This window comes from Xiphophorus maculatus, chromosome 2 (genome assembly GCF_002775205.1).
Source record: "Xiphophorus maculatus strain JP 163 A chromosome 2, X_maculatus-5.0-male, whole genome shotgun sequence".
Taxonomy (NCBI): Eukaryota; Metazoa; Chordata; class Actinopteri; order Cyprinodontiformes; family Poeciliidae; genus Xiphophorus; species Xiphophorus maculatus.
Genome location: NC_036444.1, coordinates 16469907 through 16591802, shown reverse-complemented (window position 1 = coordinate 16591802; position 121896 = coordinate 16469907). Strand labels below are relative to the sequence as shown.

General features: G+C 38.3%; 3 protein-coding genes across 14 annotated transcripts; 2 read left to right on the top strand and 1 right to left on the bottom strand.

Annotated features, from left to right (window-relative positions):
* The first annotated feature begins 424 nt into the window (after positions 1–424).
* LOC102216405 (receptor-type tyrosine-protein phosphatase eta) lies at positions 425–50696 on the top strand. 10 transcript variants are annotated; one of them, XM_023351235.1, is made up of 48 exons: positions 445–1022; positions 21849–21867; positions 22181–22978; positions 23244–23498; positions 23739–23999; positions 24409–24663; positions 24760–25020; positions 25428–25682; positions 25779–26039; positions 26450–26704; positions 26799–27059; positions 27470–27724; positions 27819–28079; positions 28487–28741; positions 28838–29098; positions 29509–29763; positions 29858–30118; positions 30526–30780; positions 30877–31137; positions 31548–31802; positions 31897–32157; positions 32568–32822; positions 34454–34711; positions 35024–35299; positions 36694–36969; positions 37057–37320; positions 38511–38774; positions 38871–39122; positions 39609–39872; positions 39975–40235; positions 40323–40583; positions 41016–41279; positions 42500–42766; positions 42961–43224; positions 43438–43581; positions 43695–43896; positions 44887–45002; positions 45117–45204; positions 45287–45331; positions 45424–45432; positions 45532–45619; positions 46427–46517; positions 46710–46786; positions 46985–47119; positions 48452–48568; positions 48813–48973; positions 49085–49220; positions 49313–50696. In XM_023351235.1, the coding sequence occupies exons 1-48, from the start codon at positions 957–959 to the stop codon at positions 49445–49447; spliced, it is 10497 nt and encodes a 3498-aa protein (XP_023207003.1). In that variant the 5' UTR covers positions 445–956; the 3' UTR covers positions 49448–50696. The 10 variants fall into 10 exon arrangements, 9 of the variants coding, with proteins under 9 accessions (XP_023207056.1, XP_023207031.1, XP_023207023.1 ...); XM_023351241.1 differs by having other exon boundaries at positions 446–1022; positions 22562–22978; XM_023351239.1 differs by having other exon boundaries at positions 446–1022; positions 22181–22972.
* A 1107-nt stretch (positions 50697–51803) lies between these two features.
* On the top strand, positions 51804–97153 carry LOC102227949 (oxysterol-binding protein-related protein 5-like). 3 transcript variants are annotated; one of them, XM_005803230.3, is made up of 23 exons: positions 51804–51974; positions 60749–60810; positions 72508–72661; positions 72931–73004; positions 80918–80998; positions 81252–81353; positions 81790–81993; positions 82934–83018; positions 83149–83311; positions 86363–86552; positions 86842–87026; positions 87144–87225; positions 88254–88352; positions 88552–88648; positions 88865–88963; positions 90088–90185; positions 90833–90922; positions 91319–91455; positions 92273–92452; positions 92528–92657; positions 93596–93710; positions 94706–94808; positions 95647–97153. In XM_005803230.3, the coding sequence occupies exons 3-23, from the start codon at positions 72526–72528 to the stop codon at positions 95780–95782; spliced, it is 2586 nt and encodes an 861-aa protein (XP_005803287.1). In that variant the 5' UTR covers positions 51804–51974; positions 60749–60810; positions 72508–72525; the 3' UTR covers positions 95783–97153. The 3 variants fall into 3 exon arrangements, with proteins under 3 accessions (XP_005803287.1, XP_005803288.1, XP_023203606.1); XM_023347838.1 differs by having other exon boundaries at positions 51918–51974; positions 72573–72661; XM_005803231.3 differs by lacking the exon at positions 72931–73004 and having other exon boundaries at positions 72573–72661.
* Positions 97154–116567: 19414 nt separating this feature from the next.
* Positions 116568–117585, bottom strand: phlda2 (pleckstrin homology like domain family A member 2). The gene is made up of 2 exons (XM_005815400.3): positions 117014–117585; positions 116568–116900 (listed from the first exon to the last, which is right to left on the bottom strand). Exon 1 carries the CDS (start codon positions 117452–117454, stop codon positions 117053–117055), a length of 402 nt encoding a protein of 133 aa, XP_005815457.1. The 5' UTR covers positions 117455–117585; the 3' UTR covers positions 116568–116900; positions 117014–117052.
* Positions 117586–121896: the final 4311 nt, after the last annotated feature.

The window sequence follows — 121896 nt, the reverse complement described above, 5'->3', positions numbered from 1 at the left end:
AACGGACGGACTTTTCAGATCTACTGTATAAAAAAAATGTCTGATGATCCATCACATAAAATACACTGAAGCCTGTTCAGGAGGGACGAATGTGTTTGCAAATACAAGGAGGAGTTGTGGAAACGTCTGAAAAGTGTGTTGCAGAGGTGTGTTGTGGTACCGTCTCCATAAATTAATTAGTGAAGAAAACATTAAATGTAAATGGCCGTTTTTCAGACACTGAATTACAAGCAAATGCACCCTCAACTCAGATTAAATGGTGTTTTTTTTTGTTTTGTTTTCCTTGAATAAGGCCGACGCCTCACTGGGAATCACATGAGGAGCCCCATGACACGCATTTGCCCCCCCCCCACTGACTCAAGTCTGAAAAACCCACCAATTCTTTCCACGCACTCGTGGTCGTGTGCCCGTGTGAACCCAAAGGAAGTGCAGCATCACCTGTCAGGAGCGGAGCCGCCTGCAGCAGAAACAGCCTGAATGCATCCGCTCTGCAGGCCGAAAGGTCTCCAGGCCGCATTCCTTCACTTGAGGTTATAGCGAGCATGCGGGGCGACTCGTTGTGCTTTCTCGATTAAAATGCGGGGACACGAAGAGGCCTTTCCTCGAAGGCTTACAGAACAGAGCATTTCCTCCCAAGACGCCTGAATAACGCTGATAAAAATAAAAAAAAACTGCTGCTGCTGCTGATGAGAGGAGTGGCACAGTCATGACGCTCCGCCCCTCCGTTAACCAGCGAGGAGGAAAAACTTTCTCTCCTCTCACTTTTAACTTTACCGATGTCGCTGGCGTCCGGCCGAAAGAGAAGCGTAGGGACCAGGAGGGAGCTAGCGTTTTCAAGCCAGGAAGTCCGAACATGAAGACCTTCAGCGAGTAGAAGGAAGCAAAGACACCAAGAATCTTTTTTTTTGTTTGTTTTGTTTTGTTTTTGTTTTCGAGTCCATCAAGAGTGCGGCATCATGAAGTCGCTCCGGCGCTTCAGCTTCACTCTGTGGACGCTTCTGGTATTCAGCGCTCTCCTCCCGGTAGGAAAACTTCTTTTATTTCAACATTTTACTCAGACTTGAACAAGATGGCAAGTTTTTGGAAATCCCTCCACCAAAAAATATAGAGGTAACAGATTGGGTTTTTTTTTTTTTTTTTTTTTTTTTTTTTTTTTTTTTTTTAAGAGTCAAGTCAGGTTTAATCTGACAGGTGCGAAGGCTGCACCTGTTGCGCAGGTAGAGCTTCACACAGACAGTAAAACTAGGACCTTTATTTAGGAAGTGGCTTCAACTGAAGATAATGTGAGAACAAATATGAACTTTTGTTCCTATGTTGGTTAGTTTTGTCAGGGATGTGTTGAATTGGAGAAAATACAATATAAAGGACTATTTATTGGACAGAAATAGTAACCACATCTTTACAGCCATAAACTGTGCATACATTTCAAATGCCAAAAAACAAAAAAGTTCAGGGTTACAACTTTTTTCAGTTCTAGCTTTTCCAGGAAAAGCAGATGATATGTGAGAAAAAAAAACACTTAATTATGGTTGGAACCATTTACATCAAGACAGGAAAGAGTCTTTGTTCTGAATATTGCTTTGTTCCCAAGTATTGGTGGGTGTGAACCACAGGAGAGATTACTTGTAGGTCACTAATAAAGCTTGCTTGGATTAGAAATGTGTCATCAGCAGCAGAATATATATTTGAAGTCATGAGAAATATATTTTTGACAGGATTTTATTTAATAAAGGGAACATATATGAATTAACATATTTATAGTTACATACATTGCAAAAAAAATTGCTTCCTTCACAGTAGTAGGTAAGGTACATAAATTGTAGATATAGAACAAAACAAATTTAGGACACTAGATTTTTTTTAAATTTTAAATTATGGAGAAAATGTGCTGTTTTTTCATAATTTAACAGACTTACAGGTACAAAAATGCACAAATATTGATTAAGAAGGTTTTGCTTAGCTCACAATAGCTTAAAGTAGGTATAGCTGTAGGGCTCTTGCTACTTTCGGATCGACGGAAATAATTAATAAATCTGGAGAAAATTGATGTTGGTAAGCTGTTCATGGGTGCTGACAAGGGAAATAAACTGTGGCATTATTATTTCTTACATTTTAGTCCCACATATGCTCAGAAGTGTCAAAAATGTTTCTGTTGTCGAAATATTATAAGGATGTAAACTGGCATCAAACAAATCAAGGCAGCATATAAAACTGCAGTGAACCGTCTTGAACTATTTACCAGAAGTCAGAGAAAATACTAATCTATTGTAATTTGACGTGCTTTCAGTTTAAAAATGTTCTTTGATTCATAACTAGTTGGTTCAGTTTTGCCTGAACCAAAAATCTGTTTGAACTCAATGAACTTATTATAGTCGACTATTTGTTTGGTGTTATAAAGAATGTTGGACATGTGTTGATATATCTACATGCACTTGAAAAGCGTTTGATTATTTTAGACTGTAAAAGACTGAAGCGGGTAACTTTACAGCTGGACTCAGATTAATACATGTAACTAAAATACTAGTTAGACCTGGGTTGACAGGATTACTATGAAGAATATATACAAAAAGTGTAAAAAAAAAATATCTGTGGTGAGGTTAAGAGATGTAAAGTTTTAACTGATTAAGATGGAAAGATTTAACTGTGATAAACTATAAACTATTGAGACTCAAACAGAAAATATACTAATCAAGTTATATATACAGTTGTGGAAAAAAAGGAGGACAACCTGTGTGAATACCTTTTTTTAAAATCTGTTAATTCTGGCAAATTCAAGATAGCAGCAGAACTGAAATATATGTCTTTTAAACGTTTAATATAAAAAAAAAAATGCAATTTCTGCTCAGGAATATATTAGGACACCTCCCTGTGTATTTCCACTAGAAACAATACACAGGCGCATGATGAGAACATCATTACTTTGCAGTTTTAAGGAGAGTTTGTCATGTTTAAACTTCAGCCATTTGATTTGATGTGTTCCTAAATGTTGAAGTTAGCGTGAACGCCGTGATGAGATCAATGATCTGTCTGATGCCTCCAGAAAGAAAACAGTAGTTTTGCAGTAGTTTAAAGAGGTCTGAAAATAATTTAGAATAAACTATTTCCCTTTGTGAAAGATAATTTAAAAATGGAGAAACGATCGAAAGTAAAATCCACAACATATCTAGAACCGACTGTCCTGCAAGTTCACCCTGAAAACAGGCTGTAAGATGTCAGCATATACAGATAGTATTTAGTGGACATTGGTAAGTTATATAACCTACTTCAGCTGGAGGTGTCTGAAGTTAACACTAATAAGAATTAATTGAGAAAAATATGTCACATTGAGCTGCTTTTAAACGCACGTAGATGCAAGTACACTCTGCAGTTGAGTATACTTTGAGTATATAATGATAATAAATTTATTATTATCATTATTATTTTTTTACCTATGAAGATAAGATACTAAACTTGATTTGTTTTTTTGGACTCAACTTGATGCAGGTGGAAAATTATAAAACTGTGCTGATTTATTTCAGTTTACAGTCAATAAGACTCATCCAGTTTTGTTTTTTTTTTACAAAACTTCCCTCTAAGCACAAAACCTAGACAAATGACACAATTTTTTAATTTTTAGAAGTTTCTAGGGTGAAACAATTTTAAAAATGCTGTCCTCCCAACTAGGGAACTATCATAACAAAGAGTCAGTGGCATCCAAGCAGCCTCCCTGAGATCCACCTGTCCTCGTCCCACTGGTTTGCCGGTTGAGGGATGGATGGAGGGGTGACCGACCGAGGTTGAGAATGGCATGTGAGGAGACGTGTGGCCAACACAAAGGGGCCGGGAATGGAATGAGGTCCTGCTCAGACACCCTTTTTCAACCAAGTCTGGTCCAGAGCCAGTAGAATGGTCGAACCAATGCTTTGAGTTTTTGGCTAAAGAATTACTCAGGAATCTGTTCATACTGGAGGATTTGCTCCTTTTATGTCCAGTTTATATATAGTTTAGTTTGTGCTGGTCTAGTTTAGTTTGTGCAATCAGAGAAAGAGCATCTAGAAGCAGAACTTCAGCAATACTAAATGTGAAAGCTGGGCAAGGTTTTCTGAATTTTGTAGCAGAACAACATATGGGGTTTTTCTTTTAAACATGGGGGTTTAAACCAAACACCAACACTTAAAAAAAGGGAAAAAAAATACATCAAGTGTCTTCAAATTCCTGTAAAGTCAAATGAGTTGACAGAGACGTTTTCTCCAGCTATCTAGAACAGAGTTCCTCAGTGCAGTCCCTCCCCTACCTGTTGCTGTGCACTGCTGTTCAGCTGAATGAAAAAATAACTGCTAAACTGCTTTTTTATTGCTTACAAAAACAGACCTATTGTGCTTTTTGGAGATATTTCTGATCTCAAAAACACAAACAGTTACGTTGTAGAAGCTAAGAACATAACTTTCTAAACCAGCTAATATTTCTAACGAGGTGTTTTGAGCTGTGGATCATAAATCTAAATTACAATAACAACGTCACAGGGGTAGGAATAATATTTTCTTTTCTAATTCTAATTGAATAAATTCAATTAGAATTGGGAACTAATTAGGAGCTGGGAACTAGCATTTTTTCTCAAGGTTATCACGTTGTGAAAATCTCAAAGAAAATTCATGCTATGCAAGATTTGCAGTAACAAAAACTTCGGTTCCCTGTGGAAATGTATATTTTCAGTTCTGCACAAACGGACCAATTCACAGTGACATGACTCTGTAAAGCCGCTCCGTTCTCTCTTCCCCCCCCCCCCACCGCATCATCGAACACCTGTTTGTTCAACAGCAAGGAACATCTCATAATGTCAACATAGGTAACATGAGCGAATGTGGAACTGACTTGTCTCAAACACGGTTAGCCAGAAACAAATAAACGGAACAAACATTTTTATTAACAAAGGTTGTTTTTGTCACAAGCCACCAGATACATAACGTGATAAGAGCTAGGTGGAATATAAATGGAAGCTGACCATTAATAATTAACTGTAAAATTTGACTTCTGTGTTCAATTCATGCAAGCTTTAGGACAGAGATGGGTTACTTGAGGGGTTGACATAAAAAGCATGATGTTTATCTCATACCAGAGTCAGATTAGGTTTGTCCACGTTATAATTAAAGTCCCTCTGTAGTGCAGGTTCCAAGCTAGTTACTCATTGTTTCCTGGTAAATTCTGGAAATCATTAATTTGCACAGATACAAGTGCCTTGTTTGTCTAAATGGCCAGCTTTCCATGTCTTCCCATCTCTTGAAATTCCCCTACCATTCCAGAATTTATGAAGGACCTTCCTGGAGCACTCACCTTTTGACCTCTCTGGATCTCAGCTTTAGATTATGACGTTGTCCAACTCTCAGGTAGCTCTTTTTTCCCCCTTTTTGTTAGATCACTGACTATTTCTGTCACTGTGACATGCAAAAATCTGATCACACGATACGATACCTGTTTTATTTTTGAAGGGGAAGTGAAAGTTCATTGTGCCATTGAATAAATTAGCTTCTATGAAGACCAAACACTCTGTGCAGAGATGATAGGCTCACGCATGCAAATGTAAGTCTGACAGCGACACAGCTGGTTGTTAGTGCTGTTAAAAGATGAACAGGCTTTCAGACTTGCATAATGGTCTACTTTCATGTTCAGCCAAACTGTTCACTTCATTGGTTTGTGCACAACTGTGGATCAGGCTTTATTGGTTGAGCGAGATGCGGGGATCAGGATTTACGTGTTTAAAAAAGCGCTGAAAGGTTTAAATGTCTCTGTTCCTTTGATAAAATCAGAGATAAGATTTTTAATGTTCATTTTTAATGTTCGGACAGTCGAAATCAGCTCATGAAACTTCAAGTCTTTGAAGTGTCTTCTTTAAGAAATAAGGGCAAGAAGGTCATGCTTCTTGCTTTTTGTGGTCACACCAGCCATTTTTGTAGGAAAAATATCAAAACAAATAATCTCTGTCTATTCTTTTTTACGTTTCAGTTCACCTTATTGTGTTTAGTCACATAGAATCTCTATCTCTTAAAGTTTATCCTCCAAAATGGAGATTCATAAATTCATTTAATGAACTCTGCCAACCTTTCTATCATATTTAGACATCGGTTGACATCTTCGCACCACTTATTTTTCAAACACATTTGCATGTCTATATATACATATATATATATATATATATATATATATATATATATATATATATATATATATAGTTTTTTTCAGAACAACTTTGCTCAGGGTGCTGCATGTTTGTAACTCCAATCATCACTGTTTTCATCTCAGATTACAGGAACGCATGATGACGACAAAATGAGCAAATATTTTAACAACTGTGAGGGGAAAAAAAGCTGGATCAGATGAAATTCATTCAAATTACATCAGCAACTATTGTTTGCAGATAGAGTGTCAGAAATTGAATTTAGTTGTATGTTGCATAAGATGCTAATTTGGATGCAAAAACTCTAAGCACTTAAAAGAGTAGAACTAGAAAAGAGGAAATATTTAGCTTCCTTCTTTGGAATTTGTTTTATGTACCTACATTTTCCATACAGACAGTTCTAGCATTTTCCACTTTCAAAAAACAATAAATGTCCGCTTACTCCAACATACAAAAATCTTGTCTATGAAATGACTACTTGCCTTAAGTGATGTTTGCTTCAGTCTGTTCAATTAATACAGATTAAGTCAACATTTTGCCAAGTTGGATTTAATTCAGTTTTTACCCGTTTTTGCATATGACTTTTTATAACGTGCTCGTAGTCTAAAGTGCGAAAATGTGATGATACGACTACAAAACATATAATCTCATTGTACAAGGGTACAGTGACAATAAAGGGCTTCTATTTTTTCTGCCAGCCACTTTTAGGTAGTTTTTTGTCTGATCCCTGGTCATAATTGCTGATATAAGTGCAAACTGGTTCAAATAAAAAGAAAATAACAGGATCCATGCCCGAAGATGGATTGTTCTAAATTCTGAGGTCTGGATGAAATAGTATTAGTTTGTTGGTAACCGTGAGTAAAAATTGACCAAGAAGCCAACCGACCTGAACCTGAATCAAAATTATCTAAATAATTTTCTTCTTTGCTATTAAAACATTGCATGAAATCTGGAGGTATGTATAATCTAGTTGGGTTTTTTTTTTCATTATTTTCTTCAGGTTGAATTACCTCTTTACACATTTCTTATGGTTTTACTTGTTTGTCACACTTCCATGTTAAAGATCATCAGACAAATTTCAATATCAACTAACAATTAAATAAGTAAATGCAAAAAGCAATTTTCACTTGATAATTGCATTTAGTAAGGGATGAAAGCTATCCAATACAATCTGTACCTTTATGTAAATAAGTAATTGCCCCCTAACACTCAGAAAATTCAGCATAGTCTTCATAGCAGAATTGTTTTAATTCAGACACTTGGAGAGTTTCAAACCTGAACTGTCTACTATCTTCATTTGATCCAAATCTATGCTTTAACTAGGCCACTCCAAAACTCAGATGTTTAGTATTTGGGGTCAATATTGGTGGATGTGCTGATACTTTTTGTTTTTCAATATATTTCCAGGGGCAGCAGGCCCCCAGGCCAGGCCTAGAGGGGGCCCGGATGGGAGGCAGAATATGGTTCAGGGATTCGCCTTTATCCTTCCTCACGTCTAATGAGAGCTGGAGAAAGCGGTGCAGTCTCCTGTTGAGTAGGTTGTAAGTGAGATTGTACAGAGTGGTGCCTCAGTAGATTATATAGTAGGCAGCCTCAGTCATTGTTGACTCATGGTTGCTAAAAACTTTACAAGACCGACTAATTTTAGTGACATAGTGGGTGTAAAATATTGAATAAAATGTTGTGCTACATGACTGGCTTTATATTCACTCTTGCATTTAACTTTATGACACACAAATTTACGAGTGGATCGTCCATATTGTCCCCTAGTGTATTCTGGGTAAAGTTTGTCACCAGCCGTCCACCAACGTCATCATCAGTCACTTGGCAACAGATGGCAAACTAGCTAGAGCAGGGGTGTCAAACTCAATTTCACCAAGATCCACTTCAGCATATTGGCCACCCTCAATGGGCCACATTGACGGTATAAATCAGGAATGCCCAAGTGCAGTCCTCCAGACTGCAACTTTTAGATGCGTCCCTGCTAAAACATACCCCAGACAAAAAGTTGACTTCCCTCATTAGCAGCAACTAAGTTCTGTAGAGGCCTATGAATGAGTCAATGATCCAGGTGTGTTAGAGAAGGAACGCATCTAAAGTTGCAGAGTGATAGGTCTGGAAAACTAGATTTGGGCAACCCTAGCATAAATGTATGAAAATACAATGTTAAAAATAAATTAAACAACATCTCATATTGTTAAATAACTGATTTTATGTATTCAAGTTTTAAATATTACATTTGAGTTTGCATGGATGTAAAATTACTGCTCAGTTTAAAAATTACAGTATTTTTAAACTGCTCAGCTAAACTTCGCTCTTTAGCTTGTTAGCTTGTCGATGTTTCAGTTTTATTCGCTCGGAAAATTATTCTTTGTCTGTGTTAAGGATAAGCAGGCAAAGAATAAAAACAAGTTTTGATATTAACTCTCAACTTCATTCACAAAACTTTTTCGTTATTTATTACACAACGAACATGCATTTCACATAAGAACAAAACAATTAGGTGATGTTGCCTGTCCATGAACACAAAGCTGATCCTCTTCACCTTGTCACCAACTCACACACATCCTCATCGTGTTGTGTAAATAAACACAAAACAAAACACAAGCAAAATCAGTAAACTATATACATATTCCAGTATACTGAGTTTTGGTTTTACATTCATTCTATTTAAATTTAGTTTGTTCGTGCTTACCAATGTTTTCCCCTGGTCAGTTCGTCCATGTCTGGTTTTAGTTCTATTCAGTGGCAATCCCCAAAATGGCGTGTAGGTTTTCGTCAGTAATGCGCGATCTGGTCTTGGTCTTGTTTAAATTCATTTTTGAAAACATCTGTTCGCACAGATAGATGCTTCCAAACATGGACAAAAAACACGAGCTGCATGGAGTCGAAGCTGTGGCATCAAATCAGGGGGCAGTAGACGGTAAAAGTCCTCGATTGAAACATCACGGAACTTCGCTCTTTAGCTTGTTAGCTTGTGAATGTTTCAGTTTTACTCGCTGGGAAAATTAATAATCAGCTTGAGGTGACTCTGCTGCACTCTAGTGGCGAGAAACCGTAATGTTGGCTGGTAACAATCGGAAGGCATTATGGGAGATGTAGTTTGTAGTCAATTCGTGCTCAAAACCTATTTTAAGTGAATCAGTGGAGCTGTAAAACGGTGGTGGGGGGAACATTTTTACGGACTAAGTGAACATGAGTGGAGCTCCATGGAGCGGCAAAGTGAAAAGGATGGAAAAAAGAGGAAGGAAAAGCTCAAAACTGGACGCATCATTTGTTCCTCGTCTTGGAGATGAACCGGACTTTTTTGTTGTCAGCGATTCAGACCCGCCAAAACTGCCAGCCCAGCGAAGGAGCCGGACTAGTTACAGGTAGCAACTCTGACATTATTCACAAAGTGTGAGTTAACTGTAGACTGGTTGTAAATTGTATCAGCCCAGCCGCCGAGCTTACATCCTCTTTTCTGTCTGTCGGTGGTACAGCGGTGTTGTCAGGGACTTTAGGTTGAGTATAGTCGCTTTCGACACTTCGGTTTTGAGCCAAGACAGCAGTATGGCGTTTATAGTTCAGGTTTACATTGGAGCCGCCTGGAAAAGCATCCTCCAGATCGTCCAGTTGGTGTGAACGGCGGCGCGCGCGATCCGCGCCGAGTTACAAACATCTAGAGGCGCACGAGGAGGAGCTGCGACACGCTGCGCATGCGGCGCGTGCCTCTGCGTACCCGCTTCAACGCGCTGCTGCTGCTGCTGCTGGTTCAACGAGTCAGCCAGGCTTATGAAGTGTCAAAATGATCCGAACCCATCCGTGGTTCTGAACTGATTTGAATTTGTGTTGTTTCCTCATTAGTGACCAGTAGCCTGATGTTTCTGTTCTCTTGGTTTGTTGTACTTCATGTCAGATGGATCTCAGAACGACATAGTCTCTCTCTGTGGTGGTGAAACTTGTAAGCTCCGCTGTTGCGGGCATGTCTATGTTGTAAAGTTAAATTATCATGAGCTTTAGCCTATTATTTGGGTATAAAGGGCCCGGTCATCTCTCCCCCCCACCCCCCCAACTCTGACTTGTTCCGCTAGTGTATATTTCCATCAGTGTGCATTATCATAGCTTAAACCCCAACCTGTTAATGAGCAGGGAAAGTACAACACTTTGCATAAGTTTATCATTGCATGGAACTTTTCCCTGTTCCGACTAATTCTGTTGCTTTCTCCCTCATTCCATCGCAGCTTGTAGAAACTAGAGAGTAGTGACATTTCTGTAAGCGTCTTGGACCAAAGGAATGTGAGATTTTTCTACTACTAAAAGAATTGATGCTGTGTGAGGAACAAATTTAATGCAACTGAATTAATTTCGTGCAGTTGTTTAAAACAGGAATGATGTGGAATGACGCACATTTTAATCTGTGACATCGAATCCACTTCTCTTTCTCAGTGCACTCGTATTACTATTATTTAAATCGCAAGGCACACGTCTGCTAGCCTGGCATTGTTGCGTTCAAGTGGATGAGTCAAAAATCAAGCCCTCCTTTGTGGGACGTCCCACCCACTCTTGGCCGCCCTCTCATCTCCTTCAGGGCAGCTCAGTTTCAGATTACCATCCGTAAAAGATGCTGCTTTTTGACCAGGAATGTAACTGGAAGCCGTACATGTTCAGTGCAAAATGAATTACAAAGAGTCACAGTTCCCCATTCATGTAAATGAGACACAGGCTTCTCTGGCAGCCTGAAAGACTTCATTGTCCAGGATATGGTTATCATTTTATCAGTGGCCTCTGAATAAGTTAATGAGAAAACGCTGTGAGGGCGATATAAGAAATTATTTTTCTCTCATTTTGAATGATTTACCATAATCTGGTTATACTTTCACACCAGATTAACTGCTTTAAATGCTTTGAAATTAAAACGACCCATATGGAAATGCAGCATATAAAAGGGGGTGAATTAAATTTTCTGCTTTCTTTTTTATAGTGTAAATCTCTAGATGCCCATACCTTCTCACATGTTCTTTGTTCGGTACATAAAGTTCCTTTAAAATAGTTATCATTTCATTCCCAAAATTGAACTACTTGAGACAAGTCTAAGGTTACTGAAATACAAACATAAATTTTTCTGGGAATCACCAAAAATAATAAGCAGGTTTGGTTATTATGGTCCATCAATCCTTACGCCGTAACACAGTTATACCTGCTGTTTACTTTTGACTATCAACTTCGCATCTGAGGATGTGATGTATAAGCCATAATATCATATGTATGTTAAAATCCTTATTGTTTTGGTCGTATGTAATATTTAAATTTTACAGAGAAACAAAACTTTAGGCTTTCATTAGCTACAAGCCGTCATCTGGATTAACAGGAATAATAGCTTGAAATACGCCAGATTTTTAGTAAGGATAAATTCAGCATAAAAAGTAAAGAAATTTGTGTTTGGTGCATTTTTTCTTGTGAGAAACAATGCCTTTTGGCAACAAATCTTATAAAGCAAAGTCAAAATTGTAAATGATCTTCTAAGTGACGACACTCGAGGAAAGTTTATTTGTGAGTATAGGACAACAGAGTAAAAATCTTCAGGTCGCATCTATGAAAAGCTGTCAGATGCCCTGCCAATGCCAAACAGTTTCTTCTACTATTGATTTGTTTGCCATTGTTTATCAAATAAAATGATTGCCGTCTTTAGAAACAGAACATATTGAAGCTTCATCCCAGCGCTCTAAGATTTATTGTTTAGAAGCATTGTTACAACAGAGAAATAATCTACCAAACACAAATTATTACTTTTTTCTGAAGATATAATTAAATTTTTTTTCTCACACAAATAGCAGATATAAATTGAACTATTTAAAAAAAAAATCAAATTTATTGAGATGCAGCTTTACATTCAAGCCATTTCAATAAGTAGCATGAGTGTTATTCACGTCACCTATTGTTGGTAATAATGTTGTGCCTGATTAGTGTACATCATATGACAGATACAGTCAGAAGCACATTAGCTAGATTTATTTATCTGCTGTTTTTTATGTTGTTGTTTTTTTTTACAATCACCGACCTGTGCCTTTGCCCCATGTTGCAGCCTTTTTTCTTAGATTTTGGATCTTAGCTGCATTAGGAAATGTCTGAGCAGTTGACCCTTTTAGAATGTGTTCTGCACTAAAGCTTCAGTTTTGACTGGAAAGACGTAACATTTACTGTAGCTGTTGAAACTAAATAGGTCAAAACTTTCTGTAAGAGCAAAATTAGAGTCCCTGTTTTAAGTAGGCAAGAAAACATAGATTGTTGAAGCTGTGAAGAAGGTGAAGCAGATAAGATCCAATTTGGGCCTAAAGTCTAATTTTAAACTGAGAATAGTTTCTTAATACTTGCACTGAACATCAAACTTCCTTTTTACCATATTAAGACTGTAATTACATGGTGAGAAAAGCAGAAAGAAGCCAGTCAGTAATAGCACAAATTCTTCATTGTGGCTTTTCTCTCCAGTCACATATTTATACTCCTCTTTTCTCTTTCACACCGCTCACCCTGATCACGCTTCAGCGGCCTGAGCCCATGGGTGTGGGTGTGTGCGCATTCAACCGCGATTTCCACCAGCATCATGAGGAAGCTCTGACGGCAGGCACAGAGTACAGCGATGGGTATCTGCTGCCAGCAGCTGTTCGGCTCTGCAGCGCAGTGAGAGTCAGTCAGTAAATACCACGTCACTCATTTTCATAGGCTGATGTGACACGGGATAGCAGCAGCAGGACAGCGGTGTGGGAGGCCGATACCTGGAGACAAACTCTCTCATAGCGAAAGCTGTCTTCCTGAGAACTTTTTTTTTTAGGCAGTCGGGATATTTTTAGACCCAGCTCATTTTCATGAATCATGTGTCTGTATGTGTTTGGCTGTAATTTCGATCGGCCAGTTTTACTGAAAGGGAAAAGATGTGTGTTTTAATGCTGTATATTGCCAAACAAGGAGTGTAAAGGTGTGAACACACCAAGTGCTTAAGTTGTAAGCGATTCAAAAATGGAACCAGCCGGACACTTTGTGCTCTAAAAGTTAAAACTAATGAAACTTGCTTTTTTAAAAATTATTTAAATAATATATTTACTCATAATCTTCTGATGTTCCATACGGCAAGAAAAAGTAGAATGACATTAAAGTTAAAAGTTTTTCACAATCATTGAGGATAATATGAGGATAATTTGAGCTGTTTATTTGATCATAGTTGAAACTTGTCATGAGGTGTGGTGAGGGTTGGTGAGGCAGACGCTGTAGACCCAGGTAAGATGAATATGATGTCTTTAATGATGGGAAAACACACTCTAGGAATGGGCCGCACGGCCGAGCTGAAGCCAGGGCTCGACGCCGGTAGCAACCGCTAACAAAACAGAAACTCGGAAGACAGAGCACACATTCGACGAGGACCCGACGAGGAACAAAGAACACAGGTGGAGTTAAATACACGGGAGGGTAATCACAGAGACGAGACACACCTGGGAACAATCAAGGGGAGGACAGGACAACGAAGAGACGCAAGGACACAAAAAACTCTAAATGAACACAGAAAACACAGATCCTGACAAAACTAATTTGTAAATTACTCCATGAAGGTGAAAAGTTGCCAAAAAAACCTAAATAATGGATAAATTAGAAGCCCTAATTTTACGTTAACCCATTAATAATGACTGATAATATGTAATGATGTAACGAAGACTGTCAAGTTTAAATCTAATAAAGATGCTATGATCAGTTTATAAAACACTTAAGTAGCCGTTTACCAAAATACATTTTAAATAAGCAGCAACGATCTTAAAGGGATCATTTAGATTTGTTTTCTGTACTTCTGGGGAGTTGTTATCAGCAGTCAGTGCCATATATTTAGCACCCCGAGTTCCCTCAGCTTAAAAATAACAGCAGTTCTGACGTGGAAGCTGTTATTTACATTGAGGTTTAGAGCTATTTACAACAAAGACTGAGTTGGTCTATTTTGTGTTTGTAAAAATATTACATTTGCAACAACTGCTGGGAGAACACAGAGGTGCAACTTGACAAGGGGAAAAAAATAATGTAATGAAAATAGTGTGTATTATTGAATTTTACAAGGCACTCGCTTTCCATCAGCTGTATTGTGTCACATCATGCAAAGCACTTTGTGTTACAACACCTTGTATGTAATGGATCATTGTTCTTCAACACGTCAGTGAAAATAACCATCGGCCTTGATTTAAAGAAGTGTGTAATGTGAAATGATGATGGTGTAAACATCATGTTATGTGATCCGCTTTAGAATACACTCCAGGTTGACTTGCCAATGATTCGATTTTTTATGCTCAAAGCTGAGATGATTTAGAAGAGTTCTGCTGTCTACTAATTGTAAGATACTCACTGCTAATATGAACGCTAAAATAACCCCACTTACAACACTATTACTTTAATATTTTAGGCCTAATATGTCAGCTGTCTGTGGAAGTAAATAACTTGCTTGTAAAAGGTTGCTGCATTGAATTGACTGATTCAAGCTGATCTATATTGTAGCTTTGGCAAAAGTAAAATCCATGTCTCTCATCAATAAAAAAAACACAAGCTGAATAACACAACAAACAGAAGGTGCGTTACAGTTAGCCAAGCTTTCATGTCCACAATAAACAGCTAATCTGTGAAAGTGAGGCCTAAGTTGCTCTTTGAGCCGTTGTCGTGTGGTTCTCATCTTCCGCTGTTTGACCTTAATTAGGCAGAGGTGTGAAGCATGACACATTGCTTAACTTAAACATCCTTGATGCTGTCTCGGTGAGTTGTCAAAGGTCTCTGGGTGGGCACGGGAAGTACAGGAAGTTTTCTTAGAACAAAACACAATAAATAGGTACCAAGTGCTGTGGGAAATGAACTTTTAGATGGAGAACAAACCTGCCACTGTGTTGCAAAAGAGAAGCAGGGAGAAGAATGACACGTTGGTGCTGCAACGTTTTGAATTTTAACTAGAAGACCAGCTTCCTCATTTTAAAGAGGAAAGTTAGCGGAGAGGATCTAGCTGTTAATCTTCACTCAACATGCATACACGAAAAGTCACACCCAAACAGTCTATCTGCATAGCTAAATGCAGAAATTACTGTATTTTACTGAAAAATATTTGCATGCTTTATAAAGCAATGTAACATAGTAGGTGGTCATGAACAGGAAACTGAATCTTTCAGGTTACTCTTGTCAGGCTGAGCCTAAGGACTTGTATAGATAATTACCTGGTAACAATGAACTGCATGAATCAAAAAGTATATGTTTTTCTGTTGTAATAATTCGAATGAAGATGCATAATCCCCAAACGTTACTGGTCTGTCTGAGTCACTTGACTGTGTTTAAATTTTAAATGTGAAAGTAAACTGCGATTTATTGTATCAATTAAAATAACAACCATCAACAACCATCTGGCTGCATTGAAAGTCAAACTTCATCAACAACTCCCAAACATATCTAGTCCAAAAAAGGCAGAGCATCCCATCAACCTCAGCTGGTCCAGCGATAGATTGTAGAGTAAAATAAAGCTTTGATTGCTTTCAACAGAAATTAGAGAAAAATTCTTCAAGCCAGAGGCTGCTGCATCAGAATACCATCAGGGCTCACTTTTGAAGACTTTAAGGTTTTGGTTTCTATTCTGTAAGAGTAGCAAAGCGTGAAACTTAATTTACGTAACAAATTTTTCTTTCTCCTTTATTCAAAACAGTATTTTTTTTTTTCAAATGCATGCCACGTGAAGCATAATTCAGTTGAAGGAAGTTAAAAAGTGTGTCGATAGAAACAAACGTTAGTAATGTTCCATTTAAACCTTAGGGATTCGCTAAAGAGTGAGGTGAATGTTTTCCACCTTCATATGAAAAACTTTATATTTCCTCACCTTTTTAAAGCTATTTTACTAAAAAAATCTACAGCTTTTTATGCTTCCCCATTGCTGGTGCCGTGACTCATACATTAGCATAGCATGCACTTGGATGGACTTGTCTAAGATTTACTGATATTTTAAAATCCCCCAGCGGTTAGAGACAGTGGATTTCAAGTGTTTTAAATGTACTTTTTTTTTGTTTACTTCTATTAGTATACCTCTAACCGTATCAAGCAAAACAAAACAAAAATTCTGCTACTAAATTGGAAAGGTCAGTTGTTAATTTCCCCTGCTTACAAAGAAGAAGAACTTAGCTGTTTGGAAATTTCTTAAGAAATCTGGCGAAGCTAAAGTTTTTCCACCCATCACATTTCATTAAGATAAACCTGTTTTAAACGGTATAAGTAGCTTATTTGTTAAGCAGCTGATAGAGGGCCTGAAACCACAACTGACACCTGACTAATTACCTCCTAATATCAACGTGTTTAATAGCATTACCTCTGCCAATCCATGCCTACTCAATGGCAAGACGATCATGTAATAGTTTTATAAATATTTATTGGTCATATATCATTGAAAAGGTTCTATAGCAGTGCATATTTTTATGCATTGCGTATAACGGACAACAATAGTTTTGTGTTATATCAGTCATTATCAGTCAATTGCAAGGTGTAATCAGGTGTATTTACTTGTGTCTGTGAAGCATTTCAGCATAACTTTTCCTCCCTTGATGTTTTTCTCACTATCAGGCAGTTTTGTTGATGATTTTAGTGCAAAGCAGATCCATCATCATGATCAACAACTTTCCACCATTTAAACATATAGATTGTCGGCATAGGGATTCATTTTTAGAAAACTCTTCTATTTGCACCTCAATCTACCGTACATTCATCACTGAACTCCAGGGTGAGCTACGTACTGTATGTTCATTCAGCTTTTGGTCTAAAGATACATAACAAGGGAAGATGTTAACAACTGGGTCTGAAGTTTTGTTTTTATCTTGGAAGTTGGAGGTTGGATCTGTGAATGACATTTCTCTGAGTTATACTCAAAAGTATGCACAAACTAGGTAAAAAGAAAATTACATTTCAAATGGATTTTGTTTCTTTGACTATTTATTTTTCTTTATTAGATGCCCATTGAATGATTATAGGTGTGTGATAATATATTCCATCAGGTGTAGCTCACCTAAGTTCTTTCACCAACTGATCATTTTCAATGACCAGGTCAATGGTCTAGGTCAGGGGTGTCAAACTCCAGTCCTCAAGGGCCACTGTCCTGCAGTTTTTAGATGTGCCACAGGTACAAAACACTCAAATGAAGTGGCTACTTGTGTATAGGCCTGCTAATGACCTAATTATTCTATTCAGGTATGGTGCAGAAGAGGCACATCTAAAGGTTGCAGGGCAGTGGCCCTCCAGGACTGGAGTTTGACACCTGTGATCTAGGTCCTGCTTTTTAGTCTTGTTCTAATCACTATAGTTGAAACATCATAAAAATACCCACAGCTGAAGTCCTTGCCAATTTCCTGTCTCGATGCACGTTTGATGATTCTTTTGATTTCTATGAAAATTTTGTAATGATCTTGAAAACCTCAAGCCAGTTTTTTTCCCCAACTTTTACCTCATACCATTTTTAAAAAGCTTTTCCAGCTTTTCCTCTTCTTTGCTCTCTTTGTCTGTCCAAAGTTACCCAGACTTAGTTAAGACGGAAACATGGCTAATGCATACAAAACAAGAATGTTTTGTACAAACATTCTTGTACAAAACATTCTACAAGACTTTTCTTTTGTTCAACATTATCAGATCAAGTCTGTGTTTAAGGATTGAACCCAGAACAAACAGCCTTAAAGGTGAGTTCTCGACTGTTATTATTCAGGAAGGAATCTGGGTGTTATCGAGAGGCTGACTTAGGAATCTGAGGGAATCAGAGAAAGGCAGGCAGCCTTTAAGGATGATGTAATGTTTATGTAGTGGTCAGTAGAGCTATTTTCTTCTCCTCCTCCTCCCACTCCCGCAGACAGGCACAGTCAAAGGGCATTGATACCGTACAGATCGACAGGGGCATTGGATGAGTCCCAGTGCTGCATGTTTTTCCAAAATATTTCCCAACTAATTTCGCTAATGCTAAAATCTAAGAGTTCTAAGACATGCACACACATATCAATGGTAGAAGAAGCTGAAACAAACCGAGCATTTACCTTGTTTTCATAAAAAAAGACTGAATAAGACCATAAAGGATCAAGCGGATTTTGCAAAACTCTATAAACTTGACAGGAAAGAGCAGAGAAATAAACAGCTGTTTATTTAAACTAATATTTGTATGTCATTATTTTCAGAAGTGACTGTAATTTTGTATTATCCTTGGTGTCTGATACAGCGCCAAAGCATGATGGTTTTAGATGTTGCTTTGTTTATTTAGCAAGCGGAAAAAAAGTGACTCCAAGAAAAAGGGCCAGGAAAAAAATAAAACTTTTGGGAGTTGTAACTTAAAGTGCTTTTGCATCCAAAGAGTTCATTTTAACATGACTATTGGTATGAAATTATGAGAATGATTAAAATATGGCATTGAGATTTTAATGTTAGATGTTGGTAGGTGATATTTTTTATGTCCAACATAGAGTTTTATCCTGGAATTTGTCCAACCACTCTATCCTAAACATTTTATGAAATAGATGTTTAGCTTTTTTTAATCCATGAATTCTTAAAAAAATATAATTGTTGAAAGGTTTAGTTGTGTCCAGTACTTACTTGTGAGAGGAAAAAGGCCCTTGTTTTTCCTTGCAGACTTTTAGACTACCTCCAGTGGTCATTGGACAAAAAGTGGTGTAAGTTTTCACTCACAAATAACTCAACAATGTAATTCCCACTCAATCCAATTACAGATAGTTCAGTTTTGTCTAGTAAATGTTGCAATACAGCCAAATCCAATTATTGATTGGATGCTAATTGGAAAATGTTACCATTACTCGGTTTTACAAAACATTTACATCATTAACATGCCTGTTATCACCATTTCACATCGCAAAGTGAAATGGTGATAACCTGCGCAGTTGTTCTCTTTGAGAAATGAAGCTGGCAGTGCAGCGTTACAGAAAGCGTGGCGCTGTATTGACAATGTCTCTCAGACATTGTCTCAAAGTCTGCATTGGCAGAATTTAGTCTGCCAATGCCATTCTTTTCAACACTGTAAATGTCAGTTTAACAATCCCAATGTTTGTCAAGTAAATGCTGTAAATTTGAATTTTAAATCTTACCCTCTTACTCTTCATGCATATGTTCTTAGTCTTGTTTTACTGTTTTAGATTCTTTGATTGCAAATCACGTCATCATTACTTCAGCTTCTAAACTGGATTTGGTCCTACATATTTTAGCTGATGCGGGACCCTGACTACTTCATTTGTGCGACTCAGGACCTCTTGAGTTTTCAGCAATCTCTTAGCCAAAGCATAATAATGTAATAGAAAATAACAACTCCATTTTAGCAAGAGGAATCTTCCAAGGGAGCCAGGCTCAGTATGATTTTGTGCCCATCTGCTGTGACTGGTTGGAGGCTGACGGATAGGAAGTAGTCCAGGAAAAATAATGAAGAAACAGGTCAGAGGTACTTTTTACAGGAAAGAAAAGGAAGGGCACTACTGCAAAGTAATTAAACAATAGTTTCCTATATGGCAGCATCAAGGAAAAAGTCACAGCTGAAAGTTAAGAAAATGGCTAAACAAAAGATTTTCTCCACCATTAGCAGATTTCAATGAAAAAAAAATCCCTCATTCAATATGTCATAGTTATTGTCTGCAGCACTTTGATGTCTGGAATCAGAGTGAAGCGCTCACATGTGAAAAAAATTAATTCTCAAATTTTTCCAGCTGATGTCACACAAACGGCAAAAGTTACAGTCCCACACCTCTTCTCATATAAGCTGGTCCTCATCCCAAAGTACAAAGTCGTCAGAAGAATTTAGTTTGGCCAAGCAAATAAACTCCTGGAGCATGACAGTGTGAAAATTTTGTTTTGCAGACAGTGGAATAATTTCCCACTGAGGAGAAGGTTTAAGGCCAGGCATTACCTGCCTTCAAACCTTGACTGATGCAGCAACATTTAATGCAAAATGTAAACTTCTGATATGGGATTCACAGGTCTAGAATATGCTTGAGATTCTGGTCTACACAAAATTTTAGTGAAATCATTTTTTCCCTATATAATCCCACTAAAACAGGATAAACATTTGTTTATTTGAAATTACAATCGGTTTACTGTTATCATAAAATATAAAACACCCACAGTCACGAATCAGTGCTGCAGGCTAATAATTCTCCTTTCTTTGCATTCTTTGTTTGGGGGAGAATGATGCAGGTTTTAGTGGTGATGCCATGTGTTTAATGTTCAGCAGAGAAACAAACAATCTGGAAGGCTTGTTTGAATTTTAGCTAATAATTAATATGTAACCAGCACCATTTGCTATCCCCTAATATCAGAGCAAAGCTGAAGGTAAGGTGGACACAGGAGCGTGTGAAGTTGCAGTTCTGAGGTTGTTGCATAAGATACCCAAGATGTAATGTTGCACATACAAGGATCCTTATTGTTAGCTGCAGTTTTCCAAATAATTATTTTGATGATCTGTTAATTTTTTTGTTAGTCCACTCACAAACACAGATTTTTGTTTTCTTGTAATGGCGCTTCCTCCTCAGCTATAGAACTCAGGGTTTCTTCTACCAAGCAAAAGACTAATTTTTTTGGAAACTTGATGTATGTCAGTAGTATTTCTATTAAACTTTTAACATTTCTTCTTTATTGTTTTTTTTTTTTGGATTATCCAAAATTAAAAGTATTATTCAATAAATTTAGTTGATGAACCAAAATCAATTTATCTGGGAACAATTTTAAAACATAAAACTAATTGTTACTTCTATGTCAAACATTCAAGTTAAAAAAAAGTTTCCTGGTTTAGTCTAGTTAATGTTTGATTATTTAATGTGTGTCTGATTACCAGCATGTTATAATACTTTTATTGTTATTAATCAAATTATTCACCAGAAATATACAAAAAGATAAAATATAGTTACATACATTACATACATAATAGATGGAAAGTTAACTTGGTTGGCAGTAATAATTTTAAAGATTTTTTTCCTCCCATCAATTTTTGTTGCCCTTACTAAAGCCCTCTCAGCTGTTTGACAAGATGATATAAATTAAATTAAAATAGATCATTTTACTCTACAAATTAGCCTATATGCTGATAATATACTGTTCTTCTTTATTGTGGACATTCTTAAACTAATGTTTAAGAATAAAATTAGCAAAATGTCTAAAGTGTTACCTCTGTGTTAATAATAGTTTTTTCCCATATTATACACTTGGTCATGTTTGATGGCAGAATAGGTAACTGTTTTGCAGATCAAAACTAAAGAATCAGGCTGGCAAACTATGTGAAGCCAGCCTGCTTCACATAGCTTCCTCTTGATTAAAAGAATCAAATTATATACCAGAAATATGCAGGGAAGCCTGGCACCTAACTTATAAAACACTGTCTACACTTGAATCACAAAAGATAATTAAGGGAGGTTATTTTTTTGTTCTGCATTTGGCCAACATGATGAAAAATTCTGTATTCATATTTAAATGGAAGATCTCCAGTTACAAACATGTAATCTAGAGGAAACTGATTAAATATATGTAATTCAGTCTTTTAGTATTTGTTGTCATGTTTTAGGTAGCAGTTGTAAAGTTATTCAGCTCACTGTAACATTGAACAAGTGGTTTGATTTAAAGTTGATGCTCTCTTTTTTTAACGAAATGCTGCCCCCTCGTGGTACAAGTTGCTTCACTGTGGTTTTTTTGTTTTTTATTGCAGAATATTGAGGCTCAGAATTGTAAGTACAACTTTTTCTCATGTTTTGGTAACTGCTTGCTTTTTTTCTTTCTATTTATTGTCATAAAATTTCACTTGTAGCACATCATTGGGATTTAATTTGCTATCTTTATTAATAGCAAATTAAGCCTATTTGCTACTAATAGTTTTAATTAATACAATTAACACAACAGTTAACAAAAGTTAACACCCAAGGTCTTAAAATGCTCTTAAAACACCTTTTCACTGCTTCAGTTGTGCTTTTATTTACTGTTGCTTTTCTTCTTGTGCTCATCTTTTTTGCTTTATCAATTGGAAAAATATAACTACAACAGCTGCAATAGAAACCGCAACAACAGCTCTAGCTGCAACCACAACTACCGCAACTACATCTGCAGCTACAGCCACGGCAACACTTGTTCCTACAACCGCAACAGCTGTTGATGCAGCTGTTAGCACAGCAACAACTGCACCAACAACTTTAACCGCTGCGTCAACAACTTTAACCGCTGCACCAACAACTTCAGCTGCTGCACCAACAACTTCAACTGCTGCACCAACAACTTCAACTGCTGCACCAACAACTTTTACTGCTGCATCAACAACTTCAACTGCTGCACCAACAACTTCAACTGCTGCACCAACAACTTCAACCGCTGCATCTACAACTTTAACCGCTGCATCTACAACTTTAACAGCTTCACCTACAATCACAGCAACCACAATAACAGCTACCTCAACAAACACAGTAACCACAATAACAGCTGTCCCTACAATCACAGTAACCACAATAACAGCTGTCCCTACAACCACAATAACAGCTGTCCCTACAACCACAATAACAGCTGTCCCTACAACCACAGTAACAGCTGTCCCTACAACCACAGCAACCACAATAACAGCTGTCCCTACAACCACAACAACCACAATAACGCCTGCCTCAACAAACACAGTAATCACAATAACTGCTACCCCTTCAACCACAGCAACCACAATAACTGCTACCCCTTCAACCACAGCAACCACAATAACAGCTGCCTCGACAAACACAGAAACCACAATAACTGCTGCCCCTACAACCACGACGACTGAACGAACAACCATGACGACTGAACCAGCAACTGCAAGTAAGGGTGTGTTAACATCTAATGGTAACTATCATGAGCCCCTAAATTGACATCTGTCCACATGACACAGTACAAAATAACCATAACCTGGTTACTTTGTACTGTGTCATGCTCTGAAGAAGGAAATGACTGTACTTTTCTATATTCTTTCTTCTAACAGTTATATTTCTGAATGTACAGTCCTGATGAAATAAGTGCTATTATGTTAAGATAGACAGTAATATGATAGACATAATATGAACTGTTATTGTGACTTTTCCTTGGTTCACAGCGCCTGTAAATGTGTCGAATCTCAATGTGGAAAGTATCACAACATCCTCTGTGAAAGTGATCTGGAACAAAACGGATGTTGCAAGCTACCGAGTATACTGGACAAAAGGAGAAATAACAAGCAATGAAACAGTAACACAGAACTTCAAAAACATCACAGGACTAGATCCTGGGGTTCAGTACACTATAAGTGTTACTGCTGTTGCTAATGATAATACCACTGAAGGACATCCAGACATGGTGACTGTCTACACAAGTAAGTCCACCTTTTTGTTTGTCTTTAATTGTGTGCAAAAAAGTGAAAGGCTAAATGTAGTGAAATTTTCTTTGTGATTGATTATAAATGTTGTAAAAGCAACCAACTGAATAGTAATATTGAGAGAAACATTTGTCTATTTACAAGTAAGATTATGAGCCTGCTTTTAATTGTCACACTTTGACAAGTTTTTCATCCTTTTGGTTTTAAAATGTTTGTAACATTGATTTCTGCTCACAGAACCTGAAGTAGTCACAAATCTCAGTGTCTTTAATGTAACAACATCATCTCTACTTGTGAACTGGACAAAACCAAAGGGAAGCAGTTCTTTCTATAGAATTCATTGGAAAGATGGAAGAATAAATGACCAAAGAAATGTGTCTGAAACATCTCTGACCATTTCTAATCTGACTGCTGGTGAGCAGTATACAATAACTGTAACTGCTGTAGCTGCTGATAAACTCACTGAAGGAGAGAGCAAGACTTCTTTCAATTACACAAGTAAGTGAACCTCAATCTTTGGGATATATTGAGGGATCATTAAGTGATGGACGGATCGATTGATGGATGCAATATTTAGAATTAACCATGGGTCAAATAAGTAGGCTTTCTGTACTACAAAGTAGCCTTCCTGTTAACTGTTCAAATCCGACTCTCTAGTAGAGAAAGATGCCAAGCTTTGGTGCAATCACTAACGTTTCCCCCAGTCATCCTAACTTATTATTGTCAATTCTATACTAGCTGGATAAATGTTGACCATATTGTTAATGATATTAAATTTTGGAAGTTTCTCACCATATAAATTTTAGGAGTTCTAAAAAACTACCTTGCTATGGTGAAAAATAATCAGAAAAGTACTATCTAATATTGACTGACATTTAGTCTGCATGAACTTCTCTTTCATGAACAGAACCTGAAGCAGTCAACAATCTCACAGTCACTGAGGTAACAACAACCTCTGTGTCTTTAAATTGGACTGAACCTGAGGGGAAAAGACTGTTTTATACAGTAAAGTGGGAAAAGGAAAACAAACATTTGATTACAAGTGAGACTCAGGCGAATGTGACTGAGCTGAATCCTGGCGAAAACTACTGTTTTAATGTCACGGCTGTGGCTACAGACAACAAAACAGAGAGTGATGAGAGAAACATTTGTGGATTTACAAGTAAGATTATGAGCCTGCTTTTAATTGTCACACTTTGACAAGTTTTTCATCCTTTTGGTTTTAAAATGTTTGTAACATATTTATTTCTGCTCACAGAACCTGAAATAGTCACAAATCTCAGTGTCTTTAATGTAACAACATCATCTCTATTTGTGTACTGGACAAAACCAAAGGGAAGCAGTTCTTTCTATAGAATTCATTGGAAAGGTGGAGAAATCAGTCTCCAAAGAAATGTGTCTGAGACATATCTGACCATTTCTAATCTGACTGCTGGTGAGCAGTATACAATAACTGTAACTGCTGTAGCTGCTGATAAACGCACTGAAGGAAAGAGTGAGACTGTTGTGAAATACACAAGTAAGTGAGCCTGAATCTTTGGGATTTATTGAGGGATCATTAAGTGATGGACGGATCGATTGATGGATGCAATATTTAGAAATAACCAGGGGTCAAACAAGTAGGCTTTCTGTACTACAAAGTAGCCTTCCTGTTAACTGTTCAAATCCGACTCTAGCAGACAAAGTTGCCAAGCTTTGGTGCAATCACTAACGTTTCCCCCAGTCATCCTAACTTATTATTGTCAATTCTATACTGGCTGGATAAATGTTGACCATATTGTTAATGATATTGAATTTCAGAAGTCTCTCACCATATACATTTTAGGAGTTCTAAGAAACTAACTTGCTATGGTGAAAAGTAATCAGAAAAGTACTATCTAATATTGACTGACATTTAGTCTGCATGAACTTCTCTTTCATGAACAGAACCTGAAGCAGTCAACAATCTCACTGTCACTGAGGTAACAACAACCTCTGTGTCTTTAAATTGGACTGAACCTGAGGGGAAAAGACTGTTTTATACAGTAAAGTGGGAAAATGAAAACAAACATTTGAATACAAGTGAGACTCAGGCGAATGTGACTGAGCTGAATCCTGGCGAAAACTACTGTTTTAATGTCACGGCTGTGGCTACAGACAACAAAACAGAGAGTGATGAGAGAAACATTTGTGGATTTACAAGTAAGATTATGAGCCTGCTTTTAATTGTCACACTTTGACAAGTTTTTCATCCTTTTGGTTTTAAAATGTTTGTAACAAATTGATTTCTGCTCACAGAACCTGAAGTAGTCACAAATCTCAGTGTCTTTAATGTAACAACATCATCTCTATTTGTGTACTGGACAAAACCAAAGGGAAACAGTTCTTTCTATAGAGTTCATTGGAAAGGTGGAAGAATAAATGACCAAATAAATGTGTCTGAGACATCTCTGACCATTTCTAATCTGACTGCTGGTGAGCAGTATACAATAACTGTATCTGCTGTAGCTGCTGATAAACTCACTGAAGGAAAGAGTGAGACAGTTGTTATATACACAAGTAAGTGAGCCTGAATCTTTGGGATTTATTGAGGGATCATTAAGTGTTGATCGGATTGATTGATGGATGCAATATTTAGAAATAACCAGGGGTCAAACAAGTAGGCTTTCTGTACTATAAAGTAGCCTTCCTGTTAACTGTTCAAATCCGACTCTCTAGTAGAACAAAGATGCCAAGCTTTGGTGCAATCACTAACGTTTTCCCCAGTCATCCTAACTTATTATTGACAATTCTATACTGGCTGGATAAATGTTGACCATATTGTTAATGATATTGAATTTCAGAAGTCTCTCACCATATACATTTTAGGAGTTCTAAGAAACTAACTTGCTATGGTGAAAAGTAATCAGAAAAGTACTATCTAATATTGACTGACATTTAGTCTGCATGAACTTCTCTTTCATGAACAGAACCTGAAGCAGTCAACAATCTCACTGTCACTGAGGTAACAACAACCTCTGTGTCTGTAAATTGGACTGAACCTGAGGGGAAAAGACTGTTTTATACAGTAAAGTGGGAAAATGGAAACAAACATTTGAATACAAGTGAGACTCAGGCGAATGTGACTGAGCTGAATCCTGGTGAAAACTACTGTTTTAATGTCACGGCTGTGGCTACAGACAACAAAACAGAGAGTGATGAGAGAAACATTTGTCAATTTACAAGTAAGATTATGAGCCTGCTTTTAATTGTCACACTTTGACAAGTTTTTCATCCTTTTGGTTTTAAAATGTTTGCAACATTGATTTCTGCTCACAGAACCTGAAGTAGTCACAAATCTCAGTGTCTTTAATGTAACAACATCATCTCTATTTGTGTACTGGACAAAACCAAAGGGAAGCAGTTCTTTCTATAGAATTCATTGGAAAGGTGGAGAAATCAGTCTCCAAAGAAATGTGTCTGAGACATATCTGACCATTTCTAATCTGACTGCTGGTGAGCAGTATACAATAACTGTATCTGCTGTAGCTGCTGATAAACTCACTGAAGGAAAGAGTGAGACAGTTGTTATATACACAAGTAAGTGAGCCTGAATCTTTGGGATTTATTGAGGGATCATTAAGTGTTGATCGGATTGATTGATGGATGCAATATTTAGAAATAACCAGGGGTCAAACAAGTAGGCTTTCTGTACTATAAAGTAGCCTTCCTGTTAACCGTTCAAATCCGACTCTCTAGTAGAACAAAGATGCCAAGCTTTGGTGCAATCACTAACGTTTTCCCCAGTCATCCTAACTTATTATTGACAATTCTATACTGGCTGGATAAATGTTGACCATATTGTTAATGATATTGAATTTCAGAAGTCTCTCACCATATACATTTTAGGAGTTCTAAGAAACTAACTTGCTATGGTGAAAAGTAATCAGAAAAGTACTATCTAATATTGACTGACATTTAGTCTGCATGAACTTCTCTTTCATAAACAGAACCTGAAGCAGTCAACAATCTCACTGTCACTGAGGTAACAACAACCTCTGTGTCTGTAAATTGGACTGAACCTGAGGGGAAAAGACTGTTTTATACAGTAAAGTGGGAAAATGGAAACAAACATTTGAATACAAGTGAGACTCAGGCGAATGTGACTGAGCTGAATCCTGGTGAAAACTACTGTTTTAATGTCACGGCTGTGACTACAGACAACAAAACAGAGAGTGATGAGAGAAACATTTGTCAATTTACAAGTAAGATTATGAGCCTGCTTTTAATTGTCACACTTTGACAAGTTTTTCATCCTTTTGGTTTTAAAATGTTTGCAACATTGATTTCTGCTCACAGAACCTGAAGTAGTCACAAATCTCAGTGTCTTTAATGTAACAACATCATCTCTATTTGTGTACTGGACAAAACCAAAGGGAAGCAGTTCTTTCTATAGAATTCATTGGAAAAGTGGAGAAATCAGTCTCCAAAGAAATGTGTCTGAGACATATCTGACCATTTCTAATCTGACTGCTGGTGAGCAGTATACAATAACTGTATCTGCTGTAGCTGCTGATAATCTCACTGAAGGAAAGAGTGAGACAGTTGTTATATACACAAGTAAGTGAGCCTGAATCTTTGGGATTTATTGAGGGATCATTAAGTGTTGATCGGATTGATTGATGGATGCAATATTTAGAAATAACCAGGGGTCAAACAAGTAGGCTTTCTGTACTACAAAGTAGCCTTCCTGTTAACTGTTCAAATCCAACTCTAGCAGACAAAGTTGCCAAGCTTTGGTGCAATCACTAACGTTTCCCCCAGTCATCCTAACTTATTATTGTCAATTCTATACTGGCTGGATAAATGTTGACCATATTGTTAATGATATTGAATTTCAGAAGTCTCTCACCATATACATTTTAGGAGTTCTAAGAAACTAACTTGCTATGGTGAAAAGTAATCAGAAAAGTACTATCTAATATTGACTGACATTTAGTCTGCATGAACTTCCCTTTCATGAACAGAACCTGAAGCAGTCAACAATCTCACTGTCACTGAGGTAACAACAACCTCTGTGTCTTTAAATTGGACTGAACCTGAGGGGAAAAGACTGTTTTATACAGTAAAGTGGGAAAATGAAAACAAACATTTGAATACAAGTGAGACTCAGGCGAATGTGACTGAGCTGAATCCTGGCAAAAACTACTGTTTTAATGTCACGGCTGTGGCTACAGACAACAAAACAGAGAGTGATGAGAGAAACATTTGTGGATTTACAAGTAAGATTATGAGCCTGCTTTTAATTGTCACACTTTGACAAGTTTTTCATCCTTTTGGTTTTAAAATGTTTGTAACAAATTGATTTCTGCTCACAGAACCTGAAGTAGTCACAAATCTCAGTGTCTTTAATGTAACAACATCATCTCTATTTGTGTACTGGACAAAACCAAAGGGAAACAGTTCTTTCTATAGAGTTCATTGGAAAGGTGGAAGAATAAATGACCAAATAAATGTGTCTGAGACATCTCTGACCATTTCTAATCTGACTGCTGGTGAGCAGTATACAATAACTGTATCTGCTGTAGCTGCTGATAAACTCACTGAAGGAAAGAGTGAGACAGTTGTTATATACACAAGTAAGTGAGCCTGAATCTTTGGGATTTATTGAGGGATCATTAAGTGTTGATCGGATTGATTGATGGATGCAATATTTAGAAATAACCAGGGGTCAAACAAGTAGGCTTTCTGTACTATAAAGTAGCCTTCCTGTTAACTGTTCAAATCCGACTCTCTAGTAGAACAAAGATGCCAAGCTTTGGTGCAATCACTAACGTTTCCCCCAGTCATCCTAACTTATTATTGACAATTCTATACTGGCTGGATAAATGTTGACCATATTGTTAATGATATTGAATTTCAGAAGTCTCTCACCATATACATTTTAGGAGTTCTAAGAAACTAACTTGCTATGGTGAAAAGTAATCAGAAAAGTACTATCTAATATTGACTGACATTTAGTCTGCATGAACTTCTCTTTCATGAACAGAACCTGAAGCAGTCAACAATCTCACTGTCACTGAGGTAACAACAACCTCTGTGTCTTTGAATTGGACTGAACCTGAGGGGAAAAGACTGTTTTATACAGTAAAGTGGGAAAATGGAAACAAACATTTGAATACAAGTGAGACTCAGGCGAATGTGACTGAGCTGAATCCTGGTGAAAACTACTGTTTTAATGTCACGGCTGTGGCTACAGACAACAAAACAGAGAGTGATGAGAGAAACATTTGTCAATTTACAAGTAAGATTATGAGCCTGCTTTTAATTGTCACACTTTGACAAGTTTTTCATCCTTTTGGTTTTAAAATGTTTGCAACATTGATTTCTGCTCACAGAACCTGAAGTAGTCACAAATCTCAGTGTCTTTAATGTAACAACATCATCTCTATTTGTGTACTGGACAAAACCAAAGGGAAGCAGTTCTTTCTATAGAATTCATTGGAAAAGTGGAGAAATCAGTCTCCAAAGAAATGTGTCTGAGACATATCTGACCATTTCTAATCTGACTGCTGGTGAGCAGTATACAATAACTGTATCTGCTGTAGCTGCTGATAATCTCACTGAAGGAAAGAGTGAGACAGTTGTTATATACACAAGTAAGTGAGCCTGAATCTTTGGGATTTATTGAGGGATCATTAAGTGTTGATCGGATTGATTGATGGATGCAATATTTAGAAATAACCATGGATCAAATAAGTAGGCTTTCTGTACTACAAAGTAGCCTTCCTGTTAACTGTTCAAATCCGACTCTAGCAGACAAAGATGCCAAGCTTTGGTGCAATCACTAACGTTTCCCCCAGTCATCCTAACTAATTATTGTCAATTCTATACTGGCTGGATAAATGTTGACCATATTGTTAATGATATTTAATTTCAGAAGTCTCTCACCATATACATTTTAGGAGTTCTAAGAAACTAACTTGCTATGGTGAAAAGTAATCAGAAAAGGACTATCTAATATTGACTGACATTTAGTCTGCATGAACTTCTCTTTCATGAACAGAACCTGAAGCAGTCAACAATCTCACTGTCACTGAGGTAACAACAACCTCTGTGTCTTTAAATTGGACTGAACCTGAGGGGAAAAGACTGTTTTATACAGTAAAGTGGGAAAATGAAAACAAACATTTGAATACAAGTGAGACTCAGGCGAATGTGACTGAGCTGAATCCTGGCAAAAACTACTGTTTTAATGTCACGGCTGTGGCTACAGACAACAAAACAGAGAGTGATGAGAGAAACATTTGTGGATTTACAAGTAAGATTATGAGCCTGCTTTTAATTGTCAGACTTTGACAAGTTTTTCATCCTTTTGGTTTTAAAATGTTTGTAACAAATTGATTTCTGCTCACAGAACCTGAAGTAGTCACAAATCTCAGTGTCTTTAATGTAACAACATCATCTCTATTTGTGTACTGGACAAAACCAAAGGGAAACAGTTCTTTCTATAGAGTTCATTGGAAAGGTGGAAGAATAAATGACCAAATAAATGTGTCTGAGACATCTCTGACCATTTCTAATCTGACTGCTGGTGAGCAGTATACAATAACTGTAACTGCTGTAGCTGCTGATAAACTCACTGAAGGAAAGAGTGAGACAGTTGTTATATACACAAGTAAGTGAGCCTGAATCTTTGGGATTTATTGAGGGATCATTAAGTGTTGATCGGATTGATTGATGGATGCAATATTTAGAAATAACCAGGGGTCAAACAAGTAGGCTTTCTGTACTATAAAGTAGCCTTCCTGTTAACTGTTCAAATCCGACTCTCTAGTAGAACAAAGATGCCAAGCTTTGGTGCAATCACTAACGTTTCCCCCAGTCATCCTAACTTATTATTGTCAATTCTATACTGGCTGGATAAATCTTGACCATATTGTTAATGATATTGAATTTCAGAAGTCTCTCACCATATACATTTTAGGAGTTCTAAGAAACTAACTTGCTATGGTGAAAAATATTCATAAAAGTACTATCTAATATTGAATGACATTTAGTCTGCATGAACCTTTCTTTCATGAACAGAACCTGAAGCCGTCAACAATCTCACTGTCACTGAGGTAACAACAACCTCTGTGTCTGTAAATTGGACTGAACCTGAGGGGAAAAGACTGTTTTATACAGTAAAGTGGGAAAATGGAAACAAACATTTGAATACAAGTGAGACTCAGGCGAATGTGACTGAGCTGACACCTGGTGAAAACTACTGTTTTAATGTCACGGCTGTGGCTACAGACAACAAAACAGAGAGTGATGAGAGAAACATTTGTCAATTTACAAGTAAGATTATGAGCCTGCTTTTAATTGTCACACTTTGACAAGTTTTTCATCCTTTTGGTTTTAAAATATTTGCAACATTGATTTCTGCTCACAGAACCTGAAGTAGTCACAAATCTCAGTGTCTTTAATGTAACAACATCATCTCTATTTGTGTACTGGACAAAACCAAAGGGAAGCAGTTCTTTCTATAGAATTCATTGGAAAGGTGGAGAAATCAGTCTCCAAAGAAATGTGTCTGAGACATATCTGACCATTTCTAATCTGACTGCTGGTGAGCAGTATACAATAACTGTAACTGCTGTAGCTGCTGATAAACTCACTGAAGGAAAGAGTGAGACTGTTGTGAAATACACAAGTAAGTGAGCCTGAATCTTTGGGATTTATTGAGGGATCATTAAGTGATGGACGGATCGATTGATGGATGCAATATTTAGAAATAACCATGGGTCAAACAAGTAGGCTTTCTGTACTATAAAGTAGCCTTCCTGTTAACTGTTCAAATCCGACTCTCTAGTAGAACAAAGATGCCAAGCTTTGGTGCAATCACTAACATTTCCCCCAGTCATCCTAACTTATTATTGTCAAGTCTAAACTGGCTGGATAAATGTTGACCATATTGTTAATGATATTGAATTTCAGAAGTCTCTCACCATATACATTTTAGGAGTTATATGAAACTAACTTGCTATGGTGAAAAATAATCAGAAAAGTACTATCTAATATTGACTGACATTTAGTCTGCATGAACTTCTCTTTCATGAACAGAACCTGAAGCAGTCAACAATCTCACTGTCACTGAGGTAACAACAACCTCTGTGTCTTTAAATTGGACTGAACCTGAGGGGAAAAGACTGTTTTATACAGTAAAGTGGGAAAATGAAAACAAACATTTGAATACAAGTGAGACTCAGGCGAATGTGACTGAGCTGAATCCTGGGGAGAACTACTGTTTTAATGTCACGGCTGTGGCTACAGACAACAAAACAGAGAGTGATGAGAGAAACATTTGTGGATTTACAAGTAAGATTATGAGCCTGCTTTTAATTGTCACACTTTGACAAGTTTTTCATCCTTTTGGTTTTAAAATGTTTGCAACATTGATTTCTGCTCACAGAACCTGAAGTAGTCACAAATCTCAGTGTCTTTAATGTAACAACATCATCGCTATTTGTGTACTGGACAAAACCAAAGGGAAGCAGTTCTTTCTATAGAATTCATTGGAAAGGTGGAAGAATAAATGACCAAAGAAATGTGTCTGAGACATCTCTGACCATTTCTAATCAGGAGTCAAATATGTAGGCTTTCTGTACTAAAATTTAGCCTTCCTGTTATTAGAGTGAGACTGTTGTGAAATACACATTTAAGTTATCCTAAATGTTATGGATAGATGGATGCAACATTTTGCAATTACAAGAAAAATAATGTCAGAAACCTTTTCCATCCTTTTGTCTTTTTGAAAGATTGATCATTTATCACAATACCTCAGGTGATCAACATCTTTATGTCACTGAAATCACAAATGTCATCACATTATTGGGAAACACTTCCTTACAGTGGACAGATGGAAACATGACCTGGAGGTCAAACGTAAATGTATCTCCTGTAGCTTCTGCACAATATCCCACAAGTTTATTGTCAGTTTCATATCACTATATACAATATGCATAATAAAACTGCCTGGATTGCAAGAAAATACTTAATTACTTAAGTATTTTAAGGTTTGCATGCTTGCAGTGTGTTTGGTGATAGTTGTTTCTTAATGCACCATAGAAGAGTTTTTTTACAAAATATGATAATTTTTGAAGCTAAATATCTACAACAAATACTGGCCTTCTGAAATCCAAAAATAATAATAATCCAGATATTGAAATCAGATATTGCAGTCAATATCTGATTTCACAATTTAGCATAATTGTGAATAAGGTAAAGTCTTTACCTTATTGAATGTAATACTATGAAGAAAAACAACAACAATAAAACATTTTATACTTTTTCTAACTGAGCGAATCTCAATCTAAGTCCTCATGGCTCACCAGCCTTCATGTTTTGGATGCGTAATATGTTCAACAACACACCTGACTTAAATTATTGCATTACCGCATTAAGGTTTCAGAAACCAGTTAGTCACCCATTCATTTCAGTCAGGTGTGTGGCAGAACAGTGGGTCCTGAGGACCAGGGTTGAAAATGATTGATTATTGATTTGACTCCTTTTCAAAATTGACATTGGTTAGTTATTTGACTTGAGCTGAAGGAGGTGAAATATCCTGACCCAACCAATTAGAGATCCCAAATTAGATGTTGCCTCAGCTTTATTGAGGTTTATGATAAATTCAAGTCTTCAGTCTCATTAAAATCTTAACTCCTTTTTTCACTCTGCCTTATACTTTAGTTAGTTCAACTTTATGGTCATTTCTGTTACTTTCTGTGACTTTAAGTATGAGCCTGGCATTTTGTGTTAATGTGAATCATGACTTTGAAAGGCTTTTAAGCCTTTGGTAACTTTAAAAAATACTGTAATACTGTTGCTGTTTTTAGATGCTCTTATATATGCTCAGAGACAAATTGTTTTAACAAACACCTGCATCTGTCTAGTTATTAATCAGGACTGTTAAAAATATCATTCACTAATTTATTTACTTTGCTGAACAGGGCCTGTAAAGCCTGTGAACATCAGGGTTGACTCAAGAACAAGTGACAATATAAACATCACTTGGACTTTGCCTGAAGGAAGGGTTGACCATTACATCGTGAACATCTCAAATCCAAGCAGTAACTACAATGTCACAATAACAAACGCCACCACAGCAGCTTCCTCTGGTTTACTTCCTGGAAGGAGTTTCATTTTCACAGTGACTGCTGTAGCTGGAACGTTCACCAATACCTCTGATCAGTTTTCATTTGCAACATGTAAGTTCCACATTTCCCCAAATTATAACATCTTGTTGAGTAATTCTGGCATTAGTAATGACCAAATATTGATACGAATTTTACCTAAGTAAACCATTTTCTTTTGCTAAAATTGTACTGAAGTATGTTTTATAATACACACTACCTGTTTTTTTTATTTTTACCAAACGTTTTCTACATTTTACCAATGTCACTGATTAATATAAAACATTTGTTGCTCAGCTTAGTACAGAAAACAGGCTAGACCTTTCATTGTAATTTAATGCAGACTTACTAGTGTGTGTTTGTATGTGTGTTTTCTCTCCCTTTTAGATCCGTTGTCTGTCACATCCTTCAACTTCACCAACAGGACAAACTCTTCTTTAAACCTGCAGTGGGTGACTCCAAAAACGATGGATGGTGCTCTTAATATCAGCTATATTATCACCTACAATAATCCAAATGACACTGTATCAAAGAACCGCTCTACAGAGAAGACGAACATAGAGTTAAATGGTCTTCAGTCTGGAACCAATTACACCATAAATATAACAACTGTTGGACCGGAACAACTGAGTAGCTCTCCAGTCACCAAGTATACTTACACTTGTAAGTTTATGTAATCAGACCCAAAGAGCATTGTAACCTGGGGTGTAACAGTATATAGAAGATCTTGAGATGAGATGATGTTCGGTCTTTAAGAACTTTACAAGATGAGTGTTTAGTAATGTTTTAGTAGCTTGGCCATTGCTTTGCTATGTAATTCTGCTCAATTCAAATCTTGCTTCACAGCTCAATCTGGGCTTTCTCCCACTGACTTGAATTCCTGCATTGAGTTAGAATTGTAGTCTGTCTGTAGTTTGCCCATGACATCAGAGGAAGTGAACAAAGTTGGTCCGTCCATGTTCTAAACATTAACATTCTGCTTGTTCAGCTCGGCACTTCTCTCTTAATGGAGGATGGTTGTTTTCAGCACAGGTAATTTCTGGTAAGCTTCAGAATATCGTCATTGGAAAACATTAGTGATTAGGTAAAATTTAAAACCAAAACAGAGTCAATGCCTCCATGAAGCAATTGTTTCTCAGTAGTTGAGGGCCGAGACCCCTCTGTACGAAACATGACTTTGTACAAGGGGCCAGTTTTTATCAGGTCAATGTTTTAAAGAAATAAGATCTTACAAGTGACAAACTGTGTCAAGTAATCTGTGATAAGTTTTGTTCAGTCCAGGTTTGTTCTATTTATTAAATTGTTGTTTTACACTATCCTAGTCAGTATTCCTAACTTGGGAGTTTGTTGCTCTTCACAGTTCAATCTGGGTTTTCTAAATACTCTATTTAGTGAGTATTCAAACCCCTCTTGCCTCCTCTTATAGAGTGACTAGCAAAAACTGCGGCTTTTTTTCATGGTGTTAGAGAAGATTTTTGGAGACTGATGTGAAAGTGGGTTTTCTTTATATTCACACTCATTGAGCAGCAGTTGCTGCATATGCGCATGGTGGTTAATCTAGATTTAATATAGATTCTCCAAATTCAAAAAAGCTATAGTTAATTTTAATGTTTTAAAGCGATTTGTTACCACAGGTGCTATTCTGATTGTTTACGTATCCTTTCTGTTATTCTTTTTCACCAAATACTCAGATTCCTGCAACAATTCAAAAGAGATGAAAGCTTCCTGTGCTGGTCTATATTTATTAGCGTACTCCATAAATGCAAAAGGAACAAGAATGCTTTCCTTTGATACTTCAAAATAAGGGTCTCAAACATAGAAACAGCATAAAACACCTTTATCCCAGGGGTGCTTGATACACCTCGGGATAAAGGTTGTAAGCTGGTAGTACTGGTTCTGATAGAACTGGTAAAGTTCTGGTAACTTACCAGAAAAGTTGCAGAAGAAATACAGCATTTTTATATGTGTTTCCAAAAGACTTAATGCTTTTATTTACACATTTATTTCAGATTTTCATATATTCTTTGTTGTTTTTTTTCTTCTTCTCTTATCCTCAGTGCCAAACCCAGTGCAGAATGCAAAAGCCAGCCCTATTTCTCCAACTTCCATAAGGGTGAATTGGTCACAGCCACTGAATGTCCAAGAATATTACCAGTACCGGGTTCAAACCTACAACAGCACAGGAGTACTTGATAACACCTATATCAACAAAAGCAGCACCACTAGCTATGACGTTCCCAGTCTGGAGCCGGGTTTCTTTTACTCCATCAACATCACAACAATTGTTTCATCAGACACTGCATCAAACTCTGTGGCGGTGTCGAGTTACACAAGTAATTATATGTAGATCAATGCTGTCTCAATGCTGAGAATATAATGCTCCTTTGACCTAAGGTAACCCTCTGTTATTCTTGCTTCAGTGCCCAAAGCAGTGACCGATTTGACTGTGAGCTTTGTGGGCACCACATCCATCCAGCTCTCATGGAAAACACAAATGAATTTCAGTAATTCCTGCAACTATCTGGTGGAAGCATTGCTGGGCAGTGAGCGAGTTCAGAATAGCTCCACGAACTTTAAGAACTTCACCTTCAACAGTCTGACTCCTGGAACCCTTTACACATTTAATGTGTTGACAGTTCATGAAGGGGTATCATCAACAAGCACAAGCAAAATGGAATATACAAGTATGTCATACACTCTTCCAGAATTTTAAGACTTTGGATAAATATTTCATTGTTTATACAAACTATTTGATCAGATCTTGGTTTCAAGGAGCCTGGATTTTATATAATTTTTTTTTGAAGAAATCTTAGTCTATAGTTCCCTAAAGTTATTAGTTAAGAACTTTGTATTCAGTGGAGGATGATGGAGCTGAAAGAGGGTATCTGAGGTCTTTTGACAGGTTTTTGATTGATTTTTCCCTCACACATACCTGAAAAAAATGAAAAAGACAAATTTTAAGACTTAAAAATGTTGTTCTCTGGAGCCAAATTATATAGTGAAAGGAGAAAATATTGTGCACAACTGTTCTTTTTGTAGTATTTTCTCTCTTGATAATTACAAATTATCATAGTTATTGGTAATTTGTATTTGTCAAAATGGAATTTAGGCAATTTAGTTTTGCCCTCAGGAAAGTATGGGACACAAATCAGCACAGAGATGACGCCTCATAGTCTTTAATCCTTCAAAAATAGAATCTCATAATATTCACAGATTTGTATCTATCTATCTATCTATCTATCTATCTATCTATCTATCTATCTATCTATCTATCTATCTATCTATCTATCTATCTATCTATCTATCTATCTATCTATCTATCTATCTATCTATCTATCTATCTATCTATCTATCTATCTATCTATCTATCTATCTATCTGTCTGTCTGTCTGTCTGTCTGTCTGTCTGTCTGTCTGTCTGTCTGTCTGTCTGTCTGTCTGTCTGTCTGTCTGTCTGTCTGTCTGTCTGTCTGTCTGTCTGTCTGTCTGTCTGTCTGTCTGTCTGTCTGTCTGTCTGTCTGTCTGTCTGTCTGTCTGTCTGTCTGTCTGTCTGTCTGTCTGTCTGTCTGTCTGTCTATCTATCTATCTATCTATCTATCTATGTATCTAATCTGTGATTAATCTGATTAATTGATTGACAGTACTACTATATGGCCAGAATAATTATTTGGTCAGAATTAAAGTCTTCGCATTGGTCATGTTTTTCAACTTTCAAACTTTTTAGCCCACCCAGTCTGTTGTATAACTGTTCAGATTAATGCATGTATTTTCAGCAATACCTGCAGATTAAGCAAACATGCATTTCTTGTTCAGATTTGATTCTTTTTTTTTTATTTTGAATGATGTTCATTGTTGTTTCTAAATTTCTCTTCCAGTTCCTGCACAGGTCTCAGACATTTTAGTCGTAGGAACCACCTCCAGCTTGTCAGTGAACTGGACAAAAGCAGTTGGGCAGGTTTCCTCATATCTTATCCAGTTATACAATAACACAAATTCCTTGATATACAACACAAATCTGACTAACGAGACTACACAGCATACATTTGAGAATTTGAAACCAGGAGTGCTTTACCATGTTGAGGTTGTCACTAAAAGTGGACCAAAGGAGAGCAACAGAAGTGTTGTTTACAATGCAACTTGTAAGTTTCCTAAATTTAGTGATTTTGTTTTTTATCTGCATTTGGATATGCATTGGTTATTCTCATGTTTGTGACCTGATTTATTCTTCTGCTTAGTTCCTAACCCCCCTGGCTCTATCATGGTGGAGTTCCAGACCAACAGTTCCATCAGATTTAATTGGTCCCTTCCAGCTAACATGGACCCTCCCCAGAACTTCACTGTGTTCACTAAAAATGACTCTTATGTTACCAAGAACAACTCGTTCCTGTTGGAAAATCTTGAGTCAGGATCCATGTACACAGTTTCTGTAGTCACTGTTGGTGCATGGGGTTATAAGAGTACCATACAGAGCACACAAAACTATACAAGTGAGTAAACACAAACAGCCAGTTTCATCATGCTCATTACTGTGAATAAAATGACAACAAGTGTTGTCATAAAGTTTGTCTTCGTTGTACTCAATTTTAAAATTGCACTAACAATTCAATTAGCGCTACTGCTAAATTCATATTATTGAATTCTTGTGTTAAGGGACTATTTCATATCTTTGGAGGACGTTTTTTGCACATGATCATTTTTAAAAATGTAAAATACTTTGACAACATAAGTTTGATCATTCTGTTATTTGTTCTGTTAATAGAGATTATTTAACATTCAAGTCATACATTTTTAACACTTTTAAAACATTTGTAAAAAATTTAAAGACATATTTCTTTTACTGACATATTTCTTAAACTTTTTTCCTAATGTATGATCCTGTGTTAGTTTTCCTACAATTGTCCCTCCTGTGTGATTGAACCTAAAAAGACTTTAATAAACGTATCTACTCTGATCACTTTTATCCTGTTTTTTAGGACCAAATTCGGTGACGGGTCTGACAAAGACCAAAATCACCCCTAGTTCAGTAACCCTGAAGTGGAATCAGGCAAACAGCAAACCACCCTACATTTATGAAGTGCAGCTTACAAGTGTTCTTAATGTATCACAGTGGAAAGTGGTAAACTATACAACAATTACATTTGATGGTCTTAAGTCTGGGAGCAAATACAATTTTACCGTCACTACAGTTACAGAAGATTACACTCGAGCAGAGTCTGTGAAGGTTTTCTACTATACAAGTAAGTGCATCGTAGCTTGTAAGAGCATGCTACAAATGACTTGTGCAAATATGTTTGGTTTTTTTTCTCCAAAAACAAAACAGTTTATCGTCTTGTTTTCAGGTCCTTATAATATCACAGATTTAAATGCTTTTACCTTAAACACAACCGCTGTTTACCTACACTGGACAAAACCATACGAGTACAAGGTCGACTTCAAATATCGGGTGGAGACAACGGGCTGTCACAACCAAACTACCAACTCAGAAGCAGAAAACGTGACCTTCACAGATCTCATCTCTGGAACCAACTGCAGCTTCTGTGTTACTGTCATAGCAGAGAATGGCACTGAAGGGAAAGAGATCTGCACCACTCAGTACACTAGTAGGGCTTTACTGTCTTCCCTTATTTTTTCTTTAACTTGTATCAGTGTTGAATTGTTTACATTTTTTTATGGCTGTACATCAACAGAACCCAATGTGGCATTGCTCAATATCTCCAATGAGGGATTCAATGATTCAGTCCTGGTATCATGGACCAAGCCTCCTGGAAATGTGGAGAAATATGAACTTCATCTGAACTGCTCCTCAAGTCCAAATCAAACAGCAATGCCCAGTGTTAACAACACCTTCCGGTTTTACAACCTGCACGCTGCAGAGCTCTGTAGTGCTGTGATGAAATCGCACAGTGGAACATTCGAAGTACCATCTGAAATTGTTACAACTGCAACATGTGAGTATCACTAATTATTATTCTTAGTAACTTTTGTCTGTTTTGATGGGGTTTTTTTTTTTACGTACAATTCAAATAGTGCAAGATGATACTTAAAAATAAGCTTTATGTAATTCTTACTAATCTCCCCAGTAAATACTACTACTGGTAGTACCAGTAGTAAATACTGGTAGTATTTACTACTACCAGTATTAAATAATAATGATAGAAATAATAGTAGTAGCAATACAAATTGCCTCACCATGTCTCATCAACTTTCCACTGTTGGGGAATATTTTAGCTATCTTATCAACTTCACCCTCAGACACTCCCTGAATATGTTGTTAAACTCGGTGTGCCACAAAAAGTACCAACCAGCCCCCAATTTGTTTGCGAAAATTTTCCAAATGCATACATGATTAATTGTACATGTGATGAATTCTGTCCTTGCAGACCCAAATCCTCCTGGGAATATTGGCATCCAGAAGCAATCTACCAGTTCTATTGAACTGCAATGGGGACAAGCACCTCATATGGAACATGCATTCAACTACAGCTACAAGTTGACCTACAATTATTCTCAGAACGAAATTCCTTCTAACAAGACAAATTACATTTTGTCCCAACTTCTGTCTGGGACTTCCTACAACATTTCTGTGACAACTGTGGGACCAATGTATTTTGAGAGTAAATCTGTTTACAAATACGTGACCACAAGTAAGAATCTTATTTTATTCATCATTAATCTCTTATATCAATTACTCTCACAATGTCTTGTAAAACAAATACTTTCCAAAAACTGTTGCAACCACAAACTTCAGTGTATTTCATTTTATGCTACAGACCAACACAGTGCAGCACAAGATTTAAATTTGTATTTACCACCTTTTATCCCTAAATAGAATTTTGTTCAGCGGGTTGCCATTACACATTATCTGTTTAGTGAGTAAAGATGATATTTTTGGAATATAATCTGGGTAAAAACAGCTCTTATGTGCTCAAAGCTTTGTTAGCGTGAATCAGTTACCAAAAAGCATCATTTGGACCAAGAAACACAGCAGAGAGATTCAGGGATAAAAGTGTGAAGACATTTGTAGTGGATTTAGGTTATATTATAATAATAATAATAATAATAATAATAATAATAATAATAATAATAATAATAATAATAATAATAATAATAATAATAATAATAATAATAATAATAAAACAATGCTCTGAGCTGTAAGGATCTCAAAGACCACTGTTTGATTCACCATCCAAAGATGGAAAGAGTGTGGCCCAACTGCAAATCTAGTGAAATAGTGCTGTAAACCTTAACTATAAATCTAAAAGTGTATTAATCAGAGAAGCAGCCATGAAGCAAATGGTAACTTTTTAAGAGCTCCACAGATTCAAAGCTGAAGTGGGAGGATCGTTCCACACAACAGCTATCTGTTGAGGGCAAAAATATGTCCTTTGTGGACAAGGAGGGGATATAGAAAGCATGTCAAAGAATTTGCTCTGGTCAAATGTGCCCAAAATTACAGTTTTTGACAAACTGTAATTTTGTCAAAATTACAGTTTGTCACCACCCTCTGCAGCGCTGCAGTTTTCATGCAGTTTTCATGCAATGAAAACTGGCATTGCACATTTCCAGCAGGAACAGGGAATCTACTGAGTTGATTAGAAGATGAAGTGGGCCAAATACATGGCAATTCTAGATTATATGTTTTTGAGTCTGCAGATGACTTGAGATTGGATTGTAGGTCCAACCTATTGGCTGGAAAACAACTTTAAGAAAAAGCCATTGAATGGTTCAGATCAAACCACATTTGTTTATCCACTACTTTGAAAAAATTCACATAAAACACATTATTTGTTGCCAGGCACTGCAGTGTCTGGCTTACCGGACACTGCGGACACTAACATTTCTCACTTGTTTATTAAACCATCAGGACCTCACAACGTGAAGTCTCTCAAACTTGATCCTGATGAGGAACGTATCAATTTAAGTTGGATCCTACCTGATGAGTATAAGGATACATATCATTTTTTTGTCACCTGGCAAAGCCACGATTGGACTTATGCTAGGAACGACACAACTGATGGAACTTTATATAGCATCCCTGAACTGACTCCTGGTACTGACTACAACATCACCATCATCACTAAGACATCTGATGGAACAGGATCTGCCATAGAAACGGTGTCCAACTGCACAAGTATGCTCATAACATTCCATCTTTTATACAGTCCTAAATGCATGACATTGGATCTTGTGTGAAGTTATCTGTTTTTTGTGTTTTGAATACAATAAAGCAAAATATAGGAAAATATATTTTCACACATTGTTGCACACATTTAACCAATAACAACTTTTTTTAAACTAATATTTATATCTACTTCACTTCGACAGATGCAAGTCCTGTGAAGAACTTAATAGGGTATGGACCAAACTCTGGAGATGCAAAAATTATTCTGGACTGGGACACGCCCAATGGAAACTACTCTAATTTCAAGTTTACTGTAACCAACACTTCCACCCTTTCTTATGCGAACGGTCCTAAACACACTATTTCTAACCTTACCTATCATTCTATTTATGAGATTAAAGTAGAGACTCAGAGTTGTGGAAATCCTAGCACTCCTCAGTCAATAACATGTCAGACAGGTGTCGCAAGTAAGTTTGTTTCTTTTTTGTACTGAACATTTGAATAATTATTGCCTGTAAATAATATGTAGAAAATCTTAAGATTTTAGGTCAGTGAAGCAAGATCCATTCATTAGCTCCATTTATATATTTTTTTTCAATGATTGTTTTTCATCTTTAGCTAATATTACTCACTATAAGTGATACATTGGTTTTTGATTCCTCTCTTTTCATTTTATACAGAGCCACCAGCCATTCCATCAACCTCTGTGAAGCAGGTGTCTAAAACTCACAAAACATTCACACTTAGTATTGAAACTAACCTGATAAACAACTCTAAAGGACCAGTGACTCATGTTGGGATTCTGGTAACAAGCGATGACATTGGTAGGGTTTATTTCTTTTTTCTTAACATCAAGATATGCTCCTGTAACCCTGCAATAAATAGATTTAAAATATATTACAGTGCTTATTATTCTGTGTATTTTGTTTTCTTTAAGCCAGCATTCCTGATCTTGAAAAATTCCTGGTGAATACATACCCTGAATGGAAATCAAAGTCTGCAATAGCATATCTTGCAACAGTAATGACCTATACCCAAACGATCCGCAGAAGTTCTGTTACCTTGGACTTTGAGATAGGAAATGAATCAAAGTGGGAAGGCTATGCTAATGGTCCTCTGGATCCAACTGGAAGTTACAAGTAAGAAAACCACACTTAAATAAAAAAGATTTCCTTTTACACGAAAATCTTTGGCAACTTTACTGGCCGATAGTGTATTTTGTGAAATTGCAATGTATTTTAGTTTGCTTTATTTACCATTTGATTCCAGCAATTTTTACAGGATTGTTTTATAGAGTTTATGCAATCTTGATCAGTGAGTATAGAAAATTTTTATTTTATGCTTAATCTTTTTTCGTAACCAAAATCAAAAATCTGAATTACTAAAAAGAAATTTTAGACTGAAAATACACTCTTTATTTCTGCTGATGTATTTGATCTCTGTAGTTTGTAAGATACAATGATGAAAGTACTAAAACACTGTACTTAAGTAAAAATAAACAAACTAAAATATACACACTAGTACACGTAAACGTACCATATTAGCATTTAAAGTTACTTGTAAGTTAAGTACAAACTTAACTTACAAGTAACTTTTCAGCAAGACATAGGGGCTAGTTTTAAATCAATAGTTGCTCAATATTTATGAAAAAGTACTAGATACATTGGCAGATTTTTTTCATTTATAACAAGAGATTTTATAAGTGAAATAACCTGCCATTAGTACCAGAACTTTTTCATCAATATTAAGAAATCACTGACTCTAAACTAGCTCCAATGTTTTGCTGAAAAGTGTGTCTGTTTGTGTGTACTCGTCTTGAATAAGACAAGTACACTTTTCTTATTTCAGGTGTACTAAGATATTTGTACTAGAAAGTTGGATATATTAATTGTGTTTTTGTTATACTTCAATTTTTATGTACTTCAATTATTTTAACAAAGACTGATAAGGGAAACAAAATGTCTGCAATGGTAGAGTTATATGGAAAAAAACTCCAAAAGTTATACCAGTATGAGATCAAAGTATAAACTAAGCATACTGTAAAAGAAAAATACACTGCAAATATAGCATTTTGAAATGTAGAAATTTATTAAGAATATATAAACTATGTTTTGTTTTTTTTCCTGCAGATATGCCGTAGTGGTTTGCACCTATTTGGTTGTGGACTCAGGAAAAATTGACACCAGTAAATCAGTGTGTTCTATATCAGATTTGTCTATTGTGATTATTCTCGACAAAGACCCAGGTATCATTGAAAGATCCAAAATGGGACTTTTATGTGCTTATTTTAATTTTTATGTAATTTAATTGTTTTTTTCTCATGATTGACTGTGTAAACTTTGGTTTTATAAAATTACAGCTATCACCTATATTGCTATTGGAGCAACGTTGGGAATTTTTGGAGTTCTCTTTGTCATCCTTATTGGTTTTATCATCTATTGGAAAAGGTTTTTATTCTTTGTACCAATGAAAATAAAACAATGTTATTGAATCAGATGTTCATTATTATTCATATATTGCATTCTGCAGGTTATCCCGTAAGGAGTCTCCTGACATCCAGATTCAGTCAATGGAGTGAGTATTTAAGATTTTGCCAAATGATTATTATTTCAAACTCAAAGTCCACAATTGTTTATGTAATTATTACATTTTCTTTATTTTCGTAGGGGGAAAGTGTAAGTATAAGACATTGAAATTAATACATATATATATATATTGCTCCTTTCTGGAGAATATTTATTCTCCCCTCTGAACAATGTTGCATATATGAGCAGAAGTGTGGCTGTGAGAGTGGAGGACTTTGAAGCTTACTACAGGAAGCAGAAAGCTGACTCCAGCTGTGGCTTTGCTGAAGAATTTGAGGTAAAGCATCGCAAACATTTTTAGGCATTCCTAATCTGTAAATTTATCTCAGTATATTGGTATCTGACAGTTCCTCAATATCAGAAAAAGTGTATTTTATTTCTCACCAAAATTTGTAAATTATAATGTTATATATTTTTATAGATATCCAAATGGATATCCATTTGGATATAAGGATATCCAAATGAATGGATATATATATATATATGTGGGCGGGCGGGCGGACGGACGGACTGACGGACGGACAGATTCCAACACTACATCTCACCTGCTAGAATGACTGACAAGAAAACATCACTGATTCTGGGAAAACTGACTTTTTCAGTTTTTCGTAGAGCTGATAATGTCCTGGTTTCTGCCTTATTTTTCATTTTAGTACAATTTTTTACCATTGAAGCAGATAGAGACTGCAATTCTGATTTGTGCAGTTATGCTTTTATATATAAGATACAACATTTGTGCATGGTCCAGATTGATGAAAAACAGTGGAACAAGGACAGCAAAACACACCAATTGTTGGAATAAACAAGAGAAGAATGAACTGTTTTCATCTCACCAAGTTAATGTAAAATTGTTGGGCAAGAATAGATCAATAATCTGTTTGTTTTCCATTAATACTTGTATATAAATACTGTACATTTGACACTGGACCCACATGCATAAAGACATGGCAACAGGATTTACAAAGTATTAAACTTCATAAAGTCACACATAGGAAGCAATTTATAGTTTTATAGTACCGGTAAGTGTTTTTTTTTTTTATTTCTTCTGTACCCACAAGTTAATCTACCAAACTGTTTTTTAAAGGACCTGAAGCCTGTTGGTACAGCTCAAGCCAAACTACATGCACTGGCTCTTGAGAACAAGCCTAAAAATCGCTACAACAACGTGCTTCCTTGTAAGTCACCTTAAATTTTCCTTTGTCATTCAAAGAACTAATCCTCATTCTTCAAACAATAATATGTTAGCTATAACACATGGAACGCCCCACTGTTTCTGCTTGTAATGAGCATTTTTACCATCTAACACTTTAATTTTAACTCATAAATGAATCATTCATACTTCATTTACATACTTATTCATCTCCTAGATGACTCCTCAAGAGTGAAACTCTCTGTTGTCCATGGAAGTCCAAATGAAGATTACATCAATGCTAACTACATGCCGGTGCGTACTGACACTATTTACAGCTGCTTTTGGTCATTGCTTCACCTTACATCATCTTATGATCACATTATAACTCACTTCTTTTGTTTCTTGGGTTCATTTTGAATCAAATCTACATTCATTCCCCATTTGAGAATCTTTGTGAAAACTTAACTTTATGGATATTTTATACTGAGGGTTTTTTTTTTTGTACGTTAGGGTTACCTTTCCAGGAAGGAGTTCATCGCAGCTCAGGGACCTTTGCCTGCAACAGTCAACGAGTTCTGGAGGATGGTCTGGGAGAAGAACGTCCAAACTGTGGTCATGCTAACACGCTGTAATGAACAAGGAAGAGTGAGTATGAACATAAAGAAATACTTTGTGTCGTACCTGTTCCTGATCCATGAGCAGTGAGTTCATCGATGTAGTCAGAAAGTTTTTACAGAGACAAAAGCTTTATTGAAAGCACATGGAGCCCCATAGAAGGTATTCGGATTTTTTTTTTTTCTCTTGCGTTACCTTGCAAAAGTATTGCATTCCCTTGCAAAAAATTAGCAAATACACCCTGGGTTTTTTTGTATACAGTCATAATGATAAGAAAAGTCCATTTAAAATTGCACATATGTACAAAACATGTTTCTACATTTGCAACTCTTTGGTACAGATGGGACTTCATATGAAAACAGCACTTAGAGAGAGAATACACAGGGGACTAGGAAATAAATCTCACACTAGGGAGCAACAGACACCAGAAATAAACTAGAATCCTACGAAAGGACTAAACTAACCAAGACTAATCTGATCAAAAATAAGAAACTAACACAGAATAATAATGAAACTGAAATCAAAACAAACTTCAAAACAACTCAATAACCCAAGATCCTAACAATGAGAAGCCTGTTTTATTTTTGTATTTTGCACACACGTTTCTGGTGCATTTGCAACCTAAAGAAAAAGATATAAAATTTCAGATATTACTTCAATGAGATATTAATATCCCTGGGAAAACCATAAAAAACCCTTATATTGTTACAGCATTTAGCACCCTTTTCTTAAGGGTGGGGGTGTTACGGCCCTGGGCCTTATGGGCTGGGTTGCAGGTGTCTTGTTGTCTGTCTTTGTGCTCCTCCCCTTTACAGGTGCTGCTGATTTGTTCATTTGGAGCACAGAGCATTTAAACCTGGCTGCCTCCACCTTCTGGGTCGCCTTCAGCGTCCACTCTGCCTTGATGCTTGCGGTGTTTTGTTGCCAGGCTTCAGCTCCCCTCCTTTTGCACATTTGAGTTTGTCTTTGTTTTTGCACTTCAACAATTCCATATGCACTCATACACCACATCCAAGCATTTGCATTACACCACTGATACTGACATCCTCAATCCATTGCTGTTTGTGTTAATAAACATTCCTTTTATGCACTTTAATCCCTGCATGGTCTCCCGTTATTGTTATGACCTTGAGCCAGTCGTAACAATGACTCTAAATAAATATGAATAGACATTTTAAAAAATTGTTGAAGCAGAACAGGAATACTTTTTGCTTCAGTGTGTTTACTAAAGTAAGCTTATCTAAATGCAGCATGTATAAGTCCAGCGATGTCTATGAAATAAAAATCTGCTGCAATATAATATAACAAACATCGAAGTTTCTGAGTAAGACATAAACTAAAAGCAAATCAACTATCTTTCAGGTTAAATGTGAGCAGTACTGGGGTCCTGGCACCAAATACTATGAAGACATCATTGTGACAACAACTTCTGAAATCCAACTTGAAGACTGGACCATCAGGGATTTTGACATAAAAAATGTAACTTTATGTTGAAACCCACCCTTCCCCAAAACACATACACACACGCACACACACAAACTCAGCCCATCTTGGTAATCATATGGTTGTTTTACTAACACTATGCAACAAAAGGTATGCATAAAGTGTGCTTTGCAGATGATTTGTCATTCTAAGTTCTGAGTCAAGGGTTTTTGATGTGCCCTGTCTTGATTATTCATCTTCTTGTAACTACTGTTTCAACGCTGACCTCCTTCTACCTCAGGTGAAAACAACAGAAGTCCGCTCAGTCCGCCACTTCCATTTCACAGCGTGGCCGGATCACGGCGTTCCAGAAACCACAGAGCTTCTGATCAGCTTCAGACATCTGGTCAGAGAACACATGAACCAGTATTCCAGAAACTCCCCCACAGTGGTTCACTGCAGGTTGGACACAGCACCCCAAATTTACAAATGTTTTCATTTGGTTGGAAGAGTACGAAATAACCTGCCATCTCCTGTCATTTTCCGCCTTTCTGTTTTGATGTTTGCGCTCAGTGCTGGAGTTGGGCGCACAGGCACCTTCATAGCCATTGATCGCTTGATCTTCCAGATCGAAAGGGAAAACATTGTGGATGTGTACGGCATTGTTCATGATCTGCGAATGCACCGGACCCTTATGGTGCAGACGGAGGTAGGAACACCACACATCTACTCTGCTTTGTTTTTTACAACGTTTCACATCACGTACACTTGCTGATTTTTATTTTTGTTTAATTTCTGCAGGACCAGTATGTCTTCCTAAACCAGTGTGCCTTGGACATCATCCGGGCAAGAACAGGGAACAATGTGGATCTAATCTACCAGAATACAGCTGCCATCTCAATTTATGAAAACGTAGAACCCAAAAGGGGATATTAGTCTGCTTTTTCATGTCTTTACATCTCTCCCTCTCTTTTTGGGTGAGAAATAACTGAGCAAACAAGTATAAAGGGAATACGTTTGTTAGAAACATCAACCTTTAAGGGTTTAATCCTCTTTTTTATATTTATTTGTTAAAAGAAATAGAGGAAACTGCATTTTTTTATGCTTCTGCCTTAAATTCTCATACCTGCATATTCTTTGCACTGCACAATTATTATAAAATTGCTTTCTACTGTAAATGACTCACAGATTTTTATTTTGCTCAGGTAGTTTTATTGTATACTGTCTTGGTATTTTTAAATAAACTTTTAAATCGAACTGTACAAAACAAAGGCTGGTGGTATGTGCCTTAAAAATAGCATTCATGCGTTTACACCAGTAGAGGGCACACTTGTCTTATTTTTTCTAGTTATTAAACAGGGATAATGTGATATTTTAAAGGAATTTTAAGTTATTCTCTCCTTGCCTAACTAACTGTAAGCCAATATGAACTGTGCAATGTGATTTAATGAAGGAGTTTATTTGTTTTGGTCTCTTTTTGTATTTATATGCACTGCAATGTGACAAATGCACTGGATGCATTTATGCATTTGTCCCACACTGTCCACTAGAGGTGTTTCTTTTCAAGTAATTTATGTTATATTCTGGCCAGTGGTTCTTGAAATGGAATATTTATCTTATTTCTCATTTCATCTCAGGAACTTCTTTCAAGAAGAACATTTTACTGGCTGTATTTGTGTTAAAATATATATAATGCACCAGTTTGTATTATTAATAAAGACATTAGTTCAGTTGTCTTTTTTGCTCTTTCCTATGCTGTACATTCTTTAGAAAAACATGTTATTTCATTTCCTGTGACATCTCTTGTCCAGCTATGGCCACTTCCTCTGTATTAAAAGTCACTGGAGAAGCAAAAATGTACATATTTTTGTGAGTCTTCCAAACAGCAGGATTTTCCATTAGCTTGGTACCTTTTTTTTCTTTTTTTTCCACAGATTGATTTGTAGCACTTATGTTTTAATGAGAAATAGGAACATAAAATAGAACATTTTTTTAGGATGTTTTAAAATGCTTTATGAGATGCTTGCTGGTTCAACGCAACTATGTAAAACGAGCTGAAGATATGTACTTCTTAAATATGTAAAATTATATGGGATTAAAGATGTTGCAACATTGTGGCAGCAATCTACTCTTTATTAGAATCTATTTGCTTCAATGCCAATAAAGCTAAACTGTCTTGCTAAAATGTGTTTTGGTGTTGATTTTTCTACGTATTTTATCACTTTTTTTTTTTTTTGCATTTTTAAAAGCTGATAAGTTTATTGCACAGATTATCACAATTATTGGACATTTATTAGATTCAATCACTATAATGAATGAGTTTTGTTTTTAACTTTATGTCACAAAGTTACAACAAGTAGCACATAATTCGGAAGTGGATGGAAAATTAGACAGTTTTCAACAAACAAAGCCCTTTAGCTCTTGTGTACTTTATATTGAACTACTTTGAGGTATCAAGGTGGTGGTAAAATAAGATTCTACCAGATTGTAGGGCTTCAAGGAGCCCCTTCCTGTTTTCCCCATTGATCTCCCTCATTTCACCATGTCAGGCTTTTTCGATATCTCTAACATTCACAAGTTGGACTTGAAAATAGATTTGACATTTGGATGGCACTTTCAGTTTTTCGTTTTTCTTCTGTGGTTTTCAAGTAAAAGAAATACAATTTAGGCTGGTGAGATTGCCATGCTAAGAGTACAGATATTCCATGTGTGTGTGTGTGTGTACTTTCTACATGTTCAACCAAGCTGGTCAGATTTGACTGAAAGATAAATGGAGCTAAATACAGGACAAGTCCTGAAAGTGGATGCAAATGACTTTAACCATTTGCCTTTCACAAGGACATGTACAGCCACAACAAAAATGGGTTGGATCAGAATATTCTATTTTTGCATTACAATCTCAATCAAACTTTAAAAGTAACTCTTAAGAATTTTTAACCAAGCCTTAAAAATTGCTGTTAACAGACACTCTCAGTTTCAGTCTGACTGATACTGAGCTATTTTGCAAGCTATTTCAGTGTCTTAATGTGCATAGCTTGTAGAAACATAACCCAAAAGACTTAGCTGAATACAAATGTGACACTTTTCCGAATGTACCCTTTTTTTCTCATAATTGCGTGTACCTTCTCTAGTTTATTTCATAAAAGTGTATGATTGTAACATGACAACAGATGGAAAGAACGTTTGGAAGGCATTGTAGAGCCCATGCAGTACATGTAGTACCTATTTGTGACCACAGGTGTCGCCAGAGCTCACTGCGTGGCAGCAGCCAGGGCAACCGCAGCAACCAGAACGTAGAGCCCGTTCTGAGCTCTCCATGTTGAAACGGAGCAAGTTCTCCGGCAGACTCCGACCGTCCGTGCGTCCCCCACCACCCAGCTGGTTCCACATCGCCCTGCTATGACACTTGACTGGGAATGGGTCTGTGAAACTGTATGAGTGCTGCCTTATCCGGGAAAAAACGGTAAGTCCGTCTCTTCTCTGCTACACAATGGCAGCGAAACGAGACGGATAACTATTTTTAGTGACTCCGAATTATTCAACTAACGCAGGTTTTTATGTGCTAACTTGTAGCTAGCCGTGGCAGCTCCTGTGTCCGTTACAGGGAACGGGGAGGTTTTGTCGGTATTTTCAGACATCATGGACTCGTTGCATTTCCCTGTATTTTTTTTCTGTAACATCAGAGTGTATTTGGCCGCCTGATTGAGTGGTCAGGGGGGCTAACGTTAGAAGCTTTCTCCCCAAACTTAACCCTCACCTCCACATTAGCGGAGCAAACCGTGCCCCATGCGACTGCAGCTTTTCTTGCTGTCACCGTCTTTGCATAACAGGGAGTCAAGCTTGTGCACACGATTGCTAGGAAGCAAGGGCAATTTGCTTAATTTCTCTTGATGTGTATTACGCTTTACTTTACTGTTACCATCTACTGTGGCTGCAGCAAGCCGAATTCGTAAACATGACCAAGCGAAGCACGATAACGTTCCTCTGTTTACTGTAACAACCCGTATGGCCGAGCCCTCATCACCGAAATAACCACACTTGTTTTGTTTACTTTCAATCAGCCTCCTTTTGGTCTGTATTACCAAAATTCTCTCTGTCTGTGAATCCTTGTAGTGGCTTGAATTTCCGCATCATGTTGCTTTAGAGCTCAGCGGAAAATTTAGATAATTGAAATGTAGACATTTAAAGTACTAGCCCCTGACATATTTTCACTTTTGCTGTTTCCATATGTTGATCGACACCAGTAGGCGCTTCCCTGCCTTTAGCATGAAGCTCTTTATTATGACTGTGATCGTGCAATTAGCTGGGCAATAATTAATAGTGGCTTTTGTTTCTAGAGATTTTGTACTGGCTTATGTAACGCTCCAGAGTAAATGAAACGTCAATGCAGAAGTGCCAGGATTTTTATAGCCATGAGGTTTATTTGTCAACTGCAAATTCCAATCCTCCTCTTATCTTTGTGGAGTTTTTACTCTGTGTCCTTGAAAAATAAGGTGTTACTCCAATTGTAAGTAGACAAACAGATCAGTCAAAGATAATTACATTTTTCCTTGATAAGCTGTAGTCAGTGATCAGTTTTTCAGGTATTGAAAAATATGATTTTCCTTTTCATTAAATGCATCAGATATAAGAAATCCCAATATTTTTGAATGAATTTAATAGCATGCCTTTTTGAGTTGAATATTGATCCGGTAAAGGTTAGGGACATGTTAGATTTAAGACTGCCACCCCTATCAAAGAACCTACAGCACATGTTTGTCCTTTCTGTTATGTTGTCCTTAAGAAATCAGAATGCATCTGCATTCAAATTAACAGGTTACATCTAAAATGAACCTACCAAGCAAACAGAACAAACAAGAAAAATAAATTCAACCAGAAAACGCCTGGTCGTTACGTCTCAATTATAATTGTATACTTGAGTGCAGGCGATGTCTTGAATAAATGAAGCAAAAATGCAAAGGCATTGCTCTTGACCTTGATGTGACACGTTACCCACATGTCTCCTGTGGGGGCAGCATCACAAGCCCAGCTGTCCTGAGCTTCAGTGTCTCAGAAGAAGGTCACTGTCAGAAATGACAGCAAAGTGTCTCTTCGCATACCTTTCTCAATTTTTATCACAAAACCCTACTTAGCAGGTAGTTTTTGGAATTTAAAACCTGAAACCACTTTAGCATCACATGAAGGCTGAGGAAATCTTTAGGAACAGGCCATTGAGTTTAGATTTCGAGTGAATAAATACATTTTCATGGTGGTCTGAGATGATTTCAGAAACTCTAAAGTGGTAAGACAACTTAAGTAGAAACAAATGCACCAATGTTGTGTACAATCTTCACCTTATCAATTTCTCCACATTCCCTGCGCAAATTAAGACAGAAGAGCTAATATTCTGCTTAATATCTCCTTTTAATGAGATAACAAAGGCGGAAAAAAATGTAATCAGATTTTTAATCTGGTTGTACAAAGCATTTGGGAGCTCAGAGCTGCTTTTTCCATGTTGAATAATATCTGTGAGCTGGCTGAAATAAGCAAGAACAATTTCTCTAATTTCAGGAAAGACAAATTTGACCTTTTGGATTTTTTTTTTCTGTTTCAAAAACACAGACAGCTTTGGTATATAAACTACAGGAAGACCTTCATCTGGGTAAATCTGTTTTTAAAAGAGGTAATGAATAAAAGACTGGCAATTAATGTGCTAACTTTCATTGTCACTAATTCACCAGCTTTTTTTCTTACTTATGTTACTCTATAAACTACAGACTAGCAAAAAGAGAGAGCGCTTTGTACTTAACTCTCGAAAACCTCTAATAAATGTGATCGGCATTTAGTTTAAGTATCAAAATTAAAATAACAGTTTTGGAATTTGTTACTCGAACTAAATGACCAAAAAAATGCATTAGGGTCTAGGAGGGAGGTATTGTTGCAGGAGGAAATGATTACTAAAAGTGCTGGAAGTGAGCACATGGATGGTACCTGGAAAATTGCTGCAGACTGTGGAAAAAAACAGGTGATGAAGATTTTCTGTTTGTGTCCAAAGTTCTGCATTCATGCAATCTTTTTCAGATGGTAAAGGATTCATGCCCTTTATTTACACTCTGCTTTAGACTAGCATCAGTCTGAGTGGGAGTTTATATCTGCAATATCAGGCTGTCGATATCCGAGATGGCAGCGGAAAGCATTTCAAGGTCATAAATATTGTGTGACGAAATGGAAGTGGGTCATTAAATCATTGACAACATACTCTGTTAAAATGTGCATATCAGATTCCTGTGAGCCTGTGCTGCCTTAAATAGTATCAGTTGTAATGAGTCTTCAGATAGAGTAGATGTTCAATAACCAGATCATTAAACATCTGTTACATTTTACTACTTGGCCCAAGCTTTGCTTATCTGTAGACACCTAATGTCTGGTTGTGTCATGTGATTGTCTGCCTTGTCCTAATCAGGTGGGGATATATAATGGTGTTGGGCCTTAAGCCTATCAAGTAGAACTGTGGCTTTGCTCTGCTGTGAATGACAAAACGAGAGTGTTGTTGTGAATGAAATAAAGACAGGAAGGGAGCAGAGAATTTGAAGAGCTGTTTAAGAAACATTCTGTGGGTGGATGATGCCTATATGTATTAAATCTCGCTCTTTTATTGCACGTATTGTGTATATAACCACCAGCTGCTGATCGGATTTTCATTTAAGAATGGGGGGTGTCCTAGTTTTTGAAGCCAATAAAGCCAATAATTCCCAGCTGTTGCAAATGTACCCTTTCTCCAGTGTCGTTGCACCTCTACTTTTATTTTGCTCTAAAGAATTTCTCTAATGATTTCACACAAAAGGCCTGCATGAATACTGAAAAAAGAACATTTATTCTTTACAAAAATAAACAAACAAAAACCGAAATACAGCCTTGAAACTGTTTCAGAGTGACTGCTCTTTTCAGTGCAAAAAGTACTACTTCTGGTTATATAAGTGGATCTGCGCCTCTTCAGCTCCCCTGAGATGGAAATGCTTTCCCCGACATCTAGCCGGGGAATCTAGACTAAAACGTTCCATACAGAAACTGTCTTGCTACTTCAGGGAAGCAAATGCTCTTTAGTGAGCCAAGATTTCGCTCCTCTGCAGATTTTTTTTTGTTCCGCATTACCTTACAGCTGTAGCGAGGTCTTTGTGGGTGAAACCACTTATTTATGTTTCAAAATATCTCATTTTATCAAAAAAAAAAGAGAGAAACATGTCTCTTTTATGTATCTAAATCAAAAATGCAATAAATGAGTAATTGTTGCTTCTCTTTTTGTATTAAGATACAAGTAGTTGACTTTTTTCTAAATAATGTGAAAGTCTAATTTATTTTTACTCAAGCTCATCTACCTATTAAATATTTTATAACATTCCATGCTAACTTTAATAATAATTTGCTTGTTTACATTGTGGCCTAACTTTGCAAAGTTTCCGTCTATTTTCTTCACATAGCATTAAACTATGTGAACCGTGTACAGGTGATATATTTGTGAAAATAATCTATTTCAGATTTGTGCATATATGCATCAGTTGCTTCATTGTTTTTGTTTGATTTTTGTTAAATTCATATTATTGTCCAGCCCTTTGCGAACATCCTGTAAAAAGCTGATAATCTGCTATTTCATGAGATAACATGAACGTCTGTGTTGAGATTACAGCAAGGTTGTTTCAGAAATTTTTTTCTTGCTTTAACTCTGATTTATTATGAAATAAGGGCTGCCAGGAGATTTACGTCATCAGCCTTTTAAACCCTCTCTTGGAGGGTCATCGTGCTGCTGTGTTCAGAATCAGATTAACCCTAATTTTTGGTTTCTGGCTGTGGATTTTTTTTTTTCAAAAAATGACATTTCATTAGCTGCCGACCTTCCACCCGATTATTTATTTTTTGCAGCTTTGCTGCTTTAGGAAATTAATTCTATCAGGGTGAAAATTTTGAGATTATAGGCTGTATAAAGCTAATCAAATATTTATTCGGGTGGGAAGATTGACACTTTTATGTTCCACTAAATGGAAACTTGTGACTCCAAACTTTAATTGTCCATGTCAAGCAATTCTAAGACAGTAAATCCTTTGAGATTGTCCTTTGGTTTCAGAATCTGGCTGTTTTCCACAGCATGGGATCATCATCTGACTGCAGTTTAAATGGGATACCCCTGCCAAAATTATTCTTTGAGCCATCCAACTCTCAGATTGCATCTACAAGAGTGAAAGGCTGTAAACCTTTATATGTTACAATGGTTTCAAATGGAAACTAGCAAAGCATAATGCAGAAAAGCATGAATAAAAACCCTTTAGGTTTTTGTGTGGCTGTCCATATTTACTTTTATAGGCCCTTTTCAAAGAAGCCTTCAGGAATTCTTGGCGTCTAAGTGTGATTAATGCGAGGATGGAGGTGGCGGGGCTGAAATCAACCTGAGGTTATGCCGGAAATATGGTCTTTTAGGGTGGTGGTCACAGAGCCGACTTTGAGAGTGAGTGTGAAATGGGGACTTCCCCAAAAAGACAAAACCAGCAATGTAAAACAACAAAAACAACTGATTATGCATATGTACAATTTATAAATTAGATCCTTTAGAACTTCATGTAACTTTAACAAATCTCCTCTGGTGGTCCATTTTGTGACAGTAAGTTAACCATTATGTGTCATACAGAGAGTGGATTTATTTAACAGGAGTCCATTTTCTCCTCTGCGATAGTATTTGCCAATTTGCTTTTTGCTTGAACACACACACTCACACGCACCCCCCACACACAGTATTTGTCTTCCCAATTCTAATGCAGGAATACAAACAGCATAACCAGTTTGTCCACATAGAAGTTTGCAGTAGAAGCAGTCAGTAGTTTGGTCTTGTGGCTCTAAACCTCCCCCTTGTATTTCATTGGTGGAACTCTAGAGGCTCATGGGTGGTTGCTGCCACCGGGGACTCTTGTTTTCACCCTCAGCCACAAACAGCTCATGCCTGCTGACTTCAAAAGGTCTTGCTACTAACCAAAGTCTTTCTACCTACCAGGCAGCCACAATTATCATGCTGTAGTGCAAAGATTCCATCCTGCAACTAACCAAACTTCCTCCCTTTTCTATCCATCTCTCTTGGATGCATCAAGGTATGGAGGAAAACACATGCCCACTAAGTGAAGTTAAGGAAAATGTTAAATATTACATATCAAGCTTTCTATACTGTAATTCTTATTCCAGGCACCCACATTAAGCTCAGAGTTTTCGTTCATCATGCTGATTGTTTTGTGGTCTCATGTCCAAGTCACCAGATAATAAATTTCTGGACAGGATTTGGCTTTGACCCCCCCCCCATTCTATCATCGCTCTTAACTTTCTATTGTGAGAGCTGGCAAACTGGCAGTGCCATTATGCAAATGTTGCTTACTTGTATGCTTGAATAAGAGCATGCAGAGTGCTGTATATACAAAATGAATGCAACAGTGTTTCATGGTTTTCAACATTCGGGGCTTTTGGGTTTAACTTTTGCTTTTATGAAGCTCATGAGAAGAAGTTGAACTAATATGCAATGAGTAGAAAGTAGAACAGTTTAAGAAAAGAGCAGAGCATAATTTCCGTGTGGCAAGATGTTGACTTTGTATGGTAAATCCGTCCCTAGAGAAGATGCTAAAACATCTGGTGTGATTGAGGAAATGTAGGACAGCTTGAAGAGTGTTAGTGCTTCTGTAGCTGTGGCAGCCTTCCACTTAAACCCTGTCACTTTCTGGGTCATGGTTTCCCTACTTCTAGTTTCCGTACTTTGTACATGCATATTTTTTCCATTCTTTTTCTTAAGGAAAAAAAAACTATAATTTTGAGTTTATGTTTACTTCGAGATACTTGCTTGATATTTTGCTCTTGTATTATGCTGTTTGGCTCCATCTTATCTCCATTTCTTTCTCTCTGTGTTGTGTTTGTTCCACAAGGCCCGTCATGTTTTTTTTCCTCTTTCATTTCACTTAGAATTGGGGTTATACATGCCTCTCTGTTATTGGTTCCTCTTTTGCTCGAAGATGGAATGTAAGGCACAGATTGGGAAGTTCCGCCATAACTTCCCTGTCCATTTTACAGCTATTGATTTTCCAGTTGATTATTACCCAAGCTTGGACTGCCTCATGTGAGTCAGTCTTGGTTTTCTGCCGTGAGTCTTCAGAGCAATGCCAGGTTATATTGAAGTGGAAATTTATGATTGTTCTTGATTTCTGAAGTTCACTATCATGTGACTCAAGGATCAGATAATGTTTGGAAATTTAGTTTGCAATTTTTTTAGTTTTGTGCTAAAAATGTTAAGGTTGGGTCTCAAGTGTTTTGCAGTGTGTCGTGCATCATCGCACCCCTGGTTTCTCTCTTAGTTATAAAATACCTAAATTCCTTTCTTGAAATAGAAAATTAACCTTTTTAAAAGTCTGAGAAATTTAAATCCAATAAGTTGTTGCACACATTGCAACACGCTGAACAATCAGCAAAAGTGATGCAATTCTATACTGGTAGCAAACATCTTTGACTCGTTTAACTGTGGTGTATGTCACTAGCATTTTGCTTTGAGTATATTTTCATTTGTTTTTTACTTTATGATTCTGTTGGGGTTTTTTTTTTACTTTAAGACGTTAGCTATATTTGTAGCACCTTTTATATGACATTTATCTATGGGGATCTGGAGCTAATAAGTTAACTTATGAGCACATTTTACCTTCTCTGAGAACCATTCCTCCCAACAGACCATAAAGTTAATTTGTGCCTTTCTGGATAAAATGTGTGTTGTGAATTGCTTAGGTAGGATACAAGAATATCAGCTCACCTCTTTTAAATTTGCCAGTTTTCATTGTTTATTTACCTATATTTATACATCAAGGTGTAAGTCCCCAACCTTTATCTGATTATTGTTAAACTTAAAAAAACAAAATGAATAAAAGCTATCAGTATTGGATCAAAAATTGTGAGAATTTCTTCTGAAGCATTTTACAAATAGGGAAAAATATAAGTTTTTGTGGTGATTGACTTTCTGATGTCAAATCAGAACCAATTAAGCAAATATTAATCAATTCCAATTTCTAGCTGAATGGTACTTCTGTTATTAAACGTACTGCACTTTTGTTCACGTGCTGAGTGTCTCTTCTGAGCATTTACTTTGGATTGAATGTACAGTAGCTGTCGCCTCAAATTGTTAGCTTTTAGCAATGATCAGAAAACTGCAATGACTGCGCTCCTATTTGCAATCATTTCAAAATGTCAAAGTGTGGAATATTGCAATTTGCAAAGAACTGTTTGGATTATGTATTTGTTTAGGGTATTATACTTAGTACAACAGCCAGGCATTTACGCAGTGTATGCCAACAATATACTTGGACACACGCTATCATGCAGATCTACATAGTGCTGATGTTGATGTTCTTCACAGTGTTTTATCAACTAGTGAGCATTTGCAGATATTTAGAATCAAAACATTAGCACGCTATGCCTCTAAAGCATTTGCGAAGGTAGTCGACGTCTTTGTGGTTAGAATGTGATTCATAAAACCTACAATTTTTATTTTAAACTCTGATCCAAAAAGCAATAGTTAGATCTGGTGTAAAATATAAACTGCACCGTTTGATGCCTGTAACTGGTCTCAAAATGTTGAAATGAAATTCTTTGACTGCTGTAAATAGGGATATTGTGCTGTTCGAATTGCTCTGTGTGAATGTTTGTTTTCATATGGAGTTTATCAGATATCCCAAAGAATCCAAAGTAATTTCACAAGCAAGACTAAAAGTAATTTTAAGTGAAAACACAGATAGAAGCAGAAACAGGAATAATACCTTCTTAGCTGGGCTCTGGTTTAACATTTAAATAAATTCACACTTCTGTTTTTGTAAATGTTATAATTAGGTGTCTTCCAGATTCCTGCTGTATGACGACAATCTATCCACTTGCTATCAGTATTTAGAATAAAAGTACTATCACTCCATTTATATGATGCATTGTTTTATTTGTGCTTCATTTTAATCTTTCTCATAGTTGTCTATCACAGAGGAGATTTGTACAATAGATTTCTAATTAACTAGTGTTGTGTGTGTCAGGGAAAACTAAGAGGTGTTGGTAGTTCCCTTGGTAACTAGGATTGAACTGGGTGGGGCTTTTGCACAGTGGTGTGAACAGGAGGAGCATGGGAAGGAGAGACGCCAGGGGGGAGAGGCCGTTTTTGTTCGTTTGTGAGAGTTAAAGTGAAACCTTATTCTTACTTTTGTATGTCTGCAGGTGAGACGGGCGGCTCCAACAGAGGGCTCTGGATGCTGTTGCTCTTTCAGTTCAGGTGAAAGGTAAGCTGAGCTTGTCCAGCTGGGGGAGATTGTCATTTCTTATTTAATTATTAATGCAAAATAACCTTTAAATTGGCCAGCTATCTCCTTTGTGTGTTCTAATCAAATGATTTACATGTAAGATTTTTGGGATACGGTTTTAAGTTTTGCTCTTAAATACATTTGATGTTCTCTTTAAATTAGTGGAGTGAATTTTCTCCCAGGGATCAGTCTACTTTTAAAATATGACACATATGCATACTCATTTTTACTCATTGGTGCCTGGAGGGATATCCAACTTTCTGAGCAGCAGAGAGAATTGGGGTATGTCTCTTAGGTGACAATGCAGACTTTCTTTAATTTAAAGAAAATGCCGTTCTACAGTTTTGCAATCACAGGGTCAAAATAGTACAGCCTCCTTTTCTTCAGTTTCTGTGTCCACTTCATTTCCCACGGCAGATTATCATGTGTCAGAATTTTAAAGATGATGCACAGCTAGGCTTTCCAAGAAGGGGGAACAGTTTGACAAAACTGAGATCAGTAGCTTACAGGGTGTGTCAGAATCCGTTTGGTTAGAAGGGAGTGAATGTCTGGGGTTTCACAAGGACAGTTGACTTTTGAGTGATTCTTTACGTCGTAGAGAAAAAGGCTGTTGTGTCTATGTGGTAATTTTTCCTACAGTAGTGGTAAAGATGTAATAAATACTGTTCTTAAAATTTCTGAGGACACTTTTTTTTGCTGCGTGGTTTGCTGCATTAATCATAGGAGGTGTTTAGCACATCTTACATCATATTAAACTGTGTTTATATTTTTGACTCCACTGAAGGATCCTCTTTCTGTAATAGTTTCTGTTTACTTTATTATAATATTACATTTATTGTGCTGTTTCTGCATCCAGCAGCCTGTCATTGCCATAAAATAAGGTATGAAGTGTTGTAATCCATCTGACCTGCTTACCTTTGCATGAATACAAGTCAAGAGATTACTTATTTACTCCAAAAAAGTTCTCAACAGATTGTACTTTGAGTAATTTTTCTTTTGAAAAGCCCTGTGTGTGCATTCAGAGTATGTGCAAAATAACAACATTGATAAACTCTAACTACCTTACTTGACTACATAAACCACTTATCTCTTTGGCCTTCGACCAGTAAGATTAACAGAAATATTTCATACAGTTCGGTTCATCGTATTTATTGAGATTTTTCCTTTTACATTTCTTCTCAACTGCAATCTAGCTTTCTCTATTTCATTCAATACACATCAAACGTTTGGTGCTTGCATATAAAGTGTAACCATGAGTATAATAAACATCAAGGATTGTGTCTGACTAAACTTTCAAACTATTTTAAAATATTTTTTTGTAATAAATATGTTAGCATTTTCAAAGATTACATCTGAAGCCAGATGCTAGAAAAAGCTTATACAGATTGAAACACTACTAGATATATAGTCAATTTCTGCAGATTTCTCCATATTAGTCATGATGTGGTATGAAATTCTCCTTATTGAATGATAGATGTTGCTGTGTAGGCTTGAACAAGAGCATGACAAAACATGAACTAAATTTCTTTGTCAGAAAATCATATGCATTATTACGTCATTTCCATTAAAGCAGTGTAAAAAGGTCTTCAAACAATATTATCGTTTATCACAATAATTTTTGAGACAATTAACCGCTCAGCGTTGGTGCATTATCTGTTTTACACACCATGGCCATGTGTTTTTGCAACCTGCAATTGTTCTACATGGATTTCTGTTTTTCTGCCAGCTGACTGGCAGTGTTTAGCACGAGTATATGGCTAGGCAGCTCTGTTTGTTCTTTGTTCCTTAAAGCTAGTAAAAACACATTTTGGTACTTTACCTGGCTTTTTATTAATGAAAGCACTTAAAACTGTAGAAACTGTATAATTCAAAATTGTAGTGATTCTGAAACTGTAACTTTAAAGTTATTGTACATACATTTAAGTTGTAAATGTGACAAGTTAGTAATATGGTGCAAAAAACTATAATATTCTAAATTGATACATATATTTTTATTATCTAACTCGATGTTTGTGGAGTCGATTTTCTAGTCGGTTACATTTTCAGCTTTTGTATTCATTTTGTTTGTTGAACGCAGTAAATCCTTATTGTATTACTCGCATATGGAAGCCTGTCATATTCTAAAAATAAGCAACAAACCCCTGTACAAGTGTCAGTGGTGCATATTCTGGGAAATATAGCAGAAGTTCTTTGCAAAGCTAGATAAAACAAAAACTCTTTCCATTTGATGTAATGGCAGCAAAGTTTGAAGTTTGAGAGTCTGTCTGTCGAAGTACATTTCTTCTTTTAATTTGTAGAAGTTATAATTGACAGGCTGTCTCACTTTTCACACACTGACAGGCACAGTGATGAGTTTTGCGGTTAGCATGAGCCATCAAAAGCAAAACATGTACACTAGGAACTGCTTTCAGTATGTTGGCTTCCTCTTCTCTAGGTGTAACCTCGCATAGCTCAACCCTAGCTGGTAGAAAAAGTTCTTCCTCAATTCTACAATTTTTTATACTCTTAACAGTCTACTGAGCCTGCAAATTAAAACCATTCATGCTTTTTACCCCAATGCGTCACAGGTTAAAAAGTTTGCTTTTTTGACATGATGTGTAAATGCAACTTTGAGGGCTCAGTGGATAACCCAGTTGATTTCTACCTAAATGTCTTCTCAATAATGAGAAATCTAGTGGAATGCTTGTCTTAACCTATGTTAGGGGTAAAATCACATTTTCTTCTACCTTGTTTGCTCCAAGCGAATGCGTTTGTCAGCCTAAAAATGTATTTCCACTGTTTTAGTTATGGCTTATTTGATTATGAGCACACAGCTTTTGGTTTTACAGAACCGGGAACAATGTATTAAAATATTTTGCCTGAAGCAGTTGTGGGGATTTACGTTACTGGAAGTAATTTGTTGTTTTCAACTGTTGTGCTTTCTCTTTTTTTCCCCTGTTGTTACAGATCATCATCCACTTTCTAAAACGTTGTAGCTTACTACATTCATTGGCTGTAGAGTTGTTAGTGTCCACATTTTCTTGAGAAAACAAATCTTCTCTAAACTGCTCATAAGTTTAGTAAATAGTCTATTTATAAAAAAAAACGTTTTAAGTTGTATGCATCTTGTGGATATATTTGAAATTCTTCTTGAAAAACTATTTTTAGGGGTTGCATTCACCAAAGTTATTATTTTGATGACGCCTGGGTTGGAAACATACCAACCTGCAGATAAAGTAGCTCAGTCACCAAAGAGCTTGTTGATATGCATGTCAAAAATTGTTGAAACATTCCTCTTGGCAAAATGTTATATTGATTTGTTTTCTGTCAAAGACTGAAATGCTATCCACCAATTTCTTACAGTGTTGAGGTTTGTTTCATCGTTAGTCATCTTTAGGGGCATCAGTGTGAAAAGTGACACTAGAGTTTTAGTAGTTTCTTGTTCATGGACGCCTTGAACCTTGGATCTTTTCTGGAGCTTCCAATGAACAATGGATGGTCCAAATGGACCATAAAAATGAATAACATTTATTCCCTCAAGATTCTGTGTAAAATAGAATTTTTTTCTCCACATGATGGTAATATTTTTAACAGTAAGAGGGACCCACTTCTATATACTCCCACACCTGATTTAGATAATAAAGGCCAATATGTTGAAGATTACAGAAAGGTGTTTGCTTCAGTTGAAATATTGTTAACCTTTATTAGTTTACTGTTTCTGTAAGGCTACCCAGAGTAGTTATAGTAGATATTAGAAAGTCATCTGTAGCTGACCTTTACTTTCTGTGCCATGCAGAACTGCATATTTCAGCACTATTAATTAAAGCTACATGTTTTGACGCCTAGATATGTGTTATTTCTAGATTAGTTTTCAAGCAAGAGTTGCAGCCTTAATCTTCTGATTATCTGTTTCACTAACAGACAGACAAAGGGATCCTGTTGAGGGAAATCCTTAGAGCAGCTGTATTTTGCTTGGTTTTTCATACCATTTCTACCACCGAGGGTTTTCAGTTCCATAAAAAGTCTTTGTCATAATCGAATAGGGCATCTTAAATTTATGTAGCTACCTGAATAGAGCCAAAGAAAGGGGCTAATATGCATAGTTGCATTGTATAATTCAGCGCACAATGAGGAAGCAAAATCTGCAGAGACATTGTTTCTTCTTTTTTTTCAAAGAAAGATGCAGAAGTGGTATTTGGAACTAAAGAAAAAGTTTTTGTGGTGTTACAAAGTCTACTTTTTAACACAAATGGCTTATTTGATTTATATGCACATCAAGGCCAGAATTAAAATCAATTGTTTCTTTTAACATTCAACCTTTAGTACTAGTGGCTGTTCTTTAGTCATTGTTGCCTTGTACTACGCTGGGTTAGGCACAGGGTTTGGCCTTTTAAATACATTGTACCGTATCTCATCAAGTAAATTGCCTTTTATCCCTTCTCATCCTTAATGTCCTTGTGCAAAGATGTCTTGATAGAGAAGGGATTAGTCACGTACAGCCCCTTTCTAGAAGTCATTTAGTTCATTTTCAGTGTCAACAATTCATTGCCAAAGTAGGACTTAATGGGTTTTTTGTTTACATTTCAGGATTTTTTTTGTCGTTTTAATCTCTTCATAACATAAGAATTGTCTCCTCCATTTACAGTTCATAAATGTTTAATGTAATACAGTCTGATTGGTCAGTTGGTGTTTTAGAGAAATAAAACGTGATCTCTAAAGTGGACATGAAAACAACAATTGTTTGCTTCAGGACCACTTTAAATGGGGTTCTGCATGAATATTACAGTAATAAGACAATTATTTTACACTGATTACAAAGTGTTTAGACAGTGACTTATAGAAACTCTACTCTGTTTTTGGAAAGTGTTTCTTTTTTGTACATGGCATATTCTAGTTGAAATTATCAGTGCAGTAACTCCTCCCAGCTCAGCTATTGTGTAAAGTGTTTTTCACTCTGTTAAAGTGACTTTTATTAAGAACTTCAGTTGTTCAGTGGAAAATGCAAGTCAGATCAGATGTGTTAAAACACGTTAGAGTCTGAGCTGCTGCTCACTAAGCACAATACTGCAGTCCCTTGATACTTTAAATTAGTCAGCATGAGTCTCAAATGGTATACCTGTGAGTTTCTGAGTACATGCGAACTTGTCTGCTGCTGCATTTTAATGTAATAAGAGCAACTATCTCTACCTCTCACTCAAGGTCCCTTTTTGCCTTAGTTGTGCCTGGCAAGGCCTGCAGTTGGCTGGTTCTCACACACAGCAACCCTTGGCTTGATTCCAGCCATAAACACAGCCAGCTGGCTCCGTCTGTTTACCAGGTCAAACATGGCCGCAGTTTGTCTTGGGACCTGTTCTGTTATTCAAACATAGTCTGTGAATGAGAACCAGTAATAAGCTCATTCTAAACATCAGGTTTGAGTATTTTAAAAGACAGTTGTCTAGGAGTTTTATACCTTTCATAACAATAGTTAGGATATAATACTTGAATATGCCATTTGGTAGGAGCTTGAACTTTTTGATTTTGGTTACGTCTGTCATACTTGCAGATGATGGTAGAATTTAGAAATACAAATGCAAACTGTAATAAGCCGAATATTTGATGAATCTACGGGTCGTTGAAAAAATCCTTTTGCAAACCTCATATTTGTTTTAATTTTGTGTCCTAGTCCTCACAGTTTGTACGGAACTCCTGTGAAAGGTTAACTTTCCACACTTTAATTGCTGTGCTTTTTCGTTGTTCCCACACAGAACCCTCTTAGGAACTGTGTGTACCAAGGGAGGTTGAGTCTCTTGCCAGTGTAACTTGAACTTCAAGGAACAGCTTTGTGCATGTCCTCTGAGAATGTTTCTGCACTTAAAATTACTGTGTATAAGAATTTATCCACATATTTAAAAAAATAAGATTTTATGTATTTGTTTATTTTTTGAAACAGATAAATCAGAAACTTCCCTTACCAAGTTAATTTGATTTCAAATTTTAAAAAGAACTATAAATGAGCCAACATCTCAGCTGACAGAAAGTACTCTGAATGCTGCCTGCTCTTAATAGGGTCAATAGGAGGTCTGGTTAGAGGGTATTTTTGTCTCATCAGTTCCTCTAAAATAATCCTGAAACACCAGAGCACTTAAAATAGAACAACTAAATCACATATCCTCCCACAGTCTGTTACAAAATTAAACCTTATACATTTTTAAAAATACACTAGACGATATTCTGCTTGTTTTAAGTTAGTTGTTGACTTGCACACATTTTCTTAAAGTTGTACTTTTTATTTAAAATCCATTATGTCTGCTGATTAAGTTGAAAATGTCTAATCTTTTAATTAGACATCCTTTTTGTTACTACAGCCCTGTTGTCTTTTTAAATGATGAGAGGAAACTTGTGTGAATAAAATGAATACATGTTGCAGTTGGGGAGAAAATAAAACACCTTCCATATAGTCGGATGATAAACGTTCTTATGCAAGCATTGTATTTGCTACTGTAGACATCAGTCTCCATTGTTTATCCTAGAAGCTGCTCTTGGCAACATCCCATTGGTGAAAATCTGGGTCATGTAACCAGCCATTAGTCACTATAGATGGGGGGTTTAACATGGTGGGACATAAATGGATAGATGAGAGTGTCTCGAGTTAATCTATGCCCTGGAACAGCTTGATGGCTTGATGCTGGTGGTCACTTTGTGAAGCCTCTCCTACTTTAAACTATAGGACAAAATATGCAGTGTTTTTTTTTTTTTGTTCTCTCCAAGATAACAGTGCATTTGTGTTCAGTTTGCACTTGGCATAGACCTGTATGAGATTCCGTATTATTGTTTGACAGTATTTACACAGAACATGTATACTGTTAACATCTACTTTTATCTAAACAGTAAAACAACAATTGTTCCAACTGCTACTAAAATGATCCAACTTATGAATGATTGAAATTTTGGGGATTTACATTATAAGTAATAACTCACTACAGTTAGTGACTGTAGTGAAATAAACAATATACTCTCCACAATCTTGAAGCAGATTGATTGTGGTTACATGATTGTGTCTGTCATACATGATTGTATGACAGATGTCCAAAGGCTGATGTCTCCCAAACAAAGCTTATTTCTTTGGGATAAGCTTATGTGTGCTTCTCCCAAACAAACATTTCTTATCAGAACATCAGTAAAGATTTAATAATTTCATAGTATATATTTTTTGGTACTTTTGTTTTTATTCAAGGACATAAGCAACAATGTAGGGAAAAAACACTTTAAGAGTAAGTTAATATTATATGTTTTTGCTTTTCTGCTCTTTATAGCGTAACACCAGGGTTAAAAGGGTCCTTTCACACCAGAGTGTTTTTTTGTTCTCCTAAAAGGGAACAAAGTTCATCTTTCTCAGATGGGCCTCTTCGTTTGGGTAGGTGTTAAAGCTCATGATGAGTCTTGTGCAGACTAAACAAGTGCACTATCAAATAGACCTAAGCGAAGAATTAATGGATGATTTACAGACTTTAATTTGGTCTGAAAACTTTTAAGCCCTTGCAATTGTTTGCTCTCTTTTTAACCAAAACAGTTGGACCATCTCTCCCTCTCAGGCTTCTTTTTCTGTTCTGTTGGATTTGTCTCTTGTATAAAGATTGCAGCGTGCTGCTCATTCAGATGAAACTGTATGATGTTGACTTTTTTTTAAACCCTCCTTTCAACTGCAGGGACAAATTAATAACAGCTTTACTTTCTCATCTAATCCCTTATGTAAATGTAGACAATTACAGAAAGAGGAGGAGAAACCTCAAATGTTTTGCCACAACACACCAGAAGTCTGTGTCTCTTAAAAGAAATGCATGTGCTGTTGAAACATTATTCTGGATCTGTCCTGTTTATGGACAGCACAAATAAATAATCAGGTCTGTAAACTGTTGCATCCCGATCATTTCACAGGGTTTTTTAGTAGAGGTGCAGTTTTTATATTATTATATTTAGCAGTTGAAATTGTTCTTGGCAAGAAATCCTCTCCATTCAAGCTTTCAACCACTATTTTGCAGCCCAAACTTGTATGATCATTATTGAGGCTAATATTTATCTGAGTCAGACCATTGAAGCTTAATAAAACATACAGGTTAGAACATGTCAGTGTTCCCTTTCACCCCCCCTCTTCTCCAACTGTCCCAGGTGGTGCAATGATTACTAAAAACAAACAGGCTCCATGTCAAGCGCTTTCACCTCGACAGTGTAATGATTGGTAAGGAACTTGTTGTTTTTAAATTTTTAAGATATGTTTATGTTTTCTTTTTCCATGGTTTGAAGCTACTTTCTGGGAGAAGAGTATGTGTTTCTTACTGGTCTCATGTTGTTCTGGTACCATTGAAGTTTCCACAAGGGGCTTGTATCTCAGGGTAAATATTAGCCCAGCACCTGCACAGTATTGCATTGTAGATTGAGTAAATGTTGGCTTAGTTTGTCAAACTTTACTCACTGTGTACTGTGAGTGGTGAGGGTTGAGCTCTTGCATAGTTCCACGTTACAGTATATTTGTGTTGAAACAAGGTCAGGGAAACTGAGAGCATGGAAATTATAGTTTAAATTTATCCCTAGTTTTATCATGTAACCTGATTCTCCTCCATTTCTTTCTGTTGTCTTCATGTGGGTTCACCAAACACTACGATGATTTTACTGATATTTTAATATTTGGGGTTTTAAGTAAAAGTGGCTTCTGTGTTATTTCACTCTTTTACTCTTTAGTAAGGACTTCTCATACCTGTTTGTAACAGAAAAGACGTTAGACATGCCACTGCCATGTTCAGTTTAGGTCATGCAATGTGCTCCTAATGAGCTTAGGTGGTGGTTATTTTTCTGTTCAAGCTCTGCAGCTATCAGAATTAGCTGCGTTTGCTGTTCCTGCTATCTGCATGTCTTTGCTCATAATCAGATCTATGGTCTGCAAATGGTTTTTAATTCTGAGATTCTGTACGGTGGGATTGCCATTGTGCTCCCGTTGTGTAATGCTAAAGCTTCTAGATTTTTCCCATGCTGCTCGCACCCCGTACAGGGTTCAGCACTGTACTACACATGCACGTATGCACTGCAGCAGAAGTGAGCTATTTATAGACCTGCCCCACAAAGACAAATAAAGGTCTATTTAAATTTACCCTTTTCCCTGCCTTTTAAATTTCTACTTGATTGCTTTTTTTTAAGAGTAGAGGATAAAAATCAAACCTTAAAAAAACTGGAACATTTGAGATGAAAGCGCAGTTAGGATGATGATAGAATGAGTCACCCAGGCAGAGTAGACAACGGGTAGAAGTGGGGAGTGGGAATGATGAGGATGTGAAAATGCTTTTTGTATTATTGATATGCTTAGGAATGTACTTGTAGAAGGAGGGCTCACTTAAGTGGTTAAAATTTCAACAGCCTGTCCTGCGGTTTCAAGTTTCAGACTTCCAGACATTGTTAAAGTTCAGGTTTTTGTGCCCCAAATAGTAACTCAGTGTAGTGATATGACATACTTCATAATCCTCAATATATTCACAGTGGAATAATGTGGGAAGTTAAAAATATGAATCAGTGTATGAATGGGATTTCTGCAGGATTTTTCTCGGATGTTGTAAATTAGGAGCTGCAGGAAAGTCGACTCTGCAGGCTGAGTGTCAGAGGGTGTCGTCTCCTGTTCGTGCTTCGTCTTCTAGTGGAAATGAATAGGACTGCATTGATTGGAGTGGAGCATGGCTTTTCACACACACCCATATGGTAACGGATATCCTGCATTAACCGCACTGTTGTAGCATTACCCCTAATTTGCAGTAACCAGCTCAGACCCTGTTGAAACAAGGGCTATGATCCTGTCTGAAAGCAGCTGTGACCCTCAGCAGTTGCTAATTGTGTACTATGAATAGTTCCTCAGTGAAGGAGGAAATCAAAACAAGGGTTGTTGTTTTGTTTTCCTTCTCCACTGCTTTATGTTCAAATTTAAAATCATGCACTAAATGTAGCCATGATTGTTCTACTCTAGGGCTGCACGATATTAGGCCAGGTCTTTTGAAAGATTTTTTATTTCAAGGAGACATGCCTGGTTAAATAAAGTTTACATACATGCATACACTAGAAAATCTTACGATAAATATAATATTTGTAAATAATGCAATGACAATATCAGATACGATACATTCCTGTTTGTGTGGTTTTTTTTTTTCATTCCTCTGCTTTCTAATCTGTTCTTCCTGCTCTATGTGACCATTAGCATCTTTGGGAATATTGTTAATGACATTGGTGTATTGAGCTTTTGCTGGTGTGAGAATCTGTCCTATTTCCCAAATATTACATTCACATGTGTCGCAGCCTTCTATGTTCCAAAAAACCAACATTTCCAACAAAGTCCGTGGGTAGTAACAGGTGGTTTGATTTGCACGCACTTCCGACTTTTATGTTTTGTAAAATTGTATATGATTTATTTCTTGCAAAAGTAGAGACAAAATAATTACCAAAAAATGTATTTCAACTTAGTCGAAAACGAAAAGAAATCTCAATTTAATGTTTGAAGCTCAAAAAAGTGGTCAAAAAATCATTTACAAAACCTCTGGTCAGCACACCAGACATTTACCAAACAATAAACCTCCACCAAGCACCCGCTGTGTTCTTAATTACTCAAATTAATGGGAGGGTCTAACAATTAACAACGTAATCTAAACAATTCAAAATATAATAATTAATTACAAATTTTGGTTCTAAATTAACTTAAATATATTGTAACTACCCAAAGAAGAAATCTAAATTGGTAGAAATTACAATCCACAAATTTAGCATAAATGGCCACAACAACATGAAAATGGCAACTTCAGAACTCTTAAAATATATTAGCCAGCAATGTTTGCTCTCCAAACAGTCCTTGCGATGTAAACAAAGCACACACTGATATTGCAATCACAGTATTTTTGCGATATAATGTGCAGCGCTATTCTTCTTCTAACTACTGTATATTGAAGTGATTGACTATATTAAAAGTTCACAAATCAATCGGTGGCACAGTAGATCAAAATGAGTCCTATACCCTACAAATAGTCAATCTGATGATTTCTGTCAAGTACTTTTAAGGATTTTTTGTTATGAAAATAATCAATATTTCTGCATGTATTTATCAAAAATAATATGCATAAAAAATAATCACTAAAATTAAAATGCAAAAATATGAAAGGAAGGGGAGAAAGATGCTTGTTAGATGCTTTGGTGTACTTTTCAGCTGTCATACACTACAGCTGAAAAGTAGTGTATTGCTGTTGTGTTATTGCGGCACAACAGCAATAACAACCTGCAGATTCACAATTTCATTTTGTAAACATTTGTAGTAATTCATACAATTCATTTGTAGATATTTTTTGTGGTAATGAAACAATGTCAGTGAAAGCTTTCTGTGTTTGGACAAATCACGTTTAGACATTAGAAAGGTTGTGGCTGTTGTGTTTGGGGTCACTTTGGACGGCGAATCAGTGTGGACAGACGCACTGGAGTGGTTAGAGGCCTCCTTCTGTCACTGACTCTGGCAATGTGCAGTCTGAACTGCTTGTCACTGCCATGCTCCGTGTCGCTATGTGAACAGGCTGGCATGTTCGTGTACAGTATGGCTTTGTTAGTGTTGGAGAAGAATGAAAGGGCACATAGATCTACACGAAAAAGGAGTGCGTTTGAATGACTTAGCTTTGTTATCTTGCTTTGTTTACTTCTATAAAGGACAAGCAAGTTGTCAGGATGAAGGAGGAGAATTTACTCCAACGGAGGCTTTCTCTTTGCCCTAGCGCCACCTCTCCACCTAAAATTGACCCCCGCACACTCACCCGGAACTTGTCTTATGGAGGAGACAATGACATCTACAACTTCAGCCCAGGTAAGAGGCTTTAAAGCTGACAATTGTGAAATGTAAATTTGTGTGTGAAATCGGGTAACAGTGATATTTCAGAAACCTTTGCTGGTGGATTCCTGTGTTTGTGGAAATATGCCGTGCTGTGCTGCAGAGTATTTATCCCATTAATAAATGAACAAACATGACCTGCTGCTTGTTAGATGCTTTGGTGGCTGCTGCGCTTTAATTGTTTGTCTGCAGGTTTAATCACTGAGCGCATTTGTATGTGACTGTGTGTTGTGGGTTCCCACCAGGCAGTGAGACAGACAGGAACGCTCTCTCCATGCTGAGTAGTGAACTTAGTCCTGCCCAATCACCAGACAGCAAGGTAAGACTGCAGTTCCTGATTGGGCAGTTCCCCAACCTACATCACAATAAATCTCCTGTGTGGGCAGGAACACAGCTGCTCTTACATTCTAGCATCATTTCTTTTCATTGTTTCTTTAACAATTTGGAACATGCACAAGATGGTAAAGCTTTCAGTTTTTGATGCCTTCGTTTATGAACTCAAGTACTTTTAGGCCCTTTTTAGAAAGTTATAATCAAATGCATATAAAGCCAATATTCAAAGCCTTGCAAATGTTTTCACACAAACTTTTTCACAGTTTAAAGTAACTAATTTCAGTGTTTTAGTTCTCTTTCAACATTCGTTTCGGTATCTCACTATGGGACACGACCCCAGCGCCTGTCCCCCAGAAGCTCTATTACATTACGCCAGTCTTGACTGGCCGGTAGAAGTGACGTCAGCTCCAGGAGGAGGAGCTTCCTCCTAGTATAAATGCCTGACGACACGCAAGCGATCTTCAGTCTAACACCTCTTCTCGCTCCCAGAAGCAACTCTCAGACGGCTAGCACGGTAACTATTGGGCTAGCTTAACTGTTCGCAGAGCGAGCTAACAACTCGGTCGCCGAACGCTTCTCGGTAGCTGTGCTTGGTTGTTCTGAGTTTTTCTACCGCTGGTCTGTCACCAAACAGCAGCAGCTGCAGCTAGTCTCCAAACTAGCTGCGACCTTTGGCTTTGATTTTAATCGAAGCTGATAGTCACGTAGCGTGGACCCGTACCCGCAATGGACAGGACCAAACTACCGACTAAAACCTGCACGTGTGGCAACCTCATTGCTGGGGCAGATACCCATTCTGTCTGCGCTTCGTGTCTGGGGCCGCAACATGCCCAGGACGGGTTAGCGTCACCAGCGGGGTGTGAACATTGTGCACGGCTCTCTATTAAAACTCGTCGACGCAGGCTAGCACGCCAAGCTAGTTTGTCGGAGGCGGACCCTGTGCTGGGGGTATCCAATCCCCCTCCACCGGTTCTTGCCTCGACCGATGAGGGAGAGCTCCCTTTAGCTCAAGCCAGTTGGGGTGACCAGCTTGATGCTGTCGCACCACTTCTTGATCTGGAGGAAGTTGGAGCCGACCTCCCGGTTTTCAGTGATTTTGCGGGTGCAGAATCTGACTCCGAGGTGGAATCCGTCAGTCTCGGGTCTGACGACTACGTGCAGGACGGCGAGACGTTCTCTATCCCTTTGGCTGCAAAGCCCACGGAAACTGGTGAAACCCGCTACAGCGGCCCTCCAAACCCGACTGCATCGGACCTCCACGACGTCTGCAGAAGAGCAGCTGCAAAGCTGGGCATTGAATGGCCGGAAACCCCGGCCGAGACCACCACATCTCGGTATGAGGGGAAACGGCTTCCAAAAGCCAAATCTTCCACCAGACAGCTGCTGCCAGTTTTCCCGGAGTGCCTCGAGGAAGCAACCCGGTCCTGGAGTAATCCGCTCACCGCCAAAAACCCCGTTCTGGGAGGGTCGGCGCTGGACTGGACCGGCGTGGAGGACAGCGGTTTTTTCCGCCTGCCTCCTGTTGAACCTCAGCTAGCATTTCACCTGCACCCCTCACAGAAATCGACCATGACGGCGGCGGGACCAACCCTCCCGTTCAAGGCCGATTCGTTTCAGTCAGCTTTAAACGAAAAAAGCTACAAGGCAGTGGCAGCATCGGTTAAAGCCCTGAACGCCTCCTCTCTCCTCCTCGCTTATCAAGCAGAACTGCAGGAGCAGATGGCGGGTGCAGCAACCGCAGATCTGTGGGACGAGTTATGCGTGGTGACAGACCTCTGCCTCCGTCTCCACAGAAACGCTGTCCAGGCCTCAGGGCGAGCAATGGCTCTGATGGTCACTCAGGAAAGAGCCAGATGGTTGAATCTGTCCAGCCTCTCTCAAAGAGAGAAAAATCAACTCCTCGACACGCCGGTGGACCCGAAGGGCTTATTCGGCCCCACCGTTGCAGCAATGCAAAAACGCTGCGAGGAGAAAAAGAAAGAAGGTGAAGCGCTGCAACTCTGTCTGCCCAGAAGAGCGCAGCCTCCTCTCTCTGCGGCACCTCGTCAAACGTTCGCTCAGGCGACAACCCGACCGGGCTACCGCATCCCTAAACGCCACCCTCAGCAGCAGTCGGCGGACCAAAGCCAGGGAAAGCAGATCGAGCTCAAGGGTGCCTGGGGTAGAAAGCCCTTCACGCCACCGGTGACTTCGGGAACCAAACCTCCGGCCACCGCTAGCGCGAAGAAAAAGAGGCGGGCTACCTAGGCAGCTCGCCCCGGGGTGGGAGAGCAGGCATTGCCAGACACCTGTTCCCCCGCCACCGGAAAACGTTCTGTCCCAGTTCGAGTTTGTGAAGCCACGTTCAGGGCGATTCAAACGGCCTGCAGAGCCAGCGTTGGAGCTCGCAGTTCAGAGCCGAACGAAGAGGAGAAAGCTTACACATGGCCAGAGCTCAGTGGAGCCAGAGCTGTGGCCAGAAAGCACACACCAGTGCACAAACACACACCAGTGTTTGAAAACACAAATATCTCCCTTCACCACAAACTCAATAAAATTGTTCCCAGGCGCGCATCCAGGTCAGGAACCGAGGGCGCAGCCAAAACAAAGAAATATAATGAAAATGACATTAGGACAGAACGTGGCCGTGCGGCTGCACATGGGGCCAACAGGGGGAGCTCTTGCCCCACCTTTGGCGTACTCAGCAGCTTTGTCTCTGAAAGAGACAGCAGACCGACAGCAGCTACAGCTTGCTCAACCGGCACGGAACAATGCTTTCACAGAAGCACTTCCCAGCCCATTAGCGAGAAAAGTCCAGCTGTGGCGAGCGTGCGGGGCATCAAATTGGGTGATAAAGACTGTATCCAGAGGATACAGGCTCCAGTTTGGAACAGCTCCTCCCCGTTTCAAAGGTATAATACAGTCATATGCCCGGGGAGAACACGCACGCATTTTGCAGGGGGAAATAATATCTCTGCAGAACAAAAACGCCATTCGGCTGGTTCCGCAGGAGCACAGCAGGGACGGCTTTTACTCCAGATATTTTCTCGTACCGAAAAAAGGCGGGGGTCTGCGGCCGATATTAGATCTGCGAGCTCTGAACGCATATCTGAGACGGTATACGTTCAGGATGCTGACACACGCAGCTCTGATACGGTTTGTGCGTCGAGGAGATTGGTTCATCTCCGTAGACTTGAAAGACGCATATTTTCACATCCCTATATACCCCCCTCACAGAAAATACCTCAGATTTGCCTTTCAGGGGAAGATGTACGAATATCTCGTACTTCCCTTTGGCCTCTCACTGAGCCCACGCGTGTTTGTGAAATGCACCGAGGCTGCAGTCGCACCTCTGAGGGAAAAGGGAATACGTCTGGCTACGTATATAGACGACTGGCTGATTGCAGCTCAGTCTCCGGTGGAACTTATGGCACACGCCACGATGCTGATATCACATCTGGCGGCTCTGGGTTTCACAATAAACTGGGAGAAGAGTATCCTAACCCCAGTACAAACAATAACCTTCATCGGGATGTCCCTGAATTCAGAGGAGTTCAGAGCACGCCTCTCAGCAGAACGACTGAAAGCCTTCCAGGCTTGTCTGGCAGTTTTTCGCAGAGGCGCACTCGTGAAATTCAGACTGTGTCACAGGCTGCTTGGTCTGATGGCGTCAGCACTGTCGGTCATCACGTTCGGCCGTCTGCACATGCGACCGTTTCAACGGTGGGTAGCATCGCTCAATTTGAGCCTAATACGCCATGCCCACCGGAAGGTGATCGTTTCTGGGACATGCGCACGCGCTCTGAGTCCGTGGAAACACACCGCTTTCCTGAACACCGGCGTTGCCATGGGAACCATCCTAACACGGAAAGTTGTTACTACGGATGCCTCGTTAATTGGTTGGGGAGCCACACACGAGGGCATGATGGTAAACGGTGTCTGGAGCTCACAAACACGGACAGCTCACATAAACTGTCTGGAGCTCCAAGCTGTTCTACTAGCTCTGAGACATTTTCTGCCCTCTATCAGAGGACACCATGTTTTGGTCAGAACAGACAATACAACGGTGGTTGCATACATCAACAGGCAGGGAGGCCTGCGCTCACATCATTTACACATGCTAGCACACAGACTGATAGTCTGGACCAGCTCACGCCTTCTGTCACTGAGAGCCACTCATGTGCCAGGGGTGATGAACAGGGGTGCAGATCTGCTGTCGAGAGGCAATCCCCGCTACAAGGAGTGGAGACTCCACAGCGGGGTTGTAACCCAAATATGGCAGCGGTATGGTCAGGCGGAGGTAGACCTCTTTGCATCAGAGGAAAACACTCAATGTCCGAGTTTTTTCTCCCTGACCGAGGAAGGTGCTCCGTTGGGCCTGGATGCTCTAGCACACGAGTGGCCCCCGGTTCTCCTGTACGCTTTTCCACCACTGGAACTGATTGTTCCTACCCTCGCCAGGGTGCGAGAGAGGAAACATTCACTCATCCTGGTAGCTCCCCGTTGGCCAGGGAAGCACTGGGTAGCAGAAATTTTCCAGTCACTGCAGGGCGAGCCGTGGCAGCTCCCTCTCCGCAGGGATCTCCTAACACAGGCACGTGGAGAACTATTTCATCCTCATCCGGAACGCCTAGCTCTATGGGCTTGGCTTGTGAAAGGGTGAATCTGGCAGCCAGTGGGCTTCCCCAGAACGTCATTGACACGATTCAGAGCGCAAGAGCGGTCTCGACTCGTAGCGCATATGAGGGAAAATGGCGTGCATTTGAGGGTTGGTGCGCTAAAACCATGTTTAGCGCAATACAGAGCCCTGTGTCAGTTATTCTGACATTTCTACAAGAACTGCTGGATAAAGGTTTGGCTTTTTCAACTGTCAAAGTATACTTGGCAGCTATTTCAGCTTGTCATGTAGGCTTTGGAGACAAGACAGTGGGGCAACATCCTCTGGTGTGCCAGTTCATGAAGGGTGCACGACGGCTCCGGCCGGTGTCTAAAAGCCTCACTCCTTCATGGGATTTACCGATGGTACTTGATGCCTTGTCACATGTACCTTTCGAACCTTTGGAGCAGGCTGAGCTTAAAGTGCTCTCGTTTAAGACAGCCTTGTTAGTCGCATTGGTTTCTACCAAACGTGTGAGCGACATTCAAGCTTTTTCAGTAAACCCCTCCTGCATGCGGTTTACTGAGCAGAATCATAAGGTTTTACTGAAAACCAATCCAGCTTATATACCAAAGGTTTTTAACCCGGCCTTGCCATGCCGCCCTTTGGAGTTGATGGCTTTTTGCCCTCCACCGTTCTCCTCTCAGGAGCATGAAAGACTGCATACGCTCTGCCCCGTGCGAGCGCTTCAGATCTATGTGAAGAAAACGGCTGGTTTTCGCAAATCTGAGCAGCTGTTTGTGTCATGGGCTTCACCACATAAAGGGAAACCTCTAACGAAGCAACGCCTTTCCCATTGGGTAGTCGGAGCTATTGCTATGGCCTATCAGAGTAAAGGCCTTGCACCCCCTGCAGGTCTACGAGCTCATTCCACTCGTGGCATGGCCTCATCCTGGGCACTGTTTCAGGGTATACCTTTGGAGGACATATGTGATGCTGCCAGCTGGGCAACTCCTCACACCTTCACCAGGTTCTATAGATTGGATGTCACGGCACCAACTCTGGCTCACACAGTTTTGGGCGTGGGATCCACACTTGGATAACTGCAGGATGCATCTTTTGGTCTTCGAGTAAGCTTATCTGGCAATACGGGAGTAGCCACATCCCATAGTGAGATACCGAAACGAATGTTGAAAGAGAACTTTAGGTTAAGTAATTAACCCCGGTTCTCTGAAACATGAGTGAGGTATCTCACCAGATCACCCTCCTTGCCTGGAGCGAGGAAGAGGTGTGCTTAAAAGACTGAAGATCGCTTGCGTGTCGTCAGGCATTTATACTAGGAGGAAGCTCCTCCTCCTGGAGCTGACGTCACTTCTACCGGCCAGTCAAGACTGGCGTAATGTAATAGAGCTTCTGGGGGACAGGCGCTGGGGTCGTGTCCCATAGTGAGATACCTCACTCATGTTTCAGAGAACCGGGGTTAATTACTTAACCTAAAGATCTTGTACACCTAAAAAAAGAAAAAAGTATTTTGACAATAAAACTGTAGAAAGTGTGTTGCTGTGCATTTGTATTTAGGTACTTTTAAGTTGATACTATTAAATCTTCTAAAGCCTGTAATTAACAGGTTTTAGGAGAGTCCTTAGTAAATAGATACCACCTATGCATAATCTAATTTCTATAACTAAAAATGCAGCTGTTCTATGAAGGCCTTAAAGATTTCTTAGAGAACATCAGTGAGCAAACAGGGAGAATCTTTTCAGGGTAAACTAGGCTGACTACTATGGTCAAATAGCCACTATTGATAGAAAGCCTTAGGAACTTTGTAGTTTGCAACAGGCATGTAAGCAAACTAGGTCTAAATGCTCTACATTTTATGCTACGTTTAAAAGAACTAAACCAGCCCATCACTCTGAACACACAATTCTTACTTCAAAACATGATGTAGGAACAAAACATGGTGTAGACATAATAATGCTGAGGGATGGCTTTTCTTCAGTAGGAGCATGCAAACTGGTCAGATATGGAGACAAATTCCACGAAAAGATGCAAGGAATCAAATTTTGGGAAATCCTTGAAGAAAACTTTTAGAGGCTGCTAAAAACCTGAGACCGTGGTTCACCTTTTTTTGTAGGACAATGACCCTAAATAGTGTGGAGACATAAATCTAATTGAGAACCTGTAGCAAGACTTACAAATCCAATCTGAATAAATTTACTACAAGCAATTTTGCAAAAAAAAAAAAGAAGGAAAGAAATATGCCTTCATTTCAGCCTTTAAATCAGCATATTCTGATAGGGACATACCAAACACATATCACTTAAAATCTCCAAAAAACAATTTGAAGTTCAAACATGACAAAATATGAAAAAGGTTTAAGAGGTATCAAAACTTTTGCAAGCCACTGTAAGCAAACCAAAAATACAAACGGCTGCTTGTTTTGTAAAATTATTACAAAGCTGCATTTTATACATCAAGGCCATGGTGGGAACTGTGTCTTTTACTGCCTCAAGGCAAATGATTGACAACATTGACCCATCTTGAAACTGCTTTTGCAAGACAATCTTTTCTTATTGTTATGTGATAAGACGATAATGGCTTCCAACAAAAGTTGCAAGTGGTAACCATTTGATCTCATCTTGTCTCGTCTCCTGCCCACATGTCGCTTTGCCTTGCTCACCCTCACTATTTTGCCTTATGCCTTATATAAGATAATATAACCCTGTGTACAGCGGCATCACTGGTCCTTTGCCTTGTCATCTATCCTTTAGGCCCGTAAAGAACAACCTGGACTGAGGACAGTTCAGTCGGTGCATACTTTCACTTACACAAGGATATAGCTGTGTACGTCTCTTTAAGACTGAATATTTTGTGTAATGATTATTATTTGTTGCACTTGCAGAAGTTGAAATATATATATAAAACATTACAGAAAATTAATTGGCATGTTTGACCAGTAACTGATGTGCACTTTTTGTCTCTTGCAACTTCAACCATTAAGGTTTGTTGGTTTGTGGCCACTGAATGTTCAGTTTCACAATTCATAGAAAAAGCCACATTCTTGCTTCTCACAAGTGTTACGGAACATTTTGTTCTGAGTGTTATCAAATGCAAACTTAATAAGCCTTCATAGCAGATCATTTTTAGTTGTCAGCGATATTAAAAAGCTTAATTCCACCTTTTTTGTGTGTATGGTTCAATATGAGCTTCTACAAGGTAATTTTTTCCCATTTAAAATTAAATCTTTTCCAAGGCTTTTACAGCTTCCAGGGTTTGTTTGTTTCAAAGAGGTTCTTTTTACTTTCTTTCCCTCTTGACTCCAGTCTGAGTCCAGGATGTTTAATGGCGTTGAAAAGGACAGCCCCTCCCCCACTGAGAAGCTGGCTCGAAAGGAGTCTCTCAAGGTACACGTCACTTCCTTGCTTGAGAAACTGAGAAAATGTTGAGCCTTATTGTGCTACAGTTTCTTTGTCATTAAGTAGGTCAAGTGGCTATTTGGGAACCTTTTAAAACGCAATTTAATGCTTCCGATTTGTGTGACACGTCTCAAATGAATATTTCAGCTAGTTTGACTCTGCTTCCACCTAGTGTTGGCTTATATAATCGTTTTCTCTCTGTGAGACTGATGACTCAGTATCATTTTATTTTTCTCTTCAGGTTCAAAAGCAAAATTATCGGCAAGAGAAGAAGCGGGCAGCGAAGGAACTCTCCACTGCACTTAAGGACCCCAGTGTTGTTGTCATGTCCAATTGGCTCAAGGTCTGAGAATGGCTCAAGCAGGACAATATTTATGATTGTTTACACAATTGCTAATCATTTTGCGTTTAAAATGTTACACTTAATATTATTTAATGTTGTCTTAGTAAGTATGCTTAAAACCTAGACATGGTAGTTTATTAGATGTATTTTTATTCAACTTAAATGAGATGTTTACATATGTATTAACTCATCGAACCAGCCTTTTGTTTCACTGACTAAACCTTTTGTTGTTTTAGGCTAGTCAAATTATTTGCTTTGCTAAATTTCAAATTAAGAAGTTTACTTACATTTCCTTAGGAGTTGATAGACTAGCGTTTTACACTATAGTACAAATATTTTGGGTCTACGATAAACAGGTTGTTTTTACATGTTTTTAAAAAAAATATCTAGTTTTTTGTTGTACATGTTACTTATTTCATTCATGTGACTTCTTTAGATTCGTGGTTCTTTAAAGAGTTGGACCAAGTTGTGGTGTGCCTTAAGGCCTGGTGTGCTGCTGATCTATAAGACACCAACACCAGACCACTGGGTGGGCACCATCCTTCTTAGTGCATGCAAGCTGATCGAGAGACCCTCCAAGAAAGACGGCTTCTGCTTCAAGCTCTACCATCCACTGGAGAAATCCATCTGGGCTATCAAGGTTTGGCATGTTTAATGACTTACTGGTCAAACTGGGATTTGGGGTCACAGTTCAAATCAGTTCTATTAGAAGTTTTTGATAGTTGTGATAATTACTTTGAAATGGAGTTGATAAAGACTGAGACAAAATTTCCTAAATTAATGACAGCATTAACAATTGATAACATGGAGTAGCATTTCACAGCAATGACAGAGAAAAAAAAATATAAACACTAAATGTGTTATATAAGATATACGTTTGATGAAGGACAAATGAACTGAAGGAGTTTTTGGTTTGGCAATGCTGAGCTAAAATTCAAATTCAACAGACCCAAAGTCTTTAGCATAAACATTGACTAAACAAAAATATAATAAACCTGTTAAATTATACTAGGTGCACAAAATTCTATTCATTTTTAATACTTTGCTCTTTAGAAAATAGCACTGTCTAACTGATATACGTCATCAAGAGTTCTTCTTCCTTTAGTTTACTGACATTACATGTGACACAGTGTTATCTAAATAAGACTGATTATCTTATTTTGTTGCCCACTATCTCCTTTAGTTAGGAGCTAGTGTAATAACCCTATTTGCGCTGCTAAACAAAAGTGTGCACCAATAGGTATGGGAGGGGTACTGCTATAGGCTTCGTATAAGCTTAAACAACATTAAATGATGACTAACTTTCTATGTTTGCATGAAGCAGTCTCTAGACATGGATAAACACGCATTTATATCAAAACAAGTGAATAAATAGTATAATATACCATTTTGGTACAGATGATCACACTCAGACAGCAATAAAACTCAAACATACTATTTTTTCACTCTATTTTCTGAACAAATATCATACTTTTCTTTCAATAAAATTATTTCTACTGTTTTCTCATGTTTCTTTAAGTCATGTTTTTGATGTTACCATATAAACAGCATGAGTCCTTGTGTTTGATTTCTCTCTTTAGGGTCCAAAAGGAGAAAATGTTGGTTCCATCACACAGCCTTTACCCAGCAACTACCTGATCTTCAGAGCTACATCTGAGTCTGATGGTGAGCTGTTGTTACTCTTTGAGTACTATATTGTTTCATGCCTGATACATTGTTTTTTGGACATTGTGGACGTGTGTTATTAGAACATACTAATAACACACGTTTCCCTTCTTGGATCTTTTGCCTGCAGGCCGGTGCTGGATGGATGCCCTGGAGCTGGCTCTAAGCAGTAGCAGTCTCTACAAAATGTCTCCCAGACCTGAAAAGGAGGGCGATATCTGCATGGCTTCAGATTCTTCACATATACTCCAGCTCCTGCAGTCTTCTCCACTCACTGCTACAGAGCTGCAACAGTGAGTAATACACAACTACCACATGCTCTGTGTGAAGTATATATTCAATACATCCTTATGAACAGCTTAGAATAGTAGGGTAAAAATCATGGATTCACCGGGGAAACCTTCTGTATGTACCAGTAGTCTGTTCTTTCTATCTCAGCAGGAAATGTTGACTGACAATCATCTCTCAATCCATCTGTCCAATGAGTCCACAATGTGCACAGTGATTTTACAAATAGCTCCAGAAATACTTATATGCATATGTCTATTAGCTTCCTCGGCCAGAAATGATCTGCTTTTCTTCAAATTTGGTATCAAGCAGAGAAAATGATATGCTGGATTCTCTCTCCTTACACTTCCCTGTGATTATATTAAAGCATGTGGTTAATAAATCATATAAATTCATGATTTATAGGGCAGTTGTGGGTACTATCCGGTAGCTTTCCACCATCAGCGTGTGAATGTGTGCATGAATGGGTGAATGACTGAATGTAGTGTGAAACAGTTTGGGATGCTCTGGACATGCTAACGCGCTATACAAGTACAAGCCATTTACCATTTTTACCATTTTATTTAGCAGTCTTAGTTCATGGTAAATGCTTTTTACCATGAAATGGTCAATTTCATGGTGATTTCAGATTTCATCTGATGATTTCATATTTTATCTGAAATCATAATTTCAGATGATTTCAAATCTGTCAGCACACTCGCTGAGTGACAGTTGTATCTTTAAAGCAGTTCTCTTTTCTAAAACACTGAAGATTTGTTTGTGTACCTGCTGTGCTTTCACATCAAACAGCTGTTCTTTCACATCAAACTGTCCATGTGTTTGTGCAAAAATATTTCAGTGTCTTCATGTAAAGTAGCTGAAGATGACAGCTTATTGTGACTGGAGGACAAGTTGAAATATCTGAATAGTAGTAAGAAAAGCCTAATCTAAATTATATTGTGCAAAGGTCCTTGCCAGCCTGTTTAAAGTGGTCTTGAACAAAACTCCTCAGAGTTTTTAAGGATTTAAAACAAAAATAATTCTTTAGTTGCTTTTTCACAACCGTTTTGGTGTAGTACTTTTACCTGATCATGACTGCAGTCTTAGCAGCTCTGTCTCAATGAGTGAGCTTTCAGGTGGACAGGAAAAGAAAATCTATCACTTTTACTCAGCAAAGACCTAGGAGAAGCATCCATTGATCTTCTCCTAGGTCAATGGAGAAGACCTAGGAGGCATACTATTATCTATTGGCAATAATATGCCAATAGATATTGGCATACTATTGACAGTATGCCAATATAGCTAGCAGATGATTATCAATCATTTTTGTTTTAGATTATTTTGTGTGGTAAACATGTGTAAAATAGTAATTTTTGCTCTAAATATTCCAGTTGAATTCTCATTAAATTGCTACCTGTGATTGTTGCAGCCCCCATCCTTCTCCCCTGTGAGCTGTTTACATCTTACATTAGCTCCCCTCCTCATGTTTCCCTCTCGATTTCTCCATGCCTGAACCCTCCCTCCAGCCCTCCCTTCCTGCAACCCCTCCTCTCTTTCCTCAGCACCCTGAGATTGGTCAGGGCACTGACCAATCTCAGCACCCTATTCGTTCACATGACTGACAAGGGAGCAGGAAGATGAAGCACACCACATAAAAAGCAAATCAGCCATTACAGGCTTTTCATACACACCTTGCCTCACAGGCACATTCAGGAAGCAGGTAGAGGAGTGTTAGAGGGACAAAGCTGAGCCTGTTGTCAGCTGACAGAAGCCATTTACACACACAGGAGAGAAGGTGAGAGAAAGCCAGGCTACAACTGTGCTTGGATTTACTGATAACATTATCAGTTGTTGGATTCTTGTGGAAGAACTTGTCCATATGCTGTTTACTTTGACGGTAAGGGAAAGCAGTTTGCATTATTGTGTTTAAACTAACAGACTGTGGTTTAGGTAGTAATTCTGCCGGAATGTAGTTCTTCAGGACTGCCATGCCCTGGGGGAGCTTTGAAAGAACTGAACTGTCTTCCATTGTTAAAGAACATGAGCTGCTTCCTGGTTGTCTCTGACCATAGTTACATAACTGAGTCTGGTTTTGAAAGCAGGTGACAGTGCAATTGCCGTCCACTATTCCCAGGATAGGTGCAGGATTTATGAAATAGCCACCACCGAGAGCAACTGTGACGACGGTCTTTTTAACTATTCTGCGGCTTTCGAGCGGAGGTAATAAATGCCTGAAGGACGTTTCTCTCAGGCCACCCATCATCGCTGCTCATAATTTGCATTCTCACTTCTCTTTAATGTGGTCATTCGCAGGCTGATGAATGACTTTTTCTATTCATTTTTCTTTTCTGCCAGTGCTCTGGTTTTCTGGCTGCGGTTCTGAGGTTTGATTAGTTTAGTCCACATTACAGTAGATGCAGCTTGAATTAGAATTGGATGTTGCCGTACATGTCTTCACATGTACATAATGTACAGTCGCTGCCTCTTAAAGATCTTAACCACTTAGATAGTGGTCAGTTTGTTGCTCCCAAGCCAACAAAGCCTCCACTAATTTAGTTTAATAAATGTTACACTGATCCGCTTTATTATTACCATGGGTTGTTTATTCTCAAATAGAGTACATTTTCCAGGTATGTACATCAAATATTTGTTGTAGGCATCTGCATCATTAAACAAATTCAGTTTATAACTCTGTGAGCAACAATCTCCATCTCTAAATACATTCTGGTCTTGTGAAATTAATTTTAGTTCATTAAGTCAGATGTTTGTTATTCCCTTATTAATAAAATCCAGTATAAAATAAACACTAAATATGGGTTGATTATTGTCTTCTTCCATAACATAAAGATATATGAACAAACTCTATTTGAAATGTAATTGTTAAAAGTCCGTCTGTTTGTAATCCACCCTAAATATTATTTCCAGAAGCTTCAAAGCTTGCCTCTCACTCAAAATAATTGAAATTTTACAGTAAAAAACAGCATAATTTTCAACAGTAGAAAGCTGTGATCTGGTTGGTTTTCTGGACCGATTGGAGCATATTACTTACCTTTGTGCTTTTTCTCTGCTTTTCTCAGGTTGAGTCACATGGAGCATGATGGTTCATCAGACAAATCGGAGCGTGAGACTCATGATGACTGGGACACAACGGGCAATGAGAACGGCGGAAGGCTGACAGAGGAGAGCGACATAGAGCCGTTAGAAGAAATGCCACCCGGGCCACAAGCTACAGCTTATGTGGAGCAGAGTACAGAGGAGATGGCTGAGGTAAACAGGCTGGTTCTGGGATTAGGCTCTGTTTGAACGGTAGCTCTCCTCCTCATCCCATTTATTCATGATTATGCACTCATAGGGCCATTGCTCAGATATATTTTGAATGGTTCTCACTTTCTGAAAACCATTCCTCAGTTTTAGTGACCAGAAGTTTTTTTTTTTTTTAATAAAGCTTGAAACCACACCTCATTTGAACAACCAGAGTAACTTCACTGTCATTCTTGGTTCAAATCAGCAAGTCACTGCATACATTTTTGCTGCTGGTGGCTTTGTGTTTGTTTAGGCTGGTGAAGCTACTCAGGTGGAGACTGTATCAGAGGAGAACAAAGGTCTAATCTGGGGTCTGCTGAAACAGCTGCGACCAGGCATGGACTTGTCAAAGGTGGTGCTACCGACCTTCATCCTTGAACCTCGCTCCTTCCTGGACAAGCTGTCTGACTACTATTATCATGCTGATCTGCTATCAGAGTTAGTAATGTTTTATTCATAAGTGGTTATTCAAAAGTAGGTAAACAGTTTACATTCTAACTACATATTACATTTTCCTTCGTGTTTGGAAATGTTCTTTTTCCAACTTAACTGCAGGGCTTCTCTAGAAGAAAGTGCATACGGTCGGATCAAGCAGGTGCTGAGATGGTATTTGTCTGGCTTCTACAAAAAGCCAAAGGTATGATCACTTTTAATTGTTAGAGCCTATTATTTTAGTTTCGCATTAAATCAAACGGAGGAGTTACCATGGCTAGCATTACCAGACAATTGACTTGCTGTGTTTTCCCTGGCAAATGCCTGTTCTTAATTTAACTGAGTTTTCGAGAAGGCTGGCAGCATTTACAAATCCAGCATGTTCCATGACAACCTTCCTGTTATCTGCTGAAAGTCTTGCTTTCTCTCCCTTTGTCACAACTTGAATGAAAAGCTGTAATGTAAAGTTTCTTTTTAAATACCTTCTTAAATTTCTGTTTTTCTTCTGACTTCTTTTCTATACCGATACTAAAAGGTTGTTTCCTTTCAGTGTTATTTCTTCAGTAACAATGAAAAGCCTTCTTAGTCAAATCTGAAAGCACTTATATATAGTGTTTTATAACTATCCATTAAAACAAGGAACCTGATTAGCTGATCAAATGATCATCTTACTGAGGCTCAGTGATTTTTATCTAAATATAAGAGAATTTGCTGTCTGATAACTATAACATCCTCTTGTCTCCTTGTTCTCAGTTAGACCCTTGTGCTCAGCTGCACAGCAATATTTTTGGCTATTTGCATTTTTGTTGTTATTTCAGGGCTTATCAATTACCACAAAATACATCAAGTAGCATTTTATGTGTGAGCTGCTTAACAAATTTCTACAGTAAAAATGTCAGGAAGACATTTTCCTCTCGCTTCCACTTGTTGGGGATTTATTTGCTGTGTGGAAGCAGCACTGGAGCCAGTAGAAAATGGCTGTAGATCAATCCAGCCTTACTCAGCACTTTTGTTGCTGACTCCTTTTGAACCATACGTATACATGGATTCATAGACTTATCTGTTGTTATATAGCCTACAGATGGCCACTTTATACTGATGCTTTAGTCAGAATATATGACTATATCTTACTTTTCCTTTTTTTTACTTCTACTTTGATTAATTAAACAAACTAACATGAAGGATAGTCATGTTACATGGTGTTTTTAATTGAGACTATTTTTGTATTTCCAGGGTCTGAAAAAGCCTTACAATCCAATTCTGGGGGAGACATTTCGCTGCTGCTGGCTCCATCCTCAGACTGACAGCTGCACGTTCTACATAGCCGAGCAGGTTAACCCAGATTTAAAGCTCTAAAAAGCGGGGAATGACTCATCCATTGTGTGAAATGTCTTGCACAGCATGACAAATAAAATGGGGCAAAGCACACAGCTACTCAATGCTGCAACTATACATTTTAAAGCTTGGTATCTGACACTTAGGTTGTCTCGCTCTGCTGCTTAAATGTTTCTCTCCTTGTGTTTTTCATCAGGTGTCGCACCATCCTCCCATCTCTGCATTTTATATCTGCAACAGGAAGGACGGTTTCTGTATCGGGGGAAGCATCCTGGCCAAGTCCAAGTTCTATGGTACACAACCTATATACATATGTGTCTTGTTCATCAAAAGTAAAGAAACCTCATCAAAGACTAGTTTATACAATTATTTAAATTGGAATATAAGCACAGCCACGTGGTTGCAGCTTTAACATCGATTTTGATCGCAGTGTTTGGACAACTTAATACTGTACTAGTATCAAGAATTATCAACAAGAGTAAGAAACAGTCCATTGTTTTCTCTTGCAGGTAACTCTCTATCAGCTATTCTAGATGGCAAAGCTAGACTTCTGTTCCTGAGCAGAGACGAGGAGTATGCCATCACCATGCCCTACGCTCACTGCAAAGGTAATATTTCTATTACAAAAACACTTGACAATCTCTTGTACTATCTCTTTTGTCCACCATGGTCCCTTTTTTCTCTGTGACTGAAAGAAGTCTCAGTCTCAAGTACAGTGATGAGGGATAAACGTCCACAGAAGCACTGATTCAAAAGTACTTTAAAGAAATTAGTGAATGGCAGTAATGACTCTTTGAGTGGCTTTATTTGGGAGAGTAACACAGCTAATCAGATGCACTCAGTCTGTTGTTATAGGATGAAAGGTAGCACATGGCTTTATCTATGTCCGAGAGGGGTTTAAACACAGAAAGACAGCCAGGTACATTAACTAAAGGACGAGAACACAAAGTTATTTCCAGAAGTAACTCGGCCAGTGTCACCCTGCAGGAAGGTTTTGCAGCTAAATGGAACATCAAACAACATGTGTCTTCAATTTCCATTCCCTTCATGAGTCTGTGTCTAGAGGCAGGGCAGCAAGGACTACATTTGCTGCTTGTAAACTCGGCCATGCACAGCATTTGTAGACAAACCCAGAGCTAAAAAAATACTAAGCGTATGTTAACTATATAAACATCGTTATAGCTTTTACCATGCAATTAACTCCTACATTTACACTTTTATTTTGAATAAAAAATCAGTGCTGGCCTCCTGCATTTATTTCCTTACGAACTCACCTCATAGTTCATCACTTCTTCAACTGACTGAGAATACAGGAGGCTAATATGCAAATTCATTTCCCTGTTTACAAAGTCATCTTTCTGTTCAGGCAAATCATGTGTGTACTGCCTCTTTTACAACCATCTGCTGCAGCCGACATGTCAGAGTAACGAGAAGTTACACAGTTATTTGAAATGTATTCCTGCCATGATCCATATTCAGAATTACACAAAATTTCGATGTAGTCAAAATCAGCTCACATGTTTACATATTGTCCAGAGTGAAATTTCTGTCTTCTTACTTCGTCACAGCCCAGTTTAGGATTGCGTTCATAGTAAATGGTGGGATAATAACCATGACCTAATGCATTACTGCTTTAGATTAGCTAGGGAATTAAAATCATATCTATTACAGGCAAATGTAAAGGTATCTGATGGGTTATGTATCTAATGATGCAATGCCTTGTCTCCTCTAGGTTTCCTGTATGGCACTATGACACTAGAGTTGGGAGGGAAAGTTACCATCGAATGTGAAAAGACGAAATGTTTTGCAGAATTGGAGTTTAAATTAAAGGTATGTCTTTGAACAAGTTAAAAATAGAGCCGGCAAATAAATAATTCAATAATTAACGACTCTTGCTTTCTGTGAAGCACTTAGTTATTTTATCTGTGAAAAGTGCTATATAAAAAAAGTTTACTTATTGGGATGCACGATGTCAAAATTTGAATAAATGTCATGAATAAATGTATATTAAAAAAATTTTATGACAGAAATCTGTCTCCCACTCAGTCAGTTTAAGGATTTTTTTGGGAGCTCTTTAGTTGACTAAAGAGCATGATGATGTTGTGGGCTCCTAAATCATGCTGAGCCTCTGTGTTTATACAGTTGGCAGACACTTTCACCTAAAGCAGCTTGCAAAAGAGGGAATAACAGTGCAGTAAATATTAAATCTAACTATAAGTGTGTTGCTGCGGGTGTCTTGAAAAATTCAAATTAGATTTTTCAGGCCATTATTAAGGTCTGTTTTTATATCTTCCAGAAATATATATTTTTAAACAATGTGCTGGCGACATTCTTTTGTCTGATGTGTTGTAATTCAAGCTGGAGAAGTTGGGTGTTGTTTTGTAGTTACCCGTAGTGGAAGATGCAGAGCAGCAAACGGCCCTGTAGGAAGTATTTATCAGCTTTCCTGATTCTTGTTTTTCCTGTCCGTTCTCTAGCCTTTCCTCGGAGGCGCCAGCTCAGTAAATCAGATCAGTGGGAAGATCGTTATGGGAGATGAATTATTGGCCACCATTGATGGACACTGGGTGAGAGCTCTTCTACCTAACTACTTTAATTTGTGTATCTTGCATTTTGTTTCTCTTTCAGCATCCCTGTTCACCTCACATTTGTTGCTCCTGGGTATTCAGTTTTTCTCAGCTCTAATTAGGAACAGAATTGGTAATTATAGGTTCAAGAGCAGAAGGCAGACACTGCAGGAAAAAGACTATTTTAACATTTCATATGCTGGGCAGGAGTGTCAAGGCAATTGGAAACACTAAAAAACTTTTTTCTGAGACAGCGTCCCTGGAAAGTTAACATTATCATCACTTTAGTGTTGACAGCATATATCAGGCTGATATTAAGGAACAGTGAAAGGGTTGCACTGTGACTTGATGATGTTTGTAAGCCTGATCTTTTTTCTGTATTTTTTTTTAAATCAGGACAGCGAGGTGTTTATTCAAGAGAAGCGTTCCAGTCTGCAGGAAACTTTGTGGAACCCAGTAAAAGAAATCCGCAGCAGGCGCCTCAAACGACAAGTGGTCCAGTTAGATCAGCAGGGGGAGTTTGAGTCTGAAAGGTAAACCTCTAATGGGCTACCAAAGGTTTTCTCTTTGGAACGTAATTTCCCAGAACCTTTCTGTCTGCCTGTTTTTGTGCGTGCCTAAGAAGGATTTAGTGTGAGGTACTTTTCTGGAAAAATTATTTGTAAGATCAGTAAAACCTATATTGATTTATTCTGTACTACAGAACACAAAACAATTTTATTGGTTTAAAAAAATTATTAAATAGATTTGGTTGAGAGCACTGTCTTGTCACTGTTTTTATGGATATGATAAAAGTAGATGTCTGCACCTCCTTAAAGAAGGTTGGCTTATTTTTATAAATGAATTTGGATGCAAACTTTGTAAAACACTGATATTCAGTATGGGTGGGTGAATGCTAAAAGATACAGAACTTGTGTTGTGTTATTTAAAGGTAACATAACATATTAGTTGCAGAAGGCTATACTGGTAGGTTATTCTACCAGTGATACATTTTGTGGGTCCTCCCACCATGTAGCTCCACCTTTTAATATGTTAAAACTGTCCTACCTGTCAACCACGGCTGTTTTCCTGATTTATTTCAACCGACTTTTATCTGCAGTGGAAATGCAAGGGAAACAAAAACTTCCCTAGTAAACTGTGCTGGTTCCTGCAGCAGAAACACTTCCCTATAGTCAAAAATATTGAAACATCTCCATATAGTCAAAGTAACCCAGTAACTGTGGTCATTGTTCAATAAAAATGCGCAAGTTTGATTTGAGAAATGCAAAAACATACATTTTCAATGTCTTCAGTTTGTTGTATTATTTTATTTATTTATCATTAAGCATCTGATCTGTGACGTTCCAACAGACTATGGCAGCACGTGACCAGCGCCATCCTGGATCGGGACCAAGTAAGGGCAACGCAGGAGAAGTTTGTCCTGGAGGAAGCTCAGCGGAAAGAAGCAAAGGAGAGAGGAGAAAGACTCTGGATCCCTAAACTTTTTCAGCAGGATCCTGTCACCTCTGAGTGGACCTACAAGCACCTTGAGTATGAATGCTCTCCTATTCAAAACGACTAGAACACATAAAAGATCAGCTTTTGCAGCGTGTTTTTCCTTTTCAGCACTCGTCCGTGGGACGCTGAGGCTTGTCTCGTTCAGTTTGAGAAGGATGGAGTGATTCAGACTCAGGAGAAAATGCAGAGACAACACAACGGGCTTTCTTACAATCACAGCTGGAGCAGGCAACACAAGGTGAAACTACAGATTAAAAGTCAGCACAGAGTGCTCACTCACACACAAGCTTTGTTTTGGCTTTTTTAAAATATGATTAATAGAATAGCATGAACAGAACAGTCCTTGCAAATTAGTCAGACTGAACTACCCATTTGAAATTCTAAAGATAGACTTTTTTTCCTATTTGTTTTTTCCCAAATAATAATCCACTTATATCAGCAAAAAAATCTGTTCTATCAGTCTGTAATAGGTGTGAATGCTGTAGACTTTGTGCAACTTGAACTTTTACCATATTCTGCTTGTTTAGGATCTTACAGCAGCTATGCCTTTTGGTATTGACATGTCCTGTGGATCATGAAATATTCAGCTTTTTCTGATGTTTTTGTGCCCCATTGTAATGAATGGAACATGCCATAACTTCTAAAGTATTTTAAAATGTAGTCATATCCTTCAACTACTTCTGTTTATTTCAGCTTTTTCATATCTTCTGCAGGTTTCATAAAACCCCTCTTCAAGTTTTTGTTTGCATTATGCTCAATCTTCAGAAAAGAAAGCTAACCCACTCGCTCTGAGGTTTCCCAATCTAACCCTTCCAACCTTAATTCCAACCCTAAAGAAGCTAGCTTCGGCTCTTTAGATCATTTTATAAACCATTGTGACCTTACAGTTTTGCTTTGTAAACTGTGTTCTGCACAGATTTCTAATACACTTGGGTGGGATTTTTCAGTTGACCGAAAATTTTCACTCTTCTTTTATGGTTTTCTATTTAGGTTTTACAGGCTCTTTTACATTATTTTGCTGCTTTTGTCTATTTCTTACATTTCTGCAAACTTTCTGCATTTGACTTTTCCCTAAAATAGGAACAGTATTCACACCTCATTTTTGCAGAAAACACAAATTATTCTAGTTTTCTGTTAGTTTTTATGGATTAAAAAGAGGAAACACATTATTTACAGGCGGAGGTAAATGGGAAGCACAGGAAAGCCAGCAGCCAGCCGTCTACCTGCAGCCAGAACACTGAGAGCAGCAGCACCACTCCAGAACCAACACACGAGTCCTCTGATAATGAAGGTGAGGGTTCATTTACAGACAAGCCAGAGCAGCTTTGTATAATCTCCTGTGAATTCAGCCACTGGTTTGCACCACAAATTATTTATTTGTTTATTTTGTGTAGCAGTTGAAATCTGCATAACAGAGGTTGCCAGAAAGAGGTCGGATTATTAATTTTGTAAATATTTACTGTAGAGGTTTAAATACATCGTCAAATCTTAACAATTTTCTAAATTGTTGCTTAATGTTAGAAAAACATGTTTATTGAATGTGTAACAAAAATATGTCTCTCAGAAATAATGATTTTATTCCACCTATACTTATGTTGCTAATGATGTAAATACTTTATGGTAGTGTGCTGCACCACTTGAATTCATTTATTTTCTGTTCTCTTTGGATTGTCCAAGTTAACCAATAAGATGTTATCACAACTCTGTTTGAGGAGCAACCAGACCATAAAAGATACTGAACAATTTTATTTAGACCTTTACCACATATTGACTGGAAATTTGGACAAATTTATATATTTAAATATTTATATTTTTGACTAAGATATTTTTTTTTTTTATAATTTATATCTGATTTACTTTGACTTGTATAAAAAACACCAACAAATGTAAAAATGTAAAGGAATTCTGTACATCTTTAAAAACAGAAAATAAAAACCTGACTGGGGTACAAAGGAACATCAATTAAAAAATAATATAAACTTTTATTTAAATATTCAAAAACTGGATGATTTACGAAATTTTCAATAGAAACCTTAAATATTTTTCAAACATAAGAAGTATGATGATAAATACAAATAACTATGAAATATGACTGTTGTTCCCTGTTTCAGGTATTTTGAGTTACTTTATATTTGAATATTTTATATTCCAGGTGATTTAAAATTTAGAGTACAAAACAATTTACATGAATCAAATTGTGTCGTTCAAAGGTTTTCATTTTTCTTTATCTTTAAGCTTTATAGAATAAGCTTTTATGCTTTATTCTTATCTATGTTTTCTACCCAGGCTTCTCCAGCCAATGTGCTCGCTGCAGTAAAGAGGTGAAGGACATTGCTCTGATCGAGGCCTCCATCACATCCATACAGAGGACACAGCAGGATATTCAAAGGTCAGAAAACCGCATTGCACTTTAGTGAATGAAGGCTTAATAATTTATCTGAAAACCAGTTAAAACAAACATTTCTGTCACTGGCAGATTTAGATTTAAAATGACTTCATTTCAACCAATAAGTTTGTTTCCATCAAGAAATTAAATGACCATCTCTAGGAAGATGGTAACACATTGCAGAATGAATATCAACTTTACAAAAAAGTGTTATTAAACAATAATGATAGAGACCATCATCTGTATGTTCAATAAGCTCCAAGCCTTTGAAGACCTCCTGGCCATCACCCTAAAGTTTATCACCCTGCTCAGATTCGCCATCAGATTCAAATCAGGAATTTGGCTGAGCCACTTAAAAACATGAATATTAGTACCAGTTAGAATAAACATGTTGGTAAAGTTAAAAGATCGCTTTAAGGTATGACTGTATGATGCTAGGAAAGCATGTGATTTTATTGTCTATTGATTTTGGGTTCTTTTCTATTATAAGTGATTTCCTAATGACTTCAACACATTACTATCATTTCACCTTGTGAAACATTTTCATGCTGCTTCTAACAAGCATCACTAAACATGTTACTGACGCAGAGAACCTGAATACCTGGCACTTTATTAATTAGCTAATATTTACCGCAGTCCAGGTTGTTCTTTGTGATACTAACATTGCTGCTAGTGCTATTGCGTTACCAGTAGATTAGCAATATATTGTCAACGTTATTTTGTATAACATAATAAACAATTGGCTAAATATTGGTGAGAAAATGTGTTAATATAACTGTTTAGGACATGTTACAGGAGCTGTAAGTGAGACACTCTTAACCCAGTTGACCTCTGTTTGTAGGAACCTGGCGGCTCTGGGTCGCCAGCTGTCTCTGCAGAGACACACCGATGACAGCATGTCCTTAACCGGCCGTCACTGCCTCATCCTCTGCGTCCTGCTCCTCTCCCAGCTTCTCCTCAACTACGTCTTCACCTGAGCCAACTCCTACGGGAGAAGTTTCCCTCCAGCACCGGCCTGACTTTAAAGCTTCCAAGAAAAAGCACACAAACTCCGATCACGCCAACGGAGACCTCAGATCATCGCTCGGAGGGAAACTTGCTCCCTTTTGTGTCCTTCATAGGAGGAGGAGCACAGACTTTATAGCAATAAACACAGCCACAACAACCGTCTGTCAGTCACCTGCAGAGAGGAACGGCACCTCCTAGTGTAGCCAGACTGAAACAGCACCGGCACCCGTGCACTTTGGACAGGAAAGGGATATTATGAGCACGACTAGAAAAATGGAAAAACGTGGAAAGATTTTGATAAAAGAAATGACAGAGAGGATGTTTTCACCATTCCCTAGTGTCTTTTTTTATACATATCTATATATATTGCCCTGCAATACTGTTCATCTGTGAGCGTGCCTCTGTATGTGTGATGTGGGTATTATCAGTAGGCCCTATGGGCACAAGCAGATCACGTCTTGGACTTCTCCTGCTTCCCTTCCACTCCAGACTTTGGGCCTTAACAATGAAGCCAAAAAGAGGAAAAGTACCAGAAATAATTATAGAAGTGAAGAAAGAACATCTTCAAAACAGTGCAATTGTGTATTTTATTATTTTTTTTGTATCAATGTTCACTCAAAAACACTCTGTCTCGTCTTTTTAATGATTTTACCAAAACAGTATTTATGATCCGAAAGGACAAAGAGTACTTGTTTACAGGGAAAACTGGATGTGCTTTCTGTGACACATCGGAAGAGAAGAAGGATAAAAGGTGATAAGGCAGGGCAGCGAGCCAAACAGAGTGTCTTTATATTTGTGTGCCTGCTGTATCTGAAGGGATGGTAGATGGTGTTGGTCTTGACCACTAACTAGTGTGTACAATCAGTCACAGTTTGTGAAGGAAGGAACACAGGGAAGCATGACCATATGAGCCTAAGAGAAGGGATTTCTGTGTGCATTTTGGTCTTCACCACCTGCAAGTGACTGTCTTAGATGTAAACACTTAGTAACAAAAGACAAAAAAAGAAGAAAAAAAGAATTTTCACTTTGAATAAGTTTGTATATATTTGTCTGGTTTCAAAGAGATTTGAGAATGTATTTATTAGGAGATTCACCGTGTCTTCACAAATTCAATACAAAGGACCTGGAACAACAATCGCTCTCCGAGGGTTGGTCAGTTCGTCCAGTTGTGTGCTTGAGTGTGATTGAGCATATCTTCTCGTGTTTTCTACTCTGCTGCCATGTTGTAGGGACTCTACAGATATTTTCTTCTTGTATGGAACAAAATGACACACCTTGGTAATGTTTTCATTGATATGTTGGATACTGTAGTACTACAGTAAACATGTTTTATCCCTGGAGCTCTCTGTGTGAACATCACTTGACACCCAAACGTTTTCTGTAGATGTAAGTTGTACTTTCACTAACTCTCCACCAGATGGTGTTACATTCATGCACAAGGTCAGATCTTCGTGGGAGTGAAAAACACTCTTCACACAACTTCCCATAGCATAAATGAGTCATCATTGGCAAACAATTGACCACATTTTAGAGACATAAGTCTTAAACACTTTTTATTTGCAGAAATTTTGACACTTCTTTCTTTAGCCTCCATTAGTCCACTTCTGTTTTTTTTTTTACACACACAAGTACTCAGTATCCTCTGAGATGCAAGCTAAGGGCAGATGAGGAGAGAAAATCAAAAAGCAGAATCCACCTTCAAAAACCTTGAACTATTGGTGGAGATCAATAGTTCAATAATAAGAAAGTTTAGCTTACAGAAAATAAAATAGTTGGAAGAAACCAACCAGTTGAAGCAGGTTTGAACATTATTTGAGCTAAATTATTGCTATCTTGCTTTGTACGTGTATTTAGTTCAAAGAATATTTAACACTTTGAGTTTTAAAACTTAAAAATTTAACCTAGTCTTGAAGTTCTTGTTGAACAGTGTTGATTTTCTTAAAACATTCTGGAAGAAGATTCTGAAGTAGACTCATTACTCACTACAGAACATTACGTTTGAGCTGACCTCATACTTAATGGTAAAAACATGTAATTTACAAAAATAAAACATGAAGCATTTTTTTTATGTCTCATATATGAAGTAGCTCAAACAGCTAGTATGAGGACATTTCCAAAACGTTTTAAATGGTGGTGCAGAGGTGAAGCACAACCCACATATGGAGGCCTTACATCCCAGTTCACATCTGGGAACTGGGATGGGAACTGGGAACAGGAAAGCGGGTAAGCTCGTTATCCGCTTTCCTGTCTGACCACTCTAAAATAAATGCCACTACAGCTGATAAAATGTTTGCCCAATAGCAGCTGTAACAGAACAGAAACATGGATATTTGGACCATCAGTGGTTTTTGTGTTAACTGCTCTAGGATAGGCTGGAAAGCCCAAATTCTTTAAAAATCCCAGAGAAGTGAAGCACTAACATTTTCAGTAAACAGTAGCAAGCAGCAAATATTTCCCAGTGTCGCAGGACTGAGGTTCCAATCTACATCTCGGCTATGATTGACGTGTTTACTGATTGGCCCTGAAAAGAATGTGATCAGATGCAGACACATTGTAACCACATAAAGCTGCCTCAGATCACCAGAGTTGCTCCCTCTCTCCTTCCTGCTCTGCTGGAGGACAAGCCCAGACAAGTCCTCTGTCTCACCCTGCCTCCTGCCTCTCAGCACGGCTCGGTCCATTCCAGACACGCCTGAGCTGCAACAGAGTCGTCCCACATAACAATCATCCAGCCTGAATCCTGCCGCCCCTCAGCCAAAACAAGCAGCACGCCTCACTGCAGCTGGCCTCACACTCGCTTACCTGGGGAGAAAAAACTGATCAACGGTTTGCAGAGGACATGGATCACAGAGTACAATAGTTTGTATGAGTAGAGCTTACAGATATTTTGACCTAGCATCAATTTGTACCACCTGGAAATATTTGATAAAAAAGCAAAACAGCAACAAAAAAAACAGATACAATGTTGCCTATCGTCTGGCTTAGCTATACTCAAAATGATTTGTTTCATCTTGAGTCAGTAAAAAGGCCAGTTTATAACAATAGTTACAGTAAAGTTACATATACTGGGAAAAAATATTCCTCACAGAATTTTTAAAGGCTTTATAATCTAAGTAATTTTGGTGTTTGTTATCAGTTCTATTAGTTTTCTAATTTTGGCTGTAAATCCTTGTCTTAATAAAATCTTCCTGAAGCATTACCACTTTTTCTGGTGACATCACAACAGGAATACCTCAACTCACGAGAGTGCGTTTTAATAACCGTACTTTTACTTTTAATTCAGTCACATATTTTAATTCAGTCACAGATTTTAATTCAGTCACAGATTTGTCCTTCAATTGTGTTTTTTTATTTAATTGTATTGGGAGCTGCTAAAGATCCTTGAATTGTTCCTGCTTTGTTTTCATGGTAATATAATGATAAGAAATGCATAGGAATGAAAAAATCCCTGACATAAATTTGTTATAAAAATATTACTGATTCAACTTTAGCTTTAATAGCATAAAGCTACATAATTTTTAAAGTTTAATCAGTAATACTTTTATAACAAATTTATGTCAGATCATGATTTCTTGGTTAATGTCAATTTGACATAACAAAGACATTTTTAATAATGTCAACTTTGCATTAAAAGTGTCATGATTTACCGAATGACACTTTATGACAACAGTCATAAATATTCATGAAGACTTACTCATGTTCATGACAGGTGTTATGTCATGTTTATGGCGGTGTCATAAACACAGTCTTATTCACAACCCGTCAAATAAAGTGTTACTGCATTTATTTTAAAAGGTGCTTAAAGAAAACAGCATATTTTGTGAAATCCTAGCCTGGAAATGCAGACTTCTTTATCATGCTTTCACAAATGATACATTTACTGAAGACAAACTCAGAACTGGCTGGCTGTCTCTGCCATGTCTGGACAAAGCAGGCTAAGTTCAAACACAAGGTTACCAGACAAATGCTGGACCTTGTGTCAAATAGTGCATTTTTATAATACAGTTTGTAAATTCTTGAAACTTTTTTTTTCTATTTGTGAATGCAACAAAAGGACATTTCAGGTGCTTTCGTTTAGACTTCTTCTTTAGAGCACCTTAGATTGATTAAGACCAGTTTGTAAATCACAAAGCTGGTTTTAAACATCTTTAAGAATGTGGAAAAAGTGCATACCAATAGTCAACCACCGTCAGAAACAATGGACAAACAATCTGGAGAGCGTACGCTTTCAGTGCCGGGTCTGTTCTGTGTTCTTATAAAAGGAGAACGTGGAAGAACAATGTAAGGAATGAATTTTGAGATCATCCGCATATGTTAGCATTATAATGAATGTTTCAGCAGTTCCATCCAAGTTTGATCCTCGATAAGTCGAGGAGCAAACCCGACTTGTCAGTCAAGTTTGATCCTTTTTATGAATTAAATATTTCTTTGACAGTCAGGAAGTTTGAATCTAGAGTTGAGGCTAAAATACCTCGAGTCTATCCAAAACCACAGACACATTCCTTTCTGCGTTTCGGTTTATGTCTCAGGTATTCTTGGCAGTTTGCCGGGTATCCGCTTTTTTATGCACCAATTACTCTTTCTTTAAAGCTGGCCTGGACTCCAATAATAATCTTTCCTGAAGCTTTTGAGCTATTCTAGAACTTCACATGAGTTTTATGAACTAAGAGAATTTAAATCTATGTGGACATTTTTTTTCCCACTGCCACTTCAAAAACATTTGGTACTGTTAGGTATTAATTTATACTTACTTATTTGAGAATATGTTGTCCAAAAATTGTTTTTGTACTTTAATTGAAATAATTCTAATACAAATTTTAACAGTATATTTTTGAGATGAACTTAGGTGTAGCATGTTTTATTTACCTTCTCAAAGCCCTGTAGCTTTTTATGCTGTAATGTCTGTATAATCAAGAACTGAAGAAAAATACAAAATACCAGACAGAGAAGCTAACAGCTCTTCATGAATCATTGGTGCTAACTGTGTTATTACTTGTGATATTTTTCATATATTTCCTAAACAATTGTGATAAATTTAACTGAAAGTAATTAAAAAGAACAGGCAATCAGGCTCTGGTGACGGTTTGATACCTCCTCAGTACCATCTGACTCTGAAGTGGCCAATTTCCTTGCAGAGATAATTAAACCCCACTAACTCTTCCTTTACATTTAAGTTGAGTCATTAAAAATGAACTTTGATGTTTGAAGGGTGATTCACAAAGTCTCACCGTTTCAAAAGGAAAACCCTTTGAAGCGGAGCAATAATTTGTGGCTGTCTGTTGCCATGCCGATAAACAACATCCTTTGAGTGAGTTACAAAGACTAGAATGGGGGGAGGTCATTGTGCGGAGGCAGGAAGGTGTAACAGGTAAATACGTGTATAACATGGATCTATAAACTATCCACAGTTTATAGATCATGTGGGAGGTATGAGCCTTCACAGATGTGCTTAGTTTCCAGGATGTCACGCTTGGACTTGTTGCTGTGCTGCTAACGCCGCCCGCCTTGGAGACCACCATATGAGCTGCTGCTCATGTCGAGGCTTGTCCAGAAGCTCTCGCCTGACTGTACCGCTTACTGGGGCAAGCAGGGAGTTGATTAGAGGGTGGTCACCACAACCCTACTTAAAGCTGGAGCAGGCTAACCAAACAGCATCAACCGTGGAAAAAGACAGACAGGATTAATAATAAGAATCACAGCAAATCACAAAAACAAAAACCTGGAGAAGCACCAAGATCCCAAAGAGCAACTAGAGAAGTCATGCAAAATCAAAGCCTCAATGGCCATCAGTAAGCAAGGCTCACAATGTGTGTGAACTTCTTTTGAAGTATCCATCGATCCACCATCAGCACATGATGCTGGTGCCTATCTCCAGCCACTATGGACAGGTCAGGCAACACAGAGACAGACGGGACAAACAACCACGTACACATGCATACACCCAATCCTAATGAGAGTTTAGAAATGCCAATTAACTAAACAGTCATGTGTTTGGACTTAAAAAAAGAAGCTTACAAAGCATCCAATGGGCTTTCTTAAATTGTTTTATCTAAGAGTATTTAAACCTCTCGACTCAAAGAAAGTAGTAAAAAAAAATATCCTAAAGAAATGTCTGTCATTATTCTTGGTTTTTTAGAAAATAGAAATAATTTTGGAAATCCTATTTGACCTAAAACAGGAAAGGTTGCGTCTAATTTAATGTCAGTAAAAGATAGGCTGTGTGTCTTTTTATACAGTGTGTGTATTTATCTGTGCTAGCTGTATATACTGTAAATCATAATTTTACTAGCCTGCCATGAAAAAATAATAAATTGCGTTGCGCTACACAATGAAGGACTTGGTCCAGACTTTCTATAGAAGTCTTTGTCACTTGGGCCGTGTCCTTGGCAGTGAAATCATGACCCCAGTTGGAGTAGGATTATATGAGTATGTGTGTGTATGTAATACTACCACTGTGTGCACTGTATGTCGTCTGTCCACTCAAGCTCTTCCACCCATCGGCCCGGATTCCAGCGGACCTCCCTGCTTGGGAGTTGAGGGGGTGTTGAGGTTGGAGAGCAGGCTTTGAAGGAGGCTCCAGTGACTCATTACCCAACAATTCACCCAGTCGTCATGTCCTCTACACCCTCCAAACATCTACTTCCTAGCTCCATCTCAGTCCCCTTGCTTCTTGTCCCTTGGCTTGGGTAGCTGACACACACACGCATACGTTCACTGTTGGTTGACTGAAGAAAAGAGGCTCTGTCTCAGGAAGCTCCATGTTTGCGTGCACATTCATGTGTGCTGTCATGAACTAGGCATGTCAACGTCATGTAAAATAAATTTCATCTGACTCTGCTGAGTTTTGTTCCCTTGTTTCCTTTGGGGGATTTCAGGAAAGCTGTACCAACATCTCACACAAGACAAATCCCAATCCTGAACTTCCCGCATAGAGCGAAGGAAACAAGCTACAATGCCACCGAGACACCGAGGGCTCTCGTTTGATGTCGTTTCAAATTAGACTGAAGATGGACGAAAAGCCTGCAGCCTTTTTCTGATGTATTAAATGTGAAACGTAAAACAGAGAATAGAAGGAAGCATGTCATTGAACCAGTCCAGAGAAGGGCACGATAATATGTTGTTGTTGTAATTCAGACATGAATGTCGCCAGTTACTGCTCCCCGGACATCGAGCTTCTGACTGTTAGCTGCAGACCATTCTACCTGCCCAGGGAGTTTACTGTGGTTAGCATCACTGCCGTGTATGTGCCCCCCAGTGCTAACACTAAAGAGGCTATGAGTGTTCTCTACCGGACCATCAGTGAGTTGCAATCCTCACACACAGAAGGCGTTTTCATCATTGCTGGGGATTTTAACCTGGCCAACATGAAGACTGTTCTCCTTCACTTCAACCAGTATGTGGATTTTCCAACCAGGGGAGGAAATACTCTAGACTTGGCCTACACCAACATCAAAGAAGCATTCAGAGCAGCCCCCCGCCCCCACCTTGGCTCTTCAGATCACCTATCTGTTATGCTAATTCCTGCATACAAGCCCCTGCTGATCAGAACAAAACCTACAGTGAAGCAGGTGAGAGTGTGGACTGAGGGGGCCATGGAGGCACTTCAGGACTGTTTTGAGTGCTCTGACTGGGAGATGTTCAAGGCAGCAGCCACTTACAATGACCAGATCAACATCGATGAGTACGCCATGACTGTGTCAGCCTACATCAACAAGTGCACAGAGGACGTCAGCATCACTAAGAACATTATCACCCAGGCCAACCAAAAACCCTGGATGACTAAGGAGGTACGTGAAATGCTAAAAGCACGGAACTCAGCCTTCAAGTCTGGCGACAAGGAGGCACTGAGGACAGCGAGAGCCAACTTGAACCGTGCTATCAGGTTAAAAAAGCGAACCCACAGTCGAAAAATACAGGAGTTCTTCCACGACACCAGCAACACCAGAAGTATGTGGCAAGGCATAAAGGCGATCACAGATTACAATCCATCCTCCCCCCCAGTGGGTGAAATTGATGCTGACTTTATAAATGGACTCAATAACTTCTTTGGGAGGTTCGAGGCACTGAACAGTACTCCGGCAAAGAAAACTGTTCCCCACCAGGAAGAGGAGGCACTCTGCCTGGACACAGCCGATGTGTTGAAGACTCTGAAAAGAGTCAACCCATGGAAGGCCCCAGGCCCCGACAACATACCTGGGCGGGTGTTCAGGGAATGCGCAGGTCAGCTGGCTGGTGTCCTAACAGACATTTTTAACACCTCACTGGATCAAGCCACAGTGCCAGCCTGTCTCAAAACTGCCTCCATCATTCCGGTGCCAAAGAAACCTCAAGTCACCTCTTTCAACGATTACCAGCCTGTGGCACTGACTCCCATCATGATGAAGTGCTTTGAAAGGCTGGTAAAAGAACACATCGTCTCCAGACTCCCCCCCACATTCGACCCGTTCCAGTTTGCCTACCGCCGAAACCGCTCCACTGAGGACGCTATCTAATCCACCCTACACCTGAGCCTGGCTCACCTGGAGGAGAAGAACACTCATGTGCGGATGTTGTTCCTGGACTTCAGCTCAGCGTTCAACACAATCATCCCACAGCATCTGGCAGGAAAACTGGGACACCTGGGCTTCAGCACCCCCCTGCACAACTGGCTGCTAGACTTCCTCACCGACAGACCTCAGTCAGTCCGGATCGGACAACACACCTCCGATGTCATCACCCTCAGCACAGGCTCCCCTCAGGGCTGCGTCCTGAGCCCTCTGCTGTTCACTCTGATGACACACGACTGCGTCCCCAGGTTCGCCACCAACCACATCGTGAAGTTTGCGGACGACACAATGGTGGTGGGCCTCATCAGAGACGACAACGACCTGGATTACAGAGAGGAGGTGGAGCAGCTGGTGGACTGGTGCAGAGACAACAGCCTGATCCTGAACGTTGACAAGACGAAGGAGATGATCGTCGACTTCAGGAAGAACCAGCCCAGCCACGCTCCACTGCTCATCAACAGCTCGGCTGTGGAGGTGGTCAGCAGCACCAAATTCCTGGGGGTGCACATCACAAACGACCTCACCTGGACTGTGAACACCACGTCTCTGGTCAAGAGGGCACAGAAACGTTTGTATTTCCTGCGGAGGATGAGAAGAGCACACCTGCCCCTGCTCATCCTCAAGACGTTCTACAGAAGCACCATAGAGAGCATTCTGACCAGCTGCCTCTCTGTGTGGTGTGGAGGCTGCAGCGCCTCCGACTGGAAGAACGTGAGGAGAGTGGTGCGGACAGCAGAGAGGATCATCGGGGCCCCCCTTCCCTCCATTCAGGACATTTCATCCCAGCGCTGCATGTCCCGAGGCTGAAACATCATCAGTGACCCCTCACACCCCCACCATGTACTGTTCTCCCTGCTGCCCTCTGGAAAGAGGTTCCGCAGCATCCGGTGCAGGTCCACCAGGTTCCGAAACAGCTTTTTCCCACTTGCCATCAGACTGCTGAACTCTTAACTGGACTGCACTCAAAATCTGGTCTCCACTTTATACCTTGCACATGTACAGAGCTAGATAACTTCTATTTTACTGTCAGTCCTGCACTTTATATTTTATATTTAGATTTATATTCATATTTTATACTGTATTTTATTTATTCTGGAGTAACCTCACAACATTGGAAGCTCAAAACATTGTCCTGAGCCATATGCAACGAAATTTCGTTCTGCATACACCCTGTGCATGCAAAATGACAATAAAGTCAGTCTAAGTCTAAGTCTAAGTCTAAGTCTAACTAAATGGATGAAAAAAAACTTTTACATTTTTACTAATTGTAAAAACAGAAAATCTTTATGTTAACATATCTCATATTCAGACTAAAACTGAAATTGAAAATAGCAAGTTAGCAACCTACTGGCTTTAATCAGGGACTAAACACCATTTTAATAAGCCCACAGTTCTGCAATAAAATGTCTTCTTCATTGGTCTCATGTAATACTTTAAACTTAAATATAGCTGTAAGAGGAAACTCGTCAGAAACAAAGGCTTGAAAACATCAGTCTGTAACTAATTTATGTAGTATGCTTCACTTACTGAGCTGAGTTATTAACATTCTAATTTATTGAATATGACTACATCTTTCTGGATTGTTCCTAAACATTCGGATGTCTAGCTGATACATGTTTGCTTTTCTGAAGAGTGTTTTAAGTGAGGTTTCTAACTTGATTTATGGTAACTTCCGGTGAAGCTGCCGCCTTCGTGGCGGAAGGTTGTTCCTGTTCTCATTATCAGGGCTGGGTGTGAACACAGAGGAGCTTTGTGAGTGGCACTGCTTGTTGGGAAAAACTCTTGAGACATGAAGAACAAGACTTCCTCGTTTTTCATCCTTAAGCTGTCCTGTTTCCTCTTGCTGCAGGGGAATTTATTTGAAACAGAAACTAATAGCTTGTGTTGCAATAAATTCTTAAAATATAACTCAGCTACTGTATATATATATATATATATATATTGTGTGTTATTAATGTTTTTTTAATAATGGACCAATTTGAGTTTTTAGAAGAAATTCCAATAGTCTGGTCTTTACCAGCCTGGTAAGACCAAAATCTTGTTCTGTGCTATTTACAGAAGGTCTGGGCTCTCGGCTATTGAAAAACAATTGCTTCCTGGAGGCTTGGTCTCTGTTGAAGTTTGAAACTTTACCCAATCGCTAACATTTGTCTTTGATGTGATGTATGCACCGGTTTGACACCATGAAGTTTAGAGGAAATTGCCAGTGCTGTAAACATCCCTCACTGACTGAGAAGAGAGAAGTGCGGAGCCAAACGAGGCGGCTGCTAATGTTAATTCAGTACTTGAAAGCGCGACCAACATGGGCTGAACGTCTTCGTTCACTTCCTCCACTGCCACTGCTAAAACTACAAGCAACTACAAAACAGAGCAGAAAACTAATGTCGTCATTTACAACTTCTAATTCTTTATGTCGTTTGGCCCTTGTCTATCAGAGTAATCCAAGTGAATGGGAGAAAACCCAGACTGAGCTGTGAATCAAGATTTGAATCAGACCTAGTTGCATAGGAAGGCAATGGCCAGGTTAGGACTTTGCCAGAATGAATCCTTGGTAAGGTGATGAGGAATCAGGAGAGCTCTTGGGGAAAACATTTGAAAGACATAAAACTACACTTAGGGCCAAAAATGAACCACTGATTTGAAAGAAAGAACACAAAAATATAAAACTGGGAGTTTTATATTTGATCAGCTTCCTGTCGTTCAACCCTTCCGCTCACTCCATCCTTTTAAGATCAACATACGCAGAGTGAAGGTATCCAACCTCACAGACCCAACAGGCAGTGATTAAATACTCTCTGAAATCTCTATTACCAAGTCAGCCCTGTGAGTTCTTCTGTCACTGATGGAGACATTTGTTGTTTCAATAATGTGCTGTGAAAGTGATCATAGAGTCGGTTACCACGCAGTGAGACAGAACAGCGGATGTGGGAATGCTGGAATGCGTTGTGTGAAAAGCTGCTCTCTTATGGAGGGACTGTCCCACTTCCTACACTCCGTCTTGTGTTCCCATTAAACCGAGAATTGCTTTCACAGACATTTGGAACTGATATGGTTTAAAACATAACTTTACCCAAAGGTTTAACCTGAGAACTGAGACATTTTGGAAAGATTATGACATGTGATAGAACATTCCTGATGTTTTCATTAATTTTTAGTGTATTTAATAATTTATATTAGAACTTTTCTCAAGGTCTTAGCATGCAGAGGAAAAAATAACTGGCAAATCCTCTTTCTCCCAGTGCATCCAGAGCCTAAGGTCTTTTCTTATGTTGTATTCTGTACATATTCTGCATTCTGTGCACTGTACTCATATCACCCCACAACTTTCCTCTAGGATTTGTGGCTTTGAGCTGGGTATGGCCAGGAAAGAAGGTAGATTTTCATTCTGTTGAACCATTTTTGTGTTGTTAGACCGTACTTGTTGAATCTTTGTACTATATGGAGAACTAATAACGACCCATTTTCAGTTTACTATCATGGAATATCAGATTTATTTTCTACTGTCTTTTAAAAGAAGAGCAAGCCCACAGCATCACAGGTCGTCCACTGCTCTAATTATGGGTATGAATTCCAACATATTCATTCTTTGTTTTATATTTTATTGGAATTAAAAAAAACAAAACTTTCTTGCCATCCTCCTCACTAAGTGTGATTGTGAGAGAAATAAGGCTAATTCTCCAGCCTTGTTTTTTATTTTCATGTGTTTTGGGTTTGAGAAGCTGGGCCTGTTCTAAGACAGCAGACCTCAGCACAACCATGAAGAAATGGGAAGTCATGTATTTCTAATTAAAAGTACCTGGACACCGTGATCCATTGTTTACCTTAAATAATAAACCCAAATTAAATGTTGAACATTTTGAATTTTTTCAGGAAAACATATTGCTACTATTGGAATGATTTTTTTAAATTTAATTTCTTATGAAAGGCATTACAAGGTCCTTTGTACACATTTTTAACAGCACATCTTTGAACGTATTTTATAGGATACAAGCAACATTACTGAACGGATTCACGTTTATTCCTTGTAAGTAAAAAAATGTTTGAACAACTTATCAATTATCTGTTACCTTAATTTAAAAAATGTTAATCTAATTTCCATTTGGGATTGAGGTATTTTGTAATTGAATTGAAGTGATGATAATTTCATGACCTTTTTCAGTAAAAAGCAGCATGTGGACTGTCTCAAACTAGCTGTCAATGTTAACTTTAGGAAGGTATTTTTCTTTAGCAAAGACTAATTTTATGACTGGAAACCATTTGGTTGATTGCTGATGAAGGATCCCTGATGATAATCTGATAATTCCTGGGATGCTGCTTTCCCAGCTGTTGCACTGGAGAATTCCTCAATCCATTTTTCTCCTCTCAGCAAACTCATCCCATTCTTCTGGTTAATAATTTTACTCTCTGTGCTGCAATGTTTCCGTTCCTTAATGCTCCCATTTATCTTTTCTCTTCCATCCGCCCAACCTCGTGCAATATCTGCTCTGAACTCATTTCCTCTCACTGTGATAACGGCTCTTCACCCAGGGTCATCATTACAGGTTATTACAGCCATTTGTTTCACCTGCAGGGTCTTGTCAGGCCAAGTTGATCAGGTTGCTGCCTCATTAGCTGGATTGGAAATTGGATTCTCCGTACAATAACTCGCAATCTGCTGGTGTTAAGTTTCACCAGCATTTTGGGGTTTATATTACACTAATCATGGCCCCGCAGTGATTTGAATCGAACTTATCTGCAGCCTTACATCAGACCAGACGGAGAGATTTAATGCTATTGTAGACGGTTTGTGGTCATTTCTTCTCACACCCACTCAGACAGGTGCTTGTAACTCAACCTCCCCTCTGGAGCCGAGACTCTGGTCTCAGAGCAGATCCAGACCTGAACTCCAGCTGCTGCAGTCTGCCTCTGTGACCCACAATACTCTGTGAACATGCTGAAGGATGACTTCATCTAATTGAAACCACAGACTCAAGTTTGGCTAAAGATTTCTGCATCTTTAGCCAATGTGAAGAGTTTTCACAAACTATTGAAACATATTTTTCACTCCAAAGAAACACAATTGTAATTTTGGTCAAAACTAAACTTTTAATGTGAATTGCACTGTTTTTATTTTGGTTATTTTTCGTTCTCATTGAATGTACTCTTTCCTGAATCCCTGCATTATTTGCTCTATCAAGGGAAACACAGAAGTCCTGAGCCAGAAATACTTTAATACAGAAGAAAAACAATAGTTTCCAGAGCTAAAGGCAGCATGGGTTCAGTTAACATAGCCCATAATTAGAAGTTAAAATTATTGCGTAAAAATTATGTATACTAAGTAAAAATAGAAAGCTGCATTATGTTGTGAAAAATTTAAGTTTGCAATTTTGTTTTTTTCTTGAGATGCATCTTTTAAACAAAGGTATACATAGTTCAGACAATACCAACCTGCATATTCTGAATGTTTTGCTTCACTATGACTCTATGGTTTAAGATGCTAAAAATGGCTTCGCTGCAGGTCAGACCTACTGCTAACTCAAAACAAAAGGAAAGACAAAACAAATCAGACGGTGAATAGCTGAGCTGCTTTAATCTTGGGACTTCGGTGTCGGTATCCACTTTTCAGCCTTTGTAATGTTCAATAAAAACAATCAGAAATATTCTCTCAAAGTCCAACTCAAAAGCTGAATTTTCTTATGGACTTATTGAGGCCATAACACTGATCACTGACTCTGATCTCTGCTGACTTCCTGCTTCCCGAGGCAGTAGAATAGCACGAGGAGCTCGTTCATCCCCGGCCTTCCACCCCCACGCCGCTTAGACATTCCTGACAGCGTCTCCTCTCCACGGCTGAGGCTTCAGCCCCGACAGCTGGCTCTGAGGCAACACGATCCCCACTCACCAGGGAGACCCCCGGCAGTATTTTGTGTACACTGAATGTTTGCTGCTTGTGTAACGTACTGATCTCTATCAGCTATACACATGGCTTAGATAAAAGTAGGTGTTAAACTGAAAAGAGTTTGCTTTTAAAGTGGTGTGAACTGATTCAGTGTAAAGAAAACCCATTGCTTTATTTTAGCTATACGGGGTATACTAGGGAACGTCATACAGGGTGCAGAGAAATTTAGTTTATTAGATCAGATTAAACATTTTTAGGGGAAATCAATCAAACATACTTAAAATATAGTTTGTCATTTGTGGAACAGTATCGTATGATCAGTTTTTGACAATGTTTTGTTATTTTTCTGTAAGTTAGGATACAATCAAGAAAAAGCCCACCGTTCCAGAAACAAGCTCACATGCCTGGTGACATCATCGTAAAGACATGACGTAGTAGTCTCTGTAGTCTGTAAATTAATATTTTACTTCCTCTTTACTTTATTTCTTCAAAGTTGTTCGCTAATTTTGTGCATTAATGCAGGAAAGCATTTGATCTGTATGTGAGAGAACTGTGTAGATCTCAGATAGCTTTGGTGTCCATAAAATGTACGGAAAAATATCGTAACTCCTTGAGGCAATATTAGTAGAAGGTGGCATTTACTCATTTTACGAACTTTAAACAGTCAGTTCAGGTAAAGTGCTGCAGACTATCACTGTAATAGATGCTGAGGGCATCATCAGAGTCAAATGAAGGTTCAAACAAGCCTGTCTCATCAGTCACTATGTTTATAAAAGTCACCTGATTAACTTGATTCTTGCGGCTCTTTTGATGCTAATTGCACAAAATTAGCAGTTTATGTCTCCTTTTAAAAATACTTTTGTTTTTTTTTTAGCTTTTGATACTTTCAGTGTTCATTTGTTCACAAAAACACACTCGCAGTATTTCCATTGGAATTTATTTTCTCACCGTTGTCAACTCCTGAGAAAACACCTTGAACATTTTGATGTCATAGTCGCACATGTGATGCGACATTCTGGCTCCAGTGTTGCTGAAATTCCTCGGGTTTGCCCCAATGGTTGCGAATGAATGGACGCACAGAGATAAAAATGAGTACATGAGGAATTTTCTCCTTGTGATTCCGCAGAGAGGCGAAAACAAACATGGTTGTCATGCCCGCAGACAAATGTGACTGCTATTTTGTGGATACGATGAGCGGAGAATATTTGTTCACTTTATCCCCAATGAGAGTTGGTTTCATGGGCAGCATGGCTCCCCACCCAGGGTGCCGTTTTGTCTAGGAGATGACCACGAGCTTTTTGGGAAGAAAAAATGTTGCTTTCTTTAAAACACAGATTATGATTTTGAAAATCTTATTTTCAAAAAACAAAACAAAAAACAGTTTTCTCTTTCTGCCTCATGAACACAATATTGTGCTTGAAAACGTAAAGACCAAAAAATACTTACACAGACATGTGACTGTAAGCTGTATCATATAACATTAATATCAAAGCATATTTTCAATTAGACAAAAGATAATTTAAATCAATTATACAAGTTAGTGTGTTTTGCGGAATGGTATTTATGTTTGAATTGAGGCCACAGGCAGTGCTTAACCAGGGAACCATTCATTGCTGTTCGCAATTTCTAGAAACAAGATAACATTTGCTTAGACTAAGAAATGGGAATCATTGTTGTGTAGAAAGTTTGAGTTTTGGCCCAAATCTTACAGTCAAGAAGTTTGGTTTCCTCTGAGAATGTGGTGAGCCAAACCCGGCAGCAGTGTTGGGTCTGGCAACCCAACCCTACAGCTATGACCTGAGGAGGGTGCGTCTAACTTAGGTAAATTCTCAGGCGTTTGCTCACCTGAGTCATGCCTCACGGTCGGCATACTTACAGAAACGTATTCAAGTAAACCAAGCCCGTCAATAGCACCTCTCTTAGATAACATCATTCCTGAGGATTGACAAAGCGGTGCATTATCGCCGGCCTTTTCGGCTTGTTGCAACGTCTAAAGCTCTCTTATGTCATTGGGCTGTTAACACGACCCTAATCTTGAAGAGGCTGTTTGTAATTAGAGCATCCGCTGAGACCTTGCTTTACGTCCTCCTCTGTTTGGGTTTAGAAGGCTTCTATTTACATAAAGCCTCAGTGTTGTGTCCCATTGGCGTCAGATTAGACTCTGACTGGAAGAGCGAGTTAGGAAACAACTCAGTTCAAAAGCGACTCAAAGATTAGAGGTTTTTACACTGTAAGGAAAGGGCTTATGGGAAACAGAAAGAAGCCCTCATCATCATTGCGCAGAAATGAGTCATGATGCACACCTGGAAAAACTTGTGAGGGAAGTGAGTTAGTGTGGAGATTTTGTCAAGATTTGGATGAGCTGTAAGTTGGAGCTGTTACTGAGAGAAAATGCTTTTTAAAGGCTTTAAAAGAATTTCGTAGATTTTCCAGCCTGAGCTGCTGATTTTACAGTCCATCAACAGGCTATTAGAGCTTTTCATATTATTGTTTGCTATGTTGTTTCTTACAGGAGGGAAGGTTGGCAAACTGTAATTTTTTTTATTATATTTAACAATTTACATTTCATGTGTTCATATGAGAATCGCTCACTTTCAAACTATTACAACGGAATTTAATCCCTGAACTACAACAGTTACCAAAATTTAATGAAAAACTAAGAAAAACCTTCTGAAGACCTTGACAAATATTAATATGGACTATTTTTAAAAAAACGTCCAAGTTACAGAGGGTACTTGGAGGCAAGTACACTCCAAGTTTTAAAAAAGTTTAAAAAGTTTTAAAACTTTTGTAAAAAATATACATATATATTTGTGTTAATGAGAAAGACAAGAGTACCAAGACTTCCAAAAGGATAGAGAATATATACTGCTGTTGACTTGCTTTGGTAAAATGATGGACTGTCAGGTGGCTCATGCTGACTGAGTCCCAGTCAGATGCTAACATGCTAATATCTGAAAGCAACGTCTCTTTTAGCAAATTTGTTTTCTCTGTCACATACAAAAAGAATGAACTTTGCTACTACTGCCTTCTTTATTTTCCTAAATCCAAAAACCACCTTTATGTACAGCCTCACGTCTAGAAAAAGGGAACAAAATGTGGTCTTAAAATCAGTTTGCTTTTCCATTTAACGTGCAACAACATTTTGGACGGACCGTGTTATATGATCAACCAAATAATAAATCCTGGGGAATAAACCAACCTGCATACATAATGACAGACACTTTCCACTCAAAAGAAACTCAAAATGCAGCTTTTTATTTTTATTATTGTTTAAATCTTTTGTTTCATGCTGGAGAAGAAGGTTCAGATTCATGTCAGCCTGTCCTAAATGTCTAAAATCCATCAAAGTAACATGTAAGAAGTACATGTGAGGAGAAAATGACTGTTTTAGTTTTATTTAATAGTTTACTCAAACTTTCAAAAGTACAAAGGCCAACCACTCCTTTAAGAGCCGCATTAAAGTATAATATACACCTCGCTCAGGATTAATGAGTTACTTCTGTTAGGGAGAAGATAAGAAGAGATACTGAGTGGGAGTGTTGTTGAAATTATCTGGATGATGAAAGAACTTGAAACATGTTTCTTCCAGCCGTCGCCACCCTGCCTCTTCTTATCAGCGCGGCGTCTTCTGTTTGCTATAACTACCCCTGAATGACACATTCCCTCCTGCTCTTGCTTCTTAAAGGAAAAAAAAATCCCAGTCCGAAGATGTCAGACCTTGGCATCCACATTGTGAACGTTGCGCTGCTATAATGACAAACCATGGCCGAATGCCAAAGGAATGTGAAAAGCAGATCTTTTGTGAGTTTCTCTGAATAGTGGCAAGAAAACCTTATGGTGTATAATATGGAGAGATGTAGATTGGAATAACTGTTTCTGATATATTTTAGAGTCAAATGTTCAGAACCAGACGGATTTATTTAATAAGAGCCCCCATGGTGGGTCAACTAAGAGCCCTGGTGACAAAAGAAAACCCTGTTTGCCCTTTGGATCAGAGGCTAAAGGTGCAAATGTAAACATGTAAACATGTTTGCGTGCATGTGTGTGCGTTTGTTTCTAATACCTTGTGGGGACCATTTTCCTGACATTAACTACGCTGTGGGGACACACTGCTCCTTGTGGGGACCGAAGCCTGGTCCCCACAAGGGGAAACGCTGTTTTTGGGTCAAGGGTCAGATTCAGGACTAAGGTGTGAATTGAGTTTTGGTTAGGGTTAGGGTTAGGTATGTAATGGATAGGGTTAGGTTAAGGGTAAGGGTAAGGTTTAGGCTGTAGAAATGAATGGAAGTCAATGGAAATCCCCCGCAAAGATAGCTGCGCAAATATGTGTGTGTGTGTGTGTAAGATTAACGTGGTGCCAATTTGTGAAGCAATATTTTTAGATGGAAAGAGGGCCCATCCGCTTCTGTAATACTCCACAGGCCCAGGCTTCGATGCATTCATTGTAGCGTGATCCCACTTCAAAGCTTTCCACATGGATGGGATCTGACAGTGGGAGGGGGGAATCCTACGATATGTTTCATTATTCCTGGCTAACGATCTGACTCTGTGTGACCTCTGACCTCTGAATGTGTGTGCTCATAACACACTTCCCCTCTATAGAGGCTCCTCAGCTGCAGATATTTAGGTGCAGAAGGGCAGGTCTGACTAAAGTGCTGGAATAAATTCACCTCATTTTGAAATAGCTGCTTAGAATTATAAAATGTTTTCTTTGAATGGTGCAGATTTTCTTTTTCTTTATTTGATGTTTCTTTCATATTGTATGCTAATTTGTGTATCAGTCTTATAGGAACTTTGGCTGTTGCTCATCCTTTGTTTTGTGTTTCTAAATCTCACTGGAAGGGAGGCAGACTCCTGTGGTTAATAGTTTTCTGAAGCTCTTAACCAGCTTCTTCCGACTATATGGAAGAAGCTGGTTCTTCTATATATAGTCTATACGGTGTTTTTTTTTTTTTTTTTTTTTTACTTGTGTGGAGTATCTGAACGTTTTGTTTAATCGGTTTGGCTGTTTAGATTACCACCTATGAAACATTAAGTCATAAAAAGGTTAAACAACAAGAAATGTTCAATGTATTGTATGCAACACAGATAATTTAGTCATTAACAAAGATCCTTGCCACAAGAAAAAAATACAATTGATTTCAATTTATTTTACTGAGTCTATAAAAAAATACATGATACTTTGACAGAACATTAAAGATCATTTTGAGTATCAACAAGGTGATTTGTCTCAATCTACATGGTGAAATCGGCTAAATGTTTGAGGTTGTTTTTTTGGGGCTCTACATTCTAATAACTAATCATGAACAGATCATTCTGGATTGAAACTCTTAAATATCACTATTGTCCTGTTGGCTAGGAATTGTTGAATATACTAATTCATTAGAGGAAGTCAATTTAATGATCACTCAAATCTTTAAATTTGTTTGTTCAAAGAATTAAACAGAACTTTTGGGAAAAGTGTTTAACCGACATCTAAACAATTGTCTAATTGAAAACGGAAGCAGTGACCACATTGCATTAATGAAGGTATGTGTCTTTTAGCTGTTCAGTGTAAATTATTTCTATAAAGAAACTGTCAGGTAATACCTGGTTAAATAAAACGTAGAAAAATTGAGAAACTAATTTTCTTGTTAAATTGTGACTAAGGCCAGCACAATGCCATGCTCATTTTATGGCCAGGTGATCAGGTACTGTTGTTGTAAACTGACTCATTTAATGAATACAACCCAAGTAGCTTTTCAAATTACTTTATCCTGCAGTTTATCACTAAACAGTTCCACCCTCCCAACAACTAAAAACCTTTGTTCACCATTTCTACCAAAAAAAAAAAAAAAAAACCCTGCAGTTTGAATATCGTCTTGGACACAATAAGGTCTCAGAACAGCAATCTTTAGTACCACACCAAGAAAAACACCAATTCTTTTGATGATTTTCATTTTCTTCAGATACGCTCATTTTATACTTCTATTATCAGATTGTACCAGGAGCCATAAAGGTCACCACACCTCGGAAACGGGTGTGTTCAGTGACACCACCGAGTCTTCAAAGTGTCCGTTGATGCCGACTGCACTTGCTATCAGTGATGACTCAGGCCCCAAACCCTCCCAGCGACAATAAAAGGTCACATTCCACTTGACGCTGGAGCGGAAGAGGGACTTCCCTGTCCTCCACTCCCTTTTTACGGTTGCATGTGTGGCATTTAAGAAACGGTGCTGGTGAAAGGTAGCCGTGCATGTCCGGCACTTTTTTCCTTGAATCATGCAGGTTTAAACATTAACGGACCTTAAGAAAACATTTTCAAAGTTAAAAAAAAGAAGAAGGGGCTGGAGTTATGGCAAAAGCAAATAGATATTTATTTAAATAAACACATTTAAGCAGAAAATAATTTAAACACAAGCAGTTTACCAGTAACACCATAGATTCTGGAAACAAAAATAAATTAACATGATTTCAGGCACCATTTCTCTATGAAGAGTAAACATGAAATAGTTCTGACAGTTCAGTCCACTTTGAGCTTCTAAAAGTTCGTGTGTCGATTTGGATCAGCTGTCCCGTCTCTGAGGGAGCTCAGTCCCGAACAGTCCTTCATCTCTGGACCGGATGATCAAGGCTTCCGTTGATCCGTTTTCCAATTTTTCTCTATGGTCCGTGCAGACTCTAGAGGATTTAAAAAAAGCGTTATTAGTTTGAGCTTGAAGCAGTTTGTTTCCCCCCATAATCATATTTTCAATCATGTACAGGGTGAGCCAGCATCCTGGAGCGTATCTCACCATATTTGGAGCAGTTCCGATCCTGCGCCTTGGAGCGGTTCAAGGCGCCCTGGCCATGCGCCTCTCCTGTCCGGGCGATGCGCTCTCGTTGTCCTGCCGTGTCTTGAAGTCCTGGACGGCTTCTCTGTTCTGGTAATTAATCAGGGCCAGGGTGATCTCCGCGTGCCAGCAGGTCTGCTCCGCGGAGTACCGGAAGTCGATCTCTTTGTCATCTTTGGTAACGATGGTGAAATACATGAACTTTTCGGTGCGCTCCACACAGTCCACCTTCTTTATGGACTGCAGCTTGAGTTCTTTGACCTTGGAGCGCTTTACGTCCGCGTACATATTGAGGCTGTCCTTGGTCAGGACGCACGTCTTTTTCTTCCAGAACTGGAGGAAGCTGTCGCTCCTCTTCTCCAGGTCTCCCTCCTTGATGATTTCCTCCGCTGGCATTTTCATTGTTTTTTTTGTCAAAAAAAGCGGGTGGGGGGCGCACTCCTCCTCTGCGTTTTCGTCCGAAGACTCCGAAGAAGGAGCTTCTCTGCAGATATCGTAGTAATCCAGAATGTGGCTGTGAATGAAATAGGCTCCCCGGGTTTTTATAGTCTCAACCCCTCCCTCTTGACGTCAGCTGCTGTTTGGGAATGCAGCTGCCAGAGGAGTAATTCAAGGCTGAGTGTGGGCGGAAGCTGTGGCGCATGCAGGTGGGGGAGGAAGTGGACCTAATTACGCTGCCGACATGTTAATTTGTAATCCACATCCCACTGTGGAGTCTGTACAAATATTTGCCCATTCTGAAGGGATCACCAGATGTGCACATTCACACTGATCTTGGGAATGTATAAAAGATCATAAAAACTGTAAAAAAAAAAAAAAAAAAAAAAAAAAAAATTACAGTTCAGTCAGATCAAAATCACTTCATCTGAACTTGACTCGCACGTTTTTAACCCGTATGGTTTAATATGATATTGGCCCACCCTGGCAATAACAGCTTGCCGACTTCTTTGGGAAGCCTTAAGAATGTGTATTGGATTTTGGACCATCTTTGACTAAATGCATTTGTGAGATTAGACACTGATGTTGGACGAGATGTGTCTGGCTCAGAGTCGCTGCTAAAGTGAATCCCAAAGGTTTTGAGGCAAGACCAGTAAAGTTTTTCCTTACCAATCCTGCTCATCCGTGTCATGTTGGAACAGGAATGAGCCATACCCTAACACGTACACAAACTGAAATGTCTGGGGACACTGAAACATCAACAGCACGTGCTTGTGGAAGAGGACTGGAGATAAAATAAACAAACAAAAACAATTAATTAAAGCAACTTTGTTCCAAATTGTTATGGTGTAAGTAACTTAGCTTCAAGTCTCCTTTAGGACAGCATTTCTTTTTCCAGCTGAACGATTAGTTAAAAATCACCTCAAAGTGAAAACGAACAAATTAGCGCCAAATGATTAACAAACCAAACGATACTTAAGTTATTTACTTTAGATGGCTGTAGTCTTTTCTCTTGTAGATATGAGTTTAATTTTATTTATCTAAGTGGACACCTACTTGTTTCTTGATCGATTCTGTGCGTACTCAGTAACTAATCATCTAATAACATAAAATAAATTCACCATTCAGCAATAATTTATCAGGCATTTTGTAGACATTAGTTTGCCAATTAGGCTTTCATGTTTCCAAGCAACCATTTTTGTTTTATAGCAACTTAATATGAAATAAAAAGCTACAGGTTGTAAAACAATTTAAAATGAATTATAGCTTATTAATCTGTTTATTTGTAGGGACCACTGGTTTATTTGAAATAATAAAGTTACAATGCCAGGGGTCAAAGGCAGTTTACTGGAGCAAAGGTTCATTATTATCTTCCCTGATTTGGTTTACAAAATATCCTGACCAACCTGTGAAATACTAGATAATCAGGAGTTTCTGCTTATTTTTAATTAACATTTAATTAATTATTTTTAATTAAAAGTCAAAAAGTAAAGTAAAATTAATTTGAAGTGGCCAAATATTTATATAAGTTATCAAGATAAGTAAATCTCTTGAGACAAACTTAAATCTGGAGACATAGCTGGCCTTAAAGTCAGACCTTTTCATTGTTAAGTAGAATCTAAAAAGATGAGAGAATCCAAAGACTTTTATGGATTTTACAAGTTTCTTCACATTTAGATAAAATCATAGTGAAAAATCGAAACAGTGAAGGGAAAGCCATGAGAACAAACTTTGATACCACTCCTGAGGTGTGGCTCCTCTCTTATCTTCCTGACATCCGCTGTGCGCTCCTTTAACAGATCCTGCCCGCAGCGCCACCCTGCCGGTCAGCTGACTGACTCAGTCCTGGCTCTTCATGGTAGGTCATTCAGGAGGCTAGTCATTAGAAAGCATTGCCTTAACCTGAAATCTGTGGGGACTATTTTGGTTTCAGACAAAATACACAACAGCAACCACAGACAAATAAATCATACATTATCTGATGTTCTTTAAAGGTTTGACACATTTTTGCGTCTTGTAATGCTTCCACAATAAAGAATGATTTATATATATTTTTTATTTAAAGGCACTGTGCACATCGTAACTGAATAAGATAAATGTTCTTTTGCATTTGATCAACTTATGAAACACTTTATAAGACTACAAAGAGCAGGAGACAATCAAATAGATGCATGAGGCAACAAAGTAACCAGTATGTAAAGGTTAATGTAATGCATCCTGCTACTTTCTTTCACCACATGACTTTTATTGGAAAAACTTGCTTTGCTCTAAATTGTAAAGCTGTTAAATTATCTGTTTTTATCTGTATGAGCTGACAGCCAGGAATTGTGCATTTGCACAATTTACCCTTCACACAGCCACATCCTTTGGGATCAAAAGCAATTGCAGACAAAACCACAGTGAACCATTTTGATCATCTCTATCCCTGAACTTGTGGTGACACTGGAGCAGGATGTGGTGGTCCGCGCTCTACTCCGACCTGAAAGAAGACAAAAGCACACGTGTGCAGAGGGCCTGACAGCCTGCTGGCTTCTGCTGAGTGAAAAGGCACCGCCGCCTCTTCACCTCCTGCCTTTCTCTTCGCTTTGTTTCGGGGAATTTTCTCTCTGTTTAGTTATCTGGTGGTGTTTGCCTGAGGTGAAGTGTGTATGTTTAAGTTTTTGTTTGCGTGCGTTTTGAGGCGGAAGCTCACGGACATGCCCAGGCAATGACTCAGAATCTCCTGGGCAGTTTGGAAGGGTTTGCTTGCCAAAGGAGGCTCAGGTGGTTTTTATAATGGTGTGTCTGTGCATGCATGATATTTATTATTGATTATAGTTTGAGGTTTTTTTTATGGAATCTGTCAACAGGAGATCATTTAATCCAAAAAAGGTTGATGGAATAAAGAGGAAATATAGAAATAAAGAGCAAGGGCTCTTTTTTGTTTGTTTGTTTGCTTCTTGTGAATGCTTTGTTTTGTTGCTTTGCTCATGTGGTTCGGATCAGACTCCTACAAAAAGGCCTAAGGATGACCCAGTTTCATGTTTCAGAAAGTATTCACCACATTATTTAGTCTTTCTCAGTCTCAGGCTCTCAGCTGCACACTTTAACAAGGTTAAAAAGAGAAAAAGGCCCACAGCATCACAGATTATCTGCCATATGGGCATCAGGTGCGATATTTTTACTTCAGAAAAAAAAAAAAATTCTAAGACTTTTTACACATCTTTACCAACCGATTTAAATTTCAATTTTCTTATGCATAAAGTTAGGCAAGCGTATATAGATGTACACTATTTAATGAAGGGAAGAATTAACTACATGCAAGTTATCTATAGCAAAACTTGAAAGTTCACCCTTCCGTTGTTATCCCAGCTTGTGGGAAAGCACAACTATCTCTGGAGGCGATTGGCTCATGCGGAGGATTTCTGGATGTGTGTTGTGACAACCTCCAGTTTAAATCAGTGGCTTCAGGATCTCACTGTCTCCCCACAGACTAAACAGTCCTTCAGAGAGGAAGTCAGATAAGGCATCACCTGCAACAACAGAGGAAGGCTTTGATAAATTCATACGGACAAAACTAAGAATGAAGGTCAAAGGACTGAATGTTTATGCTCCTGTTTTCATCTCCCATGTTTGTTTCAGAGATGTGCAGCCTTGCAGCCATGGGCACATGGGTGTGACAGGATGGAGAGTGGAAGGACCAGAAAGTCCCAGAGCTTGGAGGACATGTTGAGACATGAAGCTGCACAGTGTTTACTACGAGCCTCATAATTAATACTCGGTGAACCCTGCAGATGATCATAAAGGTTGGAAATAAAATGAGACGTGTTGGGATGTCATATTTAAGGGTGTTGTGTAACATAATGCAGAACTTCAGAGGTCTAATTAGAGATCCGATCGGTTGCATATAACAGGGTCCTTGTTAAACTGCAGAGAACCCAACGTTTTTGTGTCTTTGTACAATTTGTTAATTAAAACTAATTATATATGCTGACACAAAACTGTCATAAGAGCAGTCAGTTTCAGTGTGAGTCGCAGTTTCAGTAACAATACTAAACTCTGAGTCTTTAACACTGACTGTGTCTCCATTTAATATTACAAGAGGAAAAATACGGTTAACATAAAGTGAGGTGTGCATTTTGTATGTTCAGCAAATGTTGCATTTGAGAAATGAGGGCTGAATAATGAAGGGAAAACTCATTTATTTTTCAGGCGGAGCATCCTGTGGCTTCCAGTTCTTTAGATTTCCCTCTGACAAGTCAGGTTTTCTCCAGATCTGTAAGTATTCTTTCATTTTTAAAAGCCCCATTCAGTTGATTTTTGCTAAGCTACTTAACTCTGACTTATGAAACATCCAAGCACCAAAAAGGATCATAAACTTAAGGGATTAATCTGTGTTATGTCTACACACAATAGCAAACTTTAGA

Coding starts and splice junctions, on each gene's coding strand:
- LOC102216405 (XM_023351235.1), top strand. CDS start 957: ATGAAGTCGCTCCGGCGCTTCAGCTTCACTCTGTGGACGCTTCTGGTA. Junction 47,120..48,451: donor GCTGTAATGAACAAGGAAGA/GTGAGTATGAAC, acceptor ACTATCTTTCAG/GTTAAATGTGAGCAGTACTG. Junction 49,221..49,312: donor CCCTTATGGTGCAGACGGAG/GTAGGAACACCA, acceptor TAATTTCTGCAG/GACCAGTATGTCTTCCTAAA.
- LOC102227949 (XM_005803230.3), top strand. CDS start 72,526: ATGAAGGAGGAGAATTTACTCCAACGGAGGCTTTCTCTTTGCCCTAGC. Junction 87,226..88,253: donor GCTTCTACAAAAAGCCAAAG/GTATGATCACTT, acceptor TTGTATTTCCAG/GGTCTGAAAAAGCCTTACAA. Junction 90,186..90,832: donor AATTGGAGTTTAAATTAAAG/GTATGTCTTTGA, acceptor TCCGTTCTCTAG/CCTTTCCTCGGAGGCGCCAG.
- phlda2 (XM_005815400.3), bottom strand. CDS start 117,454: ATGAAAATGCCAGCGGAGGAAATCATCAAGGAGGGAGACCTGGAGAAG.